The 143,556-nt window shown below is 41.0% G+C and overlaps 8 protein-coding genes across 14 annotated transcripts in view; 4 read left to right on the forward strand and 4 right to left on the reverse strand.

The window, feature by feature from the left end:
• The first annotated feature begins 11,076 nt into the window (after window positions 1–11,076).
• On the forward strand, window positions 11,077–12,885 carry LOC139639485 (glial cell line-derived neurotrophic factor-like). The gene is made up of 2 exons (XM_071513590.1): window positions 11,077–11,323; window positions 12,317–12,885. Exons 1-2 carry the CDS (start codon window positions 11,089–11,091, stop codon window positions 12,883–12,885), a joined length of 804 nt encoding a protein of 267 aa, XP_071369691.1. The 5' UTR covers window positions 11,077–11,088.
• A 19,240-nt stretch (window positions 12,886–32,125) lies between these two features.
• On the reverse strand, window positions 32,126–43,786 carry ndc80 (NDC80 kinetochore complex component). Its single transcript, XM_071513486.1, has 17 exons — window positions 43,724–43,786; window positions 43,095–43,193; window positions 41,958–42,041; window positions 41,666–41,792; window positions 40,969–41,141; window positions 40,421–40,523; window positions 40,125–40,214; window positions 39,623–39,716; window positions 39,192–39,292; window positions 38,627–38,771; window positions 37,849–38,054; window positions 37,312–37,464; window positions 36,685–36,762; window positions 36,447–36,539; window positions 35,792–35,922; window positions 34,903–35,005; window positions 32,126–33,079 (listed from the first exon to the last, which is right to left on the reverse strand). Exons 1-17 carry the CDS (start codon window positions 43,729–43,731, stop codon window positions 32,951–32,953), a joined length of 1,917 nt encoding a protein of 638 aa, XP_071369587.1. The 5' UTR covers window positions 43,732–43,786; the 3' UTR covers window positions 32,126–32,950.
• Window positions 43,787–44,660: 874 nt separating this feature from the next.
• On the reverse strand, window positions 44,661–77,121 carry nipbla (NIPBL cohesin loading factor a). 3 transcript variants are annotated; one of them, XM_071513244.1, is made up of 49 exons: window positions 76,782–77,121; window positions 75,119–75,189; window positions 72,651–72,803; window positions 72,212–72,377; window positions 71,439–71,539; window positions 71,107–71,218; window positions 70,488–70,651; window positions 69,221–69,369; window positions 68,690–68,780; window positions 68,138–68,356; window positions 67,509–67,763; window positions 66,616–67,370; window positions 65,854–66,064; window positions 65,442–65,618; window positions 64,823–64,999; window positions 64,131–64,292; window positions 63,656–63,759; window positions 63,279–63,365; window positions 62,631–62,862; window positions 62,065–62,216; window positions 61,753–61,833; window positions 61,368–61,468; window positions 60,936–61,065; window positions 60,692–60,774; window positions 60,159–60,291; window positions 59,318–59,461; window positions 58,559–58,645; window positions 57,939–58,159; window positions 57,604–57,706; window positions 57,328–57,426; window positions 56,864–57,010; window positions 56,113–56,247; window positions 55,663–55,761; window positions 55,398–55,451; window positions 55,191–55,299; window positions 54,438–54,568; window positions 53,555–53,695; window positions 52,587–52,680; window positions 51,998–52,152; window positions 51,500–51,590; window positions 49,982–50,155; window positions 49,325–49,515; window positions 49,023–49,130; window positions 48,533–48,733; window positions 47,694–47,840; window positions 47,143–47,513; window positions 46,793–46,967; window positions 46,062–46,259; window positions 44,661–45,933 (listed from the first exon to the last, which is right to left on the reverse strand). In XM_071513244.1, exons 3-49 carry the CDS (start codon window positions 72,712–72,714, stop codon window positions 45,571–45,573), a joined length of 7,644 nt encoding a protein of 2,547 aa, XP_071369345.1. In that variant the 5' UTR covers window positions 72,715–72,803; window positions 75,119–75,189; window positions 76,782–77,121; the 3' UTR covers window positions 44,661–45,570. The 3 variants fall into 3 exon arrangements, with proteins under 3 accessions (XP_071369345.1, XP_071369353.1, XP_071369337.1); XM_071513252.1 differs by having other exon boundaries at window positions 67,195–67,370; window positions 71,107–71,221; XM_071513236.1 differs by having other exon boundaries at window positions 71,107–71,221.
• Window positions 77,122–80,605: 3,484 nt separating this feature from the next.
• On the reverse strand, window positions 80,606–95,935 carry LOC139639134 (excitatory amino acid transporter 1-like). 4 transcript variants are annotated; one of them, XM_071513204.1, is made up of 9 exons: window positions 95,752–95,935; window positions 94,309–94,446; window positions 86,180–86,384; window positions 85,667–85,709; window positions 84,406–84,674; window positions 83,629–83,862; window positions 82,702–82,896; window positions 82,033–82,167; window positions 80,606–80,928 (listed from the first exon to the last, which is right to left on the reverse strand). In XM_071513204.1, the coding sequence occupies exons 1-9, from the start codon at window positions 95,933–95,935 to the stop codon at window positions 80,721–80,723; spliced, it is 1,611 nt and encodes a 536-aa protein (XP_071369305.1). In that variant the 3' UTR covers window positions 80,606–80,720. The 4 variants fall into 4 exon arrangements, with proteins under 4 accessions (XP_071369305.1, XP_071369319.1, XP_071369312.1 ...); XM_071513218.1 differs by lacking the exon at window positions 94,309–94,446; XM_071513211.1 differs by lacking the exon at window positions 82,033–82,167.
• A 17,121-nt stretch (window positions 95,936–113,056) lies between these two features.
• Window positions 113,057–123,910, forward strand: LOC139639418 (G-protein coupled receptor-associated protein LMBRD2B-like). The gene is made up of 17 exons (XM_071513513.1): window positions 113,057–113,230; window positions 113,644–113,753; window positions 115,002–115,100; window positions 115,352–115,519; window positions 116,156–116,366; window positions 116,713–116,787; window positions 116,966–117,079; window positions 117,230–117,413; window positions 118,691–118,872; window positions 119,589–119,722; window positions 119,970–120,075; window positions 120,423–120,520; window positions 120,979–121,082; window positions 121,599–121,645; window positions 121,794–121,902; window positions 122,586–122,688; window positions 123,276–123,910. Exons 1-17 carry the CDS (start codon window positions 113,057–113,059, stop codon window positions 123,337–123,339), a joined length of 2,082 nt encoding a protein of 693 aa, XP_071369614.1. The 3' UTR covers window positions 123,340–123,910.
• Window positions 123,911–124,942: 1,032 nt separating this feature from the next.
• golm1 (golgi membrane protein 1) lies at window positions 124,943–135,998 on the forward strand. Of its 2 annotated transcripts, none has more exons than XM_071513572.1 (11): window positions 124,943–125,114; window positions 126,803–126,944; window positions 128,627–128,806; window positions 129,625–129,679; window positions 129,847–129,949; window positions 130,399–130,522; window positions 131,108–131,285; window positions 131,549–131,776; window positions 132,193–132,354; window positions 132,794–132,892; window positions 133,068–135,998. In XM_071513572.1, the coding sequence occupies exons 2-10, from the start codon at window positions 126,816–126,818 to the stop codon at window positions 132,889–132,891; spliced, it is 1,257 nt and encodes a 418-aa protein (XP_071369673.1). In that variant the 5' UTR covers window positions 124,943–125,114; window positions 126,803–126,815; the 3' UTR covers window position 132,892; window positions 133,068–135,998. The 2 variants fall into 2 exon arrangements, with proteins under 2 accessions (XP_071369673.1, XP_071369679.1); XM_071513578.1 differs by having other exon boundaries at window positions 124,945–124,989.
• A 2,667-nt stretch (window positions 135,999–138,665) lies between these two features.
• On the forward strand, window positions 138,666–143,148 carry LOC139639192 (trypsin-like). The gene is made up of 5 exons (XM_071513276.1): window positions 138,666–138,733; window positions 139,434–139,596; window positions 140,450–140,742; window positions 140,826–140,965; window positions 141,084–143,148. The coding sequence occupies exons 1-5, from the start codon at window positions 138,697–138,699 to the stop codon at window positions 141,234–141,236; spliced, it is 786 nt and encodes a 261-aa protein (XP_071369377.1). The 5' UTR covers window positions 138,666–138,696; the 3' UTR covers window positions 141,237–143,148.
• The window catches only part of naa35 (N-alpha-acetyltransferase 35, NatC auxiliary subunit), a 14,145-nt gene continuing 13,703 nt past the window's right edge, over window positions 143,115–143,556 (reverse strand). The window contains exon 23 of the mRNA XM_071513265.1: window positions 143,115–143,253. Within this exon, the coding sequence (XP_071369366.1) occupies window positions 143,194–143,253 (60 nt within the window). The 3' untranslated portion in view covers window positions 143,115–143,193. The remainder of the gene's footprint in view (window positions 143,254–143,556) is intronic.

Here is a 143,556-nt window from a genome sequence, read left to right on the forward strand (position 1 = left end):
CCAACAGGCGCGCGGATGGAGAGGGTTGTCCCGACAATCCACGCGTAATGCGTAAAGACTAAAACAAGTGTATGGGGGGGCACTATATATATTTTTTTTTTCACGCACGAATCTGGTTTTTCGTTTCACGTCCTGGTCGCGTCTTAGACTGCAGATGAGATGAACAGCGAAGTCAGGAACGTGGGGCCATTTAGAGCTAAGAGGATAATAAGCGTCTAATCCGCACACTGGACACAGATGGAGAGCATGTCTTGAAGCAGAAGCAGGGCAGCCACTGCAGCAACAGACTCCAACTAGTACAACTGTCTGTGTGTGTGTGTGTGTGTGTGTGTGTGTGTGTGTGTGTGTGTGTGTGTGTGTGTGTGTGACCAAACGGGAGAAAAACAATTAATTAATGTGAATTAAAGTGATGGCTTGTGTTTTTGGTTTTGGTGTTTGCTGCCAGGGTTACCTGGCTAACCCTAACCCTAACCCTAACCCTAACCCTAACAACACCTAACAATACCTAACAATGACCTGAATCAGAAAAGAGGCATTAAAGTTTGAACAAGAGGAGTGGTAAACGCCATTGTCTACGAGGGAGTGTGTGTGTGTGTGTGTGTGTGTGTGAGAGAGAGAGAGAGAGAGAGAGAGAGAGAGAGAGAGAGAGAGAGAGAGAGAGAGAGAGAGCAGTGGTTGCAGGAGAGCCAATTACTTATGTTTAAGTGACCCATGATATCAGACGCATTTTTCCTTATCAAGGAGGAAATAAGAAAGGGAGGGAAAGTAATTGGCACAACTTTGATACTACTACTTACACTATTTGACATGACTGGATTTTCAAAATCTAATAGTAGTGAGCGGTGTTGGCTGTCGGTCCTCAATGCCTCCAATATCAAGGTGAAAATGCTCTATCATCACTTTGACTTTCATCCCTGGTTCTATGTGTCCAGCAACATATTTTGTCAGAACATACCGCTAAACCAGACCACAGGCAAACTGTGCTGTAGTGCAGTGGGTAATAGCCCAATCGTTTCTTCTGCAGGACTCACATTTTCAAAAGATTTTTTTCTGCCAGTCCTCATTATGCAGGCTATTGTATTTGCTAATCTAATAAAATGTACCCTACATTTAAAGGAAATAACCTCCCGGCTGAATGTATTTTATTCAGTCTAAGGACATGTGGAGAAGGTATACTGTGGCAACACAGTTTACACAGCAGCCAGGAACATGACTGATTTGATGAGCCATTTTTCATCTCTCTCTGCTGGTCATGTGTAGGCTGCTTAGACTTGCATGGCTTAATTTCTGAGACAAGCATATTCTATTGACAGACAGTAATTCATACAAAATCAGTATTCAAAATTCCTCAGTTGTTGAAGCCATCAATTTGTACCGAATAATTTGAAGATCTATTTTAATTCTAATCTAATTATGATCCAACTTCCACACTGATAGCTGAGGTTTTTCAGGAATGTGTATTTAAAAGATATTTCCAGGACCAACAAGGTACAGTAGTAGCTACTGCATTACGTCAGGGTGTGGCTACTTCAAAAAGGTGAGGAGAGAAAAATGTGTTTGCTTAACATGTAAGATAGCTAAATTAGCTGGATTAGCCTCGCAATAGTTGCCAAGAGGACCTAGAAACAGTAAATAAAAAGAGAAAAGGGAACCAAGCATGCCGGTTCACTGCTCAGTTGTACAACCAGATCAACCCAATGGTAGTTCAATAACTCGGGTTACACACAATCTCCACAAATTGCAAAACAGGTGACAATATTAGAATTGCATAACAACGTTAGATAAAAAATTATTGCAAAAAACGTACATCTTAGTCATTTGCCCTCTCGGACCAGCTGGTGTCTTTCCCTTAGGGAAGTTTATCCTGTTGATTGTGCAGAAGAGTGTGTGCATTGTAACTTTGATACTGAGTAACCCTATGATCCCTGTTCTTCAGTGTCAGCCATAGATTCAAGCAACATCTGTGTACAGTCCCATTTGTTGTAGCATACTCTCTAGGGCTCTAGATGACTGGTGACAGAACTTTGTCGTAGCAACTCCTGAAAGCCAGATTTCAGAAAATAAAAATACCCCAGAATACAATCGCAAAATCTCTGTGCCAATCATAAGCTTCCTGCAAGCAGTGACAACAACACAATCAAAGACCTTCAGAACAAAAGAAGATGTAAACAATGCATGATAATCACTCTATAATCAGGGTTCAGAGTTGTGTTGATTTCTATTCTGCTCTCTACCATCCATCTCTGCATTCACATCGTTATCTGCCACTTATGATAATCAAGCACCTTCTGGGTCACAGGGGCTCAATGTGGTCTGATTATTCCTGTTTCTGTGCCCGCTATTTATCAACTCATTACCAAAATATTACACAGGAACAGCCAGAGTAGTGCACCTTTGCAGAGGTCAGGATGCATTGTAATGGGTGAAATGTCATCATACTACTGATACACTTACACTGTATTTACAAAAAGAAGCTGATTTTCTGCATTGATTATCATACATTTTTAGCAGGTGTTATAAAGCATTTTCACTGGTGTTGCTTGGTTTTTGGTTATTAAACATTTCCAATAGATGGAAGAAAATGTCAGCGCTCAATGTGGAAAAATAGAGATCAAATGTTTTCTGGACAAATTATTTTCAAGGTCAGTGACTTTAGGAAAGCAAACAAAGGCTTTGCTTACTCAAATTCTCACCTGTGACTTTTGCCCTGCTCTGGCCACTGGTTTTGAGTCCTGATGTTCAAGGAAAATAGATCTAGACAACCCTGCATTCTCTGTGCTATAGTGCATGTCCCTCATGAATAGTCTAACTCTTCTCAGACTTAGTGGACTTGCCTGGCCTCAGTTTATCCAGACTCTCAAAATCACTTGTATCAAGCTGTTCTCTCTTTTTTAGCTGTAGTTTTAGTGTCACGTGATGGTCTAAATGCTGTGTGAAAGACCTTTCCATTCTGACAAGAATGAAATTCTGGGGAAAACACTGAATCCTTGTAGTTTTGGGGATTTTTTTGAATGAAAATGGTCCAATTTAAAGATATTCAGTAGTGCCTCAAAATATCAGCTATTGGCACTTTCAATCCAAAAATATCTGTGTCGGCCTATAACATATAGGTGTCCCAACGTTACATTACAAGAGTACTAACACGTTTTACATAATGAATCTGGACCACAGGGTTAGAGACTAATCTCATTTGGATGTTTACAACCACCTGTATCATGTACTGTTGCGTCATATTGCTCTTCATGATTAAATGTCTCTAAATCAGCATGATCTCAACCACTGTCCTGTATGTCCCAAAACATGGATGCATCCTAGTCTACAAGCTCAATGTTGGAGAGTCCTCAGTGTCAGTGGTGACTGACTGGCTCTGTTTATGCTTGTGTGTGTGTGTGTGTGTGTGTGTGTGTGTGTGTGTGTGTGTGTGTGTGTTAATGTACATGCATGTGAGTGTGTGTCTCCCTGTGCTTATGTGTGTGTATGTGCATGTTTATGTATTTATCATAGGACTGGTGTCATCACAAAGCAGCTCTCCCTCTTCAACCTCCATCATCATCCTTTCTCTAGCATCTCATCCTCCTGAGACCCAGGAAATAAGGCAAAAGCAGGCACCATTCAGAAAGGAAATTGTTGAATTCATTGGCCTAGAATGAAGCTCAGTGTTGTTTTCTTCAATGGAAATGGGTTATGGAGGGAAATATTAGTTATTCAAAGGAGAACAGTTATCCTGGAGTGATGTGGAATTATTGAACAAAGGCAATAATGAGTATAGTATGAAATACCCTCAGTGCTGGCCTTGGATTACGTATATATAATGCTTTGCATATAATGCATTAGCCTGGTATACTGTATGTTCATATTTATCAGTTATTCACAGTGGTACAACCCTTATCATATTGGTTTTGACATCTAGCAAATACAGTATTTACTATACAAAGTGAACTTTTTGTATTTCCACTTTAAATCAAACACTATAAAATGAGCCTATGATGCCAGAAGTTAGTCTTTCTAAAGCATATTTTTTCACACAACTAATTATCATCCAAACAATGAGTCTTTTTATTCCACAACCCAATATTTGTGTTTATCATAACAAGTTTTCCATCTTTCCCTCTAATTATAAGCTTCCTGGAACCAGGAGGCAAAAGAGCATTTTCCCTAAATCACAGCACCCATGCAAGCTAGCACTCATGATCACTTGGACCAAATGAAGAAATTATGCATTACTTGTTATTCCGATCAGAAACAAGCAAATAAACAAGATTGGTGGGTTAGAAAATTGTTTCTCTCGGGGGAGCAAACAATATCCTGTTGTCAAAAGGATCTGACACAATTTGTTTGATTTTTTGAGAACTAATTGGTTCTTTCTCACCACATCACAAAGCTCAGCCAAAATGCCAAGCTAAATTGTTTTAAGGTTTTATTTGCTTCAATCGTGTTTTGTCCTTTCCTGCACCTTTCTGTTACGCTGTCATCCCCTCCCCTCCTCTCTTCTTCTTTTATCACAGTTTAGCATGTTAACATATTAAAAAATATGATGAATATGAATATACTCTTGCAGTATAGTATTTTTCAATCATCCTAAAACACCTCGAGCATGTGTTGCCATGACACTTTGTAAAGAAAAATAGCCACACAACAAATGAGCCCCCATTTTAGCCTCTCAGACAGACTAAGATGAGGTCAGTCATAGACAGACAGGCAGAAAGACAGACAGACACCTCAAAGTGCGACATGTATATGCTTGTGTCTGATATATATTTTAGGTGCTTTCTTTTATGTTTTTGTGAGGGAGATCAAACATTTACATCTCTGAGTCAAACTTTTACATCTCCGAGTGCAAGATGAGTCACTCAAAATTACAATTATTCACTTGAGAATGATGCACTTTCTTCTCAGGTAGCTCCTGCATTGAACTCAAACAAATGATGTTAGACTGAGCCTGTTTGAGCCTGCCTATTACAATTTCTCATCTTTTTCATAATGAATCAGTTGGTTTTTCTCTCACAGCCCTCATTGTGTTCAGCATAACATCCGAGAATGATGCATGTTCTTCCCAGTGATCCTGAACCCAAATGAAATTTTAAATGATACAAGACTAGACTGATTTTAGCCTTCACAACTTTAGCGCATTCCTTGTGCCTTCCAAGCAGTCACAGGTATTGTTCCCTTTCTCTTTAAAAATATTTACAGTGATGATAAAATGCATTGTAATTCAATGAACAAATGTTAGAAAAAGTTGCAAATGATGGAGAAAGAGAGGGGAAGAAAGTTGCATTGCAAAGAGGTAGGTTATAGTTAAAGCTGTAAGTCATTGTAGTTAAAGACCTTCCTGTGTGAATACAGCCAATGTGCTGTTCACTGCTGTAGATGTACAACAGAATGACAATAACGACAGTAAACAGTGTCCCCTAGTGGCAGCAAGTCACATCAGAGACTGAGCTGTCTAGACACTCCTGGTGCAGTGGGGAGGGGGACAGTGAGTCACTCTCCTCAAGACACTAAGAATGACATGTGAAAAGGTTATGAGGTCGGATTTGAACCCATGATTCATGAGCGCAAGGTGTGCACTTCAGCCCAATGAGGCCCCAACATGTCCACAAAATGAAACAAATGAAATAATAATTATACAGTGCTTTAACAACAGCTGCACCACACCAGGATACAGTGAAAGTGACAATGAAGCAATAAAAGTCAAGGAGCTTTCATATTCAGAACTCTGTATCCCTTTCGTGAATGAACAAACTAACAGTAAATAAATGCATAAACAAACAAACAAACAAATTAATAAATACATCTTGCCTGATGGGTGTTGCTTGATATATCAGAAATACAGATAATTATATCCTCTACATGTTTACTATTTTGTTAACAAAGCTTTAACGATAGTAAGTTGTAATAGTAATCATGTCATATTTTTCAAATGGTGGATATCTCATTTGGTAACCAAATTCTTTAACTGTCCACCTGAATCTGACTGAAAAAGACATGGAGATCGTTGCACAGTGGTCTCCCTGCGACCTTATGTGCCCAAATCTCTTTTTTTGGCCAGGCTGATCTTCGCCTCAGCCGGCTGACTGGCAGACTGGCAGACTGGTTTGGATGGGGGGGGGTGGGGGGGTGGGGGGGCTGTTTAGAGTCCAGTCAGTCACACTTTATACAGCGAAATAAAACAGGGTTAGGCTATTGTGTTTGGTGGTATGAGGAAAGAGGGGTGGATTGGATTTACATTAGAGCGAGGGCTCTTAAACTTTTCAGCCAGTCCAGAACAAAAATGAAAGATGCGCTCTCACCCTGTGATCCAAGCTGTATAAAAACTACAGCTGCTTTTGTCATTTGAGGCACCAGCAACAGGCCAAATGACCCATTTTGGGTCCAGACACGGGCAGCATTTTAGTTTAGTACACTTCAATCACCATATTACACAGGAGTAGTACATAATTTGCTGGTCTTCAGATTTCCCTGAGGTACACTCATACATGTGACTCTTACACGCATGTGTGTGTGTCACTAGAGGAGTACGAGTGCAGGTTCAGCCTCGAGCGCCACTCTGGAGCAATTAGAGGTTCAGTGTCTTGCTGACACTTTGACAGAGATTGACACACTCAGACACACTGTGATTCATCAGACTTTTGAATCCACTTTATAATGCACATAGGTTTTTTTTCCTATTTGTCCTACACTCCCCATCTCGACTAAATGCAACATCGCCCATCTCCATTTCCTCAAAATTAAACCAGGCATTAAGATATCTTTATACAGCCACCTAGTGGGCAATGTTAGAATTACAAACCTTCAGACAAATGCAGAGTGAACAGTATATTTACTCAACTCAAACGCCATGACTGTTACTGACCCGTTTTCTAACATTTTTGGGCCAATTCCCAGCGGTTCAGTTGAGAAGACCCCGTTCATTCTCACAGCTCCCGCAGCCTGGTCTCTCTCTCTCACCCTGAGGCTCCAGCAGCACCAGGCTACATATGGTATGGATTACTTTCCAAACACCACTGTGGCCGGCCAAGTGGACACTATGGATTCAATAATCCTTACACCACGCAAATCTGTGAATACAAAAACTTCAGCAAAGCAGTTCTTCAGACAGAAATGTACTTTTGTACCACTCAAATTGAGTTAAGGGTAAAAAAAAGCTGTTGTGCAGTGCCAATGGCAGCAACATATTTGACTCTTCACTGTCTTTAACAAATTCCATGTCCTGCTACGACGATTACTACTATACAAATCTTGGTTGAGGTCAGGGCTGGGATCAATTAATTTGCTAATAATTGGGAAATTATTCTTAGTTATTTCTTAGCCGGTTTTTAATTGGCAAAATGGCAATCTTCTCATACTAAAAAGTTATTTTGATGAGAATCCACATCCTGAATTGACTGAACTCAAAGTGAATTGAGCCCGGCCCTGGTTAAAGTTGACCCTGAGGGCTTAATAGTGATCAGATTCCCTGAGTCCTAACCCAAACCATTAGTGGGGAAATTGCCAAACTGACCCCTTATCATCCATTCACCCAACCCAAGTACAAAATTGTAAAGTCGCTTTTAAATGCAGAAAATAGGACCACACTGCAGACAGCCCGGACATCACCCCACTTTATCCGCTCTTCCCCCACACTGGCCTTTCTGTGGAGAGTCAGGAGTGTTTTTTCGACCTGCTGCACCACAGCGCTCCCCGGCAGCCATGTTCCAAATCAGACCTCCATTCCAGCTGTCAACTCCTCCCTCCCACAGGCACTGCCATTCCGGGGCCGCAGTTTCATGTTGGGCGCATAATGAGGGGTGAAATGACCCATGCAATTAGCCCCTTACATGTGAGTCAAACGGAGCCCCAAAATGGCTGCCAGATTCAATTGCAGATCAGCCCCAGATTAACCCTCATTCCTTGCAAGACAGGAAATGGCCATCTGTTGTGTAGTTGCTGCTTGGCAAGGGTGTAATTGCTTGAGGATGAGGTATTTCCATACAGTTAAAGTGAGCTATTTAATGGAAAGGGATGCCTCCTTCTGAGTGATTAGTCCGCTAACTGGTGCAAACACAAGCAGCAGATAACTGTAATTCTGTATTTAGTATTATTTAGTATTTTGGGGTGCTTAAATGTTTTTTGCATGAGTAGAATAACACTGAAGTGATTGCTCACATATGCACATGCACGCACGCACACACACACACACACACACACACACACACACAGGCTTCATGAAAAAACCCCAAGCATGTATAGGCAGAAATGTATTTGTTTACTGTATACATACATATGGCTATATATATGTGTGTGTGTTTCACATCAACCTTGCTCATATGATCTGCTGTAAAGCTCAAGGCTCACATTAAATTAGAGCAGAGGAAATTCTTAGTCATCTCTGCTGGTGAAGTAAATAAAACACTTCTCTTCTTCCTAGAAAGTTTTCACTGGAAAAACAGTTTGCGCGAACGAGAGCAGTTGTACATTATATCCAGAATAAAAACTCTGAAAGAAGAATTTGGCGACAAAATGAGATGTCCACCATTTTAAAAAATGAGACGGCTACTCTCTTAAAACAATGGACAGCACAAAGTAGAGGTCTGCAAGACTTCAGGAATCCAGACAGTCTTGTGGGTCCCAGCACTTTTTTTTTTTTTAGATGGTTGGTAACTGAAGTACTTGGTGGACAAAATCAGAACACTTGTACAGACTGGAACCTCATAGAGATATTGAATAATTAACTATTTGTTTAACCTATAGTCCTTCTTGATCACATCCAGCCCTTTTCTCTAAATCATTTTCTTAAGAGACCTAAATTTAGCTCTGCCCTCTGGTCCATTGTAATGAAAACATATTGCTGCTCTTGTCATGTGGGAGAGTAAAAAACAGTACCCTGATCCATTTTTGGTCCTGATTTATAGCATAACAATGACCGCAGTAATGATATAATCTTTGCTTTGGTTCTCTCCTTAACTGAACTTGTTCTTGTTCTGTCTGGACTTTGAATCAAATATCATGATAATGTGGTTTACATTATCCCAGCTCATCTTGCAGGTCCATGTTACTCTGAACACACAGTCCTAAAGCTTTGCAGCTGGGTGGGAGCAGTTAGACACACTACCACAGCCTCACTGTGGAACAGACTAAAGTGAAATAAACAAGCTTTAACTACCGCTGGCAGGAAAACACTTGACACGCATGCACTAAGTCTCCTGATCACATTCACTCTGCTCTTTGCCCTGGATGGGTGAGTCTCAATAATTATACCTTCACTCACCTCATGCCTTTTACTTCCTCTGTATTGATAGATATGGATGAGTTTTGTCTTATTCACATTCTTCCATGGAAGTAGTCCTCTCCTGCATCTTTTAGAGGCAAATGAAGAGTATTGAGGGGGAGATCTCAATAATATGATAATAGGCTAGAGGGAGTTTCCTCTGCAGCTTTATTTAAAGTAAAGTTCTGAGTTTGCTCATTAACACTCACTATAGTTGTTTTACTGTCCAGGTTTCCAAAGGCAGGGCACAATGCTTCATAGAGCTATTATTACTCAATTAACAGCTCCATTAATACCTAGATGTGCTGTACGCTGGTCCATGTGTGACATTACGTGAGTTCATGATTTTCATCAACTGACAGCAACATTAGATCTTGCAGAATGTCAGAATTAATACAGAAACAAATGTTTTATTAAGTCTCAGAAATGTAACCTTTTCTTGACACAAAGTAGAACATTTCACAAATTGCATGAGGCAATTTCACTGATTTCAATACAACTCAACATGTTTCCAGAATATCCTTTTGCACCTTTCTAAGCCAATGGTAAGTATACTTGGCATGTGGCACAAGGAAAATGGAAGAAAATTGAAAGAGAAAGACTTATTCCAGAAGAAATCAAATGAAATTACATTTTCCTTTATGCACCTCAGATTACACAAAACAGAAAGCCATGAGCACATACAAATATATGAAGATTTTCTCACTTATTGATCGGTGCAGGTGCACAGAGATGACAACTTAAATCACTGTCAAAATTCCTCAAGCCAAACAACACCTAGTAACAGTAATGGATATGTGGTCAAATGTCATCTGCTCATCAAACATAAGGAGGAGAAAATAGAGGGGCTATAGGCGCCAGAAGCTCTGGGTGATTTCAAGCATATTATGATTGTGAAGTAGCAACTCAATCTATTCAGTCTGTTTTGACGGGCTGATTGAAACACATTCTTCATCCAATATCAACCAAAAACGAGAAGCAAGACGAGGAATCTGGTGGATTGTTAGTGGAAAAGTGTGAAACAGTGGCCCCATCCTTTCTCCCTCTCTCTCTCTCTCTGTCAGATCCGAGTACACAGACTGAGCCTATTTCATAACACAACTCCTCTAACCTCACCAGCTTCAGACCTCAAGTTCAATCAAGGATTTGGACTCCGTCTGCACCGGAGGTTCCTTCTTTACAAGTAGAGGGAGGTTTGTCTCTGTATCCCTAATGGTGGTGGTGACAGCAACAAGGCAGAGGATGGACTGTCAGACGTCACCACCACTCCCCATCTCTCTTTATAAACCTACCTCTTCCCCACTCACAGCTCAGTAGCAAGAATTGATGGAGGGTGGAGATGGGCAGAGGAGGCAGACAGATAAGGACAACCGACGTCACTCATCTGGCAATAGAAACCATGTGCGTTCAATGAAAACGCAGTGACGGACTGTAAACTGGGAATAACATTTTTTTTGTCCTCACGCGTCGTTGGACCCGTCCCTTTTGGACACAACTTCAGAGGGAAGTCTGGCTTCTGCGCGCTGCCCGTCTGTCTTCGGTTTCCTGCAACTCGGCTGCTGTTGCGCCACGCTTCATGTTTCTAGCGTTTGTCAACTTGCTTTTGAGTTATAACACAGCCTGCTGTTTATTTTCTTCTGGAGTTACACAGCCTCGTCCGGGAAAAGACAGTCCAATTTGGGTTCTACGTGGGAAACCCCGAACGGGAACACAAGGTGATGAACGCGCCCCACCTTTCCTCTCCAAATGTAAAATGTCTACACAGTCTTGCTGATTGATAGCCAGATGATACCTGTTGATTTTGCATCGCGCCATGTCCTTCTGTCGGACTGAAGTGGACAATGAAGTTATGGGATAGCCTGACCACTTGTTTGATCCTGCTGAGCGCCGTGCACGCCAGCCCTCTGCTGCTCCGAAACCGACGGTCCACGTCCACTACGAGGAGAGCGCGCGCCGCGGAGAGTCCCCTCGAGCTCCCGCCGGTTCAGATCCGACTGTCTATCACTTCCACAGGCAACAGCCGCGCGGAGGTGGACACCGACGGCAGGGAAGGGACGTCGGCTGGGGAAGAAAAATGTAAGAACGTCTGGCTTCCTCTGTAACACTGCCAAGAATCCTCCTAACAAGTCGCTTTAGTGATGAGTCTCTCATATATAGGCTATATATAGCCTATATATATATTAAATAAGTTTAAAGGGGATAGGTGTTTTCATTTGCTTCTAATGCAAATCAACTTGTTTGAAGAATTTTCCCGAATTAATTGTTATTTTCTTGATGGGCCTACCAGAGGCGTGATCCGCCTTGATTCAAGATCTTGGCACTTGTTCCCAGAAAATTCCTGAAACAAGTGAAACCGCAGTGGAAACAAGCGGAATTGTCACCAGATTTTTGAGTTGTTTTAAGAAAAATAAAAAAAAGATATCAAGACTGAATATGAAACCAAACTACTTGTTAAAATGGATTTTTTTTTGCAGTGTAGCCTATGCTTCCTGCATCTGTATAGTAGTGTCCTGAGGGCCTGTTGAACTTCATTGAATCATGTTGCAACTCACCCTGGCCTACCTGTCACCTCATCCACTGACCAGGCACACATACAGATGGAGGCATTCTGGTTTGATGCCATACTTTATTCATATCCCTCTCACAGCAAAAAATGCACAGACTTCAACATCCACTCTTACCAGGTTTTGACAGAGTGCTATTGAGCAAATACAGGGTGCACATTACACTGTTGTATGGGCTCTTACAACAGAATGGTGTTAATACAGCAGGCTGCATGGAGGCTGCTATCTTTTGTGCAGCTGATCCATTCTCAACATATTTACCAATTACATTAGCAATAAAACTATCTGGTGCATAATGGGATCAAGTTGTAACGTGAATGGGCGAGTTCACTTGGAATTCCTCTTCAGAAATACCTATGCAATTTTCAAATCCACACATGTAGTGTTGAACACCACGCAACCTTTTCAATAACCAATGTTATTTCAATAACCTATGTTATGGTGAAAAGTGAACACAGGATGTGCTGTCCAAAATGACACGGCCCTCTCTGTTAATGTCTTGCAGATACCATGGAGGAGCTGCTCCCAAACCAGTTTGAAGACGTGGTGGACTTCATCAAAGTGACCATCAGCAGAATACGACGCTCGTCCTCCACCACCGCCTCCTCCTCCTCCTCCTCCTCCACCGCCTCGCCCTCCGGCCTCAACCTGAGCTCCAGGACTCGACACAGAAGGGAGAGGAAGAAGGGAGCAGGCCAGTGGAGCGGTGGGAGAGGAAGAGGAGGAGAGACGAGGAGGAAGGTTAGAGGAGGGGGAGGCGGGGCGGGCGGTGGACGAGGACAGGGCTGCGTGCTGAAACAGATCCACCTCAACGTGACGGACCTGGGTCTGGGCTACCTCTCCAGCGAGGAAATGATATTCAAGTACTGCTCCGGACCCTGCAGGAAGTCCGAGACCAACTACGACAAAATCCTATACAATCTCGCTCACAACAGGAGGCTTCTGCCCAAGGACACGCCCCCGCACGCTTGCTGTCGGCCAATAGCGTTCGACGACGACCTCTCGTTCCTGGACGACAACCTCATCTACCACACCGTGAGGAAGCACTCCGCCAGGAAATGCGGTTGCGTGTAGGGAGTGGGAGCCGGTGTCAAGCTTTGTATGTTTTTTTTAATTCACTCCCGCTCTAAAGTATGATGTTGAGCTTTTTTTTTTTGATATTCTGAATGACAAGTCTGAGTTATCACATTATGGGGAAACATTCGACTTTGATGTATGGCTGTGTATGACTCCCTGAGTCCCTCAAAAGAGGAGTAAGTAAGGAGAGGACATTGGCATCACTGGTACTCCAATGTATGATTCCTAATGATGTCAATATCCCATCCTTTTCTTCTCCTCCTTGGGTCCGTCACAATGTCCAGGCTTTCATTTAGAACCTAAGCCTTAGATCACTAATAGGGGTGGGACGATATGCTTATCTCACGATACGATTCGATACACGATATGGGGTTCACGATTCGATACAACCATGATGCGATTCCAAGATGCCACAGATCTTTCTAGCAATATTTGGCAATTTAAAAATGTCATCACACAGTGCAAATAATATAATTGAAATAATTGAGAGCTTGTGAAATTGTGATGGGCAAGCCGTCTCGTGTGTGATTATTACAGCGGAATAAAATGTAGCGAGTATCACGATTCATTTTTCTGCAACACGATACGTATTGTCACTTTTTTGTATCGCGATATATTTAATTTCTGTATATCATCCCATCCCTAATCACTTACATGTTCAAACCCAACATGTGACTTTAAACCTTCCCATGGATTTTCAACCAAAAGGACACAACAGGCACAACAGACGATTCAGCAGACTCAATCTGTCTACTGTATAGCAAATATGTTACATGGCAAGCTTTATACACTTATGGATTGTATTTATGAAATCTTGACTTTATTAACTTATTATTGTTATTTATTTTGTTTTTTTTTATAAAATGAATAAATGCTATTTATTACTGTAATGTGATATCTTGAAGTGTGCCAAAGGTTCAAATCGAAGAAGTGAGTTTATGTGATATTTTCCTTACAGAAGCAGTAAAGGAGTAAGTGGTTTACATTGTAAAAGCATCTTTTACAGATCAAAACTGACCTTAAGTCAAACGTTTCCTTTACAGGTGTTTGTTCCCTCAATATCTTCCCTCATGTTCTTCCTCAATTTTAGTGTCAGCCTGTCAGATTGTTTTTCTTGTGTGCAAACAAGTGCTCCAGTAATTTCGTGGTTAGAAAAACCGTCTCCAAAAAGTTTAGTTCTCAACATAAATCAGGACCGAAGACTAGTCGATGATTATTCACTTTCCATGAAATGTCTTCTCACATTAATTTATGTTACAGAAACAAAGTTCTGTCGCTTTAAATCATGATTTACAACTTTATTTTTATACAGTATTCATTTTTAAATTGTTTCATTGAATTATTAATAAATGCATTCTTCCACAATGTATAGTGTATTCTGTAACTCATTTGCCGACACACAGGATTTGATGTTACAGTCCTTTGTCCCTCAATCCAGGGTGAACTTTCATACAGAATCCCAATGCTGGAACAGCAGCTCAGCAGACCAGAAACTGAATTGGATCAGCAAACAGTCTATTTTTTTTTTCCTTTCTCAGTTTTTGTTTGACAAGATTATATATATATAGCTACGTCTCTCTTGGGTCCTTTGAAAGTAAATGTCAGATCACATGGAAAAGAACAGAGGAGAGATGAAAGGATGAATAGAATCTGATGTTATCAAACGAGAGGAACAGGAAGGCAACAGAGGAGGGAGTGGAGGGAGGAACAGATCCACATGGTTTTCAGTCTTCCTTTCTGAAGAGCAGAAATTGATAGATGGAGAATAAACAGTAAGGTAAGATGCAGGAGCGGAGAATGGACGAGAGATGAAATTGCAAGGAAAACAAGAGTTATGAAAATTTGTGTTATTTTTCATAGTGCAATCATGCATCACTTTGCACCATGGGAACATTGCAACGCGTTAGGAAAAAATACTTTTTTTCCCCATTCGAAGGAAGTGAAGAGCTAAAATATATGTAGGAGGGGAGAAGAAAGAGGAAAAAAAAAACATGAGACAACATGATTAAAGGATGGAGAATATCCAAAGAAGACAATGATGTAGGAGTTGGAGAACATGAGAAGAGAAGATATATCTCGCTAAACTAGTGTGTGTGGTCGATATCCGATCCATCCTCTTCTCTCTCACATTACACACCCCTTCCTCTGCCTGTCTTCTGGACCATGACTCAATACAGCCTGGTTTATCAACTACAGGGCCGAGCCGGGCTAGCCAAGCCTTTCTCATTTTTCACGCAACTCATTTTCTCTATAAACAACATTCTGTGATTCCCCATGAGACGTTCTGAAACCAGAGATAAGTAGCAGCCATGCTCAGAAGCATTGATTAATATAGTTTGACAAGTGAGATTCCACTGGTAGCCATGTTTAGCTCTCCAGTTCTGCTCTAAGTAACTTGAAATCAGAGATGTTACCGTCTCAATGCTTGGAATTCTGATCTTCAGAATGTTGAACACGTCACCATGGTAACATTATGGAGGAAACTGGTACGTATCTCCAGCCAATACTTCTAGAGGAGTGGCAATAACAAATTGGTCATTCACTATACCACTATTTTCATAAATGAAAAGGAGCTTTAATTTAAAGTAAGGGCACAGTTCAGTTATTTTATTTGGTGTCCTCAATTTTACTGTCAGCTTAGATATGCAGTACACATAGAATGAGTCAACACTTTCCATAATCCACTTTCCATTACTCAGTTGTATTCCTTTAGTTTCCAAACCACAGATAAACCAATTGTGCTACAGCACAAAAAGGCCAGAGTCAAAACGCCTTAATGCACAACATTTTTTTTTTCATCACGGCACCCATTGTGCAGCTTGGCTAAACTCTATCAGTGCTCCTGGCTGTGCTGTTCTATAGTCTAATGTCTGCTTTGGAACCAAGTGGAACTTTTTTTTTTTTTTGAGTCAACCATCACAGGGCCAAGCCCTACTTGGCCCTGATGTGGAAAAATGGTATACAGTACAACAAGTGATTCCCCAGCTTTAGCTGTGGACAACAGAGGAAGCCATTAGAGCCAACTGACAACCAGAGGACAGCGTCATTAGTTAGATGAGTCTTCTGCTCTTTTGTTCACGGTGTCAGGGGAGCTAGTAATGAAGGGTAGTATTCCAGAGCAAGACACTGAGCTGGACACAGGAGTGTAACACAACACAAGCATTAGTGGTGAAGGGGATGGTGTTCCAACAGGTGCTAAATACTGGCAGCACTGCACACACTGGCTTTACAGGAACTGGTTTGGTGTTTTAAACACAACTTGGTAGAGCTGATATTTTAAATATCAGTCAAAGGAATACTCTCAGAATTAATTTGACATAAAATAGCATAAATGGAAATTACTGTAAAATGTGAATTAATTGGGCAGATGCATTTGTCATTGCAAGATGAAAAGGTTTATATGGAAATCTCCCCACTTGGGTGAGTGTGTAAAAAGGTTGCTGTTGGCCACTGAGCAACTCTACTGGAGCAGTTTAGGACTCAAAGGCCCTTTGACAGGCATTACTGAGGGTGGAGAAAGCACTTAATGTTCACTTCTCCCATGATTTCCAGGCCAGTCTGGAGATTCAAACCAGTGACCTCGCTATTACAAGTTGACATCTCTGACATTCAGGCCAACACCACTCTCTTTTGTGTTTGAAATTCTGGTTTCAAGATGGTTTCAAGATTTACATTACAAGAAGTTTTGCATCACTGTTCAAATTCTCATCACTCAACTCAAATCAGTGACCACTTTTGCCAGCATGTTTACAAGATGAAGCAATTGTGGGCAGAGCCCATCTCCCACTATTGTGCCAGCTAGCGTGAGAAAAGATACAAATGATAACCTAAATGTAATCAATGTTATATCAAATATGTTGTGGGTCTTTATGAGAGATCTGACAAACCACAACAACTTCTTTGTCCCGCTGCTCTGGAATCTCTCAATATGACTCAGTCTATAAGAGGAGTCAACTGTAAATGCAACCGCAGGAAAGTGAGGACAGACATAATTGCCACAGTCATCACAGATGAAAAGAAACAATAGAGCTACCAGTTCAAGTAGAATTACGACAACACAGGACAGAAATCGTTGGTATTTCTGCTATCTAACCCAGTTTTTCTTAAAATATAGCTCAGGATTCAAAGAGGCATATCTAGTATCTACTCATATTCATAAGTGGCGTCTTTTAATGAGCCTGGATCTCTGAATGAGAAACTATGTTTTTCATTCGGGTCTTAAAATGCCTAAGAACCTCTGGTCTAAACCAACATACAAACAAAAGAGGAGAGCTACCGTTTCACTGCTAAACATCACTGTCACAAAATGGACAGTAAAAACTACAACATTTTTCAGTCCAGGAATTTGGCTTTGCCCCGGGGACAAGCCTAAAGAAAACACACGAGTATCCTTGTTATGTAGGGGCCCACCAGAAACAGGCCTGTGACCCATTCTGTGCCATAGTTTAAGAAACACTGCAGCACTGTCGTTTGACTGGCTGCAACACAAAGCAGAGGCAGAGGGGATTAACATGGAGCTGTAACCGCACTGTACGCAGACTGATCATCATCGTCAACTGGCCTACTGCCAAACCTCTAGTCTGGACCACCAGCCACAGACTCTTCACTCATCACTATTATCACACACACACACACACATGAACACGTGTTATCAGTCATCACTATGGTGAACTACAGATGGAGTATACAATTATTCAGCCAATGGCCAATGTCTGCTCTGTTCTGGAGTACAAGCAGGATCTCATGCTGTCACTGTCAGGTCAAACCCATGAAGAGAGAGAACATTCGGCATTTCACACTTTCTCACATCATAACGTCAGTGTCCTGATATTTAGTAAAACCCTCGATTTTAAAAAAGTCAACTTTTCGAGAAAACGTTTTGCATTTTCCATTGATTTCCATTCCATTCTGTTGGGACATCACTGGTATGGCTTGGGTTCAGGGCCATAAAACATTTTTTCTTTTGCTTCTAGGAACTATGTCAGGTCAAATATAATAAATTGGAGATAAAGTTTCTGCAGCACACAAATGATAAGCATGATGTAGTCATTTGATATTTTGGGGTCATGGGTCATTGTTATCAGACGGGGGTACTTGCCCCGGTGTAAAACATAACTATTAATCATATTTCACCCCCCCTCTTGACTGCTGCTGTTGCGGTAGGGAGTGGTGAGTGGTGAGGGGTGTGAATGTAACTCTATCATGTACGGCTTCGTGTCTGCGAGGTGTTGACTCAGGGTCCACATGGTTAAATATTCAGGTGAAACCCGAGAGGGCGTCTTCTAACGTTCTGTCTCTGCCTCACACCTGTGCTACATCACTGTGTGTGTGTGTGTGTGTGTGTGTGTATTCGTAGAGGCACTGATGTATAAACCCCTATTTAAATGAGCGTTTTTGAAGATGAGAGAAACTGACAGCCTTTCCACTGCAGCTCAAAAAACTGTTTTATTGGAAAAATGTGAAGTTTTAACCTTGTCAGCAGTTACATATTAAACCACTTGGTTCTCATTAAAGGTGTGACCACAGAATTTGAATTGATAGAACGGTCATTCCCATTCAAATCTACACTGTTGAATGGTCGTTTGGCTGGTTCACTTACAATGGCTGCCATTGAATGTTTGATAATGTTGTCAAGGAAATCAGTGTTGATTGGGGTATGACAGTCAGAAACCTCATGTGTTACCATGGCAATATCATTATTTGGATGAATGTTCCAGTGACAGTTAGAACATTCTTACTTACTGAGTCTCAGTTCAACTCAGTTCAAGTTGGCTTTACAAGAAAAAGTTATGCGTTACCAAAGCATTCAGTGTGATCATAGGTCAATATTACTATAATTACATACAATAAAATCATCATTGTAATATTTTAGTATATAGGGAACATATATACCAGTATGTACACACAGAAAAGTAAACCACAGTACAGCAAATTACAGTGTCTTATCTTCCTTATCAGTTCAAACCATTTCTCTGGCCATCTTCCTCTCCAAGTACATTGGGGAGAGAGCAGAGAAATCTAGTGTCAAAATTTTGAATTTATTTAAAGAAATTTACATTTCAAGAGTCTCATGTTTTCTGTCCACACATGGAACAATGTCCGTTTACATGACAACACCATAAAAATTCTATGGAAGCCATGTTTGGTGTACCAAAGGAAATTACCACGATAGACCAAGAAGTGTCCTTTCTATCCATTCAAGGTCTGTGTGTGCAACAACCTTAAATCTCTGTCTATGTCACTATTACTACAACGGGACAGTGAAGTCTCAGCTTTAATCCTATTTTACCGATGGTTTCGTGTGCAAGAACCTATGATTTCAGCTATATTAGGTTGATGTGCAGACCCCATCTAATAAAACAGGCACAGTTGTTATGCTCGGCCAATGTAAAAATAGTAATCCTCTCTTATCCGATGCTTTACGGTGAAAGACTCTGTTGCCCTGCCATGCCAGCACTGGTCTTGAGAGTTTATGAGTGTAAACCCGTATCTGAATGAGTGCCCCGTGAATGAATGCAGGCCAAGCCGAAGAGTGGCAGACAGAGAGAGTGAAAGACGGGCAGGTCGATGACGTGGTTTTCCATCCGCTTCTGTCTGTGTTGTTAAGTGTACGATCAGAAGTAATAGCTCACAGACGGACAGTAGCCCTGCTGGAGTGGAAGCTGTCCGTTCCACTCTGACACACTACATCAAGCACAGAGTTTACTGCTGAGATGATGTGACGGCCTGTTTGAAAGGCGTGTGATCCTGAATGACCCTGTCACACACACACACGCACACACACACACACACACACACACACACACACACACAAAGGAACATAGAGTGACATAAAAAAACGCATCTCTTTCTCTCTTTCCCTCATAAGCCTGCATACACATACACAATTCATATTTGGCCTCTTTGATCTGACCAGCCAGCATTCACATGTCTCAGTTAGAGGAAAACTTGTTCAAAATCCAAAAATCTATATTTATTTTGGTCTATCACACAGTATGTACTGCTCAGTGGCATTTCTACCCATCAAACTGATTATCAAAGTTTTGTCTGAGTTTTGATCTTGGTTCACCACCGAACTTAGAGGGTCATTTGTGTGAAACTTCTGCCTGTGTAACTTGTTTATCAGATAAACCCAATACTGCATGATCGCATCATAAGACTTGTTGTCAACTTTCAACTTTAACCTGGGGGTCAAGGGTTTCTGGGAGTTAAAGTTTATTTAGAGAGTAATGAGTCAGATGTGAGTAGATCTGATAGGGCAATGTTGGTATGTGTGTGTGTGTGTGTGTGTGTCCCACCCGTTCCTGTATACTTGCCTGCTAATGTGCCTGTCTGTGAGCACAAATGTGTGTGCACCTGGGTGTATGTGTGTCCAAAAAACACAGACACACAGACACAGATAGACAGGCAGACACACACACACACACACACACACGCACAAGATTAGTGCTTTCCCGGGACATGAAGGAGATCGGGGCCAGACAGACAAATGAGTTTGAACACGAATCGGGCTTGGTTTCAGGCTAAGTTCATTTATTTAACTGTTTGGATTGCTGCTAGCTGTTTCATAACACCGCTGCTGTCAGATCAAAACCTTCTATCTCCAAAAAGCAGCAATTAAGAAAAACAACATGAAACACGAACTTCAAACAGCCTTGATTAACGGCCATTCCATTTTTGTAACTTAATTAAAACTTCATGGCCCCTGAGGTCATGTAATTTGCTCCATCCATAAGGGAGCGTGCGTCAGGTCAAGTAAACATATAAACATCACGAAAAAGGGAGTTACAAGGTTTTCACATGGCAACACACAACATTTTACAGCTGTTCTCTGGGGCTACAAAGGATATAAATGTTACAAAAAGGATATAGTATACACTGTCAATACATCAGTACACATTCCTCTCATCATTTACACATGTGGGTCTGAACCACCTCTGCTACACTGAGGTACAGAGTGGAACCATTCTAATCTCCTTTGTAAACACAGTAGTGGTGTGTGTGTGTGTGTGTGTGTGTGTGTGTGTGTGTGTGTGTGTGTGTGCGTGTGTGTGTCTAAGACCCCGAGAGGCAACCCAGGCCCCTAACTCACCTCTCATCCTCCCCACACGCGGAAACAGCAGACCTCCCTCTCTCCCTTCACACCATCCCTCCTCCTCCCTCTATCTTTCGATTATACCGCCATCCTCCCACATCTCTAAATATCCTTCCCCCCATCCCCTCTTCCTTGTGCCCCCCCCCCCCCCCCCCCCCCTTTGCGTTTTGATGTCCCTCTGCTTCATCCATTAATGTCTCCATCCTTCCATCCTTCTGTTTTCTTGTTCCCCCTTTTACCTCCTGTGAGTAAACGCAGGATTTGGCTCGCTGCCACGTCCCATCTCTGTGTCTTCTGTGTCTGTGTGTGTGTGCGAATCCTTGTGTCTGTGTGTATGTTCCCTTTTGTTAAAGGGAGGAACCTCTCACTTCCTTCATAAACACCTTGGTGGTATGCAAAGGATCTGCAGCGAGGACTACGAACTCCTTCACTCTCCGTAACTGCAGTTATGCCTCGTAAAAAACACATCAAAAGACAGAAAAACAGGGAAAAATAGGCAAAACCTTGGCTTGATATTTCACTTGACAGTGTGCTCATTTTTCTGAAAAGACACTTGGACTTCTAATTGGCATCTTAGAAGTTGGACTGGATAATCTGTGTCAGTAAGCATCAACCCTACCAGCTGCAGGAGTGCTGATCTCTAACTGACTCTGCACTCTGACCTATTTCCCATATAGGGATCAATAAAGTATCATATTATTAGTCTTACCATGTTCTCAAACATCTCACCTACACACATACAGTATATTCACCTAATAGATACATGAGGTCCAAATACATACATGAGAACTGGAAACTAACCTGTAACAAAAAATAAACTCAACTTTGTGAAGCCCTATCTGTCTAAATCCAGTCTGTATTCAGGGAGGAAAATACATGTCATACTGTCAGCACTTGTTGTGTCAGTATATGATGTGGTGCAGCTCATACACACAGGCACAAATTATTTCATTTTCTGCCTCTGGACAATTTTCCATTTCTTTGATTTCCTTCCCCGTCATTTTATGCTTGTCATTATTGCGCTCTCCCATTTTCCAGGCTTTTGTGTTCTGTTGCCACTTGCTGGTCATCTTGATTTTGTTGTATTTTGTGCTTCTTTATTTTGTTTGTTTTGAGGTGAGTTATATTTATAAGCCACTGGGTCATTTTTCTTTGTCTCACCAGCAGACATTTGTGCTCCTGGCCGTGAGTAACTAAACTAAACTAAACTAAACTAAACTAAACTAAACTAAACTAAACTAAACTAAACTAAACTAAACTTATCCATTCTCTATGGTCATGGTCATCATCTTGAAAGGAGAAATAGCATTGCTAAGAGGTACCAAATCCAGCAACTCAGATTTATCTGGGAATTTCCAATCTGTATCTCTGTATCTCTCTCTCTCTCTCTCCCTCTCTCACTACCTCTATATCTTTCCCTTCCTCTCCAGCTTTGCACCTCTGTCTCTCAGGCCATTCTTCCTTTTCTCTCAGCACTGTCACAAGATAATAAATCTGTTGAACACAAATCTGTTATTGCGGGGAAGTGCCGTATCTCACAGGTTGGTTTTAGTGTCTGACAATGTCTCAAACACACACACACACACACACACACACACACACACACACACACAAACAAACACACAAACAGACACATGAGTACAGTACTCCATATCATCCAACACAGGCCACATCCATACTCTCAGCTCGGGCCAAATGGAAAGAACAACACTGCAGCATGCCAAAAATTGACATACCACCGAACCATGTGTGTATACATAAATCTACCGCTCATCAGGATGCTAAAACAATATGGGCTTTCCAACCATGTAAGCAAGCATTCCTCTCTGATAGCTGTGCACTGATCATGAAATAGGAGCAGCATTGCACAAGTGTTTTCTGTCTTTGTCCTCAGGGGAAAATTCATAGCGCTACAACTAAACATTTGGTATCATTTATCCTAAGCTATAAAGATGACGATTTATAGATTTAAACCTCTTAATTCAATGTGATCTTTCAAACTAAGTTTCAATGTTTATGATAATTTTCATGCCGTTTCCGCTGCACTGGATAGTATACAGTGGGAAGAAACAGGAGAGATGCTGGGCAGGGGAGGGAGCGGGGGTTTAGAGTGACATGAGCATAAAGTCATACGCCAGATTCAAACCCACAACACTGTGAATATACTGTATAGCTACTCTAGCCAACTCATCCACAGGGATGCTGAAAGAAATATCAAAAATGCAGACTTTCAATAAAAAAAGAGCATGCAAAGCAATGACTCACACCATTTGAAATGTGAATGCATTGAAAAACAACATTCCCACTAAAGACCAAATCCAAAGACAGACATTAGTGTGTGACATCCCTAAAATACCTACAGCAGTATTTACAAGCCTCTGATCCTCTAACAGACATCTGTTTCCCCCCTGAGGTGAATGGACCCTGAAATGGATCCTACTAAGCCAGAAAATGACTCACAGAACGAAAGCGGGGAGCGAACAGTTCAAACCTCTGACTCACAACCCCTTTATAACCCCGCTATAACCTCCCATAGTCTCGAGTGACCCTCTTATGACCCCTCATAGTGCCTTAATAACCCCCATTCAAGCCTGAGTGAGCAGAGACAGAACTGGCGGAAATTTGATATGCCATGTTCGGTTGCCCTGTAATTCACTCACATCACAACTACCCCATCCCCTCCACCTCCCCCTCTTCCCAAAATCCACATGCAAGTATATCTGCCAGCAAGTATGCAGGCACTTCAACATGGCCACACACTCACACACATATGAACACACACACACACACCATTGACTGATGTCCCTGTGTTGAAGGCTTGGGAGAAAGACTGCTACTTTTCACCCTGATCGAGCAAAAAAGGGGTCAGAAGAGAAGAGGGAAAATGATACACCATGTTTATTTGCCCTTTGATTCATATAAGTTATGCCATATGGTGGATGTTTTCGCCCCAAAGTATCTTACGCCACCGTGAATCAGACACATTTTTTTTAACACAGATTACCAGAACAGGAAACAAAACATTGACTGTGGCAATGTTAGTGCCATGCTCTGACCATTGAGGTACACCAAGGTACACAGGACAACGCTCACCATCCCAAAAACATCTCTTCTCTACTCCGGATGGTGGGAAAACAAAATCTTGAGACACACTGTCTTGATCTTATAGGCTACATACACACTAAACACAGAGCTCATACTTTTAGTTCTAACAGCCTTCCATCATCCAGTTTTCCTGCCCTCTCCCAAAAACATCTGTTTCACCAAATAACACTTAACTTTTCATGTTACTATACACTGCCCATCAAAAGTTTAGGGACACCTAGCTCTTGAAAATGTTCGATAAATAAGCATATTTTCTTTGTCGGTTTGCAATAACTTAAACCCATGAACATGAAGCTGAGTGTTGAATATCCAAAGTATTAGTAAATAGGTATTTTATGTCAGCAAAAGCATTGCTGCATTTTTTTCTCACTTCTTCATTGAAAAATAACAGAGAAAATCAAATAGTACTTTGAAAATTTAGAAAAGTCATGGTGTTCCCAAACTTTTGACAAGCAGTGCATGTTGTCAATGCGCCAATCATAAACCAGTGTCTCTCAAAGCTACAAACCAGAGAACCAAGAGTCTAATCGGTGATTCATTATAGAGCTGCTAAATTAACCGTGAATAGGGGGCTTGAAGAAATTTGGACCTGAAGAAACCTTTATACTCAAATGAGCTACAATTCATGATGCGGCTGAACGTTATGAACCACAAAATGTTCTCTTATCCCCAGAAAAACACCCTGGGTAGAATCCCAGTCACTTTTCCACATTTTGTTCTTTTTGGAGCTGTGTACCTGGCCATGGCATCGCTGATTCACGACTGGGATTAACTCTTCATTCTTGTTTTCTGGCTAAATCTGTGGTGATTGCTGCATGCTGTTGATATGACAAACCGTAGTAAGACAAAAGAATAACATTTGAGTGATGGTGTGATTTAACCCTTGAGATGAATTATGAGCATATTATGGAGCAGGTGAGATGGAAAAACATGCAGCATGTACACCAGTCACTCAGTATGTCTTTTATTCCACAGAAGAGAGCCTGATTACATTGCGCTTCACACCGAGACTGACAACACAGGAAACTGCCATAATGTCAACAGAGCAACACAGGAAGCTGTCATCAAAGGAACCCAAACAAGGAGGAACCATCGACCTCACACATGCAGAGGGAGCAGTGCGAATGCAAAAGGTCACGCAGAAGACTGTGATGACAGAGCGAGACACTTTAGACTCGTTTTAGGCTGCAGTCAAGACCACCTCAGTAGAATTCAGCACAAATCAACACCAAAGACAGGTCCAGTCCAAGTGAAAATGGGAAAAATTTAGTCTTATTTGAGTTGTTCCAAATCAATGCCAAAACAGTGGTCTAACCTTTCAAACTTGGTTCGAAATTGATACTCAGCGGTGAATTCTCTGAGGAGCATAACACATTACCCAAAACAACAATGGAAAAGGTGCCGTGTGTAATTGTCAAATGATTCTGAGATTATTTGCATTGGTGTTGGACAGAAACACAATATCTAAAAACGAAAATGAATGACCGGTGAAAACCACATCAAGGCTACAACAAATTCTGACACAAGACCAAGACTTTCAAAATGATACCGAGGCTCAAGATCAAGACCAGACTCAAATGTTAAATGAACATGTAATGGAAAGCCATTTGTGTCCACATGTGGATCAGAGTCTCACAATTCAATCAATACTTCAGTAGATCAATGTAGCAAGGCACTAAAGGCAGAGCAAAATCTGCCTTTAGTTCACCATATATTTGACAACCTTAAAATGATGCATGGGCATGTCTGTTTGTTTTTTTGTTTGTGTTGTTAGTAATAATGATTGTATGTCAAACATCAAAAGTCCCATGCGATTAGATAGATGGCAAAATTGCGAAAATCTGAATCTTATTACAAAAGTTGCGTCATTATTCCATGCCACACACACACACACACACATTTATAGCAGGAGTTGATTTGTCTTCCAAATCTGGAGACAATTAGTTTCTGGAACAGGAATAAAAATGCCAGAGCTCGTCATAATGTAGGTCTAAGGAAGACAGATTTCAGCTACACAATGGTGTTTTGACAGGGAGCTGGAGAGGAGAAAATGGGAGAGAGCGTGGCTGAACTATAATACAGATCTCTGTCTCTCTCTCTTTATCTCTCACTCTTCTCTTTCTCTCTGCCCCCATTTCCCACATCTGTACAACAGATTATTCTAGTGGCGGATGGGCGAGATTAACCCCTAATAAGACTCCACATTAACACCTCCCTGCTCTACCGTGTCCGCCTGTCCTTGTCTTGACGGATTAGCTGCAGAAAGCCGTATGGATGACGCGGCCTCACGGTACATGGCAAGTCAGTGACGCACACCTTCCCCACATCATGGAGGGGGGGGGGGGGGGAGAAGAAGAAGAAGATATCCTTTGCATTTGGGCCCTGTCTTTATATCTCACTCTTCTTCTTTGCATCTGAATGTCTCTCTCTATCTCTCTCTCACTTTCATTGGCACACACGCATGCACACCATGACATACCTCCTCCTTACCTCTCCCTTCTGTTAGAGGCCCCATGGGAGTTACACACACACACACACACACACACACACACACACACACACACACAATCCCTAGAAGAACTGAGCTTTTGACCATGGCAGGGTCATATTGACTTCCCCTGTGTGATGGCAGGAACATACAGTGTATTAAGAATTCATGGTGCATGTCTTTGACTCCAACGATCCATGATAGAATAGATCCACAAAGGCTGAGGGCGGCAACAGTAAGCCAACAGTGGAGACACACACACACACACACACACACACACACACTCGCAAGCAAACGTGGCATCCACACACACATTTCTAGTCATAGAAGCACAAACACACAGGAATTTACACAAACACACACGTTTATGTAAACATAAGCACATAAATGCATGCACGTGGGCTGGCACACATGCTGAAACAGTCACACACACACACACACACACACGCAAACACAAACATTTATGCCAACATGCACATGTCTCTGGGGGCACAAACATTCCAAGATACACAAACAATGACTTTCACTTTCTCACACACGCAAAGGTGTACACACACACACACACACATACAGTCTTGAGTCATGTCAAACTGTTTGTATGGATGCCACTTGTCTTTAGAGATTTGAATAACCAAAAGAACAAACTTTATCTTGCGGTTTACTTTTAGGATTTTAGGATTAAGTCTCTGTAGGTATTAACACATGCCATCGGCCTTTCTCCTTTCTTTCTCTTCCTGCTTTTCATTCTCCTTTCTCTCGCCCCCCACCCAACCCACCCAACCCACCAAGGACCTGGGTTGCCTCCTCCTGTGGTGGAAGTTATCCATCACATTTTTCATTCCCTCTCTCCATGGAGCCCCTCACAATCACCTCATCTCTCCTCATCACATCTGCCAAAACATTTCTCTCTCACGCTTGCAGCACTGAAGGTTTTCAAACATCCCCCTGAAAAAGGTTCTAAAGTCTTTACTGTATTGGCAAAGGAGATATGATAATGAGATTGGTGTTTACGGGACGGGCCATTGGCCAATTCTCAGGACGCCGCTTCTTGCTTGCTTGCTTTGGTTTTGTTAAAGAAAACACCCTCAGATACACTTTGCAATGAAGTGTTGTAATTGACCTTTTCCTCAATCTGCCTCGTCTGCTTCTACTTCAGTTAGTGATTTCTTACATTTCCCAGAATGCCTTTCAACAACCCTCAGAGAATGTCCCTGGACTTGTATTCAGCTGGGTGTAGGTGGAGAGACCAATAACGGTAGTGATATCACTAGCGTAGTAAGAGCAAGAGAGCGAGTTTTCCAGTTGTGAAAAAGAGAGCGTCGCACACTACTCAAAACGCAGCGTGTCTCGTGGCTGCATTGCATCATGGTATACTGAAGCTAATGTCAAATGGGAATCTCTTCCTCTCCTACGATGGATTTCTCTCTGTCTGATTGTTGAACGTCGATGCAAACCTGTGAGTCTATTAAGCTCTTTATCTTTGATCCTGATGAACTGACACTAAAACCTGATGTTTTAAGTTGATGTTTTAGATAGCTGACATTTTTCAATCATCTACATTTGGCCAGTTATCTAATAAGAAAGTTATTTATGTTATTTAATAAGAAAAATACCACCAAATCAAACAACAAAATAAACCAAGAAATGTCAGGTACATCACCAACAGCTGCTTTTAACAATGTTAAAGTGTTTTAGGGTGGATTTCTCCTTAATGTGGAACAACACAGAATTGGAAAAAGGTGCAGTTCTGCAAAAATCATAAATCAACACCACTGTGTCCAAACAGAGCAGCTAAATCAGAAAACAGACATCTTTATGTGAAGAGGATCCTTTGGGCCTGTGAACTCCAAGTTTCATAAGACAGACCAGTGTTTGATAAAAACTGGATCAAGGCCCAATCGTGAGACAGAGGAAGATAAAAACCTTTCCGCAAATAATTTTTTAGTGGTGAATCAATGTAGTAGTTAGAAAAGCAAGCTGGGGATTGTAAGATTGCTGGTTTGAATCATTAGACTGGATGGAAAAAAAATGGGTGGGGGAAGTGAATGAGTGAATTCCTGGACAAGACCCCAAATACAATTGCAAACCCTGACAGTGTAGCTGCTCACTGACCAATATTAAAACACTGGTTGTAAGTTGTGGATGTGTGTATGACCCCTAACTCCTTGCAAGTAGTAACCCAGACCTCTTCTGTAATGTATTTAGTCAACTTGTCTGGATAAGTAAGGCTTAAATAAATTGAAAAAAATATATATACACATATTCTTTATTCAACAAAATAAACAAATTAAGCTAAATAAATCAATACAATAAAATAAATTAAGACAAGTGGGTAATTATGACAAGTGGGTGAAATCACTTCCTGAATAAGCTAAATTGGTATGTTTTCAAAAATGTATAAACGTTTGTTTGTGTTGTTGATTTGTGCATACAAAATAATGTGAGGGCATTAATTAACCAAAACGATGTTACAATATGTATTTTGTGCGCTTAAATAAATCAAAACAAGGACACAAGGTCTATTTTGTGCACACACAGTATCATCTCGCAACCTTGATGTAGTAAATTGTGGCCTCAAATCTTTTTTTTTTCTTTTTCTGCAGCCACTTCCAGGCTCTGTAGATTTAGAAAACAGTCCCCAGAGAAAAATTGAATACATTAACAGAGGCAACTCAGGTCAGCTGTGTTTCCAGAACACACTAGACACCGGCAGTTGTTGATGCTGTTTTTGTGTTGGTCCACATGCTACACACTGAGACACAGATGATTTCAAACTCTGGTTCATTTGTTGTGGATGAGGGCTAAGTGACAGTGACTAAACAACAAACAAAAATCAAAGTGGGCATTAGCAAAAACAGAACAACAAAACAGAAAGGTCAAGTGGAGGATGGCAACAAGGCAACATGTGTTTCCTTGCATTTACTGCAACCCAAGACAACCTTTTTTCTGCAAAGGTTGGAATGAAACAATGTGCTAACTGATTATAAAGGGAAAGTTCAGGATTTTTCTAAGCCTACTGTTCACGAACAAGATCTCTCACTGGAACTTCAAACAGGATTACTGCTGCTGCTGTTTTGCGTTTGAGAAATTGGCAATCGTCTCCTGTTCACACTTGTTATTAATTGTAGCGCAAGTCAGAGGGTAAGGAAACCATGTGATTTTCAGTATGACTCTGGACACCGAGTGAAATAATATTCACTGATTGACAACAGTCAATCAGTGAACCAGGTTGGTTTTCATTGGATCAAGGGACAATTTCTGGTTCAGAATTGATAGCGCTACTACAAAACCTATGTAAAAGTTAAAATAAACATGACATTGAGTTCACAAAGTCAGTCTCAGCAATGTTCCCTACAAACAGACTTATATAATTCTTTGGACAGCTCTGTGCATAGCTCTATGGCTCTGTCATAACACTCTAAAAAGCTATGTTATGTATGCACATTGTACTTATGGGTAGAAAGAGATATAATGGCAAATAACTTTTTGATATTTCTCTCTCTTTCTCTGTCTATTCAACCAACCAGTGACCTGATCACTCATTTTACCAGTCAGTGGTGTGTGCTGTCCTCTAGTGGTCTCAGTACAGCTGGTTGGTCAGTTACCAATATACAGGATCTGATGTAACTAACCCTTGTGTTATTTAGGGGGATCACCTGTGTAGATGTTAGAGGATGTTAAGAGGAAAGGATGAGAGTGTTTCTGTCATTTGGGTTATCAAGTGGGCACCTCCCAGCACAGATATTTAGTTGAACTACACCCACAATAACTCAACAAGGCTCATCAGTGGGTTAACATAGGCTTTAACTAGATTTTTGATAGACAAAATGGAGATCACTCTTCTGTTGTGTGGCTGATTGAATCTGGGGCCAAATGATGCAAACACTACAAAGCCTGGTTCCTGCTTTTTGCACTGATCAGTTTCCCTTGGACTTTGTCAACCTCTGCATTATCACACTAAAGAAATTCACTGCCTGTAGAGAGATGTTAGATGTATTCTCCCATGTAGAGCCGCTTTGAGAAAGAGATACAACACCTATTCATAGTATTCTGTTACATCACCACACGGCCATCTTGGTAGGAAAATAACAGGTGATTGAAATAAGTTAACAGGGGATTATAGTCAAATGATAGCCACAGCCAGTGAGCTCTGTATATGGTAAAGCACCATATTGGTAGGAAATGTATGTGACATCATGGGAATACTATGAATACGTTTTAGCTCACTTGTTAGGGCAGAGGACTTTTACACAGGGTCTTGGGTTCTAAAAAGGCCTAAATAACAGAACAATTATCAGGCCCATTCATCACATCCTTACTGCACAATGTAAACAGGTACAGGCCTACTTTAGACTACCACTTGTCACAACAGCCCTAATAAGGTAACCTGCACCCATCTGTTCGCAACTTATCACAGGTTACGTGCTAGTAAAATATTCTCTTTTAGAATTTAAATTCCTCATGTCCTCTACCATGAGCTGGGGATTATTTGCTTCTCACACACTACTTTCATAAGTATCTCAAGACATCTGGTTCACTTTAGTACATCTGATAGGAAACTGCAGCCTAGACCTGGAGCTGATGACGTCTTGCATGACATACTGGATTTTGCACCTCTTTCCATAGGCTAACATTGATTTGGTGTTCTGGCTCTTCAATTTGAGGGGTGTCTGGAGGGAGCCGTACCTCTCTATGCCTTTTCCTATCTTTGTGTCTCTTTTCTGGGGGACTTTCTAGCTCTTGCCTTGTTACTTTCATTCAGACAACCACTCTTATGATTTGGCAAAATTAAGGGGATCCTTGTAGTGCTGTCCTAGCTGGCACTTTCTTTTTCCCTCCTCATTTCTTCCTAAGATTCTCTGCACTCTTCACCACTATTAAAAACGTTTGTTTGTAGCACATTGATGCGTTGCTGCACTACGTAGTTTTTTGAGATCGCCGAGACCTCTCTGGTTGTGAGCATCATCTCTTTTGTCATATTCATAAACAACATCACCATATTATGTAGATAATTCTCAACTGTTCCCATTCCTCTTTCCAATAGCCCGAGGCCATTTCACTTTTCCTTCCTTGGCGGCTTTACCTCTACGTGCTGCATTTCAGTGAAAGAACAAGTAGAGGAATAAGAACAGCTTTCCTGAATTAGTTACGCTTCATAAGGACAAATCTTATATGAGGAAGAGGAAGACCTATAGTCAGAGAAGAGAAACAAAAACAAAACAAACAAAAAAATAGGATTGTTACTCTTCATATACATAGTCAACCTTCCTTTGTTCCAGCTTTACATGTGACTATTACAACATCCACACTATATCGGCACACTGCAAAAAGTTAACTGCTTAGCAATTTTTAAAATGTTGTGCTCAGAGCAGTCAATAAATCTCTTACATGTTAGTCGCTACACTACACACTCAGCTCACCAACTTTTGATCAAGTATAGAAGTGCAAATCATGCAGGCCAGTTCCTGTAAATTGTCTCTCCGCCATTTGCTCACACATACACGTTACACATTTTAAATAAACAGACAATTGTAGGAGATTGTTTTTTTTTAATGTACATGTCTGTTTTATATTACACAGAAAATAAGCATTTGACAAAGGAAAGTAACATCAACGATTCAACACAGAACATGAACACGTAAAAAATATTGAGAATATTGAGTAAACACCAGATAACTACAAAAAGGCAGATGCATACTCTGTCACAGCCTGTCATATCACCTCCTGCCTTAAGACTTGGCCTCCATCGTAATGCAACCCTCTTTGCATTTACAAAATATCCTACTGTGACAGAACACATACACTGCTGCTATAGTTCAAAACGATAAATTATATACAGAAAACTGCCATCGTGCAGCATGGACACACAAAGGTGAGCAAACATTTTTTTATTTTTCTTCTTCAAAGATCTAAAAGCTAAGAGGAAAAACATCAGGTTGCTAGTCATTTAATAGTCCAAGGAACACTTTTTGTTAAAATCAAAAAAGACAAATTCCCATTTCACTTAGGATTTTGTTCTTATTTGATCTTTTTTGCAGAAATATAAACAGTTTAGTTCCTGTTTTTTTTTTTTTTTGTGGGTGTTAAAACTATAATACAGAGGGAGTAGAAATGAGTAACTCGAATCAGTGTTAGTCTTTGGGGAGAGTCAGTTTGAGTGGGTAAAAAAATATCTTCGGTCCACTAAAACCATTGATAAAGCCAATAGTGGAGTGACAAAGCGAAACAAGAAGCACTATAATCTTATTCCAGACGTTGTTTTCTTCACGTTGGAAACGGCCTAAAGACTCCAGCTGACAACTACAAAGGAGATCCCACAGCCTCTCTCAGTCCCCTGCATTAAGACTCCAAGGCCTCCGCCACAATGCCATCTCCTATAAACTGTTTGCCTTGGATATGAAGGTCTTCATCATTTCCCGGAGCTTCTGTAGAGCAGCCTCATCCTCTTCTATTGCCTTGGAGCAGACGCGTTGCACTCTGCTGTGCAGATCCTCCAGAAACTTCTGTTGTACGGGAACAAGAAGAACCAAAAGGTGAGACAAAAGGAGAGAGCATCCCTATGTGCTGAGCACAGCCTGGAATTGTGTTTTGTTTCCTTGACCTTTATTGAATTTCATATGTAAATCAACAGGAAATCAATTCAATAATATACATGCCACACTTAGTAATATCATTTGTTTATTTTCACACATGGTTCTGAATATTTCCCTATTTATTTGGATAGTCTGAATAAAGACAAAAGCACACCTATTGTGCTTTGAAAGGTTCACAAACACATTTTTCCTCATATTTTTAAGCTAAACATCATAATTGTGAATTAGATTTCTTGTGCATTTCGTACAATCAGACTTTCATACAAACTTTTTTGTGCAGGAAGCTTCGAGATACCTCAGATGTTTTAGTAAGTCAATGACCGCTGCATTGATACCTGAGCCACAGTGTGGTACTCACCAAAGATGTGTTCTTATCGACCCTGTGCTTGTGACATGCTTGTGCTGGGAAACAAGTACAGGTCCTGTACAGACCCACGGCGCGCATGTTCAATTCTGTGCACTGAAACGCTGCGACGCACAATTACCTAATTCCACTAACGTAAGGTAAGAACGTTATCTACCGTTAAAGTTTGTAGGGCAGTGGAAGAGGTGTTATTGTTTACAAATCCCATTACTAACACAGGCGAGTTAGGAGCAAATTGTGGAATGTTAAGTTTCACTTTTGTTTTCTCTGTGGATTGAGTGCAATGCTGCTGGTCTGCACATCTCCAAATGACAAATGTGATGCGCCCATCAGAGATCGATTTAGATAAATTTCTATACACTGACCAACTTGATTTTGTGCCTCTGTATGAGAAACACTGCATCTCACAGTCAAAGATGCCCTCTAGAGGCCATCTGACGAAGCGCATCATCTCACTAAGTGTCCCTGACTGACTGAATTTTCCTTGTGATGCCCTCGGCTGCACTGTGGGAAAAAACACTTTATCTACAAATTTGAGGCCCCATTTCTCTCAGTTTGCTCATGATCACAAATGTATACCTAGTGCTCAGAAGAGTCCTTGGATATCAATAACTTTCTTTCTTCTTGTTTGATATTCAACCTACACCTAAGTTTATTTTTTTTAGTTGTTAGCCGTATTTGCAAAGCTTCCTAGGACTAAGAGTTGGTACTAGTGGCGAAATTCAAAGAAATTCTTAGAATCATGACATTTTCTAGTAAGTTCCCTTTAAAAAAAAAAAAAAAAGATTAAATCCTAGCAAAGATCAAATCTAAGACTCCTAAAGTGGAAAACTATTAAGATTAGGGAGGAGGACTTTTAGAAATCTTAGGGTTTTCTTAAGCAGAGGAGAAAATGGCGGAATAGGAGAAATGTTCTTCCAACGCTGAATAACGAGCTACAGATTAGATCATGCAGGGATAATGTTTGTGGTTGGCCTTATTAGAGATGCGCTCACATCTAGCACTTAAAGTATCGCTATCACTCCGAATCAATCAATCAGCATGTTAAGATCGGGATTTTCATTTTTGACACATAAAACACACTTTAATATAGCCTAAAATGTGCGATAATGTGCATTTGTATTTATGCATTCTGAATGACTAAAAGAGGAATGCTGAGATTTTTCTTGATCGACTGATGACAGCGTGTAAGAGAGAGCATCATACCCAGCAACGAGGTCAACCACACCTCCTCACTAAGTTAAAAGTTCCTGTCCAGTTCCTGTTTCTAGGAGATTTAGGCTGAGTTAAGAGGTCTCTCGGAGTATTCTCAACATGTTTATGAATCCATGTTTTAGTCAATAAGTTAGCAAGTTAGACAAATTCGTACCTCTGCAATCGCCAGATGGTTGGCAGCAGTGGTGAAGATGGACGCAAGATTGTTGGCTACCGTTCGCCTCTCCTCATTGGTCTCCTGCAACACCAGGTGGTACCTGGGGAAGAGAGGATCACACGTCAGTCTCTCTTTTCTAAAAGATATTACTCACTTTAGACAGACAGAAACAGAGACTGATCGACACTGGGGGCTGTAAGGCTCAACTAGCCCCATTTTGTGAGTGTGTGAGTAAATTGAGCAGAAGCATTGAGTTGCAACAGTAGTTCCAGAGCCACTGAGTTTGACCATTTGGACATTTTAGGCCCACAATCCTGCACTATGGCCATTCTTAGGATTTTTGTCAACTATTAAATTAATCGCCAACTATTTTGATAATCGATTAATCGGTTTGAGCAATTTTTTTTAAGAAAAATACATCAAATTCTCGGATTCCAGCTTCTTAAATGTGAATATTTTCTGGTTTCTTTACTCCTCTATGACAGTAAACTGAATATCTTTGGGTTGTGGACAAAACAAGACATTTGAGGACGTCATCTTGGGCTTTGGGAAACACTGATCCACATTTTTCACCATTTTCTGACATTTTATAGACCAAACAACTAATCGATTAATCGTCAAAATAATCGTTAGTTGCAGCCCTAATATGGGGTATTTTACCATGCCAATACTATAAATGGTATTGACATATTTGTAGCCAAAACTATTATTCTAGACACAGGGGAGCATCATGGTACCCATTATAACTCTTAATAGCTACATCATCTAATTTCTGATCCACCAGAGGTAGTTTTATTCTGCCGGGTGCAATAAAGAGGATTTGTGACTAAAAGGCAGTAATGCTTGACAAAACAAGACAAACGATAACAACAACAAAAACACTAACTGCTGCTGCGCTGCCTTCAGTTGTTGCACAGCGTCATCGTAACCGTGGTTAACCTTCTTCTCTAGAAGCTTCTGGTGGTTTTCCACCGACTCCACCTCTGCTGCCCACTTCTGTTCCTCACGTGCTAGCTCCTACAAGCACACACACACAGACACACACACGCAAGAAATAATAAAGTATGCATGAGTAAATAGTGGATCCATTATGTCACTGACTTGTAAAGAACACACACAAAAATATTTGCTTCTATGGTGGTATTAGCTTTCTTTGTGAACAGCATGCTGACTGTTTTAGCTATATTTAGTTGTAGACAAGACTGATTTAACCATGCACTTTAAACAAATACACTCCAAATCACTGCCAGTTGACCAGTAAATTTCATTACATTGGATACTATCACATATACAGTATCATCACTCCCCGTCGTCCCGGGCCCACCTCTCCTGTAGATATTATAGCCAGGTATATTTAATGCAGCAGATAGCGAGTTGTGCAATGCAAAATCTCTACATGTGTACTGTATGCGTACACAAATAGCCTGCGCAATGTGTGTTTTGTTGCCAAAACGTATCGCTATGGTATCTACTACTAGTGCTAGGGTCACTAATATGGGAGGTCAATGCCAATGGACTAGACTGTACTACATGTACTGTACCTGCATGTCATGCTCCAACCGCTCATCCAGCCTGCGAATCTGCTCTCTCAGCTGCTTCAGGTCATTGGACTTGTCCAAGAAGTTAGAATTCACCTGTTGGAAAATTCACAGTTAACCATTTAACATGTCGCAATGCAACCAGAATAAAATGCAGCTGCTGTTTATTGTAACTTATCCTAGATAAGTATTGGACTTATCCTAGATGTATACAGTGTATCAGTAATCACAACATTGTTACCTGTTCAATAGACTCATCCAGACTGAGCTTCATCATGGCCAGTCGACTGTTTTCCTCCTCCACATTACTGATCAATTTCTAAACATCAGAATGGACCAGTACAGTTACATGGAATACCAAAATCAATCCATCTTCAGATGCAATAACATGACAGATTTTTGTAGGCCTACGATGGAATACACATTTCAATATACAGTATGCAATTATATGCAAGAACCAAGTCATAGATCACTGCATAAAGTCGATTAAGACCCATAACCAAGATGAACAATAGTACAGTAATAAAAATGAAAGCATTGTCTTTTGCCAAAAAGATGGGCATTGAGGCATCAACTCTCATAATTACACTACAGAATTAAATACACCTACAATAAAATTATCTGAAACTTAATTCTGTGTAAGTCCAGTAATAAGAAGATTAAATTATCTTATTATATCCTTTCAAAACTAGAAAAGTCCTTAACAGTTTTGTGCCAATATCTGTTAGACTATTAAATGAAAAAAAACACATCTTGGGACTCAAACTGCATTGGCAGATGAAGAACTGTTATTTTTACTTAATCTTATTAGTTATTCTATTCCATCTCATACTCAGAAGCATGAATGTATATGGAGAGTTTTAACTACCTGTATCTGCGCTTTATACTGAACCATGGTGCTGGGTCCAAACTCAGAGGTGGTCCTGATCTCAAAATCATTGCCGCAGGCGTTCTTTGCAGACACTGGTATCAGCTTCAACTTGCGTGCTAGCTTGTGGTACTCTACTAGCTTCAACTCCGCCTGGGATAGTGGGGGATGACAGGGAGGGTGTACAAGGGAGAAAAGGAAGAAGAGAAGTCAAAGGTCAAAATGTGTATCATTGAACTGAAAATTATACTGCCAATCTAGATTGACTACGCTTAAACTGGGTATCACTAAAAAAAAGATGATCCACAATATTTCAAGACAATGAGAAATTAATCCTTCTCCATTTAATCCCTCTTCCCTTTCATCCTTCATATTAAGAAAGAAACAACTAGCTTCATGTAGACTTGTTCCATCACATGCAACTTTTTATTAGCTAGCTTTGTCACAATATCATATCGTGATCTGAGCATATCATTAGACTCCTAACCAAATGTCACCAATGCTGCTCCTCCTTGCATACCAATGAGGAGTACAAACCTTCTCTTTCACTTTGGCCAGGGCAATCTCTTCATTCCACATATGCTGCTCTGCTTCCTCAAGGGGCTTGGTGAGACTGGAGATGGTCTGCTGGAGTTCCCTCTTCTCCCTGTTGATCCTCTCCACATCAGCCGGAGTGAATTTCTGGTTCTGCAGGAGATGCTGCAGTCTGTCCTGCTCCTGTTTAAGAGACTCCAGATGATGGCCTACGGAAGGAGAGATAGACAAAAATAAAGACATACAATATACAATATCTGCACAGTTTCAGTCTGGTCCTGATTTGCTGGGTAATGCTCGAAGCTGTTGTAAAAAACCTGATAAACACACATCTGTGACTATATGCAGTTAAATTAAGTAGCAATGGGCTGAGCAAAAATCATCACTTCGCTACTTATGTGTTGCTTATGACATTTAGCTACGGTTTAAGAACGATATTGCTTGGCGGAAGGTAAACAAGTAAGTATTGTTATACGTAATTATTATTGATAGAAAATAAGATGTATTGAACATATGCAATCCACATCATGCCAAACAATGCTTCTTAGCTCGAGACATGAGTCCCATTAACCTATAAAAATAAAATAAAATAGGCCCAGCACCAATTTCTGGTGTAAAATATAGATTAAAACATGTAGTGCAAAGTAATAAACACAGAAGACATCACTGTAACTGGAATATTCAGATCCATAAGTTATGAGATCCCCACAGGAATCAATGTGTTCTGCCAAGGAAAAGACTGACTGCACGAGTAGAAGGAGCTTTTAATTCCCCCATTTACCAGTGGCCTCCAGCTCTTCGTTTAGTTCTGAGGCTTTGCTCTCCAGGTCGGCTTTGAAGGACTCCAGGCTGCTACGATAACTCTGGAGCTTCTTGAGGTCTGTCTGGAGCTTCACCTTCTCCATCCTCTTGGTCATCAGACGGTCCTATGAAGGAGAAGGAGATGTTAGGGTCTTCTGTAAACCTGTCTTAACAAATCTTATTCCATTTAGTTGTTGCTTACACTGAAAAATATGTTTAATATTAATGATACAACTCAGAGCGGAACCTAGTGCACAGCCTGCTATAGCCTGGGGGTTGATAATATTTCAACCACAGCCAAAAAGCAGTGCGCTTCAAATGGAGTCATAAATGTCTCCTTTTCTTCTCTGTGACGTTTCTCTCGCAGCAGTGGAGCATTGAGTAAATGAAGGCAAGAGACAGTAAAAGTGGCAAAGACTTGTTGCTCGCTAAGAATTACTGCAGTATGAGTAATAGCTGAAGTTTCTAATATATTATATTATTCCTGTATGGGGTGTAAAATGACTGTTCTAGTTAAGAAGTGTAAATGTAAAAATTATGCCGACCGTTTGGCTCTCTTTCTCCAGCCGTTCCACCTCATCACTTAGTATTCTGTGCTTCTCCTCCATCGAAGCCAGCAGGGCCTCATCAACGTTGTAAAGCTTCTCTATGGAAGATGGAGACACAATAAATTGTTCATTACATTAATTTCTTGTTACACACATTTCAGCAATATCAATGTCAAAACTGTTGCAAGCTAATTTGATGTCAAAAGAGATGATATACTGTATTCATTTTTTCCTTAAAAAGTGAAATATACATTCCCTCCTTATTGGTCAGGTCTCTTGAAAAAAAAAAAAAATATATACTTTTTTTTTTTTTTTCTGCAGATGAACTTTGTGACATTGATTAAAATTGACTGGCATGATCCTTAAATAAACAAACACAAATGCATACATACATTCCACCTATTTTCAGAGATAGGTGAAGTGCTTACTTAATTTAGATAGGTATGTGTCATCCTCATCTTCAAATGTGTCGGCTCCCTGCATAAACTTGCCGTATGTCTCAGCTGTGTAGTCTAGGAAGAGCTGCAGGAACAAAGTCAAAGAGAAGAAGACGAGAGAAAGGGAGACATGGATATGTACAGAAGAGAGAAAATGAGAAAGGGTGCAGCGAGTGTGTCAGATATTATACAAAACGCTGCCTGTTTTGGCAGTGTGATCATTGAAACACAGTGAAGCAGTAGTGTGGAAAACATGGCTGTATATCCAGACATAATAGCACAGAGACCATATGTAACAGCTTATAACTAGAAGGTCTGAGGATTGATCCCAGTGACAAACATGTCCTGTTGACATGTCTGAGTACCCCCATTTTCTCATTCGCTGCATGTCATTTTGCATTAAAGCGTCAGCTAAAAGAATACAATTTACAAGTAAATATTGCCTATAGTATTCTATGCTTCATATTGCTGATTAAAACTGCTGCCACTGTACCTTGTTATACTCAGCCCCTTCCTCGATATTGATGTTGTCTTCAGAGAAATCACTGAACAGCAGCTCCTGCTTACTCATACACCAGTAGACCTGACACACATACAAACACATTTCATAGAATGCTTCAGTAATTATACAATTCACCAGTAGAAAATATATGGCTATCTTTAGATTAGTGCATCTAGGTTGCTTTCTTTCAGTTGTCATCTCTTTTTGTCCCATTTTGCAAATGAATCTAATGTCAGTCAATACATGCCCTCTCTGATTTCTATGGGAAAGTGTTGTTTGCTCCTCACCTTGACAGTGTCAATTAGCCAGATGAGAGAGCCCAGGACCTGGGGCCAGGTGTGTGGAGCTCCAACAGAATACATCGAGCTCTTAGAGAGAGCAAACGGATACCTTAAACCAGAAATAGAGAGAGAGAGAGAGAAACAGAAACAGTCAGCCACCCAGAGCAGAGTTTCTTGGGAGATGGGACTATGGGAGAGGACCCAAAGTGGCGGCTCATGGAGCTTGTTTCTGATGGGTCCCCACATGACAAGACTGCTAGTATGTTTTAATGAGCCTAGTGTCTGTGGTGAAAATTAATTATCTCAATTGGATCATGTGATGAAAGAATTCAATAAACAGCATGCATGTGAATTCTATCTCATAACAGGAATACCAAAAAAACAAATATTGAATATATTAAATTGTGGTTTAGAGATTAAAATCACATTAGCCCCACTTTATTTTATACTTGCAGGTTTCCAGAATAGAGACTAGCCTGATTGGGCAAGTGCACAAAAATTCTTGATGTTGTATTGATGTGTAAAACAAACCCCAAAAACCAAAAACATTTTACCCCAGGTCTTTCAGGATACGTGGCACCTCCTCTTCTACTTTTGAGGTTGGCATCTGAAAGGTTGGGTCCAGCTGGCTATAGATGAACTCAAACATCTTAAAAAACTCCTTGGAGGAGGGAGACTGGAGCATTTTGGTTGACACAGAGCCTGGGAAACCGTTCTCTGACAGGAACTACAAAGAAGCAAAAAAAGAGTCAGGCTGGGTAGAACCAAAAGATTGGAATTGCACAAGATTTTTCCTTCTCCATAAACAAGTGTGCCACAAACTTGACAAAAGGCAATTTGACGAGGTGTGTGATGGATTGAGCGCAAAGCTGCTGTCCATTTTCGGCTCAACCCATGCGAGCAAACATTCTTGGCAATGGGACACATCAAAACAATAAGCGCAACAGACGAGCACCTTGGTTCACATGGAAAGAAAAAAAAAAGCTTTTCTAGCAAAAACTGGAGGAGAGATTTAATTATAATTATGAATTGCTCGAACTCAAAGCCCTTTATGCAACTGACACAGGTGTAGACCAAGAAGAGGAAAGATCTCACAAGAAATGAAATCCTGACAAATACTGGACAGAAATACAGGAGAGTAAATATATTAATTTACTAACCTAACAAAAAGGTTGGGGCAATATTACATTTGACAATAAGTGCATGCAGTGTGTATATATACACACAGATCGAGAAAGAAAGCCTTCATACTTCACACAGCTGTCTGACACACTGCTGAACAAAGGCCTTATCATGCAGAGGTCTGACATCCTTGATCTTCTCAGCTCCTCCAAACCCTCCCAAGGTGCTGTTGCGAGGCAAGCCGGCTCCACTAGTCCTGCAGTCAAAAGTTCACAATATTAACTTGTCACCAATACAGATTTTTTTGGATCAGACTCTAGAGTACTCAAAAAGTTATATAATTCAGCCCACTCCTAGAATGAGACACGGCATGCCAACCATCATCGCTTGTCTGCTTTCGGTTTCGTGGAATTTTACATACCGGGCACCAAAGAAGCTGGTCCTTCTTTCAGAGGTCACAGACTGAGGTTTGGGTATGTTGAGCTTTCCGAATGAAGGCTGTTTACTGTAAAGAAATAAAACCATACCTCATGGTCAATACTCATATAGATAGAACTGTACATCACACATACAGTAATGATCAGGGATGTTAACAGCAGAATACACATACACACACAAAAAAACAAAACAGGATTGTCCTTTAGAAATGAATGGGAGCAGTGTGACAACATGAGAGTTTTATATAGCTGTTAAATTTGGCTGTTGCAGGAAAAACAAATGACAACATGTTCCGATTGTTGATGTCTTTCTATCTGAACAAATCTCTTCAGAAGTCCTCCAATTCAACTGACATCACAATTATTGGCTTTTTTCATTGGGTCACCATATCTTCAATTACAAATGTCTGTAAATAGGAGCCAATGCCGACATTAGGTTGAAATATAAATTAGGCAGCCTCTAATGATATAATTCCCCGATATATCAGAATCAGAATCAGAATAAAGTTTATTGCCAAGTAAGTTTTCACAGTACAAGGAATTTGCTTTGGTATGTACTGTGAAAACTTACTTGGCAATAAACTTTATTTATCTGTCTTGTCCTGGGGATGAGTCTCTCATCTCATGGGAAATGGCATGAAACCATACTCATTATCTTGTTTCTGTGTCATACTGTCACTTCAAGTCCTCAACAGCATAGGTCAAACTGGGTAATCATACTGTAATATGTTTGCTACAATGACATCATACTATAAAGCAAGGAATCTCTGTCTCTATGTGTGTCCTTCGCATATCTCGAGAACTGTTCGTCCGATCTACTTCACACTTGGTGGGTGTATTGCTGGGGACCCAAGGACGTGCAGTGCCGACTGTGAAGTTGTTTGGATGAGCAGTTCTCGAGAAAGCTGCAAGCAGCAATACCGGAGGCCAAGCAATCGGCCCGTTCCGAACAGGCATGTTTTGAACGGGCACTGCACTAGTATTATCAAATAGGTTTCATGTTGTCGTATGGGAGTAGTTAGACCTAGCACAAGTAAGCAGTGTCTCGGCTACACTGTCTGAATTGAATGATAAAGTATTGCCTCTATAATCCCGTGTTACACAAAACACTGTAAACCAACCTCTGAGGTGTAGTATACACCATGCTCATCCTGTTGCTGTCTGCCACCCGCATAGGCAGTTCCGACAGTCTGCTGCTGGGGGCTCGGCTCATCCTCCCACTGGACAGAAGTCACACAAAAAGAAACAGGCCTAGGTAATGTGGTATAACGTTCTTCTACAGTAACATCAACTCCTCCAGTTCGTCAAATTACATATCACTGCGACAATGTTAGCCATAGTCTGAATTTCACTTCACTTGGCCACAGCTGACGTCAAGTCTGTCAGAAAACATTAATTTAGTTAGCTTAGCTAGTTGCAGCAATCTGTAGTTGTTTTGAATACAACTAAATTGAGCATGCCGGGCAATGTATGTTCATAGTCCAAGCACAAAGTAGTTAGGAAGTAACGTTAACGTTAGTTTACAATAAAGTTATGGCCACTGCTTGATAACGCAGCGTAGCTAACTGGCTATAACGTTACCAAAACCACCACAGGGCGGCTGGCTAGCAATGCTAAACAAAACACAATACAACGAATTAGCTACGTTATGTTACGTTAGTTTTCGTCAAACTAAACACCTTTGACTAATGATTATTTTCACCGAAACGACACAACGTTTTACGGTTCTTTAATCTTATTCAAAACATACCGATCCATTTCTCGTAGCTGGAAAGTAATGTTGTACAACTCTACAGACGACACTCACAAAAACCGCCAAAGCAATACAAACCAACGGACGACTGATGACGTTCGCACAGGGTACGGAAAGCCTCTTGGACCAAAAGGCTTTCTCTGTAGGCGTCAGAGAAACACTTTTAGCAGTCGGACCTTTATACATCCATGGAAATGACTCAGTAACTTTGCGATTATTAAACCTTGTATCATCAAATGCAACCGATGAACTCTGATATTGTAATGAAGTCCTAAGCTATGCTTGCCGATGTGACAATGACTGACAGAAACACCTGGCAAAACTACCATGAAGTTGCTGTATTGTCCATGGATTTAATGGTATAATTGGTTAGAATTACGAGTACAACTTATGGCCACGCCTGAGGGTGCCACTTTTTTTTGTATATCTAAAATACAAAAAAAAAAAACACTTGCTGCAATGGGAAAGAGAGTCATCTTGCAGCAACGGGGGGCTGATTTAAGGCTCTCTCCATCACTTCATGTGAGACGCAGAAACGGTGATCTACTGGTTTTGAGCGATACCATCAGGTAATTGGCAAGCCATCTATCTCAAGCCAAGTTATTCAAGCACTGTTATTGTGTTTCACTTGGCGGATTGACCAGACGGAAACTGAAAGAACCCCAATGAAGTTCCTTTGGATATATAGTATATATAATAGCTTTTCATTGCAGCCCAACTTAAAAACATTTGTCCATCTTTGTCTGGTGGAACCCGGAAATACCTGGTTTGCAACAGTTGAATTTGCTCAATAGCTTACTATTGTTATAGTACCTGCATTAGGTACAACATATCGTATGATAATCTGTCGTTATTTGCAAAATGAAAAGATCAGATTGACACTTTGAGCAGACAAGTGACAAAGAGAAGTAGAAAATTTATTGCAGTATTTGTTCCACAAAAGGGGTATGAATCCCCTTTCCTCTTATTACTAGGGTGACCTAATACAACAAAATCTACATTTACAAAATATCCTCCTGCAATAGGCCACATATACTGCATGCGTAGTTCGAAATAGAATAAATTATATCCAGAGGACTCTGCCATTGTACAGCATGGACAAATAAAAGTGAACAAAAATAAAAATTCTTCTTTTTTTCTTTTTTTTTTGTTATTTTTTTCCAAAGGTCTAAAAGCTAAAAGGAAAAACCATCAGGGTGCTAGTAGTATAATAAACTCCAAAAACACTTTTTAATAAGAACATCAAAAAGACTAATTTCCAACATTCACTTAAGGTTTTATTCTTTTTTTTACAGCTTTTTTGTCTTCAGAGATATAAACATTTTAGTTTTTTGTCGTGTTAAACTATGATACAGTGGGAGTAGAAATGAGCGACTAGAATCTGCTGCACAACAGCGAAGGAGCTCCCACAACAATGTTGACAAAACATTTCCCTCCAGGTCTCTTCTCTGATAGCCTTTTTTAAGGGATAATTTGAGTGAATTATTCCTTTAATGCCTTCTGGATTCTATCCTCTGCACTTGTACACAAACAAAACATGAGCAGTCTCTCTAATATAATAAGTCTTATGTTTTTGTTTCATTTTCATTTCTGCAAGAATAACGCATGTAAAAGTATGTAGTGTCAAATATTCTTGCCCTCTTGTGTTTTCTTACAAAAATGAGGAGGGAGAGGAGGAGGGTAGGAATCCAGTGAAGTTTGGCTGTGTTGTTGGAGGTGGCAGGTTGAGGAGGAGCAGGAGCAGGGAGGAGGAGGTGTCTGATAGATAAAGTAGAAATGGGGCGGGGGACCAAAAAAAAACAAAACAAAAAAAAAAAAAAAAACAACAACAACAACGGGGGCCATTAGCTAGCCCCTCCCTCCCGCGCTGCATACAGCGAGCGTAAAGTCTGCACTACTTTGTTGCTCAGTTTGTGGTTGCTGGTCAAGGCAATCTTCTTGAAGATGATGTCCGACTCCTTAATAGTGTCCACCCAAGGCACCAGTTTGCGGCCATCCCGTTTCTTGGCCTCCGCCCAGGGCCCCGAGTACGAGCCGGCCATCCAGTGGATGCTGTATCCATTGGAGGTCTTCTGGATGACCCTAGCTATCTGCGGCCGGTCCTTGTACTTGGGGCAGCAGAGGGCAATCACATCCATAGCATCCACTGTCTCATTCATACGGCCCGGGTCCGAGGAGTCGCCCAATCGCTTTGACCTTCGAGAGGACTGGAGAGAGGAGAGGGGAGAAAAGTTCAAGGAACATCTTTTAAAAGAAAGTAAGGAAAATAACATCTTTTATTTTTTTTTCTCCACAAATTTAAATGTATTTCATGAATACTGTGTGTCTGTCTCACCCCGGGGTTCCTCTCATCGCCATCACTGTCATCATCATCCGTCTCTGGTCCTGCCTGATTGCGTGGACTGGGTCCTGACATGGGGCCGGAGCCTCCCAGCAGGGCATTTATGGCTTTGTTTCTGATGTTAGCACTAGCAGACGCTTCTCCTTCCTCATCCTCCTCGTCTGGGTCCAGGTGTTCCATCAGAACCTTGAACTGTGGAGTGAAAAGAGGAGGAATTGATCTTCAGAGACACACCAAACTTTAAGTTTCGCAGTCCACAGCAGTTAAATTTCTATTTCCTAGAGCAAAGTGTTACAGAATGGAATTGGGGTAACCACTGCAAACTATTGGGGCCTTGAAAGATTTGATGGCATAACTGAATGCATAGCTGTGGCTAAAACTAGCCAGATGACATTTGTCACTGACCAAGACCAGACAGGAATGTCAAATACAATTAAATTATCAGCCAATATAGGCTTACATTTTTATATCAGCATACATTGGTTTGTATTATTGATTATGATAGATCCAAGAAGAAAAGCATAATGTCTGATGTGACTGAAATGTGAACACAGTTTTGAACCAAATTCAAGGAAACATTTTTCTTTAAACGCTAATCTAAGTGAGTGATGAGAGGAAAGGAAATAATATCACAAAATGTCTATTGGAAGATGAATTGGTAATCTGTAATTTTGTTAATTAAATATTGGCAGGGGATCCAAAACTGGTTAGGCCCTTTTACTTACATCTAGGTACTGTCTGACTATCCGTCTTTTGACGTCATCGGTGAGTGAGGCGTGAGCTATGTTGTTGGAGATGAAGTCGATGGTCTGTCGGGGGTTGAAGTGAACATTGCTTTTTCTGTTCACTGCCTTATCATACACCTTGGCTGACTCCGTGGGAGAATACTTCTGAATTTTACTGTTGGGAATAAAAAATAAAAAATGTGTCAGTGACGGAGGCATAGAATTTCTTATATGGCTTATTGTCCATAAGCTACAAATAAATAGTTGAATGGATACAAGTAATCCATATTGAAAAGTTAAGGTATATCCTTTTAGATAAAGCGTATGATAATATAATTTTTAGATCTTACCTGTCGGAAAATCCGTATTGGTTCTTCAGATGCTGTTTGAGCACCAGCAGCAACAGGATGCCCTGCACAGCGTTGGCGAAGTCCAAGAGAGCTGCAGGATTCTCCGGGAGGCGCCTCAATACTTTCTCCACATCGTCCACTTTCAAATCCTCCAGATCCGAGTCCGACTCTGAGCTCTCTGCGGCTGCCACAGGTTTTCTGGCCTTTTTGGGCCGCCGTACCACTTCTTCATCCTCACTGTTGCTGTTTTCTTCATTGTCACTCCTGGGAGAGTCGCAGTTCATCTTCTCCTCTTCTTCCTCCCCATCCGATGTATTCTTCCACTCCTTCTTTACCTTTTTCTCCTTGCGCCTCGGCTCCTTTAGCAGAAGCTAGGACAGGAAAGAAACTGAACTGAATCCAAATCTTGAATGGGCTCCATTAACCTAACATTTATTACTAGTTTTTTCTGTTGTGTGCTCTTAAAGATTCTTCAACTTCATATCCTGATGGGAAGCACAGCCCAACCAGCAACCTTTAGATGTAAGCAACTTTCAGTAATGGTTTCCTACCTCTTTGAAGGTTTGCAACAAGTTGCTGCCAGACACAGACAGGGTGATGTCTATGTGGTGCATGATGAAGAGAGGCTCCTCCTGGCTCTGGTATGGGAAACAGGCCAGGTTGTCTGCTATAAACAGCAACATGTTCACTTCTGTCTTCTGCAGAGACAAAAGGAGAAGAGAGAGGGGGAGAGTGTGATTGAGAGAAAGTAGAAAGCAAATTTGGGTTGGGTAAACTGAAATTACCCATCACTCACATTGCAACGTTCAGTTGTAAGCATTTTTAAAACTTGGCAGCAGTACTGGCAAGCGTAAAGCAGAAAGTGAATATTGAAAATATGATGGCATGTTCAACTCTGCTCAGTGGTTTTGTGTCAGTACGAATAGCAGTTTCCAGTTTAATAGATCAGGTTTCAGAGGTCTGAACAGGTTTATAGAATATGCCAATATGTAGTCGAAACATTTTTTTGTGTAATTCATCTTAAAAATATCTCTATATTATACTTAGAAATATTATACATTTATGTTATATTGGTTATCGGCCCCCTTGCCCTCTAAAAATCAGCATCAGCCCTTGAAAAACCTGTTTCAGTAGACTGTTAGATTTGGAAGACTGTACACCAATCAAATGTAACATATTTACACAACAAACCCTTTGTCGTCTCTATAAAAGGTGTTGCTAAAAAATTAGAGGTGTTGCCTGCATCCCTGACAGTCACAGAAAATTCTTACTACATCGATTACATTTCATGCTAAGACACTCACAGCTGACAAACGTGTTAACAAACACCAAGTTTGTTTTCACTAGCATGTGTTTTAGCGGCTGTTAAAATGAGTGCAGGTTAACTCACAGCACTGTCATCGAAGAGGTTGAGCAGTGAGATGAGGAAGGCCCTCCGGTGCTGCCGGTTCCCCCTAACCATAGTGAAGAGGTGGGAGCAGAGTGCTGAGTGAGTCTCGTCCTGTCTGAAACCTCTTATGATGGCCTTGCGGGACGAGGCGATGGCCTGCTGCACCTGGTATGACATCTTCATCCCAGCTACTGCCTTCATCTGAGAAAGACAATGAGGAAGAAAGGTTAGACTGGCACATCTTGGGCATTCTATCTCTTCAAGAGCCAAGATGTTGCTAGCTTGGTTGAGTGATCATCTAATGGCCACTCAGTATTGAGAGCTGATAGAGGAGAACTGATAGTTAACCACTCTGTCAATTTCTAACTAACTTTTTAGACTAATTTTGAATTCCTCATCTAGGTACAACTGACTTGCGTAACTCAAGTCCTCAAGTAGCAAAGGGAGTTATTCATTTAGAAACTGGACATGACTGTGGACTCAAACTCACATGGATGAATCCTGTGTACTTCTTGTCAATCTCCACCAGCTGCTGGTCAGCTTTGTTCCTCATGCTGGGCTCTGGGTCCGTTCCCATGGCGATGAGGTAGGGGACACACTGCAGACATAGGACAAAAAAAAGATCTCAGTTGGGATGCATTAGATGTTTACATAACAACCTGCATACATGTGTATATGAGTTATGGGTTAAAGGGGAAATAATTAAGGTTTTTCTGCCCCATAGCACAAATTGACCATAATGTATCTGTAAGGAGTTGATATCACAAGTATAAAATCTGCCTCCCTTCTTACCTGTACTGGGTGGATGAGACCCTGGTTGAGTGTGAGGGCAATGACATTGAGAGCAAAGTGCCGTACACTGGATTGGGTGTGGAAGAATGCCTCCAGCACCTGCTTAAGATAGAGCTGCATAATGGAGCTGCTCATCCCTGAAGAGATGTCCCCCATCTCCTTCAGATCCTCCTGTTTTGACAGTTTCTTCCCTGCAGGGACACAAAGAAAAGTTTATAAAAATATTCTGTGACACTCTGATGAAGGCCACTCATGACCGAAAGCTCAGAATTAAAAAAGGGAAAACTGCATGGTTCTAAGTGTACAAGAGTTTTTCTGTTTACACTACGGAACAATTTGTAGCTGGATGGACTCGAACTTAACTAACAGCAGGATGCAGTGCGTTATCACATACAGGGCAACACAACAGAAGTAGAAAATAATGTAGGCATCCAAATTTATCAGATTCTATTAATTGCTGCAGAAATAAACAAACAATGTATTAATTACTGTGTGTTAAACAGTTTCAGAGCCAACATATTTGTGCCACCAAAATGTCTGCTGGTGCCAACAAAGACTGCTAGCCATCTGTGGAAATAGTCTGCAGCCCTGAGTCATGAGGCTGTCAAATGGGAGCATCACTGCAACTACTACAGCTGTGACCAGGCCTTCACGTACATTCTCTGTCAGCCTCCTGCATCCGTGTGTCCTCCTCCTGCAGGTATGTCTGGAGGTTTTTGAGGATCTGGATCTTGAGGTTGATGGAGGAGGTGCTGTCGGCCAGGATACCATTGTACAAGGACTTCACCTCGGGAACAAACATCTGGCTGGGATGCATGATCACAAGGAAGCCTGAGAGAAGAGAATGACACAGAGCAAAGACATGTTAGAATAAGCTAAAGGAAACATGTCATCCCCTACAAACACACAGCAGTGTCTTGGCTAATCAGTAACAAAAACACTACCTTGTTTTGACCTGACACACTAGAAGACCTAACTGATTTTGAAAACACATTGCATAACACACACGACACATTTCACATATTTTTTTTCTCTCAGTCATAAATACGCTCACACTACACGATTAGGCAAAGATGGGGTATCACACATTTATCAATGTAACTGTTCATCCTGCTGATTCCTAATACAGCACTGACATCACAACCTCAAATCTCATAGGAACCTGCATGATCAAGCATGCATTAATATGCACTGAAAAAACAAACACAAAACACAAAAAGAGATCTTGGTATTCATGAAGATTTTAATTTCAACGACCTTAAAGAGTGCGTAGACACCCTGTTTCCAGCCAGTCTTCGTCTAGTACACAATTGTGAAAGATACAAAAAAGTGTGTTGGGGAGCGAGAGCGAATAGGGGTGTGTGTCTATGATAACAGATGACCAATCTGTATTCGGGGGCGGTAACAATTTTCTGATCTCAAAGCATTTGATGCTGTCAAAGGCTAAATATCTGCCTTGACATCACTGATTGAGGTGTAGCCAGAAGTGCACCACAGTTGAAACTTTCAGCCCACAGACAGCAGTGCAACAACTGTCTTAATTAGAAAAATGTTGAAATTAAATACAGGATTAATGCCATTTACAATACAGAAGCCAAAGAACGATGTTTGCATCTTAAAAAAACTTAGTTTACTGCTGTTATGCTCTTTAAATAGTTATGCTATATGATCATTAATATAACTATAATATGAACACTTCGGCTTCACCTCACTTCACTACTGGCATTCTCCACTCCTAGGATGAAGCTGTGATGCTGACAAATTACAGGACTTGTTCAGGACCCATGCAGATGTCAGGATGTAAATATCAAACATGTCTGATACTAGTCAATCGGGATGGTCGAGATTGAATTTGTAAACTCCTAACATAATCAGATAATCTTTGCTGACCATCAGTCCCGACCGAGCCTCCAATTAAGATTTCCCCTCAATTCATTAAAATGGGCAAATCTGATGTAAACTGGCCCAATAATCCTCTAGCATGTCCCCAGCCTTATTGTAGACCCCCTTTTGCAAATTCTTAGTATGTACCTGACAGAAAGTCAGTGAAACAGTTACAAACAAACCCATGCTATCAACCTTATACTCAGTCGCTACTCCTTTTGTATGTGCAAACAATATGGTGACCTTTACACTTCTCAGATACAAGCATATATCTAAGCATGGTCTTCTTACCTAAGCCAATGATGGCTTTGGTCTTGACCTCCTCATCCTCATGTTTGGTGAAGTAGAGTAGCAGCTCCAGCACTTTCTCCTTAATCACCACCTGTACACAAACATACACACATGGTAAATAAAGCTGTGTGAGAGACAGTGTATCCTTTACCATTTGTTGTAGCAGAAGTGGTAGGGCAACAATGGTTTTGGTCCTGGCTCTATCTTAGGTTGCAGTGCTTACACTATTCTAAACTGTGTCAATCTATTCTAATTTATTTAATTTCACATTCTCTCCAACAGTGGCTGTTTTCTTGCTGTGGTGTCCAAAACACAGTATTAAATTTGACTTAATATGATTAATGTTGTCTGTCTTTGGATAACATCCCAGTGTTTTAGAAATGTTGCCACTGTACAGTGTCCATAAAAAGCCAAATTTGAAATTATTTACATAACAGGAATAACAAAAAAAAGATACTGCACATGTAAAATATAAATAAATATCAGTTGCCATCCTACCTTGTTGGTGCCCTTGAACTCCTCCAGATCAAAGTCAAAGTGTCGTCCCAGGGCGCCCACAGTGAAGAGCGATCGCAGCAGGAAAGGCTTGTTGGCTACCAACGTGGTGCTGTTAGGATCCTCCTGATGCTGAATCTTCAACTTGTTAAGCGCACCTGGAGTAAACAAAAACACTTTTTAGATTAATTCTTAACAATTAAGGAGCCTTACATCACTAGTGTTTCCTAGTTGTTACCTCTGCCAACGAGTTGGACAGGGTGTGTTTGTCTGTTAGCAGGATCTCTCAAAAAGTTATGAATGGATTTGCACAAAACTGTGTGGAAAGGTTGGTCATGGGACAAGGAAGAACTGATTAACTTTTCACATCAATTGGCCAAAGGGGGCATGACAGTGGGCATGGCTTCTCACAAAAAACTAGGAAGCTAGGAAATTTTGTTTCTTACATTACAATTGTTTAAGTTATATTCTCTGCCTTTGAATGTGAGAAATGTGACAATTCAAAGTACAATATTGCAGACTGATGTGTAATGATTGCAAAAACTATATGTACTGAGTGTATAGGGTCTAAGTTGCTATTCGTGCATCTCACCATAGAACCTGTTGAAGCAAGCCCAGACAAACTTGTAGTTGTGGGTGACTTTGTTAACAACAGCTCCTAGACAGCTCACACAGTGCTGGACCACCTAGAAGAAGGACAGAGATTTAAGTGTTGAAAACCAACATGCCATCTATATACTGTGCTGGATTACACTTTACATTTTAAAACCAAGACTGGTGCTACACTGGTGTTCTGCCCAAAACTGTGACCCAAAAGTGAGGGAAGATGAAAATGACGGGCTATCCAAATTTATTGGCTGTTATATTGCTAAAGGATCGCTCCTTCACTATGGCAGTGATAATGATAATCCAGAATATTTTGCCAAATATTGTGATTAATTAATTACAATTATTTGCCTCCGTTTGAGGAAACAATACTTTTTTCAGTGCAGTATTTCTCAAAGCAGCAGCGACTACAAAGTCTTGTTTTCACTCTTACTGTCAGTTACTCTTAATCTTATTGTGGTCCTTATATACAAAAATTCAAATAAATAAGTAATTACTACTTTATTACCTTGGGGCACAAACCTAAAGCGAACCTTGCACAGAATCTGTACTCGTTTGGTTTAAAACCAAAGTATCTCCAGATGACAATTATACACTTTTAGACTCGGGAGAAGGATTTTGATCTCCAACGTTGGGCCAATCCATTCTTTTCCAACTTTGCTCGCCACTACATTTTTCCAAAGATTGTCTATGTAAGGTTTCTCTGCCTGCTTGATCTTCACTTTAGTTTTGGTCACATGGGTGCATGTTGCATATTCAAAGATTGTATATATATATATATATTTAACAAACACTTCAATATTGCCAAATTAAAATCATGAGATACGGATTATCTACGATTAATTGTTCAGCCATATGCCAAATAATAATACCCTGCAAAATCAGTTCACAAGATCAATTCACAAGAAGACTTATTTTGTACATATTGGTTCCTAGAAATTCAATTCCACATACCGTCATGCCATATTTGATGATGAGCTTCATGAGGTCTTCTTCTATGGTGGCAAGGAAGGTCTCACTTGGGTGCTCCATCAGAGGAACCACAAGCTCCAAGATCTTCGCCACATTACAGATGACCATGAAGTCATTGGCAGTCTGCAATAGATGCAATATAACACCAATTATTATAATAATTATAAACTCTGAGATTTTTACTGCAAACAGATCACAATGAAGTCAAGTGGCAAGACAACCACAATGCTTAACCTACTGACTATATATTATTAATTAAAACACATTAAACATCTAGCATTATAGTTTCAATAATATAACTAACAAAGCGTTACCAATGTGGCTGCAGGTCACTATGAAGCCATTAGCACTATGGGATTAACAGAAAAAATGTGGTCCCTATGAATTTTGCAGTCACTCATTGCACAAATCACTAAGTTATACTAATGTGAAAAATGTCAGTTTCAAGTCTGTTAAGCAACAACGCAAATACATTTTCTACGGCCATTTGCAATTATCTTGTAGTCTTTTCTTCTTTCTTTCTTATTTGTGGCACCTTATATTGGTCGACTGTATAAATGATGCAGTCACCCACTCTGATAAATACATCTAGTAAATAAATGAAAAAGCCTGAGAGGGAAAACTGGTTTCCAAGAAAATCAAACTGATACAAAATCCAATATGGTGTTCATTGATTTGTTGAGCAAGGATAATTAGATATGTGCGCCAAATTTCACATCATTTGACCTTGACCGTGTTAGAGATATGACTGTTTAAAATAATTTTCCACTATGACCTGTAAAGGCAGCACCTTCCTGCGAATTCCTTTTGCGAATCCACGTTTTTAAGCAATATGAAAATGGATTAGATGACAAAGACGACTTACGTTGCACTTGGTGGTCAGGTAGGGTTGCATGGTCATGGCGTGTTTGACCATGAGCTGGGCCCTGATCTTGCTGAACAAGTACAAGGTGGTGATACAGGCTACCAGCCGCGTTGAGTTTACACCCTTGTTCTCTACAGAGCAGAAGGAAAAGAAATTTGAAGAAACTCTTAACTGCCGACTTTAACAGGTGCTCTGACCACAAAGTGCTGTCAGAAGTGTAAAAACATGCTCATATCTTTTTATTCTTTCTGGCAAGCAATTGTATCAAATGTACTATAGGAAAAATATTTGACTAACTGAAGTAATAGTAGAAATTCGGGATGCACCTATCCAAACTCTGATCCGTGTGAATTTTGAGGTATGGTTGGCTACAGGTTGTTTGATCAACTTCCGACCCATTTATAAATGTATTTAAATGTCCCCCCTCTCGTCCATTTATGCAAATTGACATGAAAAAGCATTTGCTGTAAACAAGCGTTGCCCACCACTTATGGGTGCGGCACACTGTTTGAAAACAGCTGGGCAGCAGTCATGTCCGCAGTCTGGAATTACTAATTACAAATGAAAGCTAATTGTAATGTTTGCATTGCAAGTGTTTCGAGGGGTGGCAGCAGCAGAGCTAATTACAAAACTAGTCATTTAATCAGGCACTAATCAGTATAACAAGTTCCTAGTAGAAACGGTAGTTTCAGAAAAAAAGGATGAATTGCCATCGTGTGACACTCATCAAGCTGTTGTCTTCTATCTACGTACCTGCAAGAGACTCCTCATATTTGAGGATGTGCTCCACCAGATTGTCGACTAGCTGAACACAGGCCTTTTTGGCTGGCTTATAAGATGCATCCTCTTCAGACTTAAGCAGCTGGAATAAGAGAGAGAAAATTCATGTTTAAAAGGCAGAGACTTGACACGAGTATGTTCCCCACCGGGCAGAGCCCCAACACAACTCTAAGCACTTACATTCTGAAGAAGCTGCTCAAACCAGTCATAGCCGGTGTCTTTACACGCTGCAACCTGAAGAAGACATCAGACATGAGAATTAAAGACACAATGGGCAACATTCAGCATTACACAAGAATTACATAGGATGAGAGAGGATGAAGATGCTGCCTATTTGTGAAAGTTTAATATTATGTTTGATATGGGAAATTGGCATGTCAAGGTTTGTTTGAGGTCTTGACTAGATCAGCATAATGCCAACGGATGTGACAACTACTCCACTCACCACATCAGTGATGTTGAGGATCTTCCTGGTCATGGTCTCCTTGTCATGGGCTGGAGTCGGAGTAAACCACAGCTTCTGGAATGTTTCATTCACCAGTTTCTAGAAAGAATACAAGTACATTGGGCATTGCATCAGTTATGATTTACACTTTGTACACATGATTCAAATTCTAGGTTTAGTGAGGAATTTGCAGCAATGGTCTGAGGGGTTGTGTAAGTGTGGGGGAAAAAACAAGAAGTTTGTGTTGTATTGGAGAGAGATTTATATAAGAGAGGTTTCACATTTTATAGTGTGCAGCAATATGATTAGAGCAAGATATGAAATGCAGTAGTAATAAGAATAGCAAGGAAAAAGGAATTTTAATGAGAAATGAATGGGAGTAATGTCTCAAAAAAACTGAAAATGTGAAGAGAAAAAGCTCATTCGCTGATTACTTGAGTGCATGCATACCTTGATACCCTCTTCGTCGTTGACCCTGCGGATCATCCTTACACACATCTCAGTAATCTTGGTGAAGGTTGGCTGCTCCAGACAGATGTCTCTCAGGATCTTGATCACTCGCTTCCTCACGCTGATACCAGTGTCCTGTGGAGCGAGAAAAACTCTTGTACTTTGGATTCATAAAGGGTGTGCAATGTTCTGCAAACAATACACAGCCATCAAAAACACAGCCTTTTGTTTCGATTTACAAAAACCGACAGCATTGGGTGCAATAGCCTTATTCTGCCAATAGGTGGCAGTATAAGACCATACAATTGGCAGAGTGAACTTTTCATGAACCCTCCAAACTATTTCCATGACAACAGGCGCAACAATTTCAATGCTTTACTCCTAAGACTGTGAGTACAAAGACTGAATAGAAAGCTTTATTGTGTTGGATTGTGTTTCTAAATTAATAGCATATTTACCATAGCCACCACAATGATCTGCATCCCCATATACTGTACAGTATATTAGACTGTGCACCTTTTAAACTGACACTTCATTTTATTACTTTGATTACCTAAAAGAAAATTTGAAACATGCAAAAAGGGCAGTTTTAAGTTTTATTCAAACTTCCAGTAGTGGAAGTTTGAATTCCATGTGTATTTCAATTTCTAAAAGCCTTATATTCTTTGCACAAGGTAGTTTTCTGCTCTTCAACCCCTCATCTCTCATGGGAAAAACACAATATTAAAATGTGTCTGTGTGGGCCATTTACCAGTATCCTCTCTATAAGCATGTCGTAGTACTGCTCGGTGAGTTGGGGTCTGCTGAGCACAAATCGGCCCAGCAGTTCTACAGCTGCCTCTCTCACACTGGTGGAGTTGTCCATCAACCGACCGTGGACACCACGCTGCATGTCCGACTACAGAGGCAGAGAGAGGAGAGGATCAGTATACAGCAGAACACAGTAGAAGAAAAAAGACCAGAAGAGAACTTCCAACCAGAGGTTTCGAACAGAAAAGAATAAGAAGCAGAGGCTTGTAATTAAAAGCATACATAACAGAATACCACTGCATAGCATAGCATAATAACTGGAGAGACACATTTTAACAGAGCAAAAATATGACAAGAATAGAAGTGGAGAGAGCTGACAGAGTGAATATAGAAGTAGAAATTAATGTGTGCACAAGTCAGTCAAGGCAAATTGTCTGTCTCACAAACACAAAGAAACACACGTACTCTTGCCAGTATGCTGGGGTCCACAGCCACAACCTCAGACAAACATTTCATGGCTTTAGTCCTTACAGCGATGGCACTTTCCCCAAGGACTCGCAGGATCTAAAAACAAAACATAAAGTCAGGGATTTTAGGGAGGAAGGTAAAAAGAAATTGATTGCAATTACTTTTTATTTACCATTTTTTGCAGCAATGGTGAAATTACATTAAGGTGTACTCCTGACGACCTTTGGTGAATGAATAGGACTGATACATATGGAAGTAATATATAAAACTTACCTGTGTTAAATAAATATCAAAGCTCTGGGCGAACGGCCTCATGGAGGCCAAATAACGCACGATCAGACACGAGTCCTCATAGTCCACAGTGTCAGAGTTCATTCTGGAGAGGATCAAAATGGAGGAAAGATTTAGGATTATATAATCATGCAACTGACCATGACACTGTCACTGACAAGCAGTTGTGGCAGCAAGAGAAAAACAGACACAGCAGGAAAAAAGCAGGCTATCAGAAAAATATGGGATATACAGAATGTCAATGGTGCAGTGGTATATTGTAGAAATACAATAAAAGAGTTTGTTTTAACTGTGATGAAGTGAATCCCTGCTCTTACTTCAGTGTGGTGAACTGAGCTGGCGTGGTCTTAATGATGGTGCGCAAGAACTTCTTGCGCTTCTCGGCACGCTGCATAATTTCACCGGTGGTTTCCATGTCCTTGGCATGGTGCGGCCCGTCCGACGAGTCCTCGTCCTTCTGATTCTGGTTCCGCATGGACTTCTCAGCCTCCGTGGTGGCGTCCCGGAACCACTGGGCAATGTAGAACTTTCTGGCAAACTGAAGGAGAAAGAGAGTCTCAGGATCAGATTAAGCTTACTCCCAAGAATAACATTATTTCTTTAAATTGAAGATCAGTGGAAAAAAGGAATTTAGTCAAAGTCTGTTACTGGTTTCTTTATTTTGCCTGTGGATCATAGCAAGAGTGACAGGGTGTGTTAAAGGGGCATTCTCGGTTGTGCAATTTGGGAGAGGATTATAGCATGTGTAAATGAGTATAGCAAGTTTAAGATGGATGCTTTCAGTGATACACCTATCTGGGGTATTGAATTAAATTAAATTAAATTAAATTAATCAAGGCCACCAAGACACTCAGAACAGGCACATAGACTGAGTGTTTTCAAAGCTCCACCAGTGTTTTAAGTGACCACCTGTGAGTTCAGTCTGTAGTAAACTCACCACCAGTGAGGCGTCAGTCTCAGCGTTTTCTTCCAAGTAGTCCAGTAGAGCCTTCTGCAGCTGCTGGGTCTCATCATTACCTGGGGCCTATAGAAATGGAAATGTGTCAGTCACAGTATTAGTGTGGAATCCATACTTTCTTTTCTCCTCAAGGAGGTTAGGCAGTATATCTTCTTCAACATCGGTTTTCAGAGAGATTCAGTGGAGTGAGACGGGAAACAGAGCAGAGGTCCAGCATAGCACGAGCCACAATTCAATGTTATGCAGTTGCCACTCTGTAGTGTACAATTATAACACAGTATTAGTAATCTGTGCCAAGCAGCAATCTTGAGTATACAATCCATTCTAGTTCTGTGATATCAATAATTTTCATGAGGGTGGATCAGCGTGTTGAAGGAACATGGATCAGTGATGAAAAACTATGAAGTAATGATGGATCATAAAATAACGTAACAAGGAAATAAACTGAAGAGTTTACAGTAAAAAAGATCAATAATCCTTTGCTTTCAATGCTTTCACTTGATATTGCAGCCTCTTGTCTCTGGACATTTTATGTCCCTCATAGTAGTTATTCAACCTTATCAACTAGGACCACCAAATGTTGCAGTTAAAGCAGCCTGTAGAGAAACCAGACGGTTTAGCTGTGGTAGCTGTGTTCTATGCTCATTCCATTATACTTAGTTCTGTCACTATGAAGAAAAAATAAGCTTCTATCTTCAAGACCAAGGGAGGTCAACAAATGTGAAGGCTTTCTTCTACCTCTCCCAGGATGCGGTCAATTGATCTCTGGTCCATCTTGCTGGTGACTGCATCCTTCCTCAGACGGGCAGCCACCGTGCCCAGGTAGTCTAGAGATGCCACTCTCAGAGCCATTTCGGTCTGCTTGTTACTGAACTGGTGCACCTGGGGGGAGCAGAGACACAGAAAGAAGGGGAGAACAGAAGAATAGAGGTCAGCAACAAAGACACTATTGTCACATAGTTACAATATCACGCTACATACATAAATTGACTTTCGATGCCATGCTAAAAAGATAGTAAAATGCGAGCCACACTGATACTATCATTGCACCATGCTCTCAAGTTGAACTTACTTTAGCGTATGCTTAAAAATACAAACTGAGAACAGTGTGTTGTAACACAAGAACGAAGCCCTGACAGAAAGGTGCGAGGATATATCACATTACGAACAATTAAAACACACTGTATAGGCCAATTTATTTCAATATTTCACTCCAAAAAATCACAAAGTAATGCTGTTGCACTTGAATGACTTTAGTATGCGTAGAATAAAACTTGACTTCAAAAAAAGCACAACATGCTTCTCCAACATGCCCTTAGTGGCTACTTGAGGAACTACAACAACAATGCTTAAACTGCACTGAATGCACAGAATATGAGGGCCACTTTCCAAATATTGAGCTGTAAACACTTTCAAAAAGTCCATGTCTCAATTGTCTCAAGATTAGAAAAATATATTCAATCTTTTCTCCACCCTTCATAACGAGGGTATGGTCTTCTAAGTAAACTGCACGGCGCAAACACTTTAATATACATGGTCACATTTCTAGTTAGAAAAGCTCTGAGACTGCCACACTAACCAGTAGTCTGCCAAGCAGACTGAGCAGCAGCTCTGCAGCAGGCCATTCTGGTTTGTTAACTGTAGACAGCAGGTCCTGGACAAAGTTCTCAAACAACGGCCGGTAGTCTTCTTCTCCCTGCTTACTGCCACACCTGGGATAGGGGAAGGAGAAAGAGCAGTGGAGGAGGAGAAAAAACAGACAGAGGGAATGTGGTGAGTAGATATGGGGGATGGGGGGGGACGAAAAAAATAAATTACTGTGTGAAATATAAAAGGCACTAGGAGCTGCATATTGTAGTTAGTGCAAAACATTACCGAAACAGCCTCTATGAGCAACTTAAAGCTTTTGTTTGGAAGAAACAGACTTAATTATCAATTCTACACCATCAGAAAGGAAAAATACACTGTCCCTAATGGCGAGGCATAATTGTGCTACTATAGCACTGATGAATCCAGTTTAAGTGGCACAGCAGAGTTTTGCTACACTGCAGCATTATAATCAAACAGTATATATAGCATATTTAAAGGCAGTATGGACATGGAGGGTATTACTTCTTGAGGAAGACTGAGAGGAAGTTTTGTGCTGTCCTCATGGCCGTCTCATAGGAGTTGGTTATCAACACATCTTGATCCACCTGAAAAAAAAAGGATTCACTGGATTAGCCTCAACACATATGTGTGAATGCGCTTGTGTTTGTAAATGGTATGTCTGAGTGTGTGCATGTTTGTGTATGTGAGCGTGAGCTTGTATTTGTATGTGGTGTGTCTGAGTGTGTGTGTTTACTTGCTGTCCTACCTTGCTGTCATACTCGTCTAAGGTGTCCTTGTCGTTGGGGAGGTGGACCACACACTGGATGAGCTGCAGCACCAGGGCCGTCACCATTTGGATGTACATGGGCTCTCCATCCTTGTCCGAGCTGTTCAGCCTGAGGACACAATAGGTCATTGTTTTAGATGATAGATTCTGATTATGGGTAGGGTTGATTATGATTATTGTTATTACTGGGCAGTAGAGTGGCATTGATTTTTATGGCTGGTGGGTGAAAAGAAAGACTGGACACAACATTGGGAGTGTAGACACTGATTAAGTCTCAAAGTAATTTTCAATGGAAGAAGTATTGGACAAGACCCAAGTTATGGCAGTAAGGTCATACTTAAGCATCTCCACTTATGCCTATTGCTTGCAAAACCCAAAAAACAATGCAAATACATAAATAAAACGGAATACCTGAAGTTCCTGAGGGAGCGTTTGCTGGTGGGCAGCCTGGCCAGAGAGGTGAAGATCTCCTCCAGGATCAGCTGCCGATGCTTCTCATAACGCGAGAACACCTGGAGAAGGTCAATAATAGGAGGATTAGTTTTTCCCTTCAGAGTTTTGTGCTCAGGTAAAAACAGATGCTGGAACAGAGCACTAAGGGGTGGATAGGTACACAAAAGTCAGGTAACGGTTTAAATGATGTGATGTTTGGCTGAAAATCATGCAAGTATCTAATTATCACAAAACAATTCTGTGTATGCTAACCCATACAGTGGATTGCAAGAAGGCATCTTCAAGCAAACACTGACTTAGCATTCTTAACCCTTGTACATGTTTTAGATAGGTAAAAGCTTACCGCTGTAACCAGTTTGATGGCACACAGCTGCAGCTCACTGACGTTCTCCACAAAGAACGGAGTGATTCCCATGGAAGAAACCTGAGAGAATGAGGGGAAGATGAGCACAAAGAAGAGATGAGGAAGGAGAGAGAGAAGGGGGAGAAATGGGGAATGTGATGAGTGTGATGAAAGACATTAAGGTGGGGAAGTGAAGTGGACATCATCTCACATCATCTGGTTCCCACTCAAACCATTTACTTTTTCAAACAACTATTTGCCTTGTTAAAAAGGTAACTGAAACCAAACTCTGTAAATATGTTTTGTTATTACCTGGAGGATGGTGGTGTCTGTGAGCAGTTGGATCTCCAGGAGCTCGGAGATGTTGCTGACAATGTCGCACACCTTGTTGTACAACATGACAATGACACGTTGCTTGTGTGTGGCACATTTAGCCCGCTTCGCCTTGGAGCTCAACAAGCCACCTATATGGAAAAGAGTAGACATTTTCAAACCTTTTGTCAGTGGGCCCCCCAAGTGTTTTTTTTCCTACCAAAGTAAATTTTGCACACTATTCTGCAGGCTATTCTGCAGGTTAATGTTGCCTAGTGTAGTCGATAACATTTGTGCTCAAGTTATATTTCTATACAGGGACAGGCTATACAGACAGTAATGGAGAAAGTTGTATTTGGGAAGGAGAGCTCTGTCATTTCCAGACATCGGGGATCATTTCCTGCCATGTTTGTTTGCTGGGCTCTTAGTTCTCCTCACATCCCCGGGCAAAGCATTATGGACACTCATAAATTCACAAGACTCCGGTGCAGGGTTTTTCAAAAAATTCAGCCAGAGACCCAAGCTGAATCAATTTAGTTTCACTCAGGTTTTTGCCTTGTCCTCACCTCCATGTGGGTCCACCCTGTAGACGGGGTCGTATTGCGGATACAGTGTGTTTTGAAGATGGAACTTGGTGTATTGTAGCACCCGTTCTATGACGTCTTCTATGTAGACAGCCTTGGGCATGTGCGTTGAGGTCATGATGTTGAGGGCTGTCAGACAGGCATCTGCTGACTTTGTGACTCTCTCCATGATCAGGTCTCTCCACAGCCTCTCCTCATCTTCAGCATCGTGGTCCTGAGGATAAAAAGGAAAATAACTTAGATTTGTTTTTCTTTACAGCAAGGAGTCTTAAACATCTATAATCTGGGAACCACCTTTGAATTTTTTAAGTCACTCTAGCAAAGGAACACTTGTGCAGTGTTTTAATAATGAGAGCTTCTTTTGGTTTTGAGAGCATTATTTGATAACTTAATTTTGCTAACACACAAGAAATATCAATCCAACATTAGCAAGGATGGCAATAAATGATTGATTCATAATTATTTTGATACCGTACCAACAATTTCCATTTGTCTGCCAGTGTCATCAGAGAGAACATCTTTAGATTTTTTATATGGATATGAATTTCTGCAGAAGTCCACATAACAGTTTCATGTTGACTAAGTGATGTAAAACACCATTTTCAACACATAAATTGTAAGGGAGCTTACATGGTTCATCATGGTGGTGAGCTTGGAACCGTCCTGAATATTCTTCTCCAGGATGTTCAGCAGCTTCACCAGCTTGTCTGAGGGGATCTGGGATAACAGAGAACAACGCCATTTAGACCTACATCTGAAGCAGCAATGCTGGAGAAGGGACAATAAACATCCAAAACAGTTAAACTGTACTGGGCCAACATGGCAGAGTTTCCCTCTCAAAATATTTGGGGATACGGCACAAAACAGATATTTTTTGCTAGAATCCTCTGGATTTTTTGGGAAACACATTAAAAGATAATTAGGTTTTGGTGTTTGAGATTAGTATGTGTTACATATATATATGTATGTATGTATATATATATATATATTTAGATGTTGTATAGTACCCTGCTGGAGATGCCCATGGCCTTAATCTTGGCGGACTCACTGCCCAGCTCATTCAGCTGGTGTTTACCCAGCAGCAACTCCTGAGGGATCTCATCGTCATCTGCTGTTAGAAAACAAATATACAGTGAAAATATTATTGTATGTATAAAAGTATGAATACTGAACAAAAACACAATAAAATATGGTGAGGCTGGTGTCTATTTTGTTGTTTTTCAAACAATGTTTCATAACCTTCTGACCAAAGAATATTAATGCTAATAATGTTTTGGGGAGAAAAAACATACCAGAAAACTATGGCCAATTTTCATGCAGGTGAAGAAAAATAGGCTCACATTAATCATTAATGGGGAATGAACAACTAATCCCTTTTCACACAAGCAGATAATTCAGGAAAATCCAGAACCAATATCTAATATATACCAATAATTAATTATGGTAGCAGTGATTGGAAAGTCAATCAGATTAGATACTTACCCATAGTAGTGAAGTCCACATCCTCCAGATTCTCCAGTATGTTGTCGATGCTGGCTAAGAACCTCTTGAATGTTGACGAATCCATCAGCTCTTCTTGGGTCAGCTTAGGTTCATAGGCTTTCCTTTTCTTCTGCTTCTCCTTCATCTTCAATTTTCTGGCAACTGAGTAAGACAATTTTCATCTTCAGTTTTTACTATGTTTTTTTTTTTTACTTCTTGGATCATGTTTTTATCTTGTGTGCCAGAGCAAGCACTATACAACTCCATAAGTAAATTCACTAATTTATTTGTTTTTTGTTTGTGACCCAGCACTCGAAGTTTTTTTCCCCTCTTATGTATTATCTTATACTGTCAATGAGCAGTATGAATCGACCGGAAAACATATAAAAAATAAAAATAAACAAATAAAATTACTTCATAAGACTATCTTCATTATTTGGGCTACAGACAAATTGTTACATGTACCTTGCATTTACATAAGTAAGTAAAATGTTGATTTATTTCATTTTACTCCTTATTTATTCCTAGTCTATGATGTCAAGTGCGTGTGTGTGTGTGCACAGAAAGATTAATCATCACTGTGGTGTCAAATAATGACAAATCGTATGTGGCTGTAGATTTCATTGTGAATTGGAGGAAGACCCGACAAAGACACATTATGCAACTTTCAACACTACGGCTAGAACACAGACCTTCACTTATGCTGGGCGGTGGTGAATCTTCCTCGGAGGAGTCCCGGTAGCGACTCCCTGAGCCTCGCCGACTGTCTCGGTGCCCCCCGCTTTTCCGATGATCCCCTGAACCCCGGCGCTCCCTCTCTTCGAAGTCCCAGGGCTTGTCTTTTTCTCGACGCTGTCGCTTTCTTGCAGCTGTAGGGATTGAGGCAAAGTCTTCAAAACAAATAGGCCCAAGGAATCTAAGAATGAAACCATTACGCCAGAACAGCTACTAACTCACACCTACAGTGAGTTGGTGAACATAAAGAAAACCATCTCAATTTCCATCAAAATTCATTGAGATTGGTCACCACTGCCTGTCTAGCATTGACAAGAGAGCACTTCAAATGTAGATTGTATGTATTTTAGATAGAAAGATAGATAGAAAATAGTATGAACAGTATTCTGAAAAAGATTTCACTTATGCTTTCAGCTTTATTATGCTTTCAACTGCAACAAAAGTTGGCCAGTAATTTCACCATTTTCACTACTTTCCACTCATTCTCTCTCCTCCCCATCCATAGTTAATGAAATCTGATCTCTCCACTGCTCGTGTAAACTCTGCAAGGGTGAGAAGTCTTATCCAAAGACTCACATTCTCCATTAGCGTCAAAGTCTTCATCCGAGCTGACCTCGGCATACTTGGGCTTTTCGTTGACAGTGCTTCGTTTCCTCTTGTTCATCTTTACCCTTTCGCAAAGCGGCATGGTGGACTCAATCTCTGCCAGCAGCTCCGGAGGCAGCTCCTTCAGAACTGCCGGGTCCATACCACCTGAAGGTATGACACGTGACATGGTATTATCAGTCTTTGGTTAACATACACACACAATGTTGGCATAACTGTTTATAGAGAGCTAGTTGTGGTTAGGAAAAGAATGTCACTGAAAAGTAATCAACATATCAAACAAAAAAAGTGCATGAGAGAGAGACACGAGAGTGAAAAACGTCTGTAATAGAAGTAGCAAGAAATGAGCAACATTGCTTGCAGTTGCAAAGCTTGTCCTTACTTTTGCCGGACTTCCCTGAGAACCTGTTCTTGCCAGACTTGCTGTGCCGGATGATCCTCTGGACCTGGTCAATGGAGAGCTTCTTCAGCACCACCACAGGCTTGGGCCTCTTCTCAAAGTCCTGCACCAAACCCAACCTCTCCAGCTTCACCTTGGGCTCCCCCCACATTTGCCCTTCTGTTGACCCACTGCCATCCTTATCACGTTTCACCTGAAAGAAGGGTGAAAGGGGTGAGGAGAGGATTCTGATTTTATTTTCTGACAATGCTCACACTTCAAAGTTTTGGGCTTTGAAAGATATGAGCTTTGATTACAAACCAGAAAATAACTAGGGTAATAAACAAAAATGTAAACAATGGATCAAACTGATATTATGACACTGTCGAAAAAATAAAGAAAAAAAATAAAGTTGTTTTCCCAAAATCTGATTAGTGATTATGATGTTAGTATCCAACATCTTTTTGGCTACAAAGAGCTAAGGGTCTTGCTTTTGGCTATACTCAGGACTTACAATTTAACAAATCAAATCAAAATCAAAAACCATTTCCATCTATTCCAAACAGATGTTAGGTTATAATTCTAATGTGTTAACAGAATTTAAAAACCATCCCTGGGATAACCAAAAGACTTACAGATGGCAATGATTCAAAACAAAAACAAGCGAGCGAGCAGTGGTGTGATTTGGTTTTGTGAGATTGCAGGCAGTGACGGCTGAATGATTGGTAGGTGGGTAGGTATTGGGTTTGGGTCGGTCCAGATCACCTTAGGGATCTGGAAGTTCTTCAGCGCGCCACTCTGCCCTCCCAGGAGATGAGCAGGGAAGGAGTCTGGAATCTTGGGACCAGAAGCGGAGGAGGCCGGTTTGGACCCATCTTGCCTGCTGCCACTCCGACCAGGATCTCCAGTGGAAGAGGATCGGAACCCAGACTTGTCTCTGTCACTTCGGCAGCGTGAATCGGGTGAGCGTCGGTCCCGACCTCCAGTCTCACTCCGATGCCTCCTCTCTCGGTCAGAGTCTCGGTCCCTGTCTCGTCCATGTTCCCCGCGGTTTGATGACTTTGGTGTCTCTCCCCGTCGGTCGGAGGAAGGTTTCCCATCATGTCGGTGCTTTGTCGACTCCCGACCTTCTCGCCTGCCATCATGTTTATCCACCCGGTTCTTGATCACTTCAGGTCGGCCGTCTGGTTTCAACCGCAAAACAGTGTCGGAACCTTCCACTGCAGCAGGTCCACTAGCTGGGTCTTCGGGCCAGCGTTGGGCCTCGAGGGCTGGAATAGGGGCGGCCAGACAGGGGTCTAGCTGGCCGTCAGCTCTGCCTGCCTGCTGGAGGTCGATGCTCACCATGAGGGGAGGGCGGCTGGCTCCGTTCCCAGCCGCGGTGGCCTCTTGCGGGGTCAGCTTGCCGGCGTTGCCCCCTCCTGCCGATCCACTGCCTGGGGCTCCTGTGGGGCCGCCCGGCCCACCTGCGCCTGGTTCCAGGGGGAAAGAGTCCTGCTTTCTCTTCTTTAACGGCTTGTCTGAAAAGAGAACGGGAGATAAAAACAGAGGTAAAACCGCAAATTCATACACTAGGAAAACCTCTGAATTTGTACATGCAGCACAGTCACAGTTCCGTTTCTTATCCCCATATGAATTTCTACAGATATCTTACACACCTTTGTCTTGCACCTCCTTGGAACACTTCTCGCTGGCCGCCTCTCGTTCTATCCTTTCGATTTCAGCCAGGGCATCCAGTTCTGCTTCATCGCAAGGGGAGAAGGGAGGCTGGAGGCCACTGGCGCCACCTGTCTGCTGGGAGGCCTGCTGCTGCTGGCGGGCTCCCAGGTTCTGCTGGAGAACAGGCACCTGCTGGAAGCCCAGTTCTGCTTCCATGTTGTCAGAGTTCTGGTCCATGCCTGGTACAACGTCACCTGGAGTATTTAAAAAAATAAAAGGTTTTAAAAGGTTGTTTTAAAAGTGTTTCTCTAGACAGTATATAGTGAACAGAGACAATCAATGGGGGGTTGGATGGTGACATTCAAGGGATTCAAGAGTTTTGATTGACAATGTTCTATCTTTGTTGTTGTTTTTTTGTTTCCTTTTTTAAGGAGTGAGAGCAGCATATCCTTTTCTAAGTATATATAATTTAACAGGTACTTATGAGAAGTGTGAAACTTGAGGCATAGGAACCGTAGCAACACAATGGAAAATATTGATGATAGATAGCTGTGGACATCCAACTACAGACTGGGCCAGTTCAAAATCTTCATTAGACCCATTTACATTCAGTTCAGGAAGCACTTACCTGGGGGGTCGGACTCGTTGGACTTGACCCTGGACAGCTTGAGGGTGAGTTTGGTGGAGTCCTTGTTTGGAGAGCTGACAATGTCGTACATATCTTTCTCCTCTTTCACCGCCGGGCCTTTCTTCCTTTGCTGAAGCTGTTTCTGGTCGGGTCCTCCCTCCCTTGGTGAGGCCGCATAGGGAGGTGGCGACTGCAGGATCAGCGGGGGACGAGAGCCCGCTGAGAGGAAGCAAAGCAAAAAGAAAGTTGTCTTACAAGGTATGAAAAAAGTGCATGAACCCAGGTATAACACTGTGATGACATCTGAAAAAGAGAACTGAAAGCATTCCACTCTAATGCTATGCCATCTTTTCCTAAAGGAAGAAGGCCACTAAGGTTGAAAAAAACATCACCAGTGGCCTAGCATCAAATAGCATGATAGCATCAAACTACTTTGTTGTTGTGAAATGCAGACTGTGAGGCTTTTACAGCACAAGAGGCTGCTCCTAAATGAGAAGAGGTGAGTTTGCATGAAAGCAATCTAGTCCCATTTTCCTCCCCCTGCCTCCTTACGTTTGGGTGTACCTTCACTCCCTGCTGGGGAGCAGCCGGACTGGGGAGACCTCAGAGGGAAGGAGGCGTTCCTCATGGTGGAGTCACCATCCTGGACACACATACAAGACAGAGGTTAGCTACCAAGCATGAGCCTTAAACTCAAATTTCACCAAAGTTTTGCCGCAAAAATGTCTTTACACAACTAACAGGCAGGCCAAAACACTGAACTCGGTGAAAACAACAGAGAGTCACCACTCTTTGAAAATGCTTTCAATGGTGTAACTTTTTAGCCACCTCAATAGATGTTTCAGGCAACAGTATCATGTGTGATGATAATCTAGCAATAAAAGAGGTAATAAATGAACACCATGTGAAAATGTACTAAATGTTTGGTCCGCAGCATTTCATTTTTGTGCACATTGACTGGCTTGAACGGGTTTTGGAGCGGGATGTGCATGTTTTTCTTTGTTGCTCATTCTTACCTTGTTGGCAAGTTTAGGTAGTATATTTATCATGTATTCATTCATTTCTACAGTATCACAGTCTTACGTCGTTTCCCAGCCGGTGTACAATGTTCATGTAGTCCTCAGTGCCATGTCTGTCTGGGTGGTGGTTGGCAGTGTTGGCCATCTGACCCGACACCTTGCCCTCATGGATGTTCCTTATGCCACCTGGAACCATGGGGCTTGCCACGGACACTGCCAGATAAAGTGGAGAAGATGCCACATTTATTGAAACCATCCATTAATCAAAATGGGTGTGTGTCCAAAAAAATAAATCATGAAAGTATTAGATCTATTTGCTTCATCAAGAGAGAGCATCAAGCACTTACTTGAGCCAGAGTGTTATTAGAGAATTTTGTTCTGAGTATTTGATCACTTGTAGCAGAAATTCCCAGTGTGGGGTCTGAGTTCCTCCTGAGTCCTTTAAGGGGTTCCAGGAGATCCCCAGCACAATGAGAACTAATTTAAAATCACTATTAGCTCATTCACTTTAAATTAGGAGAGTGGGAGAATGATATAGGAGTGTGATTCTCCCCACACTTATCTCCCCACCAACAGTATAAATTCAGTACCAAATTATATCCAGCAATAAACCCTGAAATTAAAACACTTAAAACCCCCTGACTTGAGGCATACATTTAATTCTGCAGTTTTCTCACATGTGAGCCTGAGTCTCGAGCCTTGCAGTTGATCATATAGGCTACAATAGCCAGGGTGCTAGTTATGGATAAGGCCCTTTAATTTCCCAATTGAAAAATGCATTTCTGAGCTGTCATTTCAATTTCAAACTTATTTTTTTTGCAAAGGCCGTGTCAGTGCATTTTTCCTAATAGGAAGTTCTGTTATCTCTGGAACACAGCATAAGCTGGTGTTCAAACTTGACATTTCTCACCAATGTAGTTTACAAAAAACAAAGTTTGCATTCTGTCAAGCACTTTGCACCTATGACGCAGTGCATAGTGTTGTTCAGACAGACATCAGGTCAGGCTGGAGGTGCTGACACAAACTCAACAGAGGCAAAGTTTATGTTAGCCTACACTATGAGATGACGGGGTAACCCATTTATAATTAGCTGTATGCTATAATTGCTTTGCAAACCTAGCAGTAATCAGATGAGAGTATAACAGTCAGCTACTGTAGCAAGTTAGCCAATGCTTTTCTCATTAGATTAAATAGAGAAAGATAATTTAATGCCTGAACAAAGAAAAGCAACTGCGCTCACTAAATGAAATGTCTGGGAAACACTGATCCATATTCAACAAATACCGCCATGCACACACACACTCTCGCACAAACACACTCCTGAGTGTCACCTTGCTGTATCTGTTGGTGTTGGTTATAGCTGGGTGGTTGTTGGTGGGGATACTGCTGCATGTAGCCAGTGGCAGGGCTTTGAGGAGTGTAGGGGCTGGGCACTGGACTGTTCTGCTGGCCCATATACCGGCTACTGGAACCAGACTGGGACGACACAAAACGGCTGGGAGAGGTGATGGAGAGAACAGGGAGGATGTGAGCATGATATGGGAGAAAGAGAGAGATAGAGCAGGAGGGTTGTGGAGAGAAAAAGCAGAGGGAGAGAGTAGAAGGAAGTTGCATGGTGGACAGTAAGAAAAAAGTATGCAGTTATTAGTGTTTTGATACCATGATATAGCATAGCGATAGTGTCATTTTATTTCACTATTTTTCAATTAATCCTAAATATAGAGATACTATGCAATGAGATTTGTGCTATGACAAGACTATACATACAGCAAATTATCCACAAAACTGTGTAACAATGCCAAATCATGTGGTGTGATCAGGAAACAGGAATATAACAATAATAAACAAAAAGGTAAATAATGTGGGAAAAAACGGAAATGACCATTATAAATGATGCCACTTGATGCTATACTATCATACTAGTGAATTCCATTTCCCACCCCTACCTACCTTGATGGGTTGGGAGAAATGGCTGCCTGCTGGAAGTTCCCAGACTGGGCTGGGCTATGCATGGAATTCTGGGTAATCTTGTACTGTGGTACCATAGGCTGCTGCATAACATCTGCTTAGGAATAGAAAAAAAACTGTTGAGATGTTGTCATTATGTTACAATTACAAAGGAGTTAACAGGTGAGAAAAACCTATACAGAATTATAAATGTATTTAGTTTATAAATGTCTGTGTGAGTGTGTCTGTATGATTGTGTTGTGTGTACTTGTAAGTGTGTAAGTACATCTGTATGCCTTCATATCACAATGTGCTGCATGTGTGTGTCCCCATACTTTTCTCCCTGAAGATGCCAGGGTTCCTGGCCAGCATGGTCTGCAGCAGCAGTGGTGCATCTCCCTCTGGCTCATCGCTACCCAGGTTGTCCTTCAGCTCTCTGGAAAAAGACACACGCAGCGAGAACAGGTTCTGTCACATTATAATACACAGGAAGTATGATGGGTCACACAAAGAATCAAGTTCAAAAACTGTATATCCTGATCCTCAACAACAGGTGCTAGAAAGAATCCATACTATGAAAAATAGAGCCTGTATTCTGCTCCCAAGTTGTATTTTGAATAACAAAGGCAAAACTATTAAACTAGTACCAGAATGCTGCAAGTTATGCATTTTTGGTTCACTATCATATGGAAAAAGACAAAAGTAACTTTGGTGCTACTGCTCTTTCAAATTTCAATATATGCATGCATAAGCAATCGCACATGCAGAAAATGCATACTGGGAACTTAAAATAATTTCACTGATAATTTATATCCATATTATTCAAAATGCATTGGCTGAGATTTTGACTGGTACAAATAAGACAAAACTACATCACTCCAGTTCTGGCCTCTCTTTATTGGTTTAGAATTAATTTTAAGATTTTACAGGTCATGTTTAAAGCAGAGTTATGTCTGGCCCCAAGCTCTATCCGGTTAACAAACTGGTTCACACTTTTCAGGCCAATGTGCAGCCTCAGATCCACAGGCAGGGCCCTTCTGGCTGTTCCAAAGCCTAGGCTTAATACTTAAGTTAGCCAGTCCTCTGCCACGCATGCACTCCTACTCACATGTGCTCTGTGGAGACCTGGTTGAGGCCATGGGCTAGCTGGGAGGCCAGATTCTCATCCCGACAGGCCAGCAGGCAGGTGACGTCCTCTGCAATCCTCCCATTGTATAGTAGGCTCTTAGTGGTGGTGGCCGGGAGAGGGGAGGGCAGGGGCAGCTGGTTCAACACTGAGACAAGGAGAGAGAGAGAAAGAGAGAGGAAGCAAGGGTGGCAGGGAGGTAGGGAAAGAGGGAAGGAGGGAGGGAGAAGAGGCAAGCAAGAAAGGAGACATGGTGGTAGAAAAATAGGGAGAGGGAAGTAGACAAAGCAAGAGAAACCAGAAATACAATCACAATTGGAAATTTACAGCTATTAAGACAGAACTTTTCAGCTGGTAATCTAAACTACAGGAGAGCGAGAACAAAAATTGTGTGTTTGTAACGGGGCTGTGTGTCACTCACAGTCTGTGAGGCTAGCAATCCCAGCAAGAGTGGTGATGGGAACATGAGGCATATCCCCATTCATGCTGAAGGTGAGGGTGGGGGAGTGTGTCGATACACAGGTAGATCAGGGGGGTCGATGGACGACACACCCGTCCTCACATCTCCTGACACCTGGGAGAAAAGGAGGTTAGTAGGCGAGGGAGACAGTGAGAAGGAAAGAGAGACAAGGGAGACGAAAGGGAAGGAAAAGAAAGAGGGAAGAAGAAAGAGGGAAAGAGTTAGTGGGGGGGTGATAAAAGAGAGAGATATGGAAAGAAAGGAGGAAGAGTAAAAACAAGAGAGAATGGCTGGTATTAGTCAGGGATGTCCCAAACATGGAATCACCTGGACGCCGATTGCCATCAGATATTTGCTATGATATAAAATCAGAGATTGACCTGCTAGCCTATCTGCTCTGACACTGAAATCAGATTTTGTCAAGGAGAAAAGTTGTGCCTTTTGCATCATCTGTAAGCCACCAATCAACGTGTCCTAGTACATCCTGTCAGCTAAGAAAAAATGCCATGTTATTGACCATCTATTAATGCGTGATCTTATTGTTTTCACTCACACATCTAGTATACTAGTATTTTCATATACTCTATTGATAAGCAGGTGGGACATTCTCTGTGCTCTCTACTTGTTGCACAGGGTCGGCCAGCTAGTGTGGTGCTCCTGGAGCAGGTGGAGGTAAGGCGTCTTAGGGGGCGTGTCCACCAACTGACCTGTTGAGCACTTGAAGCGCTGGTGCTGAGCGCTTTGGCCGCATCAGGTGAGCACTGGAGTGGGGAGCTGAGAACATGTCTCCTGGTGTTGTTGCTCTGCTAAACGCTAGCCTAGCTAACGTTAGCTAATAAACGGCAGGATGCAGGCTCTTGGTCCCGCCCCTGCTTCATCCTCATTGGTTGGCAGAACTCTGAAGTGGCATTCATGAGCGGTGCGCTTCAGAAAAGTTGAACTAGTTTCAATTCGAGAACAGGTTCAGTGCTCACGGTGCTCGGCGCTAAAAAGAGGTGAGGTACCTGTTTTGGGTCGTAGGCACTGAAAGCGCCACTTTTCCATTGGAATTAACGACAGAACAGCGCCAGCGCTTTTTTCACAGGTCTTTGGTGGACACAGGGCCTTACTCAAGGATACTTCAACAGGTATGGCTGTACGGGGATCAAACTACTACTATTATATTCTATTTACAGAAACAGACCAACAGCGAATTTTTGAAAAGAAAATCATCTGAGCTGATTCTATTATATTGTAATTATTATTAATACACAGAGTGTATTAATTTCCAAAGTTCTGTTTTAAAAAAAAGATACTTATTTTGAGTTATGTGAATAAATGTGATGACAGAATGTTCAGTCTTCCACTAGTAGCACATGTGCAATATACCTCTATACTTCAAAATGCAAACTGTTTGCATTCTCTGCATGAAATGATTGCAATACCCTAGTTAGCCTATTATCAGTACACCAATCACCAATTTCATATTTATAGTGAATATCTACTATTATTAATCAGTGATAACTGATGGGGGGGCTACCCTGAATCCAAGTCAGTATTTTGTCCTTTTTTGCTGTGTTGAAATATTGTATCTGTTCTGTCCTTTGTATCTATCAACCGCTGGCAAAACAGATGCAGCAATAAATAACAGAAACACTGTTTTGGAGGGAATAGTGTTGAAGCTCAATAATGAGTAAGCCCTTGACATCCTGGTTGGCCCTGTCATGGGTGTCATGTCACCAGGCTTTCAGTGTGACATCTGTGGGCACATCAACATTAAAAAATAATTTAAAGCTTTTCTCTACAATTCTTAGTTAATGTACCTGTTACATCTACTTTACATTAGCAAAATAATATTGAGCAGTAAACTGCCCTGGCTCTTTCAATTACTACATTGAAAGTCCAATCTCCTGCATGGATTTCAAACCATAGGCTTGAATTTGGCATGAACTCTTCCCTCAAGGCATAGCATGTTTTGAAATCCATGTGACATAAGTGGACGAGCTAGGGCCCTATGGTGCTTTCAAATTGTCTGAAATCCACATCCTTGTAAGATGTCCTTGACCTCTCAAGCAACACTATGAGGGAAATCAAGGAAAAGGGGAGGGAAAAGCCAGCTGCAATTTTCAGAATATCTAAACGCAGCCCACGCTTCACGGATAAGACTCGTTGCTACAATAAAACGCAAGAAGGCCAGCTCAGGGCTCTCTTGTGATCTACATCATTTAATTTTCCCCAAATCAAAGTTTTGGTGATTTCTCTTACATCAAAACTGATGACATGCAAGACACAACATATTTTCAAAGCTCTTCAAACATGTTAAAAACATTCTAAATTGAGGCAAAATGAGGCAAAATACACCTTATTATGAAGAATGACTATGGAGTGTTTAGGAAATCTTAAGTGACTCAAACCAAGCAAACCAAGCCACTGCCTGCTGGTACAAATACCTTTTTGAAGAACTCTGTTCAGTCTTGGTTGGACCCACTGACATTTCAGAGAAAAGTCCTACTCCTACAATCTGTTGAAAGAAAAAATGGCACTACATCAGACTTGATGACAGACAACTGACAAATGCTGCATATCATGCTTCCTTATGACAATTACAGATGTCCTGCCAATGGCAGCTAGACTAAAAACCAGCCCAGAAAAGCATAATACTGGAAGACATCACATCATAATATTCACTGTCAGACATACATTGAATATTGGCAATGGTCTCTTTATCGCCACACATTTCTCAAGACTGATAAACAAAATTATATGTAACAATGTTAGTCAAAAGTGAAACTCTCCACATCAGGCTTAGCCTACTTCTACAGATATGCAAAAACCTCTTCAAACAACTTCTGCATCAGCAACTGATGGCATGTAACGTTAAATTTGTCAACACAATATTGCAACCAACAACTTGCAATTCAATTATTGAGGACTTATTGGATATATGTGAAATAGGTTCTGCATGACATAACGTTACAGCGAGTCTATAGATGGAAAATGTAAACACCACCAGCTAGCTGTCGCACGCTGTGTCTATGCCCTCTCTCTCTCTAGGCAGGGGCTTGGCTGACAGCTGTGAGACTGACAGGCAGGAGGCAGCACAAAGGAACAGATGCACTGTGATGGTGGCGGCGGTAGTGGGGGGGCTGCATCCTCCTGTAGCTAACAGTTACCGTATGCTTTTAGCAAGCTGGCTAACATTAATGCAGACAGCAATGAAACAGTGTTTGTTGTGGTTAAGACGCAAGAATATTTACGATCCCCACTAATCATAACAACTTATCTACCAGACGCCGATAGTTAAGGTTAGCTGAGATAGCTTGTGCTCAGTCAGTAGGAGGTCAAAACATTTCAAAACAGGACACCAATCAAAACTAACGTTAGCCCTGCAAACCAGTCTGGGAAGCCAAAACAGAACGTCTAGGATCAGTCAAACGATAGAAAATAACGTTAGCCAACATAACGTTAGCCATTCAGATAACTGTTAATCTTGGTAAGCTCGAAATATGAGTTGCTACCCGCTATTCGCGAACAAAACCATTACACTGGCATGAAGTTAACTGCCTGGATAGCTTTCGAGCTAACCGCGTAGCTAATGTTTCCACTTACGCTAGCAGCTAAGCTCACTAACGTTAGCTGCCTAACGTTCGCTAACAACAATAGTCGCGCTTTAATGGCTAGCTAGTTAAGCTAACAAGCTATAACTGTTGTTAGTTAGCTACTAACGTTGTTCCGTCAAAAGAAGCGAAAGCTAATTAAAATAAACTATAAACCGCTAATCACGTTAATTAACGTTAACCAAACAACTGTGAGCTTGAGAAAATGTGAAGGAATTGGACAACAAGATGTAAAGGCAACGGCACAGATTCTAATTCCGTGGCAACGGCCCAATCCTCGGGCTCGACAAATGACATCCAGTTGAGGCCGTGCGCCTCAGCAGAGCAAAAACACACCTAGCTAGCTGGTTGGCTAGTTCGTTAGCTTCCGTTACCTCTCGGTCAACGATTATCGACGCTATCGGTGGTATGCAGCAGATCATTTATTTAGCAATTTTTTTTTAAATCGCAATTTAGAAAGCTCACTTAATCAAGATAGGGAACTGCATATATTTACCTTCGGATGTTGCGTTCAAAGGGAGGGGAATGTTTTAGCTTGGTTTGTGTCCGTGTCCGTATCTCTAGCTCCCCCTTTCTTCTCTTTCGCAGCTCCTCCAAAAGGAACTCGATTGGCTTGCCAGCTAGCTGGTTAGCTAGCTTGCTAGCTATCAACAATAATCCGGGTCGGACTGATTCGTTCTTCTTCCGTCACTCAAGGGTGAATGTTCCAACGTAAATTTATGGGGAAACATTCGTTCTTCGGTGTTTCAGTCGGTCTGCACCGACATAAATAAAGAGCGTAGCCAATTTCGACAGTAAACGAGAAATATGACGATTGTTGCGATGATCAAGAGGCTCTCCTCTCGTAGAACAAAATGCCGACCGGAAGTTCTGCCGTCTGACTGACCAAAGATCTCAAGAGTGACTCCCTCCATCGGCGCCAAACGAAATGCCATGCAACATGTCGCACTGGAGCCACTAGAGGGCGCTGCAAGACAAGTTTCTGCTTTCTGTATGTGTGGTGTGTCCCTTATGAGAGAAAACTATAATCCTAAAATCAATACCTTGCTGTATTTGTATAGCCCCCTAAACTATAGCAAGGCTATAAGGCTATACATCCCCATATGAATATTATAGTGGTAATATAACATATAAAAATACCACAAAGTACGATAGCATCATAAACTTACCACAGACACACTCTAAATCCATATAAGAATATTATGAATATTATAGTGATGCAATCGGACATAAAAAAATATATAAATTACGATAAGGTCACTATTAGTACCACGACACATTGTTAGTCCCTACGTGTAAATTATTATAGGAATATTTTAGTGTTACATGGAAGATAAACAAAATACCATAAAGATATAGTTGCTATAAACCCATTACTAGGCCCTATCACTGATAAACCATAAGTTCCTATAGAAATACTATAGTGATTTTATTTATTTATTTTTACGTGTGTACGTGTTAAGATAAAGGTAAGGGATAAGGTTAGGCATGTAGCAGTGAGGATAAGGGGTAAGAGTATAAGTTAAATCTGCCCAGAGCAAAAAAGACATTACCTGTTGTAAAGACTGTACTTTGCAAATGGAGCAAAATTTACAGAAAATACTGTATTTTTTCATATATATATAGGTCATTTTTCTGTGCACACTACTTTTTCACTTTGCAGGAAATTAGATCACTATTTGACCTCAAGGTGTCAGCACATAGGCACTTGCTGAATATCATGGGAGTCTATGATGATCTCAAATTTGTCTCATTATAATTGACTATGAGGAAATATACAGTATATGTGCAAAATCTGTGCTCTCTCTGTTTGTCAGAGTGGGGCAGCAGTAGCCTGAAGGTGAGGGAAGCAAGATTATGAATGGAGCTGGTTTGAATGCTATTTCCAGCTTGGTGGGGGGAGGAACGTGAGTAATGCTGTCCTCTCCATTAACAACAACCACTGATGTGACCTTGAGCGAGGTGCTGAACCTCCACCTGCACTCAGTGAGCTGTTTAGTGGCTTAACAGCAAATGATTGTGGTAGTACTGGGTAGCTGCCAGGTATGAATATGAGCTTCCTTCCCTTCCCAACAACTAAACTACTCCATAAGGCCACTGCTGAAAATAAGAATGTGTCAACTTACCTCGTTAAACAAGGATTTAAAAAGTCTGTATCTATTCATCAATGTGTCTGTCTACTGAGCTGTACTTTGTGTTGATCTATCTGTCAAACTACAGTTCCTATTAATTTCCCTAGAGGCTTAGATGTCTTATTCTGTCAAGATGCCCAAGATAAATACACAGCCACTGATTCCATTTATTTTTTTAATTCAAAAAATTCTATACAAGAAAAAATCTACTCTTATTCAGTTTTGTGTGTGTGTGTGTGTGTGTGTGTGTGTGTGTGTGTGTGTGTGTGTGTGTGCGTGTGTATGTGTGTGTGTGGTCACGTATGTGTCTGTTCATGAGGGAAATGGTCATATCAAGAAAGACATCAGCAATTGTAAACAAAGGAACTATTACATTTCCTCAAGTGTGTAGAAGAAAACATTTGGTCCTTTAAATCAGCCAGCAATGCATTTGTAAAAGGAACTGGAGGGATCGTTAGTTTGGTTCTCAGGTTCTAAAGGAGCATGGTTACAGCATCTTCACAAAATCCTCAAGTAACCTTTTACAATTTAAATCTACAATTAATGTACACACATATCTACATTTCTCTATATAAATATATTCAGAGGAATCTTCTATACAAAGCAATTTCTAGCAGAGAATGAGAATGTTATATTTGTTATATAGAATGACTTAGTTCAAATAGGCATAGTACTTGGTAGGTAAGTAAGATGGGGGAATGCAGTAAAATCCATACAGCATAAACCCATATAAAACCATATGAAATAAGCACTAGATTTTATTACTTACAGTGAACTGAGAATAGTCAAGACTAGAATTTACTCATGTTAAATTTTAAAATCTTCATGGCCCAAACAGTGAAAAACGATTGAAACTAACTAAAATTACCAACCTACTAAAACTACCATTTCACTAAGCAAATAGAAAGTAAATGCTAACTTTACAAGAAACTATAAAATATTGGCATGCAAATTGACTAGAAGAATGTTTCAACCACATTATTAAGAGTCCCATGGTCATGTTAGAGGGTCCGCCTCAGTTAAGAGCTTAGTGTTGTGAGGCAACAGACTCACGATCATCATTACTATTTATTAGAAATAAAATCCGTACTATTTTACCATTGAAACAGTACTGTACTATTGTGTGTTAAGTGTGCTCTTTACAAAAATAAAACATACAGAGAATTTGGATGATGATTTTGGTGCATTTTTGGTCAAAGTATGATGCTGATCTCATTATGGACAGTTCAAATTCTCCTGGTAGTTGATCAGATAAGTCTCCACTGATTTAAAAAAAAATCTTTCAACGCTGAGAAAATTCACAATTAAAAACTTGGCTGAGTTGTTTTGGTTTGTTAGCCCTAATGATTGGTTTGAGGAACACACTATATAACATATTTAACTGAAAACAACATTGATCAAACAGTCAGACAAAATGTGAAATTAAGAGCTCTTGACAACTATTGCCAAGATATTCAGAGAGTTTCTTTTGCCTAATAATAGTATTTACCGACCTTAGACAGTTATGATCAGGACAAAACCATGTCTGCTTCACAGCATTCAAACAACATCATTCTGTCAGTGTATACCTGTACAAAAACACCAAATCAAATCACACATGCAAAATAACACCACTAATGTCTGTACAGAGACTTGTGAAAAGAGAGCCCTTCTTTCCCCCAAAGAAGTTAGCCTGGTCACCCCAGTGTATGTGCATGATATCCAACTCTTTTCTATCGCTGTCATGTCAGTCTATGCAATTTTACTACCACTTCACTGCCATATATCACATTTATCACATTTATCACATCATCAGTATTCTAAAAAAAAAGCCAAAGCCAGAAAAAGTGTGTGCCAGTATGTGCTGCACTCTACTGTGGTCCAGAGACTCACAGCAATACTGGCCTCTAAAGGGTTGTGAGAGGAGTTGGATATCATGCAGACAGACCACAGACCACCAGGCTCTAGAGTATTTCATTCTCAATAGTAAACAACTGCCACCCTATGGCAGACATACATATTGTACACAGACCCTTAGAAAAAACAGTGCTCCAGAGAACCATTTTGGGTCTGCATGGCACCAGGAAGGCTTCTACATTGGACATCCTACACTGGTTGGAACTCCTCTTGGCTAAAGTATTAATAAAAATAGATTCTACCTGTTGATCCATTCTATGTGAACCCTCCCATCTCATGAGGGGAAGGTTCACGCACTGACAAATGAAGTAGAGCTTTCTCGTGCAGAAAATGGTTCAGTGCACGCAAGTTTTGTTGGTTTTTTTCCCCCTAAGAATGCATGCAACCACAGAGAAAATCTTCCCCCTCTACATCTTGGTCTCGCTGTCAGCGGGCTTCTCGTTCTCGTACTCATTCTCCTGGCAGATGAGCTGGTACGGCTTCTTGTCTGTCTCCTCCACCACCGAGTTGCCCACCTCCGGGTCCTTCCTCTGCAACTCGTGGCGAGACAGGTGTTCCACTATACCGGCACCGATGGAGTCCCCGAGAACGTTGGTGATGGTGCGCAATCGGTCCCTGAGAGGAGAGGAGAGGAAGAGGGAGAGGAGAGGAGAGGAGAGGAGAGGAGAGGAGAGGAGAGGAAGAGGAAGAGGAAGAGGAAGAGGAGAGGAGAGGAGAGGAGAGGAGAGGAGTTTATCCTTACGTGTGGGTACTTTAGAAACCTTAGACAAAGTTTATTGTGGAGAAAACACTGTAAAAACATTCTGTCTCAGTATTTCTCTGATGTGCTCATAAGTTTGAAGCCTCATTCTTATTGGCTGATAAGACTTGCTATTCACAACCTTACATGTGCTATTAAAATATGCATATGTTACTCACTGTATTTACAGAGTGCATACAAGAAATATTAAACATTTCCACTGAATACATCGGCAATTGAAACCGCATGGAGGGTATAAACAAATCTATGCGCGTAAAAATATTGTGTATAATGATCCTCATTGAATGCACATGTCAGACTGCTGGAGGTATATTTTTAATAGCTCCAGGCAATTATCAAACCACATGAAGCACCACAGCCAGTAGGTAGGAGGCAGTAGACCTTCTCAGTGGAATAAGATGTGGACAGAATCAGAACCAGATGGATTGAGGGACGTGGAATGCGGGGGGAGTGTCTCTGTAACCTACTCTGTAACTCACTCAAGAGCATACTTGGTCCCTCCCCCCACCCCCCAAAAAAAAAAAAAAAAACTGGCCGGGATTTGTTTGAACTCACACCGCACTATCTTTTATTTTCCTCGTGACAAAACTACTACAGGCCTCTTTATTCCTGCCTAAACCAAAACTCTCCAATGCCTCCAGCTTGTACATAATGCAGCAGTTTGAGTTTTAACTAGTGCAAAACAGGAAAAATCACAATCACAGGGGAATGCTTCCATGTCTCTTAATGCTATAATTAAGAAGAAACTAGAAGAAATGAAGAAGAAAGGAGATTAGATTAGATTAGATTAGATTAGATTAGATTAGATTAGATTAGATTAGATGTTCTTTATTGTCCACAAATTATTCATTTTGTGGTGGTGAAGTTCAATTTGAAGTTTGTTTTCTTGTTTCTTTTTACAGCAGCAATATAACATTCAAGTTAGTAGTTTTCAGAGACATTATAGAGGCAATACTTACAGGAACCAATCAACAGCAATGATGAGTGTGATGTCATCAGTGGGCAAGCCTACAGACGTTAGCACTATCACCATGGTGACCAATCCAGCCTGAGGGATTCCAGCTGCTCCAATACTGGCTGCTGTGGCTGTGATACTGGGGGCAAGGAAGTGCAAAGGAAGACAGATCCTTAGAAAACCAGTCAGACCTTGTTTGTATTTTAATCGTGCAAAAATCATTCAACTAACTTTTACTCTTGCAAACAGAGGGAAAACAAGACAGACATGCCCTTGGATTGATCCCTCAACGAGTTTATCCCTGGGAAACAGCGCTGAGTAGATCAATTAAATTCATTTCCTTGGTTGAAATACTATCCACCTACTAATTCAAAATAGCTGGACTGGTAGCGACGCCACCTATAAAGCTGAAACTTGTGGTTTTGAGACTTGGAGAAGGCTCATTCTGGGTTGAGGCAGTAATTGTTGCTATCATGAAAGACAAATGTACCACAAATATTCTACTGTATATCCTTCTCCAAGACTGACTCATATCCGGCTCACACAGCATGGAAAAAACCGAGTCGAATCCTTTCAGGCTCATTAGGGCATTCAAACTACAGTAACAACAATTAAAGGATTTTTAAGGAGCAAAAGGTGAAGCACATTTTGAAGTACACTGTACACTGCATACCTGATGGTGAGAATCTGTCCGAAGTTAAGGTCGTAATCATTGACCTGAGCGATAAAGATGGCTGCCAGGGCTTCGTACAGGGCCGTGCCGTCCATGTTTATGGTGGCACCCACAGGGAGCACGAAACGGGTCACACGCTTATCCACTTTGTTGTTCTCCTCCAGGCATTTAAAGGTGATGGGCAACGTGGCAGAACTGAGAGAGAGTGGTGGGTTATAGGGAGGATGAGAGAGAGAGAGAGAGAGAGAGAGAGAGAGAGAGAGAGAGAGAGAGAGAACAGAGACAAAGGGAAAGAAAACATAGTGAGGAAAGTAAAACAGGCTACATTTTGAAAGATTTTAATAAGAGGGATAATAGTGTTACTCATTGTCATCAGAGTAATCTATCTCTAATTAAAAGTCAGTTCACAGTATTTTAGGATTTGGGTGCATATGAGATACAGTGGTAGCCATGTAGAAGTCTCCCCATCCTCCATCTTTCTTGAATATGTATTGTGAAGCAAGGATGTAAAAAAAATGGGATGTGACTAATGGCTGCATCTGTAGCTGCTACATTCATAGACAATGTGACATGACACCTACCGAAGATGAAATTGTTGGAAGTTAACTTTGAAGTTTTGTTGTGAAATTAAGGAGATAGGGATGTTACTGAAGTTACTTCATTCAGTTCAGTGGGAGTTTGAACAATATTTTATAGTATTAGTAGTAGTATTATGTGAAATTCAGGGAGGCTGATTACATACCAAGGTCTAGAAATAATTTGCTTCAAACCAAGAATTGTAGAATTTGCATATTTAAAAAATGCATACATTCTTTCACTATAGCTAGAAATTATTTTTGGACCAAGCAGGCACACTGCACTGGCTGTTCCCTTTACGGTCTGTGAATTGTGACTTAACTCAGTAATACTCAACCTGTAGTTACATACCTGGAGGATGTCCCCAGGGCGGTGATGAGCGCCTGCAGCAGCCCCCCGATGAAGACGAAGGGATTCTTCCTCGTGACGACGAAGTAGAGCGTCGGCAGGACGAAGATGGCGTGGATGAGCAGGCCGCAAATGACCGTCACTGTATACATGCCCAGCTGGCCGCCCATGGATGTGATGTCGTCCATCTCCACGATCTTACCGGCAATCAGGAACAGGATACCGATAGGGGCGTACCTGAGGACGGGAGAGGGTCCGATAAGACAATTGACACTAAGCAATGTTATACTGAGTTTCCGCACACCATCGGGAGCCTCATATATTTATGTTGCTCTTTTTCTCTCCCAGCACCCATGACTGAAATTGTCGGATGTGCACACTTTATTTTGTTATACTTTTGTTGTGAGTTTGTATTTTGCCAAGATCCAATCATTTATTCAATGATTCTTTTTTATTTTTCCTTTTCTTCTTCTTTTCTTTTCTGCTATGATGCATAACAAATTTCAGAGAAATCTGACAATAAAGTTCTATTGTATCGTATCATATCGGAGTATCTTATTGTATCTTATTGTATCGATTATTTTTATTGAAACGTTAACTTTTTCGTATTCTTTGATCTAGTCTGCCAATCATCCATCACTTCATCTATATAAACATACATATGTCCCATCCTCCCTCACTCACTGCCACCATTCCTCCCTCCCTTCATCCATCCATCCATCCATCTATCTATCCATCCCTCCCTCCTCAACTAATCCGCCCTTCCCGCCTTGCACTCACCACATGATGATGGCGACCAGCCTCATGATGGCTTCATTGAGACAGTCGAAGAAGTCCTTCAGCGGCTGCCCCTGCTCCCTCATGCTGCCGATGATCAGACCGAAGCACATGGAGAACACCACCAGGCCCAGAGCGTTCACTCCGTTGACCGACCCCGGCACTGGGATCACCTCCTCCTGCGCGATCACCTGGCTGCCGTTGAGCGTGAATAACGTGTCGTTCACCGTCAGCTTCACATGGACCACTCTCTTGCCGTACTGCGTCTTGAACTGGTTTTAATACAGAGAGAAAGAGCATGGGTTAAAAAGCCATTCCTGGGTCAATATTGTGTTGGGGTTTTTTTTCACATAAGAATAGTGTTGGGGTGAGGCTCAGGGTTAATAACAAGCCTCACAGTTATATCTAGCTGGTTGAACATGAGTAAAACATGCCTCCAGATAATTTTAAGATTTCCAGACTAATTTATTACATTTCACTGCTTTAATTCTATAAAATCAACAATTCTGATCAAGATTTCCATGGAATGGGTAGGTAATTGACACAGAAGCTCAGTGAATGAGTCACTTAGAAAAAACACTGTTGTGTGTCTGTAACTAGAGGCCATCATTGTTCCTGTGAAACCTGTGAAGCCAGTTACATACCCACATCTACCTTTAATGCATAGATTGTTCATAAGAATGAATAAGTGAAAGTGGCATCAGGGGAAAAACGTCTTGGCTGGCACATAAATACGGCAATGCCAGGAGCAAGTGGCAAGCATGGGCAGGTAATAATGATTCAAATCAATGTGTGGAAAAAGTTAAAAAAGTTTTATCTCTAAACTTTTCTTAATGGTCACATAATCCTTGACTGAGTTGAATAAAACCCTTTGTTGCCATCCTTATATTGCAGCTGTGGGAAGAGTCATAACACTATGATTCTTTGTATTGTACTTCATAACTCTGTAAGACTTTACCAAGTTGTTACACAGTTGTGTGTTGCTAAACCCAAACAAGATTAACAGGTTTCGATAATTAAAGTTTAAAACTTAAAATTAAAAATTATAATAAATTAAAATTGATGTGATGAATGATGTGTGGTTGACAGACCATGGGAGCTGCTGTCATTGTAATGTGAGAAAGATAATATGGATAATAAAATGCTCAAGTAAGAGAATTGGAAGAAGCCTTCAGGGCTCAATTTTATGCAATTGGGCACTGAAAGAGATGAAGAAAAGACAGGGATAAGGAGAAGGTGAGCGAGGATGAGGAGGGAGAGTTACCTGTTTAGTGCATGCTTCCACAAGATTAGGAGGAAACATGTTTCTGGAATACAGAACAAAAGCAATGCGATGTTATTAGGATGAATACATCTAATTATTTGCATAAAAAAATGAACATCTTTTTTTCAAAACCAAGCAAAATACACTGAATGTACAAAATATTAGGGATATCTTCCTGATATTGAGTTGTAGCCCCTTTTGCACAATCCAAATTTCAATTGCCTGAAAGCTTAAAAGTCCTTCTCTAACTCCTCTGCTTCACTTTATCTACATCTCCTCCTTTGTGATTGGTATAGATTTAGTAAGGGAAATCAATGAGGGATAATTGCAATTACCTGGATTTACCTCATCAGTGTACTTCATGAAAATATTAAGTGTCCCTAATATCCCTAGATTAAGATTAAATGTCTCTAATATTTTGTACATTCAGTGTGTGTGTGTGTGTGTGTGTGTGCATGCGTGTGTGTGCACGTGCGTGTGTGTGCGTGTGTGTGTGTGTGTGTGTGTGAGTACCTGATAAGGTCCAGGAAGGCATCTGCAGGGCTGACCTGCTCTATCTTCTGCTGCTTGGTGAACTCATCCTTGGATCCTTTTCCAGGGTGAATGATGAGCACCATGACGATACCGATGAACACAGCGATGATGGTAGTGGTGGTGTAGTAAACCACCGCCCGCATCCCCATCTTACCAGACGCACGGCTGTCCAGAGCGGCCATACCTGGAGAGGAGACACACCAGTCATTACATACATTACACCCACATTCTGTATCAGTACTACCCAATTCCTCTGTCACCCTGATTGGATTTCCCAAATAAGAATTCATTCATTCATTTATTCATTCATTCATCCATTTTCAGTAACAGGTAACAACAAAGTTACAAAACAAAATAACAAAATAAAATCACATTTACAGCATGAAGAAAGTGAGGATGTGTTTTCCTTAACATCTGAGAATTAAGTTGCCAACGTTTACATTCTTAGATTTTGTTGTTGTTGTTGTTGTTGTTTTGCAGCAAGGGACAGTAAAAAAAGAAGAAAAAAAGAAAAGAAGACCCTATAAGACCATAGCCTGGGAAAAGGTGCTGTAATTATTGGTGGAATACACCCGTCTGGATTATCTGCCTATCTATGAGAACAAAGGGGAACGGTCTCAGAGGGAGAAACACAATCTGAGTCTGACCTTTACTGGTGGGAAAACAACATCTACAACACCCTGGGGGCAGGTCTAATGTAGAAGATCTGTGTATATACTGTATATACTGTATATAGGTACACAGATACAGTCTAAACAAGAGTTACAGAGAGAAACTACCATAAATTATGATTTATCCCATACATTCAGACCAAAATTCTGAGATACTCTTCCTGCTGCGGTGTATGTTTTGTGGTTTTGTCACTGTGCATGTCACCCCAAAGTGAGCTGGCAGCATTCAAATCACTGTCTATTGTTTGATCACACAACATTGCGAAACGCAACATAATTTTTGTTGTGAACACAGATAACGGATTGAGATGTGCACTACAGTACAACAGTCTCACCTCAACTGAATGTTTCTATCATGGAGCAAAAATCTCTGTTCAGTGTAGCAAAGAGAACAAACAAGGTCACTAGCTTGTGTTTTATTATACAACAGAATTGCTGTACAATACTGTAACCAATGATTCCACAGACAAATTATATACCTCCTGCATTTTAGCCTTGGCCTTTCAGTCATCGGAAAGTCTCCGTTAAGAGCAGATCTGTGATGCAACAAAGACATCATATACTATACTGAGAGAGAGATGATGTATACTATGAAACACATCCAGTCAATGCTTAACCTCAGAATGTAACTGAGAAAAAAACCCACAGAACAGACAGATTGTGTCAGGGACCAAAAGCTTGGAAAATTACAGAGTACAATTGTTTGCAAAATAATTCTGAAAAAAATGAAATTGCTGAGCAAGAAAATTGGCTACTGGCTATGCTATTGACTATGTATTGCTGACATAGCATTCCAAAGTTCCTGCAAGATAGTTTGGATTCTGTCGCATTGTAAATAATGTCAAGTATGCGGCCAGTTTCATTAGACAGGCCTGCACCATAACCCACAAAGTCCGTTATGGGTTGCAAGAAAAATAGTTTTGGAAAATGTGGGTTCCCTGTTAAAGATTGGTAAACCACTACTATAGAAAACAAAAAGTTTGATGCAAGCCAGATTGAAGTTTCAGAAGGTCACAGAGCCTGAGGCTGAACTTATTCTACAGCCCTAACAACATCAAACACAGCTTGTAAGGATGAAGGTGGCAAAAGAAATATGTCCATTCAGAAAGGGGGATTTGAAAACGGACAATAAGTTGTTTCAATGGCATGACGTTAGCGTAGTATTTTCAAAGTGTCAGGTCCTATTATGGCCATTATCTTCATTCAGAGCTGTACAAGCCAAAGCAGGCTTTGTGCAATGGGAGATGTATGTGCTCCTTTCAGATGTGGCACTTTGACTCAGAGTGCATGCATGTGTGTGTGTGTGTGTGTGTGTGTGTGTGTGTGTGTGTGTGTGCTGGTGTGTGTGTGTGTGTGCGTGTATCTGAGTGCCTACTGCCCCCTGTTTGGCCCTCTCTGTTCTCTTGTCTCAACGTGCCCAGGACCTGGGTCTTTATCCATTTCTTTTTGATCCTCCTCCCCCCTCTCCTCATCCTTCCCTCCCTCATTCTCTTTACCCAAATTCTTAACCTCCTCTCCCTACCACCCCTCCATCTACACCTCTTGTTTCAGTGTGCCCCTGGTCCTCCTCCCCTCCTCTTCCTCCCTCCCTCTTCTCTCTCTTTTACTTACACACTGATCTTATTGCTTCAGCCCTCTTTCATTGCCCCCTCTTTCCCCCACCATTCCCCCTTTCTCCTGCTCTCCTCCTATTCCTTTTCTGACAGCCCTGGGAAAACTTGTTGACTTAGCCGGCCTCGCACGGACACAATGATCCTCGGCCTGTTGTCCGGGCGACAACAGACGCAGCCTCACCAATTCCATCCTTTCAAAAGAAGGAGAGAACCAAAATTGAAGGAGAGGAGAGAGAATGACTTTCTTTCTCATATGGGGAATGTTCATCGGACACAAAAGTGCTTTAGGGGGAAAAGGTTGACGTTCAGGACAGAGCAACCGCAAGAGGTCCGTGTTTAGGCCAATTAACATTCACTCCTGCTCAGCAAACAATGACCCTTCAGTTCTCACAAGGCTTTACCTGGAGGACTAAACTAGACTACGTAAATATACGGCTGCACAAGTCATTCCATGGAGTTCAATAGTCGGAGCATAACACCAATACTGCCAGGATTAGGTATGGAGATAGTTCTGTCCGGTGCGCATGCTAACGCTTTAGCATACAGTGTGTTAACCGTAGGCGATTAGCATCTATCCAAAGTATGAAAATAGACCTTTCAGTAAATTCAAAGTTGGTATTGGTTTTTATTCTATGGCCTTCATAACTGCTGAAAACAAAATCTCAATCTTCATCATTAGTGAAGTCCAATGAAAACTGTTAGCCAACTTCGCTCACTTCCAGTGTAAACAAAACAAGTTACATATATATATATATATATATATATATATATTGTATATCTATTTTACTAATTCCCTACAGAAACCTATGGGTGACGTCACACTCACTACGTCCATCTTTTTTTTACAGTCTATGGTTTAGACGCATCATTAAAATGAACTAACCGTCCAGCCTTAGAGCTGCTCCAAATTCTCATCTTCTCACTTTTAAGATAATGCTAATCACCTATGGTTACTTAACTTAATATAATGTGTTTAGCATTAGCATGCACACTGGACTATCTACCAGATGCACAAAGATGATTTTGATGCCAGTCCTCTCATCACATATTGGGTAAGATGAATGGGCCAAACTGACAAAGAATCAGTGCAGCTCTAATGTTGGCCTTCTCCTTCCTCATCCTCCTTTCCATTTTTTCCTGACCTCATCCCTGTTTCTGTTTCCCCCCTCGCGTCCCTCCTCCATAGTTATCCTCCTTTCCCCTTTTTTGCTTCCCACATGACCTCTTCCTATCCTGTTCCTCCACGGGCTTATAAATTTTCTGCAGCGGCCTCTCTTCTCCGGTAATGAAATGCCTGAAGACAATATTACTTTTGCGGCAAACACATGGAGAGTGGTTAGTGTTGGGGAGGGGTTTGAGAAAGAGGTGTGTGTGTGTGTGTGTGTGTGTGTGTGTGTGGGTGTGTGTTTGTGTGTGTGTGTGTGTGTGTGTGTGTGTGTGTGTGTGTGGGTGTGTGTTTGTGTGTGTGTGTGTGTGTGTGCGTGTGTGTTGTATGTGTGTGAGTGAGAGAAGGAGAGAGAGAGAGGGAGAGAAACAGTGAATCAGGGATAAAGAGAGGTGGAGCCATAGATGGAGGAGCAGATCAAGGGGCCTCTAGAGTTTTATCCTTTTCACTGGGTCAGCTGCTCTCTCTCTCTCTCTCTCTCTCTCTCTCTCTCTCCCCCCCCTCTCTCATGGACACACATTACAGAAACCATTTCTCACAATCCTCTGTTCTCCCGCCTGCCTGTCCGTCCATTTCTGTCTCTCAGTTCCTACCTGCCACAGCCCCCTGGACTGTACTCTAACTTTCTGATTTCTGATTCAGCCTTACTCTAAGTTCAAAGCGAAGACCCTCAAGAAACCCAGTTTGCTACAGCCCGTTTCACATAGAGGCACAATTCAGCCTTGGAAGCGTGAAAGTCTGTTTGCACAGCATGGGGCCACGTGTTTGCAGTGCAGAAGTCACAGGAGCTTAGCCCATGCAACAGTCTTATGCTCGAAAATATGTTTTGTTCGTAGTTAATATACTCCCAGTCATAAGGCAATCTTTGCTCCAGAAATAGGTCTCTGAAATGGCATTTGGACTGCGTGACATTGTTCTCCATTGAAACCAACAGTAATTCCATTCTTTTAGGTGGGGTGACAGCCCCTATAGGTAGCGTGGTGAATCCTTTCTGTGCTCCGGTGAGGGAAACACTGATGTACGTATAGCCTTATTCTATCAAACTGCTCTTCAAGAACAGGGAGAAGGTGTGTCTTTATCCATAACAATAGGGCCAGTCATATAACTTCTCAACTGAGGTTATAGTTTCACCGGAAAATATGAGAAACTGTGGAAAGAATTAAAGGGATAACAGCATGTAAATCAGACCTTTAATAAACCAGAGCTCTACTGCTGTGTCGATGCCTTTTGCAGGTGGTCGGAAATGTTGTCATCTAATATGCCAGCCAAAAAACATTATGTAATAGCTCAGACATAGCTCCACATAGTAGGACAATCCTCAAAATCAATTTGTTTATTTATGTTATTGTTTTAAAACTCTAAATAATTGAAATTCCTTAAAGACGAACAGTGTGCGTGCGTCAGTGTGTGTGCGTGTGTGTGTGTGTATGTGTGTGTGTTGTTTACTGAAACAGTTCCTTTTCACAGCCTCAGTCAGAGAAAGCCTCTTTTGTTGCTGCTGTTGCTCATATCCCTGCATGGTTACCGCGACCTCTGACCTCACTCTACTATAAACGTCTGATTGGCCACCGATGACAACAACACAGGAAGTGTAGCAACACTTAGTCCTTATCATTACTCGTGAGAAATGTGTTCAAATTTCACAGGTGGGATGGCGAGCGTGTGAAATTATTCTTTCTTTAAAAGCTATTGTAAACAGAGAGTCAAATACAAGACAGATGGCCATTTCCCTTCATTCCTCTGAAATCTCCTTGTGTTCATTCCTCTTGTGACCTTTGCCCTTCCTCGTCTTCTTTTCGTAGCCCCCCTCTCCTCTTTATAACTCCTTCTCCTTCCTCCTCATTCTGCTACCCCCCGTCCTTTCCCTTTCCCATAATTTCCTCTCCCTCCTTATTCCTACTCTGTTCTTCTTCCCATTTCTTCATTGAGTTTCTCTCTTTTCCCTCCATCTATCTGCACCAGGCTCATTTAGTGAACCTCACAACTCAGGAAACTTTAACTCATTTCAACCTTGGGTGTTTTTAGATGTGGCCCTGATAGAAACTTCAAACCACAAATTTGAAACTTATTCAAGCCACATCACATTAAACGATAAATAGTCTATTAACTTGGGCAATTAAGGCACCAGATCATTGTGTTCCTGGCGCTGATGTTTTTATGTGGTACTTTGTGTGCGTAGCCTTTTTGGCTAGGGATCACTTCAACGTGACTGCCTATGATTAAATTAATGCTGGAACTATAAAATGAAATTTATTCTCATAAGTTTTAGGCCTCCAATCAGCTCTTGGCTATAGAAAAAGATAACTTCTCATATATATTTATCATAATTGATGTCTCTAAGATTGAGTTGAAGCCTTTGCATTTTATTTGTGTAGCACTAATACTGTCATGTGGGAGTCAATTCGCATTCAATCTGTGTACATTCTTGCAGGGTGTAACCAGATCACGTCAACCCAAAAGCACATGCTGTGCTGATAATCATTTTGTTGTGTAAATCCAACATGAATCAAGCAGTATTGCACAGGACACAAGTCATCTGAAATTATCACCATGGCTCTCCCTTTTTATTTTATAAATAGCCCAAGGGCCGTTTCTGGGAGGATGATGGCACTGGCTTGTTAGCAGAAGTTACCAAATACAATATTGTAGTTGAGTATAAACTTAACTTAATTTTTCTGATCATAAGGCCTCTTGTTAAATCTGAAGATATCAGCCTCTGGTTATATGGAAATGTCACCAGTATGCTGTGTATTTGATGATAATTGACTGTGTAAAAATGATTTTATCCAGCAGATAACATCACATCTGAGAGGAGAGAATGAAGGCAGACGTGCATGCACGCACACACTCACACACTCACTCACTCACACACACACACACGCACACACACACCCACACACACACACGGGAGGAGCTGTGTGGCTGATATCTTGACCACAGAACAGCACTCTTTGTTGGCTTCCACATGTTGTAGCAGCTGTCATGTGACATGATGTCAGAGGATGCTGATGCTACGCCCCACTGCAGCACAAAGCAGGTTATTATCGGACATTGTGTCTGTCTCATCCCTCAAGAAGATTGGCTCCCGGCCCTGTCAATCACTGCACCATAACTGGACACAAGGTCTCACTGTGTCCCGCCTACTTTCCGTCAATCCCGGTGTTATCTGACACTCACATGTCCCATGATCCCACCTGTACTTCTGCCAGAACAAAAACAAGCAGAAGCTCTGCTCAAAAACGAACCTGTGTGCTTTGCCCCGGGAAGAAAACACATGTGTGTTTCTGAATGGATTTACTAAGCATGACAGAAGTGATGAATGGACTACTTCACATCCCTTGAATGGAACTGACAAGCTCAATGTCATAGGTTTGGGTTCCTCTGAGTTTCAGGCCTAAATGCATGTGGGCCCACTACAAATATCAACTAAATTGTGAATCACTCAGGAGCAGAAGCAATGCATTTTTGCACACACACCTGCTACACCTTTTCTCTGAAAACATACATTACATTTAAAACTTAAATGTGACGTCAGCTGTCATCATCACTGTTCAAGTGTCTATAGTGTCTGGAAACCTTGTGTAAACCTTGGGTAAGTCTCTAGATGTACTAAAAACACTGATTTGCTTATTCACTTAACACACAATGTGGTTCCAAATGTACAAGGCATGTTGTCACAGCAAGGCCGGGGCCTTGAACGGGGGACAAGCATGTGACTGAGACCAATAACTTCAAACCATGAATCTGCGTTGGTTTATCAAACAGGACTCTCTCTCTCGCGCGCTCTCTCTCTCTCTCTCTCTCTCTCTCTCTCTCTCTCTCTCTCTCACTCTCTCTCTCTCTCTCTCTCTCTCTCTCTCTCTCTCTCTCTCTCTCTCTCTCTCTCTCTCTCTCATGAGGTCATCTTAACACCATCCACTGCTGGGCCCAAAACCAACAAACAGCGTCGGCTGAATAAACAGCTGGCCCACTCTGCCACCTAAGGTACTTGGGGGACAGTGGAGTAACAAAACATGGAGTTCAGAACAAACAGCACAGCCACAGTCAGAGAGAAAGAGTGAGAAAAATTGTACGGTGTTTTTTTTTTGAGTGATATTAGCATTAGGACAAAGAGCTGCATTCATGCCGTGTGTAAGTGAGTTGTTGGATATAAATTTAGAACAAAACAATGTTTGACAGCCTGGAACTGGAAGTGTCTGGGCTGTGTGGACTAATTTTAGGTATCAGAGGTATGTTTGAACTAAAAATAGCCAATGATAGCTAAATCCTGATAAACATTTCCTGTGATAGTGTTGCAACCAATTGTTAATCAGGGAAAGCATGACTATGTGTAAGCATTGTGATATTTGTATTATAACAATTAGTTGTTCGATTAGTTCAATTATTATCAGTTGATTTCAATAATTTCTGTAGACTGTAGATCAGTTTGGGTCTAGCAAAAAGTTGAAACAAAAATATATCAATCAAAACCAAAGACTTATATCAGAATCAAACTTCTTGCTGTCTGATTGCCGACCTGGTCTTCTGGCTGTGTGTGTTGAGCATACAGAAAAGAGATGAATTAACTATATAAAGGAATATAAAGCTACACGTTTTATGGGAAGTGAACCTGCAGCCCCTGCAGCGTCCCGGTTGTGCTGATGTTTCCCTTGTTCATACCTGTGATGAGACTGGAAACCAGCAGGGGCAGCACCAGCATCTGAAGCATTCTCATCAGCAGTTCTCCAGGGAAAGAGAAGAACTTCACCTCGCGGTAAGACATCTTGTACGGCCGCAGGGCAAATCCCAGGATTATGCCTGTAAGAAGGAATAGAATTGGAAGAAAGGTGTGTAAACTTTATTTTTGATTATTTGAATATTTTTTATATTAAATTGGCTATGCCTTTCAAGATTTATTACTATAAGAGTCCCAGAATTGACATGAGTGGTATACTATCTTGTCAAAATGTATCTATATATTTATGAATTGGTATCGATAGCATATTTATACTCATCAATGTGAGAGCCTGAGTTACCTCTGTGGAGTTCAGCAATGATCAAAAGGTGGTATTTAACAATAAATATCAATATGAGAATCCCAAAATAACATCTAGTGCACACAAATCTCCAACATCAGGGTGAAAGCCTAACTTTCTCACAAGACTCCCTGACCTAAAATTAGGTGAGAAATCTGCAAGAAAGAGTTTATCCACTATAACATTTTCACAAATGAAACACATGCCCATTAAGCAATGATGCAGGAGTGGGAGTGGTATCCTGAGGCCGGTGATTACATGGTCATAGCTGGGAATAATTACACTATGTGACGACATATAAGTATTAAAATGCCAGGATTACATTCACTAAAGACTAAATTGAACATTTCAATGGTGTAAAATAGGTGTAAAATGTGTAAAATAGGGGCCTGGGGGAAATGAGTGCCCAGTTCGAACACAGGAGCACAGACTAAATGTAACTTGGTTGATCTTTACTTGAATCAAGAGCTGTTCTTTCGTCAACACCGCTTTAGCCCATTCCTAAAAAAGTAAGTTTGTTTGTTGCACCACTAATCCACCAGGTGACTGACCCAAAGGCCTGGAGTGAAGTGCATAACCTGAATTCAACAATCAATCAAATAACTCTTTCTTGGCGCTGTGTAATACTATCAGGGCTGCAGATGTGGAAGCAGTGGGTGGGCCTGGCTCACTTCCTACTGGGTGAGGTTGAGAGGTTAATGGCTGCGTGTCAAGGGTCAGCTGCAGGGTCAGATAAAGGCCAGTCTGCAAAGGTCATCTGAGTTTTCTCCATTCTCTGATCCTGTGAGTTGGTTTCTATTCTATTCCTTCTTCCGTCCCGTTGGAAGGGGGTTGTCACAGCACAATGACAGATTGTTGGGAGTGATGGAGAAAATCGGGAGCCTTCTTTTTACAAAGATTTATTTGAAAAGAGGAAGGGTTACGTGATAGAGAGGAGAGGAGAGGAGAGGGGAGGAGAAGAGAGGAGAGGAGAGGAGAAATTGGCTGAATTGACAAATAGAGCCTCTTCCAGTAACCTCTACTGTTTAATCACTTACCTGCCTGACTAAAGTGCAACATAAAAAAACAGCACTTTAAACCTACTCACCAATAATAACAGCAGCGACAGTGAAGATCACAAAGGCATTTCTCCTGAAGAATCCTTTGACATCATCTTTGGTGATGTTCTCCACTCTCTTCTTGGCCCTCAGTGAGCGGGACTGGATCCCGTCCCGGATCTGGCGGAGACCGCTCCGGCTCCGCTGTGGGTTCTCCCCATTACTTTGAGTCATGGCTGCTGCTGCTGCTGGGATGGGTACAACTGGAATCTTGAGATCCGTTACGAAAAGTGTGGGAACTTGCACTCCACGTCACTTAACTCTGACATTAACCTAGAAGGTGACGCAGATTGTGTTGTTACCTTTTGCTCTTCTCTCTCTCGCTCTCTTCTCCCTCACTGTATGGTTTGAAGCTTGCACGTTGCCTGTTACAGAGGATGAGGAGAGGGAGGTAATGTGGGAGTAAGCATTAGATAAGTGAGGAGAAGTGAGGAGATCAAAAACTAATTATAAAAAGCAGTCATACACTCTATCCAGTCACACTTTATCCAGTCAGACAGTCATTTTTCTGAGAATGTATGGTGTTTGCATGGTGTAGTCAGCATCCTAAACTCTACATGGACACTATATTATACACTATATTGTCACTCTAACATCAAATATCTCATTATTTATACATTCAAAGTGGATTGTAACGTTTGGATTCAGAATCACCGAAACATCAATTCAGAATTTGCTGGAACTGGAAGAGCTCGAAACCATGAGTGGAATGTTGAATATTTGTGTAATGACAGATATTGTCCTCCACATATAAAAACTGTTTCATGACACTGGGACCAATAAAACACATTGTGAAATGTCAGAAATACGCAGCGGTCAATGGGAAAAACTGCCATCTCTACACCTGAAAAGATGACTTTTCACACACACACAAGGTTTAAAAAAGGACATGAACTGATGAAATGTAAAATGTTAAATGTAAAACACTTGTACTAAAACAATGCAGTATTCCCTGAGTCAAAACCACATGCATTGCACATACACCCACAAAGCAGACTTCCTCATAGAAGACTGCCTGCTCCACATGTGGACCGTTTGGATTCTCTACTGGCCACAAGGACACTGATTCCACAGAGAGAGTCACAACATGCTTTGAGTACACACACACACACACACACACGCACACACACACACACACACACGTCAAATGGTAAAAAACATATGCACAGACACATCAAATGGTAAAATGCTAAAAGAGGAGCTGTTCCTGTACCTTTAGACTTGAGCAATAACTTCTTGTAAAGTAATTTCTCAGTTTCTGTAGGGGATAATTCTGGTCTAAATCCTTGGTGAGTGTAAAACGGACAGAGGAGCTCTTTGGCTGTGAGCTGGTTGGTGTGAGCAACCAGCACTGAAGAGAGAGAGCGGAGAGGAGAAGAGAGGGGAGAGGAAAGGAGGGAGCAGCGGAGGGGATGAGGGAATGAAAGAGCCAGTGAGAGAATGGAGGCGGTGCATAGTAGAAGAAAAAGCTAGTCTGTCTGTCACACACACAGTATGGGCTTGTGGAGAGGGGAGGCGGGGACTAAAAAAAGTAAAGTAAGAGGGGGGGACCTGCCTTTCAGACAGAAGGGAGCTTGAGGAATAATGAGCTTTCCAAGCAGGAAAAAGAGAAAGGACCTTCTTGTTTTCTTCTCTCCCTCTCAGTCTTCTTTTCAAATGGTTTTTCATGCTTGATAAGTTCAGCCTGATTGGGGATTCCTACAGAGAGTGAATCAACGGAGAAATAAAAGTCCCCCATCCATCAAAAAATATGGAAGTGGATTACCCATTCATACATTTACTTTGGCAGATCTCCAACAGACACAATCATCAATCAATCTCAGTTCAGCCTTAATGGTGTAGCTTCTTTTGGCTGGGCATGTACACAGAAAGTTCACATGCACACTTCTCAAAGTCCACTTTTTTCCCTGAAAGTTAGTTTGTCAAGCTAAACAGAGCGGGTAAATATTTACCAAGTGACAACTGGTACCATGCAACTTTTGGCTGTTTAAGAAACAATCTGTGCAAACATGAATGATGACAAACTTTTCTTTGGGATCCGGGGGGTTTTGGTATCTTATGAGCTGACTACTGTGGAAGTGAGCTACACACAGGCCAGTCCTGACAGGGCATAAACACAGAACAACACAGGGGACACAGACATTTGAAAGGAAAATTATTTTGGCTGCTCACAGGAGCATTACAAGTTTAGTGAGTAAATTTTTATCTCAGGGAAGCTTGGCAGCAGAACTCAGGAATTCTAAGTTGGGCTTGTGCAATGCGATTGACTCTGTGAGTGTGTGTGTGTGGGTGTGTGTGTGTGAGTCAGGGTGTATGGGTCTGAAAGAGTGTGAGAGAGAGATAGAGAGGGGGAGAGGAGAGGGGGCAGAGGAGGGCATCCTTTGTGACTCTTACTATGGGAATCCATGTTTGGCTGTGAGCGTAATAAGGCTGTGAAATGTTTCAGCTGTCAGTCAGCACACACACCGAACCTTATACTTAAATAACCTTCGTGACATGGCCTCCCCCCATCACTCTAAAATTGGCCAATAGATTTTTTTTTGGAGGGACTTTCAAATATTTCCCACCCCTCCTGCCCTGCTGACTGTAAAAATCAATGAAACACTTCCCATTCACTTGTTTTACCTCATATCTGTTCTGTAATGAATAAATAATGCTTTCACCTCTGGCAGTATAAAAAGGTTGGTAAACCAAACATAATCTTCAGTTGGTCACAACACAAGACAGCTAACCACCAAATGAACAAAAGAAATATTCAACATAAAAGATATGACAATTATACGTTGAAAAAGTAGTAGTAGCACTACTAGTTGTAATGGTGGATTCAACATCCCACTATTCGAACAGACACATGGGCACGCTGCAGGTCAAGACCTGTGCAAGTGCAGAGAGAATCCTTGGGGCTGTCAGCTAAAAACATCATTCATAATATTACTGAGCGACAAAGAGAAGCATCGGATTGTTAGCGATATAATCGTTCCTCAGAGATGCTTAGATAACCATCATTAGCCTTGGACAAACAGGCAGTTAAGGGCTGAATAGCAGAGAAAGGGAATCCCCACAGTGTTATGGTCTTCATCTGTCTTCCCCTGGGCCTCAGAAACACTGGACAGCTCCTCTCAACACTTAGGCTAAAGACTGGAGACTGGGCCAGAGCCACTGGCATAGTACACATACACACACTGGCTATTGCAGTTGTCAGTGGCAGCCATGTTAGGGCCAGAGAGTGCCGCTTATATTTAAACGCAGAGCCATTGATTACTGTAATAGAGTTTGGACATCATTAGAATCAGAATCAGACTCCTTTATTATGCCAAGTATGTTTGCACATACAAGGAAAGTGACGGTGTGGTTGGTGCATAAGGTACATAAGGCGACGAAAAGCAAAGAAGTTTACAACTTTTACCTTTGGATTCTCATTCTTGGAGTGTTGAGTTTCTGACCATGATGATGTTTTGTTGGGCAATGAGTATTATAGATGTATTTGCAGGATGCAGTTTGTAGATTAGACAATAATTGAAAACAGCTGAATGCAGAACATGTCTGCACAGGTGCCTATATAACTGAAAAGACCTCAGGAAAACACCCATCATATTGACATGACAGTAATGTTGGAAAATATGTATTAATTACCTAAAAATTTGCAGGGAGTACTTGGATGTGATAGGAATATTCCTATTGCAATGGGATAATCAACAAATAGTAACATATTCTGCCCGATCCTACAGTGCATTTGTGCTGTGGGACTGAGCAGTTTATCTAAATGTGATCTCAGCTTTCTGAGATCTGGTCGGAGGAAACGTGAGCCAATTTCGGTGTACAGTTTTTCAAACTGAAAGGTTTAATGACATAAAGACAGCGATTCACTTGACCACACATGAGTAACAGTACTAGTACTTTTATATATTGTCAGAATCTGCATTGTTTGCATTTGTCTGTGCTAAAAAAATTATTTTGAGACCTGTTCCACCATACAATAGCAATGAATGGGGAGAGAGAAAAAACACAATTCTCCAATCATCTCTACCGGAGCAACAGATAACAGAGAATCACCAATTTTGGGGTTATATCATGTCCAGGAAGCTACACAACCCAAGTTCCTACCAAAGTTCAACATCACTTTAACATGTTTACTAAGGCAACAGTGAGAAAAACGGTATGGCCGTTTGAACCATTCCCCCATTACTGTAACATGTTATATGTTGTATGTTATATATATGCTTTTATGTGTAACAAAAAGAGAACAGACACAGTGTTTAATGCTGAAAGGATTACATTTTTTGACATTTTATTTCAGAATAAGGATCAAGCAGAGGCCTGCGGGGGTTGAAATTGAATGTAACACAGAAAAAAGAAAAGAAGAAATGCAGAGAAGGCTTTGTGGGAGTTCTCAGTCCTTACGGGCAGTCAGCCTGTGGAGAAAATAAATAAGAAATAATTACCCCTCAAAACACAAGGAAATGTACCAGTTCATGAAGATTAAAGATTGACCATTTTGAATGTTTCTCTCTATTTACGTTTGCGTCATCTTTGAACATTTACCTCAGCCTCCTCTTCTGCCAGATGGTCATTCTTTTCTTGGGAGCATCAGGGGAAGATTCCTCAGCGATTTCTCCTGCTGAGTTGAAATCTGCGATACAGTATCCATACGTCTGTTGCCACTGGATTCTGTATGCCTCTTTCTTGGCGACCCACTTCTTGTACCTCTCCTCTTCCTTAAGCCTCAGCGCCTCCTCCTTCCTCTGTTTGTCGGCCTGGTTTTTCTGCATCCACTCATCAAAATGTTTGCGGGTGTTGCCCGGCCTCTCCATCGCACTAGGGGGCCTTTTGCAGGTTCCCAAGGAGCCTGTGCTTGCTGCTGGTTTGCCTGTTTAGAGAAAATGAAGACTCATTAAGCAGAGGTGGGGACTCGAGTCACAATTTTAATTGCTTGAGACTTGACTTGACTTGGGTTCTGCTGACATGAAAAGATTTCTAAAGTCTTGGCAAAAGATCTTGTGTTTGTGTAAATGACTGATGAGATTTGTTCCACCAGACAACTGAATTTAAATTCTGGCTTCTGAATTTATATGGAATGATTGAATTTATTGAAGTTGAAACTAATTATAGGTTATGATGCTCTTTCCAAGTTTTTATCCTATTAAAAAAATATTGCATTGAAAAGTCCTAGATATTATGTTTTCTTTAAGATATTAAATTGATACTGGACTCTTGATTGGTTCTGGCTTGACTTAGTATCTACATTTAGACTTGGGACTTGACTTGAGACTTGGGACTTGACTTGAGAGTTGGGACTTGACTTGAGACTTGTGCCTCAAGACTTGAGACTGGCTTAGTCACACTTCTGTCATGAAGTACGGATAACATTGCCGATCTAAAGTTGGATACAGAAAGTAGAGAAGATCACTGGAACTACTTTGTTGAAACTTACCTGTAACGTAGAGGTGATCTCCCTCCACCTCCTCTCCTCCTCTCTCTCTGATCTTTCCCTCTTTGTGGTCTTTCGGTTTTCCATTGATCCACTTGAAGGATGGCGAACGATGAATGCGTTCATCTTTGGTCTTCACATTGTACTCTTTGGGCATTTCAGCAGCGGCCAGTTTTTCTGTCTCCTTCTCGGTCTTTCCAACTGTCTCTGTTGAGGATTCTTGCGTTTCTGTACGCTGACCTGAAGGTTTTAGCTGTTCAACCATCTGTTTCTGGAGGCCTCTATCATCATCATCATGCCGGGATATATACTCACTGCCCTCTGTCTCGGGGGTGACCCAGTTGTTGAATTTAGGCTTATGCATGTGTTTTGCCTGCTGGGTCTTCTTTTCCTCTTCCTTCTGTGTTTGGACAACTCTCAGCAGCTTCGCTCTCTGTCGAGTCTCCTCTCTCTTCCGTTCTCTCTCTTTCTCCAGATGAATCAGTCTTCCTATTCTTTCAATTTCACTCTGTCTTTCCTCCTGGAGTCTCTCCATCTCTTGCTGCTCTTGTCTCACCCTGTCTTCTTTCATTTGTTTCTGTCTGCTCAGGCTTCTGATTGCATTATTTCTGTCCTCCATTTCCATCTTTTCCCTCTGTATTTGCTCCAGCGCAACGCGCTTTCTGCGCTCAAGTTCAACTTCTTTTAATTCTTCATACATGCGTCTCTTTGCCTCTGTCTTTCTCTCCTCCTCTGTTAGTTTCATATGTCTTTTTAAGCTCTCCATCTCCATTTCTAGTCTCAATGCTTTACTCTTCCGTTGTGAAATGAACACACTAAGTGCTTTGTGATGTTACAGAATGTCACAGAATACAGACTTAATTGTGGCATCACTGCCTTAGAAGACGTGTTCTAGAAGAATTGTGGACTAAATTGAAATTGAGGAGTTATGGATTATTAATGGAAGTAATGATAATAAAAACTGCAGTTTTAACATTATAACTTTTAATACTATAAAATAGAATAATAAGAAAAAGCAATAACAAACAATAACAAACACAATCATGTGCAATTAAGGAAAGCATGCACCTTATACTGGTCTCTTTCAGAATTACAGCCATTTATTTCTGTCTACACCTAGGTTACTTTGACCTCAATCATTTTTCAATATATGCTGTATGTGATTATGTTTTTAAACATTTTAACATTTTTTTATTTGTTTTTAAAATGCAAAGTTTATTGTGTTGAATCTTTGAAATTAACTGCAGTCCTAACAAAGACGTCCCAAATAAGCAGACGTGAATGTGACAATAAAGTTTGTAAGGCGACATGTTGCTGAGGGATTATTTCCTGGTTGAGACTTCAATTTCTTCCTGTGGGTGTCAGGTGATTGACAGCAAGCAGAGCATAATGTAATTCACACACTTATATGTAAACACTCTATGATAGAACAGAAACTTTGACTAAACCAAATTACAGCTTCATATTTATTGTGATGGATTATCCATCTTGGGCAATTTTCAAGCTGTATTTCATACTGTACAAAAGTGAATGGGAACAAATGGCTTCTTCTGAAGGGAGGACATCTACGACTACATTGACTGTGTGCAGATACGATAGGAGAGGGGCAACCTATTGGCACGAACTTCCAAAAACAATGGTATTATCCTTTAAGGCCCACTCAGCAGAATAGAATTAGCATATTTTTAGTAGTCAAATCAAATAATGCACCCATTGTATTTGCTTGATTGATACATGTATTAAGTTATTTTAATGGTCCTGTTTCTAGCAGATTCTCATTCATAATTCACTGTGTCGGTATTGAGGCAGTAACTTTACCCCAACTAATGCTGTGAATGTAGGTGCACACATTTTCATAATGTGCTATGTGCAGGGATTTAATTTTACTTTGTAAAGTAGTTCATTAACCTCACTAACTCTCTTTTAGTCAAAAGTCGCAGATGTGATCTCTTTAATCTGTTTTGGTCAGTGCAAGACATTGGTGTGTGTGTGTGTGTGTGTGTGTGTGTGTGCGTGCGTGTGTGTGTGTGTGTGTGTAAAATAACTGATGCGAAAAAATGTTAATGCTTCACCATAGCCCACAGGTCAATGAAACCGATGCAGACAAACTACTACTGCTCCTTTTAGTCACACTTGTTCACCATCCTCATTGTGAAACAGATTTTTCTGCTTCCAACTACTCTACTAAACCATGTCCAAGTAAAAGAATCAAACTAACAAATTGTGTGAGTGTGTGTGTGTATGTGTGTGCACTTTGATGGAGCAGTCAATTCTTCAGTGACACCAAACCAAACAGGAGGACAAATTCCTGGTTTTCCGCTCATTAAACCTCAGCTCATCTGGAAGCCGTTTACACAAAACACAAGATCTTTTGCCAAGACTTTAGAATCCCAGACTCCACCATTCTTAACCCTCACCACAGCGACCCATGGCATCCGTCACACAGCTATCCCAACAAGCAACAACAGACTCCTTTGTCTTCACAAGACACAGCAGGGATCGGCTGGAGAGGATAGCTTGTAAATTCAGGAAAGGAAGAGTGAGGGACAGAGAGAGAGGCAACAGACAAACAGGTGAATGTCACACATCACTGGATGCTGGATAGAATTTGTCGCCTTTGGAGTGTGTATGCGTGCATGTGTGTGTGTGCGCGTGCGTGTGAGTGAGTGAGTGAATGTGTGTTTGTTTGTGCGAACAACCCCAGAATTGTTCAAACACAGCTGGCAAAGCTACAAACCTACATATCATCTAAGCAAAGATACTTTCAATGAATAAACTTGCAACAGCAAATCATAAGATTTTGACCAAATCTATCTATCTATCTATCTATCTATCTATCTATCTATCTATCTATCTGTCTGTCTATCTATCTATCTATCTAGCTCAAGTTCAACTACAATGGGTTTGTCAGATCATCCCCTTTCTTTCTCCCATCCTTCCAATACAAAGCCATAAAAATACAGAAATACACAAGTTCACTGCACTTGCCAAAGGAGCAGCAGGGTGAGGAAACTCCTTGAACTCCTTGAATACTTCTACTTGAATCACTGAATACTTGAGCTAGAAGTCTGGTTTCAGCTCTCTGTTAAATAGATTATAGGGGGAATGTGGAACGAAATGGGTTTGTGTTTTTCCACCCTGATGTGATGATCTGTTGATCATTCCTTGTCGACGATAGGAGCCTGCATGTGGCTATTGGTATCACATGTTCTGTGGGGATTTAAAGGGCTCAAAGATGTGGACTCAGACCCAATTGTGTGATAGCTGTATTGGCAAAAACATGAGCCAGTATGGAAAGTGGGCTGCTTTTCTGCTCGTTAATGTTTTGTTTTAGGCTTTGATGTTGCCTAAAACAGGATAAAAGGATTAGGGTTGACTTTGATTTTCAGTTGCTGGTCTGTTTGAAAAATCAAACATTTGCAGAAAGAGGTAAGGCATCTTTCTTTTCCTGTACAGAGAAGGAAATAAGGCTAATGTGGTCATGTGTGAAATACTGGGCAACTTCGTCATCTCATCCCAGCTGCTTTTGCACTGCAACTACAGTATATGATGTCATCAGCAACCTATAGTCATTCAATCAAAGGCCTGGATTGTAGGTGATACACACACACACACACACACACACACACACACACGCACACATAAAATACACAAGTACACACACAGACAGGCCATGCCCTCAATCTCAGTGTGGTTGAGTGTGTGTAACTCTAGCTGGCCCAGGCGGCCCTAGCAGGCCAGTAGATTCAGATGGGAGTGGTCCTCTCCCAGGGGGGTGATGTATCCAGGACAGGTTATAGGATCTGCAGTCTACGGTGGCCCTCTGGGGACACACAGAACTGGGTCCGCATTGTTCGCCGGCATCATTGTGCACCAGGGTTTCCCATGGATCAAATGTTATGGACTTCAAACCCTGGGGTCTCAGCGCACTCGTAGCTGTTGTTCAGTGGGCATGCTGGGAGACGAGGCTGTTCACACACACAGGCTGTTTCTCACTGATCTGAATAAGGCCACACTGGATCCGGTCCCACTGACTAACTCCTCGTCTGGCTGTGGACAAGGAGGGAGGGGAGCGCGGCAGAAGAGATGCTAGGAACATGGATAAGGAGACGGGGAGGCAGAACAGTAAGGAGAGAGAGAAAGAGACTGACCATGTAGAGGAAGCGGAAGAGGCAGAGGAAGTCTAGACACTTGGTAACTGTAGCAGACTGGGTTCAGAAACAGGGTTTCCCACAAAGGAAAACAAACATCTACCTGTCAGCCAAGAAGGAATTCCTCCTGGTGCTGGGATGTTTTTAGGGTTTTGAGCAAAGCCATTCTGCTACATTAGAGAGGGAGAGGGAAATGTCAAAAAGACACCAGGAACACTGAGAAACCTGGACCTTAATGAGTGTCTAAAAGGGTGAAAGAGACAGGATGAACAAAGTAAAACACTAAACTCTAACTGGAAACAAGTTAAGAATTAAGTATGCAAGACATGGATTCAAAAACACCTGTTAATACAAGTCACTTTTACAGCCATAGTCTGGTCTGGTGGTGCTGCCACTGGCTCGGTTGCAACCTTTCCTCTCACATTTGTAACTTCTGCAAATGAAGTGAATGAAGCACAGTGCAATAAAAGTTTTTTTTCTAATTTGACATATCCACCATGTGAAAAAAGTCAGAATTACTTTTACAAAATCATAAAATAAACCATGTACTTTTCAAAGGACTTTTACAGACTAAATCCTTTACGTTTTAGAAATATTGAATGATGAACTTTTCCATGAATATAAAGCCTTTTGTAATTGAACCTCAGTTTATTTATTTCTCAAGACCTTGTGGTGTGTCAGCGGCATATACAAGTAATTTCAGACAGCACAGGGCCTGGGTGCAAGGTTTAATTTTCTTTCCTCAGTAATCTGTGCCCTGTGGTGCCAAGGGGAGTGACCAGAAACCCAACCGTGTCTTTGTTAGCAGTGTGTTTAAGGTTACGTTCCCTCTCAAAGAATAAAACACGACACTCATCTTTATTGTCCAGTAAACAGCTGGTGTAAGAAGCCCATCATTCTGAATATGAATAAAAGATGAAAGTATGACAATAAGAAGAAAGAGGGATGATAAAGTGAAGGAGAAATAGAGCTGTATATTTAAACAAGTGAGTGGGAGTTCAGACAAGACTATCTCAGTTTATCGCTGATGTTGCGATTGTTTGGTTTCAGTCTCAGGACCTTAATCCCCATTTCAATTAAACTGGAGGCTTACAAGGAGGGAAGCAAAATGGCCACAGAAGGGATCTGTAACACAAAATAAGAAAACATAAATGGACCTTTTATGGGTGCAATTGATTTCTTCCGTAAATATTTAGAAAATGCAGTTTTGCTATGTAATTTCCCTTTGCAGAAGAAGCGTAACACTACATTACTGTGCATGTGGCTCAGTTTGTGTGCTAGGCCATCATGAACTGCCACTATATGACATATATTTTGGCTAATTTCTATATAGAGTATATTGAAATATATATTAAAAGGCGTGGATGCATGATGTGTAGGGATAATGGAAGCAATGTGGATTTCAGCAAGTTTTGTATAATGGCAGGAGCTTTAACTGGATGATCCCTGCTTGGCTCTGTCTCTCTCAAAATGTGTTCTCTCAAAATTCAACTCTCCTGTTGAACTGTGTTGAACTGTGTTGAACTGTGTTGTCTCACTCGATTTGTAGATTTAGTTTTACTCATTTCAAGAAATCACAGTGAAAAAGATTTGACCTGTATCAACTTAGTAAAGACTCTCAGATGCACTCGCTTTTGACTTGTTACAAAAAAAAGGATTAAGACCAAGAACAATCACTTGTTCAGATGGATGATTGTTAGTCATATTGTTTGTTCTCTCTCTCTTTCTCTCTCTCTCTCTTGGCGTATTCCTCCACTCGTCTGAACTTTGACTCATACAATTACCGAGCTCTGAGGTCACCTTAGGATGCATAACTAGCAATTCCATTTTTTTTTTCTGCTCACTACACAAACAGATTGCGTAAGTGTTCCTATTGTTTTCTTTCGAGAGAAGTATTTGAATGTCTGGAGTTGTGACCTGACAGTGCTTGACTGAACAAGACTGAATGAAATCAGATTCTGATGTAATTTGATAAAAATGCAACACACTTTTTATTTTATTTTTATTAGGAGTAGTCACATTAGCTGGCAGAGCAGAAGTAAGTAGTCTCTCTGTGGTCCAAAAAACAAACATCTAATACAAAACTTAAATATATTTGTGTAAGCAGAGCATAAAGCAGAAAAGATAAATATATAGTATAGGCCTATATATTTAAATACTGCATGTGTACTGATATACACGCAATATGCCAGTATACAGGATATAACTGTGCAGTATCTGATTCCATATTTCTTCCTGTAGTGGATATGTGAGACTAGGCTCTGTTGAACATAATATTTAATATATGCAGTGGGTTATTGGTTCAGATTTAATCACAGATGTCAAAGAATGTTGTTATTTTCCTCAAATGCTTCCAAAAATATTGCTAAGAAGTGTGTTGCATTTAATAATCTTTGTTAACCAGGTAGAGTCCATCCAGCTCTCATCCCCTCACAATTTTCCCATCCCTTTCCCCCAATAAGAAGTGTAATGAGATGTAAGCGTAAGAGAATTCATTAGCTCCATCTAGTGGTGGCAACTGTAAAATAGATTTTCATCTGGAAACCGACCGCTGACAACAGGTGAGAAGTGTTCAGTGTAACCACACCTGTTATTCAACTATTTACCTAACCGACTAGCTACGGTTATCAATGGGAATTTCCATGACAACAGACAGCAGTAAATAACAGTACTGGATCATGCTGAACTGGCTATTTTAGTGATCTGTTGAACTGCAGAATGTGTCTCTCTCTACACAATAACAACTTATTCTACAGACGACACATCTACGCTGTCGTGTCACAGCAAGAATATCCTGGGATGGAAAGCATAGATAGAAAATGAATGAATGAATGAATGAATGAATGAATGATTCACTCAACAGCAGTGTGAATGTAGCAATGGTAACAAAATAGCTCTGTCTATCATTCCCCCATATTCTTTCAGCAGGCTTGAATGACGGACGAAATGAATAAATGAATGAATGAATGAATGAATGAATGAATGAATGAATGAATGAATGAATGAATGAATGAATGAATGAATCTCATCCTAACAGGTCCATGCATGAGAATACTGAGCTCATAAAGGCATAAGGCCTGAATGACAAATATATAGATGTATAAATAGATATAAATGATAGATAGATAGATAGATAGATATAGAGAGCGAGGGAGAGAGAGAGAGAGAGAGAGAGAGAGAGAGGAGGTTAAGGTGAAGATATAGGCTGACAGATGGCCTCACTAAGCTGGTGCTGACACTGCCACAGCACAGCATGGATCAGGACTATTAGCCTACCTACTGCAGGGGCAAAGACGCAGACGAAACGGCAGAAAGAACTAGAGGAATAACGCAAAAGTACAAGCAGAGGCTACAAACGGACCGATAAAGGAACTAGGAATGGATTACTAATCTACATTGTCCTGCATTATGTATACAATGGGGTTACAGGAGTTCTTCGGTTACTGATGTGAACCCTTAATAACCGTATAAACCAGATGGAGCTGATGGACAATCTTCTAGAGGACTGGCCGGAGACTCTGGACATTTTTGGGTGGGTGTGGTTGGATGCGCTGGGCGGGTCCGGCGCCACTGAGGACTGGTCGTTTTGTCTGAACCTTGTAGAACACCTGTGTCTGGACCTGCTGGGCCAGATGGAGTTCCTGCTGGACCACCGGGCCGTGTGCTTCGACCTGCTGGGCCCCCTGAACGCCGATGACCCCTATGTGTGGATGTTCCTCTGCAGCTAAAATGGGTTGAGGATGTTTGGGGTTTTTTTGTTTGTTCCTTCGTCTTTTAGCATTTCTCTGACATTTTTACTTGGGTGGAAAGGCGTCTGAAACAGCATTTACACCACAAGGTGAAACCAAAACTCTCCACTGGAACCAATTCTATTCTATTTTTTTTTAGAGAGGGTGCAGCTGATTTAGTTGAGGGGATCCTCCTGGCCTTTTCAATGGTAGGGGAAATACAAATTGTTTTATCAGATGCTTCTGCTTTAACAGACAGTGTACAGTTGAGAGAGACATGAAAGATGAGAGAGTCCATGGCTGACATCCCCTTTGTTCCTATAAATAATACAGTTGTTGACTGTAGATTTTAGGGGAAAATGTAAGAGAAAACAATTTGCCTCCACAGCATCACCCATGATGAATTTTGGCAAATGATCTGCCAACTGTAACTGGACATTGCATGTTGAAGAACTGAGCTGATGGGACCGAACTGCAAAGCAAAAAGTGTTGCTGCACCTTGCTGCACTGCACAACAAAGTAAACATGAAGGCATATTTTGCTGAGGTGTCGTAGATTTCAAAGGGAACTAACCCACTGAGCACTAGATGTCATTTCAACATTGTATCTATGCTTTAGGTCTCACATAGCCCAGGATCTTTTTGGCAATGTATAGCCCAGTTTTAGACCAAGTAATACATACATTATTACATATTTAAACAATGCATAAACAGCTGTAAATATAAAAAATAATATGCACCAGAGAAGTACAAGGTAATGCTTTATTTTTGTCATTTACTCCAGAAGACGTAGTCTAAGATGTAGATGTCTACTAAATCTTCACTGTTAAACTCTATGTAGACTCATTTTAGACATCTTTTAAATCAGTGTAAAATTGCTCAGTGGGAAGCCAAACATATGTATGGATGTCCAACACCTGAATCATTGTAGCCTACTGCTGTCCATCATCATGCCAAATTTTTTATTTTCATGCTGGGCCAAGCTGCAGCAAAGAAAGTTGGCCCAAACTGTACTGTACTGCAAGCTGGATATGTATAACACATGCTGGAGCCAACACTGTGAGAGAAATCTGTTAATCTAGCCTGAACATAGCTAGATGGGCACGAGAAGATGTGTTCTCTCTGCGCACCAAGCCATGGGTTTTAATCTTCTGGGTTCAATGTATTTGGATCAGCGCTTTTGGGATGTTCCTCAACAGCTAAACTGGGTGAAGCTGTAGGTGGCTGATTCATATTAACTGAACCAAACTGGGTTGGGATGAATTGCGTTGTACTGAACTGCATGTGGCAACATTGATGAGACAATGTACAACAAATAAAAAAGTGGAAAAAATATGAGACTGAGCTGTACTTGTGTAGTACAGTACTTGTGTAGCATGTGAAGTTAAGTTACATTACTGCTCAAGTGATGGTTGACAGTAAAGTGTAAAAACAAATGTGACTCTCAGCACTGAATGTAGAGGACATTTATGATAAGACAATGATGGGTGAGTTAAATTGTGTTTTTGTCTCCTGGCTTGCCTTTTTGAATCCGAGAATGTGTGTAACTGAAAAAGTGTGTTTGAGCAGGGTGTTGCTGAAAACTCAGCATATATGTTCAGCAAGCCTTCCCAGGCTAATTAACAATGACAGTATGTGGGAGCATGATTCAATTTGATTCTATTTCAAAGGACTCAATGTGCATCTCACATGACCAGACCAGAGATCTAACAAGACCTGTAAACAATCATCATTTCATGTGCAGCAAGCAGCAAGGTTCATGCATTTCTGGCCAATTACTCCTGCATTCAACAAGTTTGTCTGGCCTCTGAAAGCCTACACTTTCCAAATTGATTCAGTTTTTTTGCTCAATTACCTGATTTCTGACTTTGAAGAGGCCAGCTGCACAACAAGGAGGGCAGGATTGACACAAGGAATGAAAAGGATTTGTGTGTGTGTGTGTGTGTGTGTGTGTGTGTGTGTGTGTGTGTGTGTGTGTGTGTGTGTGAATCTGCGGTAAAACATCATGATGTACACCTGAAAAACTTTATTCAGAATAGTGTGGCTAAAACATTTTAATATGTGCAATTGAATGAGAACCTATAGCCATTCAGGGAGAACTGTGGAGGATATGACAGACAGTGTTTACGGAAAATCTTTTACACCATTGCAACAAATTATGTGGTAATATGATAAAATCTGTGAAAGAAGTAAAGACGTTATTGTGCGTCTGAAAGTTTATTTTTATTTTATATTCAGCTCCAAGACTGTTGGTTATCACTTCATCACCATGCACGACTATTATCTTTATCTTCATCTTCTTTCCTGGACTCTATCAGTTTGCCCACTATCAGAAATACTGCAGAGTTTCCCAACTTTTTCATGTCGAAGACCCCCTCTCCTCCTCCAAATAGATATATTAGACCCCAGTTTCTCATAAGGAAGGTGGGTAAACTCCAGTTGGTCATCAGATCATCATAAAGGCAAACAAACACCATAATTATCATCACATCATTAATTTATTCCTTTTAAATTAAAAGACCCGATCCTCATAAAACTCACATCAGTTTGATAATACTTACTATGATGTATACTAACAATTTTTCGGCCCAAAAGATTTATGTCAGGATAAAAAAAAAAGTGGGTAAACGCTATTCTGCAAATAAACAAGTGGGTAAACTGGGTGTAGGTGCGTTTACCCGGATGATAACCACAGTAGGGAGAGTCAAAAATATGATCAAAATAGTCATCCTTACTCATTCTGTCATTGATAAAATAACAGTGAAAATTTACTATTCCTCATTTTTCCTTGGACCCACTGCAACCCCATTAAAGACCACTGAAAGGCCTTATTTTCCATTCTCCAGCGTTATCTCGCCTACAATACCCAGAATGCCGAGGAGGAGCCAGCTCATTACGCAATGTTGTTTCAAAGGTTGTGTACACTTTACGGATTCCACGTTTCGGGAACACAATGTGACTGTAAGTTTATAAGGAGAAAGGCCGGGTGGATTTCAGCTGCGGAGGGGAAACTCGTACGGTAAGCGAGAATACATTTCAGCTCTGCTTACTGTAGTTATATTCGTTCATTGGAAAAAAAAAATCATACATCAGAAACTCTCGAGCAGAAGATAATCGCATGCCTGCAGCGTATGAGCGAGCGCTGGTTTTAATCAATAACATTGGAAATTTCACATGACCCAAATGCCAGATGATGGGCAGAACTCGTGAAAATAATCAGCGCTGTGTCCACAAGTTTAACTCTTGGGACTGAGTGTCTGGCTGCACCATTACGACAAGAAACGATAGTGATCTTAAATAAATAGTAATAAATAGTAATACATAAAATTACGAAACTACATATTTTAGAAATGTTATAGTGTAGGAGATGAAAAAATACCATAAAGTACGATAAGATCGCTAAAATTCGCTATTGAGTGCCACAGACACACTGCAAGTCCCCAATATGAGGGTTTATAGGGACATTTTGGACCCCAGCTTTTTGGACATAGTCAAGTCCGATACTGCGGGCAACAATGTCTATATGTGTGGATGTTATTCCTACCAGACTTCAAGCTTAAAAGCACACATCTGTCAGACTTTCTCTGTCTCCTCTGACTGCCTCTTGTTGCTCATTCTCCTCTCCTTTGTCCCTCCCCCTCTCTCCTACTGTTTATTTCACTCTCTTCCCTGATTCCCCATCCCCCCCCCCCCTCTCTTTCCCTCCTCTTCTCTCTCTTTCTCTTTCTTCTCTCTTTCCTTTTTCAACCTCTCCTTGCGTCATTAGTGTATACATCATATGTGTTGTGTTGGATGTTCAGGTCATACTGTTTCTGTCTCTCTCCCTCTCTCTCTCTCTCTCTTCCAGAAGATAAGAGCTGATATCCAATTCTGCTTAGAGTTTCTCCAATGAGTTTCCTCTCTCTCTCTCTCCCCTCTATCTCTCCCCCCCCCCCTCCAGTCTGTCATCATGACTTCCTGACGCCTGTGTATTTGTCCCGGTCATCACTATGAGTGGTGCTGCGCTGGCCGTTGTGGTGGTGGTGGTCTTCTTCTTGGCCCTCTACCTCCTGCAGCGCTATGGAGACTTGCGGAAGCAGCAGCGGATGGTGCTGTTGGGAACGCTGCTGTCCTGGTTCCTCTGCTTCCTCATCGTCTTCATCCTGCCGCTCGATGTCAGCACGGTATGAAACTAGTGGAACTATATAGTGTGTGTGTGTGTGTTGCATGTGAGTATGGCATGGAAGATTTAAGATTTATTGCCATATCAACTATAATTGTTCGAAATTTCTCCAAACGTGATAAAAAAACAGGACAAGACTAGACTTTGTGTGTGTGTGTGTGTGTGTGTGTGTGTGTGTGTGTGTGTGTGTGTGTGTGTGTGTGTGTATGCATTTTTTCAGGTGATCTGTTTATGTGTGAGTATGAGTTGTGTGTGGGACCCCATTGTATTATTGTTTATTTACATTGTTGTTGCCTCCAGAGTCTTACCTGTGCCATCATGATATGACCAATAGATGCTCCATCTTCTATTTAATTTTGTGTGTGTGTGTGTGTGTGTGTGTGTGTGTACACGTGTCCTCCGCTCCTCTTCTAGACCATCTACAAGCAGTGTAAGCATGATAACGGAGAGCATCCTACTCCAGTGACTCGAGCGAGACACACTAATCAGACAGAATCCAACTCATCTGTTTATCCAACTGGCAGGTAAGTGGGACTCTGTTTTGAATGACTGAAGACACAGTTTCTTGAAATACTGAAAAACTTGGCCATATGTTAACTCCAACATGCTGAACAAAATATCACATTTTGGTTAAAAGATATGTATGAAAATGAATGTAAATAATCTTGCGATGGTAATACAGTTGTTATATACATCCAAGCCTTGAATTGGACATTTTAACTTGCATCGTTCCTCAGGTAGAGAGAGTTATGAGCCTCAAACTTTGGACCTAGACAACAGATATTGGCTTTCAGGTGTTCACTGGGTTTTTCACAGACGAGCCTCATTTATTGATCCCTCTCACTTCCTGGTGACAGTTTAGATGTGTTTCAATGCTTTAAATCTTATGAACTCTAGCTTTCATGGTGTTACATTTGACATAGCTTTTATTCTCAGCAAGTTATACTTAGTAATGTATTAATACAAGCATGCATACTTGTTGTGGGTTGATGCCATGTTCTAGGGATTGAACTACACAATACTAGTTTGACTTCGTCAAGTAAAGCAGATAAATCATTCAAGACGCCACATCAAGAAAAGCCTTGGAAGGACCTGACGCACTCAGTGCGATTGTTTAACAATCCCTGTGATACTTTGATTGTCTCACACAAAATGTTTTTGCCGGTGGCAGTAACAGTGTGTGATTATGTGACCTAATCTGTCTCATTTTATATTCATGCTGTTAGGTTCTCTGCATAAGAGTGTTGACTGAAAAAATGGCTTGTGATGCCATGGATTTCTAAATTTCACCAGTTTTGCAGGAAATTGGGTTGGATAATTATGGAAACATAGCAGTAGTAGTAGCTTAAAACATGAATTTCTTCAGAGTAGTTGGACATCTTTTTAATCTTCCTAAGCAATAGCAGTGAGACAGTAAATGTAACTGGTTAAATTGCTGAGTAACAGTTGCACCTTTAACTCACGGGGCTGACTAGTGACATGTTCAACAGTATATTTATCAGTGTGCTTTTGGTTTTTGGCACTGTGGTTGGGGGTTTCTGTGTCACTTTCACAACAGCCAATAAAGTTATGTCATCATCGGTCATATGATGTAAAAAGGTTACATCAACTGTTTGTCTTTTACCTCAGTTGATAAAGGTGTAAGCATATGTCCAGTGTGTTGTAAATGGGAATAATTTCACTGTTTGCTTTGTGAAACTTTACTATGAGTGTGCACACACGTTTGCTCATACTTGTCTGGGTGCGTGCATGTGTGTGTGTGTGTGTTTCAGTGTACCCAAGGTGTGTGAGGAGCCTTGGAGTTACATCCCAGATGGCGTCCTACCGGTGTTCTGGAGAGTGGTGTACTGGACATCCCAGTTTCTCACCTGGTGAGATTCTGCCACTCACACTCACTTACACACACACACACACACACACACCAACACACACACACCCTCACTCACTCAAACACTGACTCACTCAAACACTGACTACAGGAGCTATCACTTTCCACCTTTTTTGTCATTTGGTATGTTCACTGTCTCTGTAAACACGCTCCATTGCATGCTTGTGTGTGTGTGTGTGTGTGTGTGTGTGTGTGTGTGTGTGTGTGTATCTGTGTGTGTATCTGTGTGTGCAGGCTGCTGCTGCCCTTCATGCAGTCCTATGCGCGGTCAGGGGCTTTCTCCATGGTTGGAAAGATTAAAACAGCTCTGATTGAAAACGCCATCTACTACGGCACCTACCTCCTCATCTTCATCTCTTTACTCATCTACCTGGCTGCTCACCGGCAGTGGCAGCTCACATGGTAAGTAAAGCACACTGTACCATTGCCAGAACTTGGCCTCTATCCTACATTTGCACTGCGGGATTTTCCATACAGTTCTTCTTGGGGCAGAACAGTAGTACGTCAGTAAGTAAAGTTTATTTACATAGCACCTTTCATAGAGCAAAGTCACAAAGTGCTTCACAAGAGTAAAATAGTTAAAATAAGACCATAAAACAATAAAAAACAATAAAACATAAAAAACAAGAGACACAGAATTACAGATACAAGAGGCTAGACAAAGGCCAGTCTGAACTAGACAAAGGCCAGCTGCTTTTTAAAAGTGTCAACAGAGACTCACCCAGAACTTTCAGCACAGAAACAGAAAACAACACTTAACTGACCGTACATCAGTATTTTTCTTCAATTACCTCCCGACCCTCTGGGATGTCATATGATCTTTCATTACTGAGTGCAGTCCAATAACAGTTAAGCCAAGGGATTCAGGGACACACTTCTTTTTAAACATCAAAGAAAAGAACAGAAAAGAAAGAAAAAATAACACCAGTGAGTTCACATGAATGAGCCTCGCTGCCTGAAGTTGCACTGTGTGGCAGTGTTGTTCTGCTGGCCCCATGCCAGTGTATTGATTTGTTTGCCTTTGTAAAACTTGAACAGGACGGAGCTCCAGACCATCGGCATCACAGCGGCCAACACCTGGGGCCTGTTCCTTCTAGTGCTGTTGCTAGGCTACGGCCTGGTGGAGATCCCGCGCTCCTATTGGCTCTCATCTTGCCATGGTTACCTGCTGGCCAAGACCTACTTCAAGGCAGCCAAAATGGCCACTGAGAAGGCGGAGGCCGAGGAAAACTTAGCAGATGTCATGGAGGTGAGAGGACTGAAAAATGTGCCTGTGTCAAGTTTTTATTGGTAGCTGTGTGTAGCGCTAGTGGTACAGTAGATGCTCTTCCACCTTGGATCTATCCTGCGTTAATACGGAAAAAAATTATCTTGAGGGTGGAGCAACAGGGCAGCAGCGGTGCTGTAAAAACTAATCTAAAAAGTTCATTACTTACTTTCTTTGCAGAACAGAATCAAAACACCCATTTTTCAGTTGCACAGGGATCAGTATCTTTATCAGAATCTTGGCCCAATCACCCTTGATATATTACAACACAAATTCACACACACAATTTTTTTACTTAAAAAAATAAAAAACATTTATTTTTTATCAGGAGGTGGCAACTGCCCATGAATCTGTCAGGTACAACCATTGTCTCAGGAAGTATGTGGACACTGTTTTGAGAAAGGTGAGAAAACTTAAAAAACCCTTCATTACTACATCTACTACCTTTACTACCTGCTTATTTGTGTCACATTTTACAGTCAAGGTTTTGTGAGTTTTTTCTGATAATCTTGTCCTATTTATATCCTATTGACATTCCTTGTTCTATGGGACTATGTTCACTGTTAGTCGTCTCATTTCAGTGTCCCGTGGAGTACCAGGAGCAGATGGGGAGGGATGTGGAAAGCCGTGTTGGTGGTGACAGCCAACAAAACATCCTTCCCACCAAGAGGAGCCTAGTCAAGCTTCATAAACAAGTAACTGTTATTTATGACAAACATAGTGCTGTGATCTGGACAGAAACACAGCAAAAAACTGCAAACATGAGACATGACAGCATGGTGTGATTTGAATAATGATGTCTATTGGCCATGGTTGTGTGTGTGTGTGTGTGTGTGTTTGTTCAGGTGATCTCTGCAGTGCAGAGACAGGGTCAGACTCAGGTCCAGTGGTCCATCCTGTTAGACCAGGCCTTCCATCTAGAAGACGCAGCTAAGAGCCAGAGCAGCCCGGCCCACCAGTTCATCCACAGCTTCCCCTCAGCTCAGCACCATGGCTGGCTCCGCAGGTTCATCTACACTCCTTCTGTAGGTCAGTTCAGATCATACTACCCAAGTGCCAAATTCATCATCCTACACTAAGGGCATTATGTGTTTTCAACCAGCCACAGCAGCAGTTGAAATCAGAATTTCATCCCCAACCAGCTGATTTAATGTCCTAGCTACCAAAGTATTTTTGTTATAAAAGAGAAAAGACATCTTTAACACAGGTTATCTGCCAAAGCGGTGAGTCAAAATGACAGACGAAGAAGCCACTGGTAATTTTTTTATCACCATTTGTCTAGCTAATATTAATTTGTAATCAGATGCTCTCAGAAGTACAGCATGAAATACATATCTGATGTACACTGTTGACCTACAAGCATCTACTATACTACAAACACAGTTAAATGCCAAATGATATATGATATGGTAACATAGTGCAGCATGTTGTAATGGACGTAACACAATACTACACAACCCCTGCATACTGAAGAGTAACAGACAGTCACTGTACACTGTACAGAACATAACACATCATCAATGTCAAATATTAAACCTTTACATACCACCATCGAATAATGTAAGATAATTTAACACAACAACAACACATATCGGCAGCTTCAATACAAAAATATTGGTATTGATATCGGCCTTCAAAAACCCTTGATAGAATAGTATGGAAGTGCGGTACTCATAGAATTAAAATCCATAGAAAGGACACTTCCTGGTGTAACTTATTATGTTTGTGTGTGCACATGCATGCACATGTCATGGGGAAAAAAGTGTAGAAAACCATTGTTTCATTAGAGCAGTGGTTCTCAACCTTTTTCATATCAAGGACCCCTAATTTAGTCCACATTTGGGCCCCTGACCCCCCATTTGATAAGACTTTGTCTCTCAAAATAGAGAATATTTTTATTATTAGATATGATTTTGTCCAGAATTCCATGACTATTTGTATTGTAGGTAGAGACATAACAGAGAAACTGATCAAAAAAGTCATCTGTCTACATTCTCTAATTGTGTTAACTTCTTGTAAATGAATTAATGGTGAAGTTTAACAATTCATCAATTTGCTGGGGACCCCCTGGAACTCCCTCAAGGACCCCTGGTGGTCCCCGGACCCCACGTTGAGAACCACTGCATTAGAGGACAGCATATGAGACACAAAATTTCATACTGTGTGGCGGTAACATAATCCTCTTTGCTTTTGAGTGTGTTTGTGTATGCGTCCATACATGTGTGTATCATGTGTGGACCTGTATGTGTATGTAGACTCATGCATCAGTGTGTGTGTGTGTGTGTGTGTGTATGTGTCCTCCTCAGAGTGGTACTGGGAGTGTGTGTTGCGGCAGGGTTTCTGCAGGGTGCTGGCGGTGCTGCTGGCTCTCCTCTCTGCAGCAGTGGTTTGGTCGGAGTGCACCTTCTTCAGCACACGGCCCGTCCTCTCCCTCTTCGCTGTCTTCGTTCGGATGGCTGAAAAGCAGTACAACTACATCTGTATCGAGGTGGGAACATACTGTACACATGGAGGCACACTGAAACACACAGAAACTGCCTTGGAAACAAGTGGAATCATCTCACCACAGCATTTTTCACAAAAAAAGACTGAATATGAGACTGAAAGGATGGAAATGATTGTATGTGTATGAATATTGTAATGTAGAAGTGTAAAATTTGTCTTTTCTCAGCAGGCTTTCAAAAAGGCTCTCGCCAAAGTGGTATTTGTCTTGTAGCATAAACAGGCAAATTTAGATGTAAAGGAAAAATCCACCCTAGGATAGTGTCGTCACGTTTTTTACATTTGGCCAGTTATCCACAAAATAAATTAAGAAAAATACACCACCAAACAACACAATAGGCCCAGATGCAAGATACGTGCGTCTGGGCAAAATACATGGCCAGCTGTTTTAACAGCTGTTTTTAACAGCTGTGTTAAAGTATGTTAGAGTGGATTTTTCCTTTAATTTTGGCTTTAGCTCTGCCATCTTTGGGGTGACCAGAAACCAAAGATACATTTAAAAATGTAAAGAAAAATGTCATCAACGAAAAAAATCTCTGGCTAGAGCACTTCTTAACCCAGATGTGAAAAGACATTTTTGCCACTAGCGCAAATGAGCCTGTATGCACTTAATATAACTGTTAATATAAATGTAACTGTACTGAATGAATCCAGCTAACCTGCCTCCTCTTTCTGCCTGTTGTGTTGCTTTCTCTCCACCAGATGGTGTGCTTTGTCAGCATCTTCTTCCTCTGTGTGTGTGTCTACTCCACAGTGTTCAGGATACGAGTTTTCAACTACTTTTACCTGGTGCCACATCACCAGACTGACGCTTACAGCCTGCAGTTCAGTGGCATGTATGTCCCTACTATAATTTGTAATAAAATTGATTTCCAGACTTAAACATCAAGTTAAATTGCAGCAGTTTTGTGCATCTAAGTGTTGTAATAAAGACTGGGGGAAGTCTTACAATAAACAGTTGGACAAATGAGAGGGATACAATGTTAGGAGGCACACTTTTGAAGGTGGAGGCTGAATTTGGTCTGACTTTGACCCTGTTTGGTCACACCAGGTCTCTCTCATTCTCTTCTTCTTTGTGTTCAGGTTATTTTGTCGCCTGACTCCTCCTCTGTGCCTCAACTTCCTGGGTCTGATTCACATGGACTCTGCCGTCTCCCACCAAGACAGAATACAGACCTCCTACACCTCTGTAGGTTACACACACACACACACACACACACACACGCACCAATACATGCATGCCCACATACGCAGGCATTCATAACAACAAACACACACACAAACGCGTGCACACACACACATCCATACACATGTGTAGTGTACCTATCACAGTCACAAGCCTGAGAATGCTATTCTGGCTATTCTTTCAAAAACATTTATAGTGTTCACAAGCACTAAAAACCAACTGTAGATATTTCAAATTCGGTCCAGACCAAATTGACTGGTGCACTGGAAATGTGGAAATATCTCCATCATGCCCCTTATTCCTCCCTCTCTCTCTCTCTCTCTCTCTGTCTCTCTCTCTCTCTCTGTCAGATCATGGGCTCTATGCATCTGCTGTCCTTCATATCTGATGGATTCTACATCTATTACCCCATGCTGGTGTTGCTGCTCTGCTTGGCCACTTTTTACAAGTAAGAAATTATACACTGTATTAATTCAATACAGTAATTAAATTACATTTTGTGTTAAATTATTAACGAACATTATTAAATTACTGTGATGATGAGTTGAACAAGCTGGTCAGTCTCCCCTTCAGCTTCAGCAGCTAGTTGAAATTATGAAAATAATTCTTAAAACATTGTTTTTTATGTGTGTTAAGCAGGATTCGACCCATGTATCAGTTTACCAATTCTCACCATGTCGTCCACCTCTGATATGACAGATATGATGCAGCTTGTTTTATTTATGTATATTTGTAATAGATCAATACTACACTGGTTGTCTATAGGGAAGGCATCAACCTTGAAAAACCTTTATTAGTCAAGTGTTAGGAATCAAGTTTTCAAGAATCAAGAATTGTTAAATGTGTAACAGTATTTTTGCATTGGTGTGTGTGTGTGTGTTTGTGTGTGTGTGTGTGTGTGTGCAGCCTGGGCTCTCGTTGTTTGAACCTCCTGGGCTTCCATCAGTACATTACCAACGATGACTTGACCTCTGACTTGGTGGATGAAGGCAGGGAACTCATCAGAAGAGGTAAGTTCATTCACTCGTTCAATCACTCGCTTCTTTCTAATAGTTCTGTTCAAAGGCACAGTGTTTATTTGGCTCATTCAGCCATTTGTTGTTCAATCGCAGACTTGTTCCTTTATTGTTTTTAGTCAATTTATTTGCTATAGTTATTAAATGAGGCAGGTTCTTTAATTCATTCTTTGGCTCATTCTTTTATATTAATTTGTTTACAATCCAGTAAAAATGTATTGGCTGTACTTGTCGAGGTATTCATTCATTTATTTGTTCATTCATTGTTATTGTGAGCAACAGTGCAGCATGCATGTTAAAAATGTAGACCATACAGTACGTTTCAAAAGCAGGCAGGCAATTTTTATTTTTCATTTAGTAATTTTATCAAAATAATTCAACATTCAATAGCCCATAAATAATAGGTGTGCCTGGAAACAGGAAAAATATTGAATAATAGAGTGAGTATTAATAATGTATTAACAATGTACCTACTTTTGAAACACCCAGTAATTTGTGCTTTCTTTATAGAGAGAAGAAAACGACAGAAGACAGAGGATGGGGGGAATCGCAGATGGGTTAGAAGAATTAACTCTATCATTTCTCTGACAATTTTCTAAGAAGCCAACATTACTAACATATAACAACCAACCTGTTGGCTCACTGGGTGCACTGGTTTGTGGTGGTGTGTGTGTGTGTGTGTGTGTGTGTGTGTGTGTGTGTCAGGCCTGGAGGGAGCGGTACGGGGTCCAGGGGGCCGCAGGATGGAGGAGAAGCGGTTACTCTGAGTTAAAGGACGACGACAGCAGCCCTTTAGCCGAGACCAAGACAAGTGGTAAAGATTAAAGAAAACTATTACCAAAGCATTCAATAATTCACTGTGTTGCACATGCATTTGTGTGAGTTTTAAGTTAGTTTAAGTGAGTTAGTTAGTTTGTAGAAAAATTGGAGAATAGAACAATTGATTATTAAAAATTCCTCCATGGAGCAGATTGAGTTTAACAGACTAGATTCAGTCTCTCATGCAGGAAACCAAGGCCGAGGCTTACAGTATCTCAGGTTGGGTTACTCTGGTACATTCAGCACCATTCGACTCCCAATCCTCCCCTCACAGACAATTCTATCCTCAAGTGTGCACTTGTGTAACTAGACTGAACAGCTCTCCCACATGCATGCTCCAACATCTATTTCTCACATTTCTCTCTCTTACATTTATCCTTACAAGGCTTCAGGCAGGGCCACTCCGCTACAGTAGAACAAATCCACTCCCAATTGTATCCTTCCTTTGTGTTCAGTGGCTTTGGGCAGTGTGCAGTTTGTCCATATTCAACAAAAAGAGAATACTGACATTATTTTCCCTCCAAAATCCATAGACTATGAACTAAAAACTGGTTCAAATTCACCCTGTGGCTGAGTATCACTTTCACTTAATATCTATTACTCAAGAAACAATGAATTCCTGTTGTGTGTGTGTGTGTATGCTTGTGCTTATATATATACATTGTTGTCTACCTGCAGCAATCCAGTTTTCTTGGAGAGACAGTGAGCAGAGGGAGCAGCAGACTGGCCTACTGCAAGACAACAACAGTGATGAAGATCTCACAGGCTCACCAACCAAAAGGTAAGGCTCTGATGTAACTCACACCACAATGAATCACAAACAAAATTAAACCTAGTGCTTACTTGGAGGTACACAATATTACCACCACCCTCACGGTCATCAGTCATCTCTGATGCTGTTTCTACCTCGATGTGAATTGCACGTTCTGCCTTTGCTTCTGTGGATATTTTAGTTGTCCCATCTCTCTGCCGCATGTTGCCTCTTTGTGCCTCATCTGTCTCTCTGTTTTTCTGTTTTACTCTTGTCATTGCCCATGTTCTTGTCACTGTTTTCCCGGCACACCTATTGCACGCTCAGACGTCCCGGTGGGGGATCCCTCGGTGACACGGCCCGCCCAAGGTTTCTTCCATTTCTTTTTCCTAACAAGGTTTTTTCATGGGAGTTTTTCCTTTTATGCACTGAGGGTCTAAGGCTGGTGATAAAGGGCTATATAACTAGACAAACTTGACACTTGAAACCAGTCGGCAGCAGATACAGAGACATTATGTATATGTAAAACAAAGAATAAGGCCTACAGAACTAGATCTATTGATTGAGATTTCTCATTCTTCACCATCACCTCTGTCTGTCTCTCTCTGACACTGCAGGTTCACAGGAGGACAGTACCTGTCTCTGTCACCCTCTCAGACGGGCATCTTCGACGATGCTTGACAGACCGAAGAGAGGACACAGAGGGAAGGCAAGATGATACTTTTGAAATACCTTTGTGAGGGAAGTTCACATGAAGGGATAACGTCTCAGGAAACAAAGAAGAAGAAGAAGAGAATGTATCTGAGACGTGAACATGCAAGCAGAAAAATGGATGAAAGTAAAAACATAAACTCTCAGCGATGAGTTTCACACCTCATCGTTAATGTGACCGACTACTGTAACTGGACTATTCACTGGTAGCTTGTAATGGGATTGGACCTTTTATCCTCATTATGTCTCTCATCCAAAGTCTTAGCTTAGCCAACTCTTTGAAAGTATTTTCTAATGGTATTTTTCTATTTTTTGTTTTTATTAGATAGCACGGATAAATAATGGATTGGATGCGGGAGAATGGATGGCATGTGGCAAAGTTTTGCACCTAACTGATGAGAAAAGCATTCAGGCCGGCCCCCTAGTGATTTATATGGAATTTCATTGTCCTGTGAGGAAATGGCAATGAGAGTTGAGAAATGTCATTTTCAACCTAGAATTAAATATGTCACTATGGCTGAAACAAAACTGTTATGAACCAAACATGACTCCGTAATGTATTTTTCTTGTTTGACATTTGGTGTCTGAATACTGTCTATTTGCTATTTACTATAAAGCAGGGAATCTCTGTCTGTATGTGTGTCCTTCGCAAATCACGAGAACCGTTCGTCCGATCTACTTCACACTTGGCGGGTGTATTGCTGGGGACCCAAGGACGTGCAGTGTCGGATTGGACACGCGACACGTTCAATATTAATAAACTTTGAATAAACAAGCGAACAGCGCTCTGTGCAGCAGCGGGGCTCAAAGCAAGCGACTGGAAGCGCAGTGTCGAGTGTGAAGTTGTTTGGATGAGCGGTTCTCGAGAAAGCTGCAAGCAGCAAGGCAATGATCGTGCACTAAACAATAATTAGTTTACCCTTACACACAACCTTGTTGGATTATGAATGACTTAAATTGTGATGCATCATCACATATGAAACACTGTGGACAAACTACTTAAATGTTGGATTATTTGTAGCCTACCTTCATATCAAACTTCAGAAATGGGCCTGTATCTAAAATGGTCAGTGTATTTAAGTAGCTAAGTGAAAATAAATTACACAACATGTGCATTAATATTCCAAATTATTTCAAAAATAGGCCTGCTCAACACATCTACTCAAGGGTAAATAATGTGTAATTAAGAGTTACCAATTTTTTTTTGTCTTAATTTTGAGATCATAGTTCGTGAGCAACAAATCCATTGCTGTTCTTCAATGCTCTCAGTTCGTTTCCTGAACAGACCTGCTGCCTTCAGGTGCTCTTTGTAAACTCCTACTTCCAACTTTAGCATTCGACAGTCGAGCATTCAAGTATTTTTGTTCAGAAATAACAGCATCGATACTGTAATGAGAGTGCCTTCTTGTGGCTTACGTTTCATTCTATAAATTAATCTCGCAGAGCCACTTTGCACATCAGGCATGAAATTGATGTTTGAATTATGTTATTAGCCAAATGTTGTTGCGCCCCATTGCAAACGGCGATATTTCCTATAGCAAGTGGAGGCAGCAGCACCCGTCCCAGTCCCACACACAACGGAGGGACACGCTAGCATCGATTAAGGAGAATGGACACGAGGTAATTACCTATTGCCTCATTAATAATTGTCGGAGAAACACGGCAAGATTATCAACTATCAACGTTGCAACAACTGGACACAACAGTTAGTTCCTGCTTTGGCAGTCAAGTCCACCGGTTAAGTGGTAAGTGGAGTGTGTGGCTGCTAGCTACGTTACTGGCTAACGGTGTTAGCTTGCAAGGTAACAGCTCAGTCCGTCACTGAGAGCAACACTGTCGACTAGAACAAAAAAGAAGTGATTATGTTGACTGAAATTGCCTTGACTCGTCTGGTTTGCCGTCAAATTGCTGAAACGCGTCATACTGGAATTTAAATACATAGCTCATCATTACATTGTATGTTTGTGGGGTGAATGTTTACCAACCAGACATCCAACTATTAACCAGACCAGTCTTCCGCGAAGCTGGTTCCTGAATTTAGCTGATCAGTTGTACGAGTCAGCTTTTTGGCTATCTAAGGTGAACAGGTAGCTGTCAGGTTAGCGGACTGGTTAGTATTCCTCACAACTTGGCTATAACTCACTCACAGGCCTGAGCTGTGATTTGGCTAGCAGACGCCAGATTTTCTCATCTCATCTTATCCCCGAGGCTTGCTAGCTAGTGCTGAGGTGGACGCGTTCACTCCCCTGGCCCCGGGCCAGCCTGTGCATCAGTTGACTTGACACAGGACTGGTTTCAGCATCGTTAGTTTGGTTTGTGCGATGCACCACCCTCTCCTCGGATAATTTCAAATTTAATCTAAGTATTTTCCCCCTTAGGAGCATTTGATTTATCCCCCTGCCCTGGAATTAGCTTTTAGCGTGGGTCATAAGAAGTTTGCATTTTACATGGTCCATAATTTTATCATTTGCATTTTGAAAAGAACCCAAGGCAGCTGACTGAGGGTTGGGCATGAAATAAGGGTTGGGCATGTACAAGGCTGTATTACAGACTAACTGCCTATTACCAGTGTAAACAATCCTTTGCACCTGGGCCACGCTTTTATTATTTGCATGTTGTGGAGAACCCAAGGAGGGTTAGGGTTGGGCATGTAAAGCGTGTGTGCCACGACAATGCAATATGACACTGTAGAAAGCCATTATTGTCCCGGAGAAATGAAAGCCTTGACATTGAATCTCGGCATGGGTGAACTATAACTCATGTGATCCGATTCCGATGAGTCCGTGGGAATGTCTTGCTAACATGTGCTTTCTCAGCATCCTGCACTGGTACTTAGTGTTGGGTATTTGGTGATACTAGGCACAGACCTGCGTACTTTTACTGACATTGACCGATATAGCCATGCTTTTGAAAACGGTTTACAAAGCAGACATTAAAAAAGTGTCGTGTTTAAGTGGACACCACACTTTCTGTAGTGGAATTGATAAGCACAATTTCAGTATCATCATATAACAGAGTTCCCGTTCTCTTTTCTTAATATCTGGACTTAAAGATACCAAGGACAGGAAGTTGAGTGTGAAATCTGCTTGATACACAATACCCATTCATGCACAATACAGTTATCAGCATTGGTGCGCCACAGTTACATCACATCAACGTATCTCTGTATTTTATACAATTTAGGTAGGTTTTTTTTTTTTTTACATCTGGTTATTACTATTTACTTTCGTTAACCTCTTGGAAGTACACCAGACATTGTAGTGACCTAAATGTCTGTCTAAAACCAACATGCAAACATGAAGTGATTAGACCGGTGTCATCAGCAGCACCTGGCCTCACATCACCTAGGATTAACTGTCTAACTTTAAATAGTCAGTATAGTTGGTGGCTTACAGAAGCTTAATTCAAAACCAGTAATTGTGTCTGTGTTCAGTCTGTAGGCAGCCATGGGTGGGCTGGGTAATGGTCGTCGCGGAGGCAGGTCTCCTCCTCTGATGATTGGTGCCCTGATCGCCTGTATCCTGGTGCTGGGGTTTAACTACTGGGTGTCCAGCTCCCGCAACCTGGAGCTACAGGTAGGTTACTCTCTCTGTGTGTGTCTGTGTATGTGTGTCTGTACTTGTGATTGAGTGATTGAGAGATATTTTCTGCAGTTTTCTTACTATGCGGGAGGGTGCAAATATCCCCTTTTAAAAAGATGAAGAAACCAGCTGTTAAAAGTATTTTGTATTGCCAATCATGGTATACCTGTGTCTTCTTGCCAAGCCACACTTCAGTCAATGTCTTTACTGTAGTATATTGTATATGTGTGGCATTTGTGATGTCTGTGGCTCATTGTGTTTTTTTGTCACAGGCTAGGTACAGTACTGGAAAATTCTCATACTATGGTTTGCTGCTGAGAAGTACTTTGCTGGTTTTTGCTGGGTCAGCTGTCAGCACTCGTTTGAGACTGTAGTTGTTCACATTTCACATGCTCTATTGGATAATACTGTTTCAATTGAAGAAACAGGTGCTTAGTATTGCCTGACTTTGTTGGCACAGGTCTTTGGCACAATTTCCAATGCAAGATTCTCTACCGCCAAAATTAAATGACCTTTCTTATCAACGGTCTTCCTCGTTTGGTCATAAGTTAAAGGTTGCGGCTGTGGGAATATCTCTTTCTTTGCTGTTGCCTGAACTTTTGTTGTGAGGGACACTCATTTTGTTCATCTTCCTTGCTAGGAACCAAATGCTAGGAACCAAACAGTAGCATCAATATCTAACTTGAGTGCATCATTGAACATAGCCTTAAGGATGGACTTAGGTCACACTTAAACAGTTCTGCTTTTTTGTGGAAAAAGAGTTGCCTCCACCAAGCTGATCATTTGAAAAAGTTGGTTGTGCATAACAACTAGCTGCAGTAGCTGCCACTATCAGCAAACTGTTCTTAGGTACAACTCTGACATTTACCAGAAACTCCCACAGTGCAGCCAATGTGCTTCATATTCTTCATATTGACTCCTTATGATCAGAGTTTCTGGGAGTCTGCTACTACTACCAACATTTCTACCTGTGTTTTCTATATTTATTTTCTGGTTGTAGTCATAAACTGTCAGCTGCTTATGTGCTGTGAAGGCTCGCCTCTTCTTCCTTGAGATTAGTCATCTCACCAGTTTAGCTCTGCCAGGCACCGCAGAGTCTTTCCAAAACAGCTGCTTTCCATCCACCTTGCAGGGGCTCCTTCTTAACGTTCATTTGAAAAACACTTGAAAAAAGTTTGAAAGCAGATTTCCTGCCGACTGCTGTCTGTTGTCATTTGCTGTTGGAAATCTAATTATGAGTTGAGCTCACATGAACAAACCAACAAAGTGTTTAATAGGACTGGGAATGTCAGGATTTTCTATGATACCTGAGTTTCAGAGATGTGACTGTTAGGGGGCAGAGAGCATGGAAGCCATATCAACTGTTAAAAAGTAATACATTTTAATTTGAACATATTATTGTTATTGTGGGAGGGAACTCGACAAAAGTGTCAGGGATATTTGGGGCACAGGAGACCTGGGTTGCAAAGAAGGCAAATTGCCTAGTTCTCATTCCAAGGTGTCAGAAATACTTTCTTGAGGGAATTTCTACTTGGGGAAACTTGGCAGCAGAATCCTGTGTGTGTGTGTGTGTGTCATGATTTCTAATTAAATTTTGGATTCATCAAACTGTACGTCTGTGTGTTTTTTGTGTACATACTTTATCTGTGTGTGTGTTTGTGTGTGTGTCCATCCAGACCAAGCTGTATGAGTTGGAGGGCCAGGTGCGGCGAGGGGCGGCGGAGCGCGGAGCGGCAGAGATGAGGACGAATGAGTTCCAGGAGGAGATCCAGAGACAGAAGGAGCAGATAAGCCGCATAGAAAACCTCTACAAGAGACAGCTGGAAGGAGCCCAGAACACCTGCAGCCAGGACAAGGTACACACAGACACTGTTAATGCACATTGTCAACTGTGTCGTCCTTGGAAACTGTGCATCAAATGCATCAAGGCACACTTTAGATATACGAGACATCTACTGACTCTAGAAGAGTAGTTGTTCAGTTCAACAGCTGAATAAAATAAATATTTGTTTCAATCAGTGGTTGCCAACCTCACCACCCACTCATTTCCCTAACAGTGTTGGGATTGTTACTAGGAAAAAGTAATACATTACACCCTACTCTTTACTTTTCATAGAAGAATTTAATTACTTATTACTCCCTGAGCAAAGTAATTAGTTACGTTACACCCTAAAATGATTTTGTTAGGCTTACTTGTGTTCATTGGGCCAATAAATATTGTAGACTTATGCCCACATTACCAGCAGAAGTATCTAAATAATGACAGACACAAAATCTTTCTTTTAATCACTGTAATGTGATTACTGAAATTTGAACAGGATTCCCTTACTTTACTCCATTACAGGAAGAAGTAATATGATTACAGTAATGCATTACTACCAACACTGATCCCTAATGGTTTAGCTTTTGAGTGATACTTAAGCTACTGACCTGTCCTTAACTCACCTCTACTCTATCACCCTAATGTATAATCCATGTTGTGTGTGCGTGTGCGTGTGTGTGTGTGTGTGTGTGTGTGTGTGTGTGTGTGTGTGTGTGTGTGTGTGTGTGTGTGAGAGGCAGTTGTCATCTGTAGAGTCTGTTGTCTCACAGTAAACGTACACACACACACACACACACACACAAAATGTCAGAGAACTTTGGATATTGACAGTTGCTGTGTTTTTGCTTTCAGGGCACACTGCAACAAAATATTTCCTCCAGTACCAAAACCATACAGGAACTCAAAGGTAACAGATACATTTAATTAACTTATCAACCAACATTATACAGTAAATTATACAGAAAATCCAAGGAAAATGTTATGTGGCTCTGCAATGGTCTCTTTGTGTCGATGTCTCCTGTGTGTGCGTGTGTGCTTTTGTGTGTGTGTGTGTGTGTGTGTGTGTGTGTGTAGGTCAGTTGAACCAGTTGAATGATGACCTGGGGAAGCTTCAGAAGGAGCTGCAGAGTTGTCAAGGCAACCTCAACACCCTAAACAAGAAACTCACTTACGACATGTAAGAAAAAAAAAATCATTACAAAACTTGCATATTATATTCATACAGAGGTCAGTTTGAAGGGAGATGAAGGTGAACGGCTTCATCTCTGTTGGCATTCATTTCAGTTGCAGCCCTCTTGTACAAAGCTAATTCCTTTTATGAAATTACAAAAACCATAATCGACCACTAACTCGGTTACATCACATTTTACCAGTAGCGCTGTAGTGAATAAGACTCGCTGTTTATTACAATGAATCTCACAAGCAAGGTCTGATTGAAAAATATAGGTTGTGCTCCAGACATATCGCATGCATGTTATATTCTCTCTCCTTGTTTTTGTCATGTGTGAAGGAACCATTGTTGTACCTCAGTTCTTTTCCCTCAGGCAGCTAAATATATCTCTGCTGTTCTTGGTTAAACTGTGTATGTGTGTGTGTGTGTGTGTGTGTGTGTGTGTGTGTGTGTAGGACCCAGTGTAACACCCAGATCCTGTCCCAGAAGGAGCTGTGTGATGAGAGGGTGGCAGCCACTAAAGTCGAATTTCAAAAGAAGATGGATAAGCTCATCGCTCCTCCAGTTGTCTCCTCACAGGTGAGTTGACTTTCTCCTCTCACACTGAACCGTAGAGAGGTGAGTGGAGAGGAAAAAAAAAAACACATTCTGTTGGAGACTGCTATCCACTTACATTTAGAGTAGTCATCTAATGGCCTCAAATTTGTGCGTTTGAAATTATGTTTATTCTGTACATCTATTCATAATATCCACTTGATTCAAGCTTTTCCCTCTAATATTGTGGTTTGCCTTTCCTGCTGCATGATTATAGCTAAAATGATAGCCCAAACTATTTTGTTAGGTATTGTTATCATGAATATAAATCATGGGGTTAGTTATGATATGAAGAACAAAAATATTTTTACTATATATTGTTTTTTTGCATTATATCAACATTATCATAAAAGTTGCCCCGCCACAGTGGACATTTTAAATCAAATGAGCTGTGTCAATATTCAACAGTTATAAATTGTTGAACTTAAATTGCTTATATATTTACACTTGATTAGTTGCGCAGACCTAATAGCCGTAGGCTTTGGCTGTTGCTATTATTACGATCTTTGTCTACCCAAGTCCTTGTTGACGTAAAGGAATATGATAAACATATTGATGTTGACTCCTCAGCAGGTGAATGGAGCTCCCACGCTAAAGGGGGAGGAGCAAGTTAAAGGGGAGGTGCCTGTGAAGGCAGGGCTTGATGAAACCAAGACGACGCCTGTTCTAAGCCACACCCTCGACCTCTCCCAGCCCAAAGCAAACGAGCCGCCTGAACTACTGACCAATGAGATCGTAGTGGACAAAGGTAAAAGACACAGATGTCCCAGTGGCTCAGTCTGCTGATAGTTGGAATACTTAAAGGAATGACATTTATATTTATGTATGTGTGTGTGCGTACATTGGATAAAAATATCCAATGTGTGTGTGTGTGTGTGTTCATATTTGTGCACGTGTATATGCGCACATTAAATGGCCTTTGTACTTGTATTTACAAGTGTATGCCTTATGCATTTTTGGGTGCTTCTTCACTAAGCTTACACCCCCCACCCTCCCTTTGTTATTTCCCAGCTCTGGATCCCCCAATGATCCTGTCTTCTCCAAAGGATCTCTCCAAGCCAGAGTCTGAGTCCGTTCCCTCAGTTGCCGCAGCGAAGCAGGAAACCCTGCTATCACCAGAGGGGGCTGTGGGGACAGACGGAGGTGACGAAGAGGCCAGTAAACTGCAGAAGAAGAACCTGACTGAGGATAAAGAGGTGGAGGTGATGGATGCTCATGGAGAGGACACACAGATTGAAGGTAAGGAACTCGCCTTTTATATTCCAGATAGTGGTAATTTAGCCTTACATTGGAACCAAACACATTAAACACACTTGTACTTGTGGTTTCCCACCAGAAACAGGTCCAGTGCCCATTTTGGATCTTGACCTCCTAGTAGAAACACTGGGATAAACTGTATTTGTAACTGTTTCACACTGTAATATGTGGCAGTTGGATTTCACCTCAGTGTTTCCTCCAGATCTTTTTCTTGGAAAGGCCTCTGAACCAGCATTTAAACCACAACACTGTAAAACTATTGAAATCAATACAACATAAATGTTCTTAGGCAGCATGGCAGCTCTTCGAGATGAGGCGATCCACTCTACTTAATTCAGTGGAAGTGGTGAGATTTTCATAAACAAATCATTGATCTGAAGCCTGGTTTGTGTCTCCAGAGGCAGACCCAGGGATGGAAGACATGCTGATTGGCCAGGGGAAGGCAGATGAGACTCCTATTGGTCACAAAGTTGACGATCCGGAGGATTACGACGCAGACGAACAGATAGTGGGCGGAGTCGATTTGGAGAAACCACAGAATCAGCAGGGCGAAAATATAGGTGGGTGTGTCATGGTGGACTCTAACTGAGAAAGTCTGACTGTGTGTGTGTGAGTGGAGAGAGCATATGAGAGAGTGAGTACTTCCTTGTCTCTGTCCTGAGTAGGACGGCTGTGTACTCTCAACACTTTGGGGTCTGTATAAATGCACTCGACCAAATCCGCTGACATTTTGTAGGTCCTTACTTTGAAAAAGGGCCATTTTAGGTTAAGGTCTAGAGTTTGTAAGAGTCTGTTGTTGGTGATCATGTTCTACCGCTTGAAGAAAGAGGTGCGTGTGTGTGTGAGAGAGCAGTGTGCTTTGTTAATAAGCAGATTCTGCTGTTTGATGGATAAAGAGATGGATAAAGAGATGTATGTGATGTCGTAGATAACTACCTTGCACTGTGCTAAAGAGATGTGTGTGTTTGATGTTAATACCCGTGTTGTACTGTTTGATAGACAAGGACATGGAGGAGGAGCTAGCTGACTACAATGGAGACGACGAGAACGAGGGCGAGTTTGAAGCAGACAAACAAGCCGAACTCGCTCAACTCTAAGGTACACACTCAAACACACTCTCTCTCTTTCTCCCCCTCAGGCTGATATAGTACTATAATATTGACCTTACAAGTTACACATTGCCAGAATCACTCAGTTTCAGCTCAAACATATATTCTCCATGACAGAAAATTAACTTGCCCGAGATTCACACAATATTAAATTTGTCTTGCAGGGCTGTTGAGGAGTCGGAGAAGGATCCCACGCCACATTCACAGATAAATACTGAACCAGGAGCTCTTTTAGACTTCAGCACAACAGCATCGTACAAGTTAATACCGTCACAAACACAATGGATGCAAAACACAGACAGAATTTGTGTGGAAGAGTTCTGTCATTTTTGGTCTTTATTGGAAAGTATTTTATACCAGATATCAGCCAAGCATGTATGCACATTATCCAATTCACTTGCATTTCCAGCAACCATTGTATCCTGCAATTCCTTGAGACGTGTCTTAAGATAGATTGGTGAACACAGTGTAAGACAACTCTATTAGGCGTCTATTAGACATCTCAGTGTCTTGAAATCAGTAGTGTTTTCAAGATGTCTTTGGATGTGTTTTATATATTAAATAGGAATCTTCTGTTAATTAATGTTTGTGAGCGCAATATAAGAGATTCTTATGAACAGCTTATCCCAGACAAAAAAGACCCTCACAGCGCTGTGAGTTGTTACGTGGAATACTAAGTCCATGTAAAAGATCAGAGTGACAGAACTCTTCCATCCATACGGCGGCTCTGCAACACCAACCTCTGCTGCTCTGCCAGAGGTATAACAGCATCTCACAGTTTGCCTTAAGTTACTCCTGGGCCCAGTATTCACAAAGTCCTTCATAGGCCTTGGGTCAAAGATGTCAATCCGTGATGGCTAATGAGGCTTTCCGAATTGCTGGCACCAAATGAAGGGAGGTGTTGAGTAGCTTGTGAGACTCAGACATTAAGATTGGATAAATAAAAACGCATCCTCCCCCTTGCTGCCACAGCAACATCAGCAAAAGAGATGGTTTAGTTCAGTAGTAAGCACAGTATTTGCCACATGAGGAGCAGACAAATAAGCTACTGGTTTTATCTGTTTATTTAACTTTGTCAGGTTTTAAGTCATAGAACATTATTACTGTAAAAACGACCATGGGACGATCAGTGACCAGCTGTTTCTGAAGTGCCGCTTTCTTGAAATGCTTTGACATATTGTTGGCAGCAAGGTTTTGATGCCCAGCTATATTTCAAAGCACAACATGTTGGAAGTTTGAATGTATGCTGAGCTCAAGAGTTGGAGAGCTTTGTGCTGACCCAGGATCAGTAAAACAGTTGTAGATCATGATGAAGGGAATGGTTAGGAAGACCTTGATGGTGTTCTTAGATCAGCACTCCTGTTTTGAGATGCTTGATGCATACAGGCCTTGCCAATCCTGTATATATCAAGTTTCTTCTAGCACAGGTAGGACCAGTTGCTCTTGGAACAGTTTCTTCCTTTAATTCAGAATAGGTAGGTTGGATATAGAGCGGTGGTACCTGGTTAATGATTTTAGATCAGTACTCTTACTCAGAGGTTTTTGAATTCACTTTGTGGATACTGGCCCTGTCTGCTGAATCGAATGGACTGTATATAGTTTGTGGAGAAACTGGAGTGGGATTTCCGAGAACTGCTGTAAAACTATGAGTGAAGGACTTTTCATTGAAGTAGGGACAATGTGTTGTACTTTAAGGCACCTGCAAACCAGTAGATGTGAACTGTTCAACAGCTTTTTTACTGTTTAGCCCACATGCAGTACAGTCTGCTCAAGTCAAAACTAAACTGAATTGAAAATTATGTGTGGGTGAGTATAAACATTAAAAAAGTTAGGCTTGAAAAACAGGTGTTTATGTTAAATTTTGTGGCGGGATCCTATATTTTGTTGCCTTGTGTTTTATACTTGACAGATCATTTCTTTTGGTTTCCACAGGTAACTGGCTGACTGACTAAATACTCACAGTGACTCACTTAATTGTAACTACCATAATGTCTGTTGTGCATTGACTCATTTCTTGTTAATCCTGACCATTAATGTGCATTACATTCTGTTCTGCGTTAGCTACCCTTGTACATTTTTAAACACAGAATCCATAACCCTGTAGTAGAAAATTGTTATCTTCCTACAGTGCCGTCTTTTGCCTATCTGAAATGACTTGCACCTGGGTGGTTTACATATTGGCACAATGTGGAATGGGATGTTAGGAAGGTAGTTGATGATTTTAAAGTCCTTCCAGGGAGAGTTCAACCTGTTAAGTCAAAGTTTTGAAGGTAATTTTCCCTTCTAGAAGAAACCTGGATTTTTAACTTATTGTTTTATTTTTATTTTTATTTTTATTTTTATTTTTACCTGGGCTTGTTTTCATCAAGTCTCATTCAAATAAAGTATATAATAAAGTAAGAATAAGAGTACTGATTGTGGATCACCGGTCAAGTCCCAAGATCAACTTGTCAACTTCACAACTAAAAGGCAATTATAGAAAGGGATAGCACAGTGAGCTAGAACAAAGAAAAGTATATTCTGTATATAATAGTGTCAGTAAAATTGCCCAATGACATTGTCCAAATGTTGCTCATGTGGGATTTTCACAGGAGACTAACTGATCCCAAATCGGCACTCCTGTTCTAAGTTATGAACGCGGACCCTCCGTTATGTTGATGAAAAGTGTCTTGTGTGTGCCTTGTGGTTTTCCCCCTGGTGAAACTCACAAGGCGCACTCCACTTGTGTACAAATTGTTTAAGTTCTAAGACAAGATTTTTATGGTGTATTGTTGTTTTGTAGATGTCATTATTCACTGTGGGTTAGTTTCTCTGACACAGCAAAGCTTGGGCTGCCACTGCTTTGTGTTGTCAGGGAGTAATTTTTGTCTGCCTGTTTGTGTAACAAAACCCACCGTTTGAACTGGAAGTCTGTGTACCTGGAGAGATCATGATTTAGATTCATATTTTGTTAATTTGTTTTGAATTTGTTTGTTTGTATTTTATTCTGAACCATTGATGAACAAATTTGTGAAAGGTTTGAGTAATCATAGGCTTTATTGAGGCATTAAGAGACAACAGGATAACAAATAAAAAAAAATATGTTTTTATTACCACTACAAAGACATTTGTTTCATTCAGTGTGGGAGATGTGGGGTTTGTAGTTCCCAGTCGCTTAGTGTGGCTGTTTTTTTGAAGATGCTAATGATGTGGCCCAGACAGACAGACCAACTCTCACACTGTCAATTTGAAAATCTCACATTTCCCAAAGGTGAGATTTTAGGCAAAGGTTCGTCATGGGCCAAGGAAGAATTGATTAACTTCTCACACTGATTGGCCAAAAGGGGGTGTGGTATTGGGCGTCACTTCTCACAAAAAGCATATAACTTCCGGATGGATTCACTTAAACACCATGAAACTTTATGGCCTGTCAGCAGAAAAAGAGACAAACCCTCCATTATTGGCCCAATCAAACAACTTGGAGGCACTGGAGAGCTCATTTTCAGTTTAGACATAACCGCCCTGCTCATTTTTCCAAAATTTGGCCCAGTGGTAGAAGGGAAGCCCTAATGGCCACTGAAGAGATATAGAGCTGATTGGCCTTGTGGTGTTGCCATAATCGGTTTAAAAGTGGCTAGAATCTGAACAGGAATATCTCATGTCCCTTTGCAGGTACAGTCATGAAAATGTGGGCATCTCCTGATGTTAGTGGAATTTGGAAAAGGTTTAATCACACATACACACACACACACACACACAGAATCTCAATGGAAAAGCACATGACGCTATAAATTCAAATAATGGCAGAGGGTCATCTTATTGCAGCTGTTTAAACACAGTAGGCAAGATAATACAATTTCCTTATGTTCCAAGATAGACTTGCAAAATATTTGCATTTAATATCGTGTAATTTAAATTTATTCACTATTCACTATACAACATCAAACTGTTAAGGTAAGGCCCTATTGTTCCCCATCTAATATTCAATTCATCTGGATGACCTGAAAAATGTAAATATAAAATAATTATATAAACCTCAACTGAATAGTTCATACTTACATACATGCTCTCATTGCCAGTTCTCCAAAAGACACAGAAGATCTAAACTGTGGAGTATTTATGTTGGGGTTAGGGTTAGAAATGCAACAAATAGACAAGTGACACTTTGTTGAACATCTACTTTTTGCCACCTGATTATTAGTTTAGTGTCAACATTGGACTATCCAAATAAAATGTTACCCCTTCACCTTACTTACACATTTTTCCATTATAATTTTCCTCTGTGTTGTCATACTTCTTGCCAACTTATTTTTGATGTTATCACTATATAAACTACAAGGAAGATAAACTGTTTTCACATAAAATATTGAATGAACTAGTTGGCCACAGTCACTTATACTAATACTGTTAATATTGCAATACTTAAAATTCCAATTCTGATTACGACAATGTTAAGATACTTTTTTATTCAATCTTTTATTTATTCAGGTGAAACCTACCATTGTACTGCTACACTATGTTGTATTGGCTGTTTTCTTTGTATTGTCTCTTGTTCAGAAAGCACCGTGGCCCCAATAAAAAGTATTTTCTTTCATTGTGGTGATGGAATGAAAATTAAGATTAATTAAATTCCATTTCATATGGTGACTCAAGTAATATATCTAGACTGAACAGCTATGTAGGCAAGATAACATCTTCCATTAAAATGCTCATTTGGGTATAAGCCTATGACCGTTGTCCCATTTTCAGTTGAGTTCTATATTATTTTTTTTATTATTATTTTATATTTTAACTTTTCAGGTCATCCAGATGAATAATAACATATTAAACAATTTGATGTCTAATGAATATTTTCAAAAATTTTAATTGAATTCTATCTTGTAAGGTATGGAAAATGTACTGTTTTGAATATACTGTAATGCACTATAATGTTTAATCAAGCAAAACGTACTGTGCAGAGAGGGTTATCTATACAAATTCTCTGAAACCAAATGAGATGAACCTATGCCATTATTCCTGTTTCAACATTTTGCAAATTATGACATAAGTATGAAGTAATTTTTTGTTCATGTCTATTAAGGATTTGTTGAAGGCTTCTTAAAGAAAGTTACTATAAAGTGTTTCCCATCTGGTTGGTTGCCAAATGAGTGGTGAATATTCAGTTGAGTTGCTGAAAGTGGATAATCTAACACATTTATTTTGTAAAGTATGGAGCTTGAGGAGATTAACAGCAAACATGGAAGTCAAAGCACTGTTCTAGTATGTGAAGTAAGGGTAAATAAAAAAAAATACTGCAGTAGAGTATTAAAAGACATTGATCTGATGAAGCCAAAAAGCAGATTTGCTGATAACACCCAGAGAACTTTTCCACTATTTCAAACAAAGTGCATATGTTTTTTTCCAGTTCAGAGGAAAGCATGACTCACCATAATCTGGTTGATTATAAATATATATATAAACTTGGTTTATTTGCCCTTTTCAAAGGGGCAGCATTGTTTTGTTTTTTTGCAGTTTTTCTTTTGTTTTTTGCTATGAAAAAGCTAAAGGTAGTTTTTTTCTACAGTGCTTTTCCACTGTCCCAACACTGTCTCTCCTTGTCACCCTAACAGTTCATTATACTGTGGTGAATGAGCATTGATAGCCATACTTGGCAGAATGGTGAAAGGTGGAGTGGTGAGTGCATTGATGGCCACGTATAACTTTGTGTCTGCCCATGGAGGCATCCAATAGAAATAACGTCCGAATCTGATAAGTTCAATATAAGTGTTGAAGCATCACCCAGTCCGTCACTTACACTGATCCAGAGGGACCGCGATGAAGCCGTGCCTTGTTCTGCTTTTGATGCTAGGTGGTGAGTTTTTCATCTTTCAACTACATTCAGATCTTCATTTTTCTAGAGGAGCTAAAGGGCATTCCACTCTGCTTTGGAGGAAGCCAACGTTATTTTTTCCACTCCATATGCTTTTCAAAACGTGTTCCAAGTGTCTGACAGATGCATTGGAATATTTAACAAGAAAAAATAGTGGCAGGGTTTCCTTGCATGTATAAAACAACAACACTATTAGAAGTAATTGTGTTCACATGACAAAAATGAACAGATAAACACGTTTCAATCTAGATGGGTCTGCTTCTTTTACACTGCCTGAAGAAGACCCATCTAGGTTGAAATGTGTTGTGTGTAAGAAGTTAGTACCTGAATGTTTTTGTTCTTGACTTTGGAAGATGTGGCACCTCTGTTCATTTTTGACATGTGGACACAATTACTTCTATTAAGCTATTTTTTTTTTTTTTTTTGCATGCAAGGCGGCCCTGCCTCTTTCCAAACTATATTTAACAAAACGCAAAAGCATGAATGGAAAAAAACAGTCTATGTCAGGGTCTTCCAAATGGTCCAAAACCCAGTAAATGTATCCTCATCTTCTGACCCAGGCTCAAACTAGAGCTTCCTATGTGTGAACCCAGGCACACCATGACGTGACCGGGGTTGAAGTAAATGAGAAACCCAGAAACCCAGGTGTATGCTGTGTCTCTGCTCCTCCTCCATCTATCAGGTGCAGCATCGGAGGGCGTTGAGAAGAGGATTGTTGGGAGTAAGCCCTGTGGAGAGGAGAGGCAGTACCATGTCCAGGTGGAATCGCTCCGAGGAGGAAGCGTCTGTGGAGGCTCTCTGCTCTACCCCCGCTGGGTCCTCACTGCTTCTCACTGCGCCGAACGGTAAGAAACATCCAGCGTGAGGGTGTGTGTGTGTGTGGAAACATGTGGGAGTGAGCGAGTGTGTGAGTCAGTTTTGTTGTGCTGCCAGCTGCCTGTGGGAGTCAAATGTATTCACTCGGGCATAGATGTCATGAAATATCGTGGAGAAATGTTTTCAGTAACTTTACATTCAGTGTTCATTAACTAATGTTACCTAATGCATTTACTAACATTAATTAAACATGAATAACAACATTAACAAAGATTAGTTAAACACACATGCGTATTAATTAATGGTATTATGTTTGTTAACTGTGTTTACTAACATCAATTAAGCATGAACAGTGACATTAAGAAAGATGAGTTCATATTAAATTCACAAACTGCAATAAGTAATGTTGTTGTTTGTTAATGCCAATGTATAGTCTAAATTGAAACCCTTCATTCATGTGCATTTAACATAAACTAATCGTTGTTAATGTTGTTAATCATGTTTAATTCATGTTAGTAAATGCATTAGCTAACATTAGTTATTGAACACTTAATGTAAAGTGTTACCAAGTAATCTTATATGCTGCCAAATCCTTTCCAATTTCTTGAGGTATATGGTAGGCTGAATAAAATACAGTTGACTATCTACTAGGAAAAAAAAAGAAAAAAGGTTGATCTTGTTAGATTAGCCTAGCTTGCAAAGAAAAAACAACATTAGATATCCACTGCCCTGAGAGACGGGCATTGAGGTAGGGTGCATCAGGTAGGAAAATAATGTAAACAACAATAAAGAAATAAATAAAAAAGACCAGATAAACTATTTTACTTATGCCATGGGTATGATGGATGTCTGTCTGAGTTCACCTTGCCTCCTCTTTTGCAGGATAGTGAAAGTGAAGCTTGGCCTAAACTACGATGTGCCGTGGTATAAAAAAGCAGCCGCCTTCATCAAGGGGAAGACAAAAAGAAACGAGCAAGACATCAACCTTGAACAACAGTTTACCTTCAAAGGTGATGACGAGAAGGCTCATGACATCATGCTCATAAAACTAAACGAAGATGTTTCTTCTAAACTCCCCATCATAAAGCTTCCTCCTGCCGACTCCTGCACCAAACTCAGTCAGGGGAACGAGGTTCGCATTGGCGGCTGGGGAGCCAAGAAGGCCGACATGACAAGTGAGGCACACCGAGATGCTAGATTCAATTTTGCCTGTCAGAAGTAGAAGGTATTTTTCTGACCTTTCTTTTAAAATCCTCAGATGAGAAAATCCCCCCAAAACTGATGTGTGCCAGCACAGCCATCGCTGCATGTGAAGAGGATGCTAAATCGGATGAGAAGTACCACAGTGATGAGACAAACAGCATGTGTGCCTGGAAGTCTGGTGTGAAGGCCTGCCATGTAAACCATCCGCTTTTTTTTTATTCTATCTTCATTTTTTGCTCATATACTGTAAGTTACTACTGTATGTGATACTGACCTACCGATGCAACTCTTTCTCTCTCCATCTCGCTTGCAGGGAGATGCAGGTTCAGCTGTGGAGGTCCACGGAGTCTTGTATGGTGTTATTGTCAGCAACCCTGTTGATGAGTGTGTAAACACAATTCAAATCCTAGATATTTGTCACTACAGAAAGTGGATTGATGAAACTATACGTAAGAATTCGAAGTAGTAGCTTTTATTAGTGCTTCGCAGATGGATTGTTGTGATCCATAGATGGATCTATGGATTGTGTGTTATAACAGTTCTCCACAATACCTTGGATTTGGATTTAACTCCATTTAAAAAGCAGTTTTACCTGAAAAACAACTTGATACTGAAAAAAGGCTTTTAAAACAATCATGTATCACGTAGCCCATCGTGTGTCTCTTCACCATTTTATTTTCTACCATTATTTGTCTTCTTTATCTTCATATTTAATTGATTATAGTTAAGGTGCAAAGTGCATGAGCAAATTAAGTGGAAACTGAAACTCTCTAGTAAGTAAATTGTAAAAGATAAAAAAAACAAAACTGTCTCATCCATCCAGTTTCTCAATTTTCAGTGGGCCAGATTAGCAAAACCTGATTGTCTGTGTGTTATATCTGTCAACCAAACATACAATTTGCAAAGAGAAAATTAAATCTGAACTGAATATTGTTGGTTATTTCTTCACAACAGGATCACTTTTGCAACAGCATTTTGTGGGACAGTACTGTGTAACGTCACCCTCCACACCACTGCAGTGGCAAAGCAGGGAGTTTATATCTCAGAAATATTTATATATACTTACTTCTTTCTTATATTAACTCAGCTGAAAATGAAGTGTGGTTAGCTGCAAGGCTATTAGGTCATGAGGTAGTTCAGTTTAACAGATGTCTGCAGGTCGAGGGCGTTTAAGGGTGATGGCTTGTTACCGCCATTTTTTCTCCACATGCATCGACCTAATTAGCCAGATTTTAATTTATGGTTGGGGAAACATTAGATACTAACACTGAACAAACTGCAAACCAGCTATAAAGACGAATATCCATTTTGCGTTTCTATGGCAAAACCAACTTTTCAACTAGAATTGGATACGTTTTGTTTTACTTTGGATTCTTTTCTGATTGACATTTATATTATTAGAAATTGTTTTATTGTCTTTTAAACCAATAATGGACAAATGTGTGAAATTCACGAATAAGTCTTTTCCAGTAAGGAATTGAGTGACATTAAAAAATAACAAAACAAAAAAAAAATACCACAGTAAAGACAAGTTTTATTCAGTTCCAGAGATGTGTGGGAGTTGTAGTTTTTCAGTCCTTTGGGTTTGCTGGTGTTAGCAGTCGATTGAAGATGCTCTGGGTTACAGATGATGAGTCTCTGGCCTGGGAAAGTATCTCTAGCACAGCTGTTGGATGCACCTTTATCTCTAAGATCTCAATGATTCATAGCCCTATTTTCATAGTGACAACCATATACTTGATACTTAGACAGCAAAATGTGTTTTCAATGGGTTTCATAGGCCTTTGGTTCATGCAACTTTACTCTTTAAGTTGTCAATAAAAATGACTTGCAAGATCTTCATGTGGTCCTTCTCCTTAGAACGCCCTGTCTAGGTTTCACAAGACAGACTGATGCCATCCAACAGTCACATGTGACTGGTGCTTTACAAGACACCACATTCCATTCAGATCGTAAGCATGTACATAAAAGGCTTGCTGCTATTTGTTTTCAATCCTTGACAAGTATACGGCTAGAGATTGTTTTAGATGCAGCCAACAACATTTTCCTCTGGCCAGTTCATTACAGTCCCTTCTTCACACGCAAGCACCTTAGCTTATCTCTCCGTCACACATACACACACATGCACTTAACGTACATACGCACACACACATACGCACATAACACTTTCACAGATGCAGAAGTGAATACTGTCACTCAGATTGGGTCCGGTTGATAGATCTCTGGTCTGGGCTCACATGTGTCACATCTCTCATTCAGGAGAAGAAAGGATTGAGTGTATCAAACACTCCTTGTAGGTGTATCACACACTTGTTCAGACAAGGACTGGATCAGGGCCATCGCACACTTGTTTTCCGGTGAGGGTGTGGTCTTTACAGGTGAAGCGTTGAGGTTGTCACAGCAGCCCGTGGTGCGGAGCAGAGTCAGATAATCTTGACCACTGGGAAGTATTTGTGAGCCGAGAAGTCAAACTCTGGGAGCACCTAGGGATGGACAGATTTGTAATGTTTTCATGATTATGCACAGCTGTTACAGAAGACACCTAAAATAAGCCTATCAAGTTGCCTGTCAATTATAGTTGTAGTTGATTTGTATTAGTTCTTATCAAGGCTTAAATTCAGTAAACTGACATGTATCTGCCACAAGTACTGATCACAGTGAGTTTTTGTAACTTTAGGCAGTAATATTAAGCCCACTGTTACACACATACATCACAGGATTATTATTTTTTATTGTTTTGAATAAAACATCCATTCCAGAATTAGAATCTGGTAACCCGTGTTGAA

Source organism: Centroberyx affinis, unplaced genomic scaffold (genome assembly GCF_046629955.1).
Source record: "Centroberyx affinis isolate AG114_WGS23_722 - 3 ecotype Tasmania unplaced genomic scaffold, CSIRO-AGI_Caff_v1 ptg000281l_1, whole genome shotgun sequence".
NCBI classification, from domain to species: Eukaryota; Metazoa; Chordata; class Actinopteri; order Beryciformes; family Berycidae; genus Centroberyx; species Centroberyx affinis.

Excerpts from the sequence above, each read along its gene's own strand:
- golm1 (XM_071513572.1), top strand. The coding sequence starts at position 126,816 with ATGGGTGGGCTGGGTAATGGTCGTCGCGGAGGCAGGTCTCCTCCTCTG. Across the intron at positions 129,680-129,846 it reads AACCATACAGGAACTCAAAG|GTCAGTTGAACCAGTTGAAT; the intron begins GTAACAGATACA and ends GTGTGTGTGTAG. Across the intron at positions 129,950-130,398 it reads AAGAAACTCACTTACGACAT|GACCCAGTGTAACACCCAGA; the intron begins GTAAGAAAAAAA and ends GTGTGTGTGTAG.
- ndc80 (XM_071513486.1), bottom strand. Across the intron at positions 42,042-43,094 it reads GTGTATACTACACCTCAGAG|TAAACAGCCTTCATTCGGAA; the intron begins GTTGGTTTACAG and ends ATTTCTTTACAG. Across the intron at positions 39,717-40,124 it reads AAGGGGCTGAGTATAACAAG|CTCTTCCTAGACTACACAGC; the intron begins GTACAGTGGCAG and ends TTGTTCCTGCAG.
- LOC139639418 (XM_071513513.1), top strand. The coding sequence starts at position 113,057 with ATGAGTGGTGCTGCGCTGGCCGTTGTGGTGGTGGTGGTCTTCTTCTTG. Across the intron at positions 117,414-118,690 it reads CATCTACACTCCTTCTGTAG|AGTGGTACTGGGAGTGTGTG; the intron begins GTCAGTTCAGAT and ends TGTCCTCCTCAG. Across the intron at positions 121,083-121,598 it reads CAGGGAACTCATCAGAAGAG|AGAGAAGAAAACGACAGAAG; the intron begins GTAAGTTCATTC and ends CTTTCTTTATAG.
- nipbla (XM_071513236.1), bottom strand. The coding sequence starts at position 72,714 with ATGAATGGGGATATGCCTCATGTTCCCATCACCACTCTTGCTGGGATT. Across the intron at positions 70,652-71,106 it reads ATTTCTCCCAACCCATCAAG|CCGTTTTGTGTCGTCCCAGT; the intron begins GTAGGTAGGGGT and ends CACCTCTCCCAG. Across the intron at positions 55,452-55,662 it reads TCCTCAACATCACTGATGTG|GTTGCAGCGTGTAAAGACAC; the intron begins GTGAGTGGAGTA and ends TGTCTTCTTCAG.
- LOC139639134 (XM_071513204.1), bottom strand. The coding sequence starts at position 95,935 with ATGACTCAAAGTAATGGGGAGAACCCACAGCGGAGCCGGAGCGGTCTC. Across the intron at positions 94,447-95,751 it reads TGTCGCTGCTGTTATTATTG|GCATAATCCTGGGATTTGCC; the intron begins GTGAGTAGGTTT and ends TCCTTCTTACAG. Across the intron at positions 82,168-82,701 it reads GGACAGATTCTCACCATCAG|TATCACAGCCACAGCAGCCA; the intron begins GTATGCAGTGTA and ends CCTTGCCCCCAG.
- LOC139639485 (XM_071513590.1), top strand. The coding sequence starts at position 11,089 with ATGAAGTTATGGGATAGCCTGACCACTTGTTTGATCCTGCTGAGCGCC. Across the intron at positions 11,324-12,316 it reads GTCGGCTGGGGAAGAAAAAT|ATACCATGGAGGAGCTGCTC; the intron begins GTAAGAACGTCT and ends AATGTCTTGCAG.
- LOC139639192 (XM_071513276.1), top strand. The coding sequence starts at position 138,697 with ATGAAGCCGTGCCTTGTTCTGCTTTTGATGCTAGGTG. Across the intron at positions 138,734-139,433 it reads TCTGCTTTTGATGCTAGGTG|GTGCAGCATCGGAGGGCGTT; the intron begins GTGAGTTTTTCA and ends TCCATCTATCAG. Across the intron at positions 140,743-140,825 it reads CAAGAAGGCCGACATGACAA|ATGAGAAAATCCCCCCAAAA; the intron begins GTGAGGCACACC and ends TAAAATCCTCAG.